At 38.9% G+C, this 143,037-nt stretch overlaps 11 protein-coding genes across 15 annotated transcripts in view; 4 read left to right on the forward strand and 7 right to left on the reverse strand.

Moving 5' to 3' along the window:
- Nucleotides 1-23,877: 23,877 nt before the first annotated feature.
- glulb (glutamate-ammonia ligase (glutamine synthase) b) lies at nt 23,878-26,460 on the forward strand. The gene is made up of 7 exons (XM_040040291.1): nt 23,878-24,009; nt 24,380-24,563; nt 24,670-24,831; nt 24,915-25,061; nt 25,156-25,283; nt 25,371-25,570; nt 25,655-26,460. The coding sequence occupies exons 2-7, from the start codon at nt 24,398-24,400 to the stop codon at nt 25,971-25,973; spliced, it is 1,122 nt and encodes a 373-aa protein (XP_039896225.1). The 5' UTR covers nt 23,878-24,009; nt 24,380-24,397; the 3' UTR covers nt 25,974-26,460.
- A 12,259-nt stretch (nt 26,461-38,719) lies between these two features.
- znf648 (zinc finger protein 648) lies at nt 38,720-41,802 on the forward strand. The gene is made up of 3 exons (XM_040040355.1): nt 38,720-39,034; nt 39,893-40,036; nt 40,310-41,802. Exon 3 carries the CDS (start codon nt 40,310-40,312, stop codon nt 41,774-41,776), a length of 1,467 nt encoding a protein of 488 aa, XP_039896289.1. The 5' UTR covers nt 38,720-39,034; nt 39,893-40,036; the 3' UTR covers nt 41,777-41,802.
- A 1,459-nt stretch (nt 41,803-43,261) lies between these two features.
- On the reverse strand, nt 43,262-57,653 carry sec16b (SEC16 homolog B, endoplasmic reticulum export factor). Of its 4 annotated transcripts, XM_040040351.1 has the most exons (26): nt 57,432-57,652; nt 56,992-57,066; nt 56,639-56,917; nt 56,308-56,396; nt 56,119-56,221; nt 55,418-55,620; nt 55,191-55,342; nt 53,278-53,339; nt 53,016-53,154; nt 52,663-52,893; nt 52,133-52,230; nt 49,806-49,887; nt 49,588-49,705; nt 49,399-49,510; nt 49,127-49,232; nt 48,389-48,526; nt 48,180-48,293; nt 46,454-46,529; nt 46,213-46,372; nt 45,937-46,100; nt 45,805-45,833; nt 45,551-45,658; nt 45,368-45,463; nt 45,175-45,289; nt 44,817-44,860; nt 43,262-44,427 (listed from the first exon to the last, which is right to left on the reverse strand). In XM_040040351.1, the coding sequence occupies exons 3-25, from the start codon at nt 56,899-56,901 to the stop codon at nt 44,844-44,846; spliced, it is 2,775 nt and encodes a 924-aa protein (XP_039896285.1). In that variant the 5' UTR covers nt 56,902-56,917; nt 56,992-57,066; nt 57,432-57,652; the 3' UTR covers nt 43,262-44,427; nt 44,817-44,843. The 4 variants fall into 4 exon arrangements, with proteins under 4 accessions (XP_039896285.1, XP_039896286.1, XP_039896287.1 ...); XM_040040352.1 differs by lacking the exon at nt 56,992-57,066 and having other exon boundaries at nt 57,432-57,653; XM_040040353.1 differs by having other exon boundaries at nt 45,368-45,460; nt 56,992-57,648.
- A 651-nt stretch (nt 57,654-58,304) lies between these two features.
- On the forward strand, nt 58,305-60,540 carry gadd45ab (growth arrest and DNA-damage-inducible, alpha, b). Its single transcript, XM_040039992.1, has 4 exons — nt 58,305-58,440; nt 58,747-58,848; nt 58,950-59,157; nt 59,365-60,540. The coding sequence occupies exons 1-4, from the start codon at nt 58,391-58,393 to the stop codon at nt 59,476-59,478; spliced, it is 474 nt and encodes a 157-aa protein (XP_039895926.1). The 5' UTR covers nt 58,305-58,390; the 3' UTR covers nt 59,479-60,540.
- A 1,861-nt stretch (nt 60,541-62,401) lies between these two features.
- gng12b (guanine nucleotide binding protein (G protein), gamma 12b) lies at nt 62,402-91,223 on the reverse strand. 2 transcript variants are annotated; one of them, XM_040039993.1, is made up of 4 exons: nt 90,970-91,223; nt 86,660-86,723; nt 64,555-64,675; nt 62,402-64,435 (listed from the first exon to the last, which is right to left on the reverse strand). In XM_040039993.1, exons 3-4 carry the CDS (start codon nt 64,645-64,647, stop codon nt 64,310-64,312), a joined length of 219 nt encoding a protein of 72 aa, XP_039895927.1. In that variant the 5' UTR covers nt 64,648-64,675; nt 86,660-86,723; nt 90,970-91,223; the 3' UTR covers nt 62,402-64,309. The 2 variants fall into 2 exon arrangements, with proteins under 2 accessions (XP_039895927.1, XP_039895928.1); XM_040039994.1 differs by lacking the exon at nt 86,660-86,723 and having other exon boundaries at nt 90,970-91,222.
- A 2,849-nt stretch (nt 91,224-94,072) lies between these two features.
- On the reverse strand, nt 94,073-95,889 carry LOC120738637 (protein wntless homolog). Its single transcript, XM_040039988.1, has 4 exons — nt 95,458-95,889; nt 95,208-95,344; nt 94,440-94,608; nt 94,073-94,353 (listed from the first exon to the last, which is right to left on the reverse strand). Exons 1-4 carry the CDS (start codon nt 95,854-95,856, stop codon nt 94,252-94,254), a joined length of 807 nt encoding a protein of 268 aa, XP_039895922.1. The 5' UTR covers nt 95,857-95,889; the 3' UTR covers nt 94,073-94,251.
- A 1,557-nt stretch (nt 95,890-97,446) lies between these two features.
- Nucleotides 97,447-100,774, reverse strand: dr1 (down-regulator of transcription 1). Its single transcript, XM_040039990.1, has 3 exons — nt 99,820-100,774; nt 99,532-99,695; nt 97,447-98,651 (listed from the first exon to the last, which is right to left on the reverse strand). The coding sequence occupies exons 1-3, from the start codon at nt 100,037-100,039 to the stop codon at nt 98,505-98,507; spliced, it is 531 nt and encodes a 176-aa protein (XP_039895924.1). The 5' UTR covers nt 100,040-100,774; the 3' UTR covers nt 97,447-98,504.
- Nucleotides 100,775-102,378: 1,604 nt separating this feature from the next.
- On the reverse strand, nt 102,379-104,997 carry zgc:109982 (uncharacterized protein LOC553564 homolog). Its single transcript, XM_040039989.1, has 6 exons — nt 104,729-104,997; nt 103,797-103,958; nt 103,519-103,698; nt 103,349-103,442; nt 102,793-102,976; nt 102,379-102,708 (listed from the first exon to the last, which is right to left on the reverse strand). The coding sequence occupies exons 1-6, from the start codon at nt 104,823-104,825 to the stop codon at nt 102,478-102,480; spliced, it is 948 nt and encodes a 315-aa protein (XP_039895923.1). The 5' UTR covers nt 104,826-104,997; the 3' UTR covers nt 102,379-102,477.
- A 1,251-nt stretch (nt 104,998-106,248) lies between these two features.
- On the reverse strand, nt 106,249-116,792 carry scinla (scinderin like a). Its single transcript, XM_040039987.1, has 17 exons — nt 116,663-116,792; nt 115,618-115,810; nt 115,363-115,517; nt 112,857-113,018; nt 112,592-112,741; nt 112,391-112,477; nt 111,186-111,318; nt 110,197-110,285; nt 109,877-110,089; nt 109,666-109,799; nt 108,768-108,858; nt 108,019-108,189; nt 107,747-107,921; nt 107,552-107,667; nt 107,334-107,411; nt 107,179-107,239; nt 106,249-106,615 (listed from the first exon to the last, which is right to left on the reverse strand). The coding sequence occupies exons 2-17, from the start codon at nt 115,793-115,795 to the stop codon at nt 106,470-106,472; spliced, it is 2,139 nt and encodes a 712-aa protein (XP_039895921.1). The 5' UTR covers nt 115,796-115,810; nt 116,663-116,792; the 3' UTR covers nt 106,249-106,469.
- A 9,397-nt stretch (nt 116,793-126,189) lies between these two features.
- si:ch73-389b16.1 lies at nt 126,190-128,558 on the reverse strand. Its single transcript, XM_040040498.1, has 2 exons — nt 128,149-128,558; nt 126,190-128,047 (listed from the first exon to the last, which is right to left on the reverse strand). The coding sequence occupies exons 1-2, from the start codon at nt 128,327-128,329 to the stop codon at nt 127,830-127,832; spliced, it is 399 nt and encodes a 132-aa protein (XP_039896432.1). The 5' UTR covers nt 128,330-128,558; the 3' UTR covers nt 126,190-127,829.
- Nucleotides 128,559-138,381: 9,823 nt separating this feature from the next.
- The window catches only part of LOC120738727 (divergent protein kinase domain 1A-like), a 12,564-nt gene continuing 7,908 nt past the window's right edge, over nt 138,382-143,037 (forward strand). Inside the window, exon 1 of the mRNA XM_040040149.1 lies at nt 138,382-139,178. Within this exon, the coding sequence (XP_039896083.1) occupies nt 139,125-139,178 (54 nt within the window). The 5' untranslated portion in view covers nt 138,382-139,124. The remainder of the gene's footprint in view (nt 139,179-143,037) is intronic.

Raw genomic sequence — 143,037 nt, forward strand, 5'->3', positions numbered from 1 at the left:
TTTCAGGGTCATTAATTTTAAAAGTCAACCATTAACCTGTGGTAATGTGGGCTGAGAGATGTAGTAAAGCAGGTCTCTATAAAAACAAACACAGATTGCAGATGTGCCATCAGAGCACAGACACGGTCAAAACTGCTTAACAAGTCCAGCAGTCTGAATACTTGTTACACAAAAATTGCTCATTTTGCAGCTTTTGACTTAAATTTTAATCTTTCTTGTGCAGCAGGTCTGAATGAGGGTGATATCTGCATATGAATATGCAGAATCTGTAGGCAAGGGAAAATATTTTTGGTAATGGAGTTTCTTGGTTTCCCTTTACATTCCAAGTTCTATTGACCAATCAAATTTGATTAAGGTCTTGCATGCTTTTGCATGCAGGTGAACAGTCACTGTGTACTGCAAAAGAAGCATGGCATTGCTGAAATCCCAGCCCATTGAAAAATGTCTAATGGTAATCTGTATTTTATTTGTTTTTTTGATTCATTTGCATTATAAACAAAGGCCTGCAGATTAAACAGGAAGTCTTGGCCCAGATAGCCGATGCCTAACTGGAAGCCCTGAAAAATGGTCTGTTACTCCCAACGGCTTCCCAGATTGCATGTATTTTCAAACATGACAATTGAATTTACATTTATTTAATCAAATTAAACTGAATCTACAAAGTCATTTTAGTTAGTCATAGAATTTTTCCAATTCGATTTACCACGCTTAAATACTTAAACATTTCTTGTTATTGAGCAGTGAAACTTCTGCATAATTTACTTAACCTCATTAAAGCTTAAATCCACAAAACCTGGGTTAGGGTTAAACTGCCTAATAGTCTTTAAGATAGAGTGTACAGGTTCCATCTCAACTAACAACAGCAAAGTCTATGTAAGCATTTTTGAATCAGGAATATGTATCCAAACGTGATCTATAACAGCATAGCAGAGCTAATAATTGTTATTCATTTTGTGTGCAGACTTGTGATGGTATTTTGTTAGGTTTTGGTATTTACTTAAATGAAGCCTTCATCAAAATTGAAGTTGATATTAGGAATAATAGTTGGAGCAACACTGTGATGCGCACTCACAGATCGCTTTATCCAGAGATGTCAGTGAAGTGCACAACAGCTCCGCCTGAAATCTGACTTTTACATCTCTCTCATGTATTTTGTGTTCTGCACACTAACAACAACAAGAGGAGCATCTTTCTCAGCATTTAACAATGACAATGTTCAATGCTGGTAAAAGTATAAGTCACAGCAGAGGTGTACTAAATACTTGTTATAAACAGAACAAATACCACATAGCAACAGTAACCAGTTTTGTAACAGAAAGACAGGTCCTTGTACGTTGTCCTGTGACAATAATACTCATGTGTGATTGGTTGATTTACTCCTTATGAGTTGGAAGATTTGAGCAGTTATATTTTTATGATTACCAGAAAGACAGACAAGCTGTTCATAAGTATAAAAGTCTGTTTACTCATTGTCAGACAGCAATTAAATTATTTTGCATTATGAGCCCCAAGCAATGAAGTGAATAATTACAATTTTTAAATAACAGCTTTTTGCAAGAACAATAAAGAGCGCAGCCGAAACAAAAACAAACTGCTGTGCTCTTCTGCCTGAGCTCTCCCTTAGTGAGTTCAGGGCTCTGTGATTTTACCTTCATGGCCCCGCAGGGAGTTAGGTACGAAGTCTTGGCTTTGCCTGTTGATTGCACTTTGACCGATCATTTCCTTGAAGTGCTCCAGAATGTCACATACAAAAAGCATTCTTCATTCAGTGCAGGGAAGCCAACGTCCACTGAGATCAAAGAGACATGAATGTATCTGGCACTCTCGCACAGAACCATAAGTCCTGAGTGTTTAGATTTCAGTGTCTATAACTATATTTGGCTGCATGTGTCAGAGAAAACACACAAGGTCTCTCAAACTAATGTTTTCTTTGTGAAGGAAAAAAAAAGAAAATGTATAAAGTTTATTTCCCAAAATACAGCAAAAAATAAAATAAAATCTTTGAAGCTTTTTTACCTTTTGAAAACATGTTTGACATTTCACACAATGGTAAGGAACAACAGCTAAAATCAGCAGAGATTTAGCGCAGTGCACCCGAGTCAAGAACAAAAAGAGAACCTGATGTATCCTGCCCGAGGAGAAAATCAGACCCAGAGCTGTGTTTGCGAGGATTAAGATGTTTGACGACCAGGGCCCCCTGACCGAGGCGGTTTCTGACCACAAATAAACATCAGCCTCGGCGGGTCCCCGTGCTCTGGCCTCTGCACGGTCAGCAACAGGAGCGCATCAATCACAGCTGGAGTGGGGGCTCCCCAAGGCGGGTGCATTGAAAAAAAGCCTCAGCCAGCTGCCGCCCCAACCCTTCACTCATACAGTCATGCACACGCAAACACACACAGAAGCTTATTCTCCCAGCACAACACAAGTGTGATAGACACCCCATAGTGTGGCTGGAGCACACGCGAGGCTGAACAAAAAATGAAAAGAAAGAACAGAACTGTGATGTTTTTATTTAATAAAATACTTCATCTCTTTTGTTTACTTAAACTATCCAATAATTAAATGCAATTAAATTCATGCTTTTCTGGTATTTAGCAAACAGTTTATTAAAAGTTGCTTTTAAATAGGTTTAAAAGCAATGGTAGTGGAAGTCCCATATTAAAAATCTTACTACTTTATGTGAAAAGCACAGTACTAACAGCTAAACAGGCTTAATGAATCAAAGCATAGGCTTAAATGTTATATACTATTGGGATATTATTGTCAATGCTTTAGAACTTAGATGACATTTAATATCTAAGTTCAGTCTTTATTTGGATTATTCACAGTGTAAGAGACAACAGCACAGTCCAAATTCTGAAGAGGCAGAAGAATACACATATACATAACAAACGCATTTACATCTAATTGAATATATTTAAAGTCACATTTAATCATGTCTGAACTAGAGGGACATGATATGGTGCTATGAATGATCTACTAAAAATGCTCCATATTAAATAATTGCTGTGTTGTAAGATAAAATCTACTTTGCAAACTCTCGGTTATAGCAACGTTACATTGAATTTAGCAATTTTAATTTAAATTGAAAGAAAATGCCTCAATATTGCACTGAAGTCCCTCTAATTGGTTACTGTTCTCAGTTACACTGTTGAGAGACAAAAGTGAACTCGGCAACATATCAGTAAGTTATTTCTATGTCAGCAGCCTGTATTATGTCCTTGATCTGCAGGTAATTATGTGGAATGATTTTGAATTTCTGCTGCTAACAATTCTGAATAACTGCACAACACTTTCACCAAGGTGAAAATACATTATGCAGTGGTAATAATCCACTGCTCATGTGGAAGCAGAATGAAATTATGCAGCTTGTAGTATTTACACGTGTATGTGATGTGTGTACCTGTGCGTGTGTTTGTGCGTATTAGTGCATTGTATTTAAAACAAATCCTCAAGCTAGCGACTAAATGTGTAATAAAGCTGGTTTGTGTGAAACATCAGTGTGTTTATCTGATATCAAAGTGCCTCTTGTGAATCAGGCGTTCGTTTATTTTGTGCGTTTTACAAAAAGGGATCTCATCATTTCGAGCAGCCGTTGCTCTTCTGCAGCAGCTGTACAATTGAGTTGGATTTCCAACATTAAGGAACATTTTATCACATTAGGTTGAACACTTCCGCATGTTGTGATCAGGGAGCCGGTGTGTTTGTAGGTCATCAGCTCAGAAGATCATACTTAATCTGTTTCTTTTCCTGGAAAACAGTTGATATGATATGCTTTGATTTTGTCTCCCAGTTTTGTTTTTCAGTAACAAATCTTCACCTTAATTTCAGTCAGCGTTGGCTTCTCCTCCCTCCTTGGTTAACATTGCCCCCTGCTGGAAGACAGCAGACTGAGCTTTAATTTTTAGCAAACTGAGCTGCAACTCAACATATCAACATATATTTTTTTTTTTTTCTGACACATGTTCAAAGTCCAGAAAATGTAAGAAAATCACCAGTCACTATTCTTCAAAGCTGAATGTGACATATTAAGTTGTCTCAGGTTTTTAAGCGTTGCATAGAAAAGAAAAGGAAGAAATTCATACACTAAAGAACCTGGGAGATTTGTCTTTCTTTCTTTTTTTTTTTGGCTGTAAGAATGAACAGTTAACTGATAACATATAGATGATAAAGCCATTGTCAAAAACACTAAGGAAAGAAAACATTTTACAAGCAACAATGACATTTTTCTTTCTTTCTTTCTTTCTTTCTTTCTTTCTTCAAATTTCTCAAAATAGGAAAAAACATTGAACAGAATAAGAACATTGGTAATATTTAAACATTAAAGACACATTATTGTGTGTGTTGTGTTTGTGAGGGAGTACTTGCACAGTTATTTACAATTCAGAAATGGCAGGGAAAGGAAAACAACAACAACAACAACAAAACCCCTGGAACGTATACAAGAGAAACAGGGAAAGTACTTGGAATCACTCACACTATTTAAAAAAATAGAATTAAGTGTCCACAAAAGGGCCCATATAGCATAACAGCAGGGTGAGGTTGGCAAGTCCTGTTTCATCATGTACTAACCAAGTCCTAATTTACGATGATTGATGTTATTTAGTTGTTATTTTCTTCATTTCAGAAATGTTTTCTTACATCAATGCTGTGGTCTTATGCATTATAGTAAAGACTCCTAATCGTATTAATAGCTTTGCTTTTTTCTACATCAAAGTAATACCACATGTAAAAATTTCTGAATCCAAGATCCCTGCAAAGGATTATTAGCAAAGTGTCAAAAGTAAAAGCACTCGTGCAGAAAAGCGGCTGCTTAAAAGACTGAGGTCACTGTGACCTCAGAATTGTATGCCACGGAACAAAGCCCAATGTTAGGAAATATGTTTAATAGGTAAAATATAAGGAATTATGTGTTTGGATTGTTATTTCTGCTGTTTAGCTGAAGCTGAGCCACCAACCTTGACCTCTTTGTTTTTGTGTTTATTGAAAGTGCAAGACTAGGTCTTAACAGAAAGACAAAGGAGAATGCAAAGATAAAAGGGAGATAACAAGCTTAAGTTAAGGACAGAAGGTGTCTGGCTGAAAGAGCATAATTATGTATCTTACATTGCATGAAGGTCAGTGCGAAGCTTTGTGTAATGATGAAGGGGGAAAAGAAAGTCAGGTCACCAGCGTTTGAGTCTGAGCGCAAATGAGGAAGTTGGTCCTGCTTTTGCTTTAAAATAAATGGGATTAATTAAAATGACAAAATGTGGTGTGAAATGTAACACATAATGAAGTAAAGTTCCTTCTTTGGATACTCAGGTATATAATTTAGATTTGTTGCCAGGGCCACAAGTCAGTCTTTAGATTAGCAATGAATGTTACATTTTATTACTGGACTATCTCTTACCCATAAGATTTTAACTTTGTCATGTTAGTGATTATGCACCTCCTCGATTTGTTGCACCAAATTCAATATGAACCAGGGCACTGCTGGAAAAAGCAAACCGATGTGGGTAAACAAGGAAAATGTATGCGAGGCATCACTAAATATTCATATTTTCTGCTTTTTAAAAAAATGTTCTCAGCACAACTTTTTCCTGTTACGGCCTGCATATTATAAAAACGCCGAGGGAAAAAAAAAAAGAGCAGTGGTGCCAGCAAATTAATGTGTGCTTCAATGTGCATAAACAGCAAAGCTCTATCATCGAAGTGCTGAATATTCATTTCCCAGGACGCAGCGTGAGCAAATTAAAACAGCTGACCTCATCTGTTGGATTGATTGATATCTGTCAAAAGTGGAAAAGCAGCCAGACGGAGCAAAGATTCACCTGACAGTGTTCAAAGCACCAATCGAGTCTTACAAGTACACACGGTACTGTAACTTTAAATGATAAATTTCAATAAAACTGTGCTGGATGTTGGCTTTGGTTTGGAAAAGACAAATTTTCTGTACTAAAACTCCACATTGAACAAAGGCTCAGAATCCTGACCTACATGTGTGTTAGTGCATGATTTGTGTTATAATTGAAAGCTGGTTAGGGATGCATTAATTAGTCAAGGGTTCTCTCCTCCTCTGCCATTTGCAGCCATTATGAACACTGCCTTCACAAAGCTCTCCATGTAATTGATATTGTGAACAAAGATCATAAAATCTACCTAAATCAAATAAAAAATAGTTAATTGGTCGACATATTACATTCCAGAGTCCATTATGAAGAATTATATTATATTCCTTTTCTCTGGGAGGTAATTGAATTTCTAATAGAACATTTAGTTTTTGAAATGACCTTTTTCAATTAAGCCTCTTTTAATTGAAACTATATCTTTTTCAATCACTGGATGTCATTTAATTAAACTATATCAGAAATATATAGGACATGCTGGTTCTCAAATTGTTTCAATTTTTTTGACACTTAACTCTTTCTGGATTTTTGTGCCTTTGGCAAACTGCCATCTGATAAAATAATATTCACATCATCTTGTCATTAATATTAATTGCAGTAAAATGGGGATGTTACATTAAATCTCTAGTTACATTATAATATATTTATACTGTGATACAACTGTAGAATTTTAGACCTTATCAAAACGGTTAAAGGTGAAAAGAACAGATTGGACAAAGAAAGAGATTATACTAATGTAATAACAGGGTTATTAAATAAATAAGAGAAAGACAAATCTAGAGCTCACAGAAAAGACCGATATCCAAAAAAGAAAACATTTCTCAAAAAAAAGACAATATGCAGCAAGTATTTAAACACAAAAAGTGAATTTCTAAAGAAATTATTTAAAGTACAGCCATCAACTGGAAGATCCACATCAGCACACGCATCAATACCTTCTTGTCAAATGGTGTCAAATACAGTCAAACCTGAATGTGTCTAAAATGGGTATGAATGGGTGAATGCTGCTTGTAGCAAAAACACTTTGAGTGCTCAGTTAGAGAAGAAAAGTGCTGTATAAGCACCGGTCCATTCACTCCATTACACTGGATAGACAACAATGTTGTTATTGCACAGTAACTGTGATACAGTAGTATATCATCAGCATACACGTGAAATTTTATATAATTGTTTATAAAATGCGGTCCAGAAGCAGCCAAGGCAGATCTCATATCCTGAAGGCCCAATGGCTGAAATATTTTACTAAGAAACAAGTTGCAGTTTCATTATTTCCACAGATACCAGCATACCATCCCATTCGCTTAGTGCTGTAAAGCTTAGCTTATTAAGCAAAGTAACTGGCAGCACATTCCTTAATTGATATCTCTCAAGCAAAAACATAAAAGCATTGATTTACCAGCTTCTTAAATATGAATATTTGTTTGTTTCTCAGGTCTCTCTGAGGGTATGCTCATTATCTGGATTCCTTAGAGTCCAAAAGCACTGGTGGTCAAGATTTTGAAATAATGCCGCATTATTGTAGATAAGGCTACACAACAGTATATAAGTAATATCTGTGCTTGAGCACTTGAGCCTAGAAATAGTGCCCAATCTACATTTCTACACTTTATTTATTTCAACAACCCTGCAAACTCTGGGCATCTTGCATGGTTGTCCTTTGTCATCTTTGGTGTCCCTCAAGTATCAGCTTTGGGTGCTCTTTTATTCTAACTTTATTCACTATAATGGGCTCTGGAGACAGACAAGTCCCAGGTTTCCCCTTAAAATCTTGGTCTGTTTAATTAAAACAATACAATAAAACAACTGAACGAACACTTCTAACAGCTAAATTTTCACTTTTGCACATAAAAAAATCAAAAATCCAATACCAGGTCTTAAATCCTGTGGGTTGACTGACAGAAAACTCTTCTGTCAAAATCTACTTTTAATACCTCAGCTGTTTGGTCTTAAGTTGTTAAGTTCTCTGATCATAAAAACAAAAAATATATATATTATTTGAATAATTTTTTCTTTATCAAGTTAATTAATACTAAACAGACCTTTGACAAGATAATGTTACTTCACCAATGAAAGCAGCAAACAACAAATTTTCATTTTGATCTGTGAATTATTCGTTAATTTATTGGTAACTTTTATTGTTTAATGTATAAAACTAAAATAGGAATCTATCCATCTACATCTTATGCCAACACCTTAAAAAGGACAAACATTTATACATTTTTTTTAATATTGTTTAACTATTCAATAGTTAACCTTTAAGCTGCTTTTTAGTTTTCTAGATGAGCCAGTGAGTGGCAAGCTTTCCACTTTGTTGAATCTGTGAGGGGAGCACAAATATTTAATGAAGTGTGTATTTTTTTTTTTCTTCTGTAAAAGAGAAAAACAAGACAGCACAATGAGAAATCCATCAGCCATAATAAGATTTGACAAACAATGTGCACACCTTGCCCATTGCTGTTGTTGCCCTGGAATATTTTTGTCTTTTACTCTCACCTTTCGGCGTTGCACCGTAATGCTCCACTGCTGTCTGCTTGCTTTCTTGCAGCAGCTGTCGTTGTCCCCCGCGCACCCACCTCCCTCCTCCCTTTTTCCCCCAACCCCCTCAAAATCACCTTTTCTTTTCGAATCAAATTCAACATCTGGAGGAGGAAAAAGTCCCCCGAACCGCTTTTGTTCTCTGCGTCAGAACAGATTTCAGGCTAGCTGAGGCACAATGTAGGACCGCTGTAATGATTTGTCCTAAATATGTTATATTTTAGCAGCAATGACCAACTAAGGAGAATTTTTTTTAACACCTTCTGTTTTTATTTACATGTTTAAAACAGAATTTATTTTTAAATAAATCACATTCAGTCTGCAAACAGAATCTTCATCATCTTGTTAAACATTTTCATCCGCATTCTCCTGACAGACGAGAAGATTTGAATATATATAAAATCTGTAATGATATCAGCATAAATACTTTGGTGTTTTCAGGCTCTGTTCAATAAAGGGACCAAACATTACAGTCGACACTGGATTATGTCAACTTGAGGCCAAACCTCAACTGCAAGCGGTGCAGATCTGTGACAGTATCTGACCAAAAGGGACTAATAAGTAGGGGAAAGAGACAAACATCAGGGCTGCACAGCCGAGCGGCGGTTGTTTGTTTCCAGGGTGTATCACCCCTCAGAACATGGGATGCCTTTACATCCAATGTGACAAGACTTCCTCTATTCTTGACTTCTGCTTCTGTGGCTGCTGGGTTGGAGGAGAGCAGGGTTAGGGTGTGTGGGGGGATTGGAGGGATAGAGTCGGTGGGCTCCTGGCAGTGGCCTTACAGAGGATTGTCTGACACAGCTTCCGCCTCTTCGCTCCACGAATGTGTGCCTGCAAGACAGCACGCAGCCATCTGCTGGATCCCCCACCATCACAACCATCGCCACCACCACACCCCAGACCCTCCATTCACCCACCCCCCGCCATCCGGATGCTGCTATAACCACTGACAACGCAACAAGCTAATTAGGAGATTTACTGCGCTAATTACACATGCACAGAAGTGTTGCTGGAGATTTCTATTTGGGGCTCAGCTCTGCGCACGATTTCCCCTCAATTAAAGGCAAATGTAGCATGTAAAACTGTGTGATTGTCTTTTACACCCCTGCGTGATGCTGATTCACAATGACACTCGACAGACAGCTGGAATGGCTGAGGGCCACCTGACTTCTGAGGGCTGTAAGAAAGAGATGCGCTCCAAGCCCCTGCAACCAAAGTGAGAAATGAGTTGTGCAGTGTGCCGAGGGAATGCCAGACTGGAGATAACACCCACAATCCATAACATTGTGGTCTACTTTCTCTGTCAATTAAGAGACAAGCAACAAGATGACTACAAAGGCAACAACAAGCCTACAGAATGGAACAGCAGCCCAACGCACCCAGCAGTTTCCTTTGATATCAAAGTCAGGTTTACTGCAAAGCTTTTCAAAAGTTGCATTGAGCCCCAAAGGAGGAAAAGAACAGTTATCAAATTTATTCTCTGTAACTGAAAAGGCAATGTTATTTTGAGCAATCCTCCCCAGAAAAACTATGAAAAATATTTCAACCAAATACTAAATAAAGTTTTTTATATTGCTATATTCCACCGTGAACTTGCTCAAGGTAAAGCGATCCTCTTAAAATATCCTCCGATAAGCAGACAATGTCATGTACGGTTGCTACATCTGCAGAGTTATCTCCAAACTTGTTATCAGAGAGGTGCCTATTAGCACTCTCAGCAGATAGAGAGCCTTATTAGCATTCAGTCAGAGCTGCGTCTGCCCTGATTAATTTAAGACTCATTTTCACTCTCAAAATTAAAGTTTTCTTGCTGAGAGATAGATTAAAAGATTAAAAATATTCTTAAACTCTCTCACATCTGTCTATTTAGTATGGAGCTCAAGAAAGTTAGCTTAGCTTAGCACAAATACTGAAAGCAGGGATAAAATGCAAAAATCTCCCTGTCAGCAACAATAAGTGTAACTGACACATTCTATATTTTGTTAATGCTGGACCAAAAACAAATGTATTCTACTGGTGTTTTTGCATGTTGGATATGTATCTTATACACTGATTCCAGGAAATATGCATGCATTGTTAAGTCTCACGTCAAAAGCAATTGTCTTACTGATCCTTTTTTAATAATGTACAGTCACAGAAATGAAAGTGTACACAGCTGTGTTTCAAATTTTGTCAGGTACAAAGTTTAGTTTGCTTTAGGCAGTTCGGGCTCGCTGCCTGACACTTTCTGTTGATACAAAACGTCTGTCTGTATATGCCAAAGACTACAGTAGAGATAATAAGCATTCTAGAGCCAACCAGATTTGTTTTACCAGTCATACTGCATATATGTTATATGTGCTACATGTAGACTTTGCTCATTCAGTTTATTATTACTTTTGCAACTTTTTGTTTGCATTTTAATTTTAAAATTTTTGGCTCAAAGTTTCGTTTGGTTTATTTTTAAAATTATTACACATCCATAGCATCAGCACAAATATCACTTGCATTAATTTTTTACCTATTAAAGCCATTTTTTACAGCAATTTGTAGAGGCCCAAATAATTGGACAAACCAACAGCGTTTTAATATATGGATTGTTTGATGAAGATCATCCATCTATCTATCTATCTATCTATCTATCTATCTATCTATCTATCTATCTATCTAGCCAGTAGACCTATAAATGGTGTATGGTGTCCTATAAATGCCCTCAAAAGCACCAAGATGATGAACACATTCAAGAAGTCCAGTTCAGTGACTCAGATTTGCAAAAGTGAAGCCTAGGTGACACTGATGGGCATCCCATAATTTCAGTATTTACATGGATGAGTTATATCAAAGATTTTGGATCCTGTTAAATGGCCACTAGAGGAAATGTCTTTAAAAAAATCTGTACAACATATTTTCACCTGTGTTCACAGTGTGCAAACAACTATCATAGTTATGATGTTTGTTTATTCCTTAATGTCCACGTAACCTGATTACAGTCTTATTCTGATTTTCAAGAGTCCATCCTGTCCTCTCTGGAGTACTCCAGTAAAATCCAGGATATTGAGACATATGATCATCTGATTCGGGTTTCTGGACATTTAGTCTGCTGCTAAAAAAAACCCCAGACTGGTTTACATGACAGTTTACAAAATTAAACACAAATGGCAGGCAGCACGATGATACAGCGGTTAGCAAAAACGTTTCTGTTTTGAGCCTTTCTGTGTGTGAAATGTGAATTTCTCTCTGTGCCTGTGCTGATCTCCTCTGGGTAGTCTAGCTTTGTCCAGCAGGTACAGGTCTATGGAAGAATGGAACTTGTTACCAATACAGATGACAGAGAACCCAGTAAAACTGAATTAAAACAACTTTTAAAACAATATTTATTTGGTCTGGTTTTTGAGCATGGTTAGAAATTCCAACATGAATTTGAAATTTTGTGTGTGTGCTGTAGTAATGATTGTAAATCAAATGTTAAGTTATGTTATGTTGTGTTATGTTATCTTATCTTATCTTATCTTACCCTGATATGATGCCAGATTTGTGACCCCAGGAAGTACAGCTGCTTAGTTGCTGTAAAAAAACCTAAAGGTCACAGACATGCATGTTAGATTAACAGTTGATTCTAAATAAGCCGTGGATGTGAAGAAGAGGAAATGTGTGTTCAACAAAATGAAGTATGAATAAACTTGTATTGTCACGTGTTTTCAGTTGATTTTAAAATGTTATTGTTTACTTATAAAATCCTAAATAATATGGCACCTGATTACTTAGCTGATCTCCTCTGTCTGTATAGCCCTAAGAGAGCACTGAGATCATCGGGCCAACCGCTCTTAGTGCAACCTAGGTCTCGGCTTAAGACCAGAGGAGACCGTGCCTTTGCACCCAAATTATGGAATAATCTTCCTCTTGATATTCGCGCATCAGATTCTATTCAATCTTTTAAATCACGTCTAAAAACTTACTTGTTTAACCTGGCATTCGAGGCTAATTAGGGTAATTTATATCTGGCTCTGCATTTAGATTATGTAATTATTTTATTTTTTATATCTGTAATTTATATTTTATATTGTGATTTTATCTGTATCATGGTTTTACTGGAAAGCACTTTGGTGTACTTCGGTCTTTAAATGTGCTATATAAATAAATTTGATTTGATTTGGTCAGTACAACTAGAAATGCACATGATGAGATACCTAAACATCGCAGGCAGCAATGAATAGAGTCCATTTTCAGGTAAAAGCTCAAAGATGGTGCCAGGATGAAATTCTGGGAGATCCTGTCTCTTATAATAAATGCCAGTTTCAAAACCTTTCCAGAAATCCTGAATTGGTTATTGAGAAAAAATCCACAAATCTTGTTGTGATAAGTTTTGTGTAGAAACTATTTTGTCGTTTGCTGAACAGACGGATGATGAGGGGACCATGCTCATAAGGCTATGGCAGTATGCAAACATTAAAGGTGTCCCCCTAAGCTGAACTGTAATTTCAGCTAGCTGTGTGCTGCATTCAGTTGGATGTAGACAGTGGAAATAAAGTAGTTTCAACATGACAAATGTTCACGACAAGTTCTATGAAATCTGAGTAACCAGGTCATGATTTATGGAAGTTTGGGATTTTTTTGTTTTGTTTTGCTTTGCTTTATTTTGATTTTTTGGAGTGAAACCCGGCAGGTAACATCTTCCTTCGTTATACTCAGGAGAAGGCAGACATCTCTGCAGCTTATATCTCCTAAACGGTGCAATCAAATCAACTGAAGCCAAATGAGTAATTTGTGAACTCAGTTTTGGGGTGAACTGTCTCTTTAATGTCAGTGCTACCGATTTCCTCTTTTAACTGTTGGACAAAAAATAAATAACAAAGCAAATAACTCTAATCACAGTAGTCCAGACTATACTTGTGTCATCATGTAGTAATTTCACCTCTAACCAGGCCTGGTTAGAGAGTGGTCATTTAAACAATGCTGTACAAACATGCTGCCTGCACTTTTCCACCTTACTGGTGAAGGCCAAGCAGAGCAGCAGATAATGCCTGGGAGCCTACAGGCTCTCTAAATATTAATGAACCTCTGTCTCACACGGGAATAGCAGGAGCATCTTTTCTTTTTCCTCTCCTTTAGTGTGCTTGTTTGTTTAATTAAAAGAGTGTGTTTTAGGGAAATGAGCTGCTGTCAACCACCTCTGGGGTGGTTCTCACCAGGAAGTGCATTGCTGGCATTTCGATGGAGTAGCCCGACACTGTCGTGAGACCTGGTGGAAAATCACTTTGTTTTTAGCCACGTCTCGCTATTATTTGTCTTATTTAACAATCTAATCATTTAAATATGTAAATGTAGGTAATAAAGATAGTTAGTTGTAACAAAATAATCCTAAATAATAAAAAGTAACCAATAAAATCATGCACTTTTTTAACAATGTGCTATAAAACAGCCGAAGAATGTGTGGCTGATGTGTGGATGTGGTCTGGCTGCATAAAAACATGGCCTGAGGCAGCTTTTAAATTCAAGCTGCACAGTCCTTCATCATTAATAAGAGTGAGGTATCAGATAGGCTCATCTCTTCCATAACAATAACACGAGTAAACAGGACCTCCTTTGGCAAGAATGATCCAGGGCTCTGTTAGAGCTTCCAATTTCTCCATACTTTATCCTTTCAGAATCCAATTCACTCAAAAAGACGACATAAATGAGGCTGAGCTATAGTTTGAACAGATAGCAGACAGAGAGCTTTTTTTTTTTTTTTTTTTTTTGGATTTCCAGTATAACAGTGACAGGTTTGCAGAGAATACGGCCACACTCGAATCCCTGTTTTAATTGCTTTTCAACTGTGGTAACAAAGGAGTAATTTAGACCACATACAATAGCATTCTCAGCTGGCCTGCCCCAGTTATTCCAGAAAGAAACTTTTAATTCAAAGTGCTGTGTAGATTAATTTTCTGATATGTTAAACATTGTTCTGCATACTAATTGACACCGTTTTTTATTGTGCAAAGTAAGTCTTTTCATGGAGGCGTAATTAAAAGGGCTGCTGAGGCTTTTATAGCACACGTTAGAACGGAAATTAGCCAATTACCATTTCTGTTTGAGGGGTGAAATGACCATCACACTGCCTGGCACTCTTTTATGTGTCCCACTTAATGGTTTTCACCCCCCTCACACCCACATCTCTCCACCCAAATATTTAGTATTCCAAGCCAAAAGAGAGATTGGAGAGCAAATTACCCAGCCAATATATCATTCCCTGGACTGCAATCACTTTGAAACACAACACACTGGAACTGAACATGCGCTAATTTCCAAAATATGTATGTTTTAAATTATGAGTGATGATTTATAATCCTTTTGATTTCCTGCCCATAATGAGTGAGTCTCTAATTTTCACACGTGCTATAGGGCGTATTGTTACACAAAAATGCCTCTGCATGTTTATAGTCACAACAGGGATGCAAAAGTAATCTTCAGATTAAAATGCTCTTTGCCTTTGATCTTAAACTGTGTTATATAGAGTAATGCAAAAAGTGACGCTTCCAGGTTCCAGTCGTGGTTAAGAGTGAAAATAGAGTATGTGGAGTTATTGTGCCACCCTGTGGTTAAAGCAAGTGTAGAATATATAGACACCAAATGCAGTGGTTCCATGTGAGACCGGACTCGCCACATCACTCGCCACATCAGGGGCAGTCATCATGTCAAGGCAGATTTACTGATAAAGTGCAATATCACAAACTGATGGGCTTCACAATCTGGACTACAGATAATCTACTGTTCTTTAATCACAGGTAGGCATGCAATACATGTTGTGTATATAAAATAGAAGATTTACAGCAGAGGTGTTAAACTCCAGGCCTCGAGGGCCGATGTCCTTCAGGTTTTAGATCTCACCCTGGGTCAACACACCTGAATCAAATGATTAGTTCATTATCAGGCTTCTGGAGAACTTCAAGACATGTTGAGGAGGTAATTTAGCCATTTAAATCAGCTGTGTTGGATCAAGGACACATTTAAAAACCTGCAGGACACCTGGCCTCGAGGCCTGGAGTTCGACACCTGTGATTTACAGTATGGAAAGAGTAGAGTATGATCCATGAGGACTTTAAGCAATCATGCACATCAACGATGAGAAGCCAAGCGCAGTATAGACCATATGTCAGGGACTATATGTCAGGGACTGGCAACTGTTACCAAAAAAGCAGTTTTTGAATCCATTTTTAACCAACCAGCCTTATAATGAAGGTGACGCAGCCTGTTAAATGTGATGATTTGTAATTATATATGTGCACTACTTTGCTGTAGTGCAGCCTATTTATGATTATTCAGTACTTTAACTTGACATTTTCATTGCAATGATAACACTACATAAATGAAACTGCAGTGAAAGCAATGAAAGCAGTTTATGCATATTACAGTATGTAAGAGGGTTAGGGTAACAGCTGCATGCGACTCTGGAGGTGCAGGTCATGAAATCAGCCTTATGCTGTTCAATATCTGGTATATACAGTGGAGTCCAAAGAGCTTGCATTAGATTTGAAAATAATGGATTGGTTTTGAAGCCAAATTGTTTGTTGCATAATATTTCTTATTTCTCTCACTCGCCTTTCATTTCATGTCAGCTGTGGTTTCTGAAACACCAAGAATGTCCAAACGTATGTAAACAGCTATTTAAAAAATCCCTGAAAATTACTTTCATGGTAAAGTGTAAACGATCCAAAATTCACATTAAGAAACACAAAATGTTTCTATGTGTAAAATCAATAAATGGTGGTAAACTTCCATTAAAGCAGTGTTCAGGTGACACTTTAACTGACTCACTACAGGCTTGTTCAAGTTGCAGCCATTGTTCACCTGCCATGAATATAACTGTGTGTCAAGCGTTGAGTGATTGCTCTGATCATTCAACACAATGAGCACGCTGATGGTGGAAAACAGGACGTCAAACTTTTATTCTCAGTGTCAGTTCATGGCTAAATTTTCCAGGTGGTGGGTCATGACTCGTTCTCTAAAATACCTTGGAGAACGAGAATCAGTTTCTATGCAAAGCATTGGGGAGAACTAAATTTACCACAGCTTAGTCGATTAACATATTCAAGCTTCTTTATTAAGAGACAGAAAATCTGCTTCATCGCAGAACACAAAACTCCAGTCAGCACATATAACGCTGTCTAAGAGGGTCGTAGTGCAGCCAAATAACTCTGGACATATGAATAAATAATAATAATAATAATAATCAACTGACTGAATTTGTTCAAAACTATTTTAACTGTTTGGCCTTCACAATGACATGACCTCCATCTTACTGTCATTAAAATAAAATATCTTTTAAAATGTAAAATCTAATTTTAAGTCCAGTTGAACTAAGATGCTCATTAATGCGAGTTTTGGTGGGCATCAATTTATTCCTCTGCAGTAAGTTTAATTGAAGCTGTGATTACGTTTTATTATTATTTATTAACATGCGGAGGGTTCATGACAACGCTGGGTAAACTTGGGTAAAACACGAACAATTTCAGATAGATCTGTAGATGTTTTTGGAGAGACTGCACAATTCATACAAGTGTTGTTCTGCACATGTACCACCAGATGTCGCAGTCTGACCACATCTAATGGTGCTCTTAAACTTGTTTACTTGCACGCATTATTTTTTAAAATCAGTCGTTTTGTCGCTTCCTTTTGACTGTAGCCCATCTTAGCTGTAAGAAAATAAGTCAAGCTGCTTTAGCGTTCAGTTTTTGGACTCCAGCTTTATTCCACATACAGCAAACTGTTTTTTCCTTGAGCTCTCTGGCACTACAAAGACCTCAACCTCTTATCTGGGCCTTAATCAATTACATCAGCTTTTTTTTTTTAAGGGGGGCAAATATTTATCTATATTTTATTTAAAATATTTTGTACTAAAATTATTTTTTGTTACATCAAATACCCATTTAGATGTATATTTTAATTAGCAACCCTGCCGGTATAAAGAGCTCTGGAGTTTTCTGGAGTTTGGAAACACTTTTCATTCACCATAGTCTGCGAAAAAAAAAAAAAATGACAATGAAAGAATGAAAGAAAGAAAGGGAGGGAGGGAGAGAGAGAGAGAGACTTGGCAAGAAAAATAGGCCAAGCTGTACTTTTGCTTGTACTGGCAGACCTTCTGCTAGCCTTCATGATTAGTTTTTAGTAGTTTTGAATGCAAAGCTATAAGTAGAAATAAGGTTTTGGTCTCACTGTAGTACTGTAGTATATGCTTTTATTTTGAAGGTATACAGTTGCTGGGGAACATTGTATGGCATTACATACATTGTGCATTCAAGTAGTTAACTGATGAAAAATTCATGTTTTAAGATATTCTTTTGCCAAGACACACAAATTGTGATTCACATCTTAATTTTGGGACTGCAGAGAGTTGTTTTGCATGATTCACAGTATAAATTAATCCTCATTTCTCTAATATTGGACCTTGGTGGAACCCCTAACTTCAAAGCAAGCTATTCTAGTGCCTCCCCTTATAAGGCTGTCATCCCTTTAGGCCATTGTTCTTCTGACTGACTGCAGAAACAGAAAGTTAGGCTGGGAAAGGTGGGTTGGTTTGCTTTGCTCTCAGACAGAGCTCTGTCCCTGAGACTGGAAGATTAGGAATATCCCCTTAAGGACTTTTCTTTTTAAAAAGTTAATATTTAAAGCTGGTGGCATGGTGATGCAGTGGTTCACACTGTTACCTCACAGCAAGGAGGTTCTCGATTTGAACTTGCCAACTACCTGTAGACTTTCTGTGTAGAGTATGGACAGAAGGAACTCCAACTCCATAGCCCAAAGACAAGAATGTTAGGTTAACTAAGAGTCTCTTTGTGTTGGCTCGTTAATAGAAAGATTGTCTGTCCATGGTGTACTCACCTGCAGTTAAGCCAAATGGATGAATGGAACACTATGTTTCGGAGGGTGTCACCCCATCACCTCCTGTGGTTTTGTTTGCTTGTTTTCCTTGCTTACACTGATTCTTGTTTGTTTGTTTATTATTATTTTTTACAATTTTAGTAAACAAATTCTAAAAAGAGACACTGAAACCTCTTGAAATGACCTAAAACTTTTAAAGAAAGCAGTTTAAACCACAATAGTTTTGATGGTCTTTGAAGTTTTTCAGTTGTGTTGTCCATTGTCACAGAAAGAATTAGTTCTATTTTGTAGTTTCTTTGGCTCGACTGACTTCTGTCCCCAGCTTTATCTAAGACAACTCTGATTTCAACACGACACACTGCTCTGAGCATGTGAGCTCAAACCTCAGGAGCCCGTTCTCACTCCCGAGACGTAACATCCCGACGTTTTGTCACGTCCTGCGGCGTTCCTGGGGAACGCGAAAGGTGACCCTAACCTAAGCCTAACCATAACCTTATTCCTTACCTTAACCAGCATTGTAATGACGTGAAATAGTGTTTTCCCAAGCGATTTTAAGGAAAAGAGCAAACATGTGTAGATTGAGTCCAAACGGTTCTCACATGTCCTCAGTTTTCCGACGTCCTCACGTAAGAACGTGTTGGTTGCCCGAAAACGTAATATGTTGACGATTTGTCACCTAGCGTAAAATGTTAGGCTTTGGGAGTGAGAACGTGTTGACCTCAGACCTGCTCTGCCTAGATGACTTCTAACAACAGATAAGGCCTTTTGTTTCTGACAGGTAAACATGTAAAAACATATCTGAAACGTCATATAATGTGTCTTCCCAATCCCTGTTGTTATGCACAGTGACAGGTCTAGATGCGTTTTACTGGTGACGTGTATTCAAATTAGATGTTCGCGCTGTAATTGTTGTTGAAACAGCTCCAATTGGAAAGACTTGTTTTCTGCTTGCTGGAGCACTCTGACCTCAGACCTGTTTTCTTCACTAACCTTAGTTGTAATCAGGGGGGATTCTAGGATCAGAGCTTTGGGGGTGCTGAGCACCCAGAGAGCTGCCCAGCCAGGCAACATAAACTTTATTCATCACAATGAGACTTCTTCCCTGAATCTGTCAGTCCCTGCATCCTTAAATGTCTCCAGTTGTCCTGAGTTCTCTCTGACTGTCTCCTTGGTGCTTGGTGCTGACTGTCTTTCCTTTTCTTCTTGTTTCAATGTCAGCCTGCTATATTTTTATATACTTTCCTCTCTCCCTCTTTGGACTGACAATCATACACATATAGATTGTATTCAATTAGATGAAAGAAATACATTAATATGAAAAAAAAATACTATTAATCACTAATAAAAAAAAGTCCTCTCTCAGTGTACTTTGAACCAAAAGGCAAATAACCAAACCACATGTACATAAAACATATAAATATTGAAACACTGATGCAACATTATTCTTGATTGACGGATCATTTGATCTTACACTTTTACCTACATGTGGCTCCTTTTTTTGAAAAAACGTCTTTATATCCATTATGAACCTGGCTGTCTCTCTGTACACAAACACACACACACACACACACACACACACAAACACACACACACACACACACACAACAGGAGTTATAAGGTTAATGGGGATCCAGTCAGTTAGCTAGTTACTACCTTGGGTTTAATATCGGCACATGTACATATGACAAAATAACCAGTGGTAACAAGTTTTCGATTTTAAATAGGCTATATAAATTTCAATGGGAGCAACAGGATGGTCAAATGTCGCTGAATTTACTACAGAGCAGGACGGATTGTAGGGTAGCAAACATAGTCGGAAAACACGTCTTCAACACAGCAGGTTACCTGGGTGTAATGTTTTTCAGCTAAAAAGAAACATGGTCTGACTCCTACCTATGTAAAGAGTAACTGAAGGTTAAATGCAGCTAGCATGTCCTGTTTTAAGCCAGGCACTTACACCTCCGCTCCGCTGCGTCTCAGCCACCACCGCTCTGGCAGAAAGGGGCCAGAGCCAGAATAGGGGAGAGGCGAACTGGAACAACAACAATCTTTTTTTTTTTTTTTTTTTTTGGGGGGGTAATCAATACTTATGTTGTTGAACTATTACGTCTCAACCAAGCACTGTGTGGTTTTTATATTTTTAGTAGTGTGTCACACAAGCAGCAAATATTGTAAAAAAAAAAAAAAAAAAAAAAAAAGTAAGAAATATTTGGGGGTGCTTTGAAATGGGCTAAAAACGCCCCTGGTTGTAATCTTTTTTTTTTTTTTTTTTTTTTTTTTGTAAATCTTCAATACAACTGCTCAAAGGCCCCACATGTGCCAGTTTCTACTGAAGTTATTTGTTGTGCAGCAAAAGTCACACTGAAGTATGGAGAATTTTCTTTGATAATTGATTGATTAATGTATACAGTTCTAAAAAAAAAAGAAGAAGAAAACTGCATATTACATTGTGCATATTATGTTCATATGTACAACATTTTTATATTCTTGTGCTCTACTTCGCATGACTCACAGTTCAAAATAATCTTTATCTTATACTGGGCCTAGTTGTGGTCTCTCAGTTCATCCACTTTTCGAAAGCAAACCATTTTTGCTGTTTAACTCTACTAATGTGGATTTGCATGATTCACATTTTGAAATAATCGTTGTTATTTTTATTTATTTTGTACTCCTTGGTGCAGCCCTTTAAATCATCCTCGGTCTGAAACAAGTCATTTTAGCTCCTGTCCCTTTGAAGGTAGTCCCTCCACCGTCACTGCCAGCTATATTTCCTCTGACTGGTTGCCCCTCATAAGCAGAAGATGGGTGGGTCTCTTAGAGCCAGAGTTTTTGTGTCTGAGATGACCATCATAACAGATCCACTGTAACTTTGAGAGGATTTGTTTTTCTATGTAAGAGTAACAGAAAATTTGGAAACCAGCATATGCTCACTACTGAGAAGACGCTATCAGATTATCAAATGTTCCTAATTAATTTTTGTCAGTTAATTATTATTTTGATTAAGCATTTATTTCAGCTCTTCATTCGGGTACCTGGTTGCCTGGGGAAATTATGAACTTGACATTTTGCTCCAGGGCACATTATGAGGTTAATCTAGCCGTGCTCCAGTACAGAATCGTATCATTTGCATCTGTGGGACAATCCTAGCTGCAATGATCAACAGAAAACCCGTCTCCAAAAAATGAGGGGAAGAAATCATGTGTTTTTGCAACAGGCCGTTTGTAGCAAAGTGCACCTTTGAGAATTGGTTCTTTGCTAAGCTGACTGACTGTTATATGTAGACACATAACTAGTTGTTGAGGTCGATGCCTTTGAATGATTCATAGGTCAAGTACAGGTCTTAAGCTGCTTAACATACAAAAAGTTTCATCTGAAAATGGTCAGGTAGAAGAACTGGAATGAAAATGAGTGTAAAAAGCAGCCAATATTCATAAGGAACACTTTGAAAGACCTTCAGAAAGCCTGGAGATGTATTTCTCAAGACCATTTTGAAAACGACAAGAAAGTCTGACTCCTTGGAAGCAAAATATAAAGAAAGGAGGGGTGTATCAAGACTTCTGGATAGTACTGTATATGCCTGCAGGGACTTTCTCAGCAACAAACATGCTGTCTTTTTAAATTTAGACCTCAGACTTTCTGTTTTTTGTTAAAAAACTAGCCAACTTATACATTTGATACATTAGATGCCTGTCTTCTTAAATACATCTTTACAACAGTCAGCATGACATACAACTTTGGGATCTGCACTTGATTTTTTAAGTGGTCTAAACCAGTGGTTAGCAGACCACAATATGGACCCTTGCTAGCATTTTCTTTCAACCACAAAATAAATAAATAAATCGTATGATAATATAAGACTGTAGACAACGCAATCCACCTTCTGGATTCATAGTTTATGTTAGGAATTTAAAAAGAAGATTCACAGTTATTGATGTCATTTATTGATAAAATGGGAGCTATAGCTTCCCGTATATTGCACGAGAGTCCCATATTAGGCTTGAAATAATGAAAAATGACTGAAATTATATTCACTCACAAAACAAACTATAATAAATATTTTTTAGTTTTCACTTTCTAAAGGGCTATTTGGAGGTAATGTAACCATGACTGGTTCACGCGTAGTTAAGGAAGACACTCTGTTACCTCACTTAGCAGGAGTATGCATTTCCCTGTTATTTTTGGCCATCATATTACAAAATGTGTTTAAGGTTTAATAACCTAAACCAAACTTTAAAAATGTTTAGAATATGTTTTGTTACAATTCTTGCAATTTATATTGGTTGTCAGCCCCAAACGTCTTTTATTGGTGCCAGAATTATTCATATGTATGGAAAAACATGGAAGAAATGTTGTGACATATGCATAACCTGATTTCAAATTTTAGAAATAGTTAAACTAACAGGGCAACTATTAAATTCAATCTAAACATGTTTGAATAAAACTCTGAAACAACAGTGACACAAGCAACTGTCTCTAGAACTAGCTCGGATTAAAATTCACTGAAAAGAAAAACTGAAAACAAACGTTTAAAAAGTTGATAAAACTGTACAGCTTTGACTCGAGAACAAAAAAGAGAAAAAAGAAGTTCATGGTCGACCTAGGCACCGATGACTGCAATCTGCCTAGGCTGCAAAATGAGCCCAAATCATCACCCCTCCAGCTGCTTTACAGTTGATATGAGGTTTTTGTTCTAAAATGCTGTTGTTGGTTTTCTATAAACATGGTGCTGTGCATTATGGCAAAATATCATAATAATTCATCAAGTACTTCTTGTTACTACTTATCCTTATACTTACTTATCCTCTTACTTCTGATGGAAGCAGGAAAGGTAGGCTTTATTTTTCCACACATGTTATCTAATTTTAAGTCATAGTAGGGACCAGCTGATTTTTATTAAGTCCAGATATATAAAACCCAAGCAGGTAGATATAAATCCCACAATATTAATTTCAATAGTACTGTACTATATTTACAAGTGTAGCACGTAGGTGTGGTAAAGCATTGCAGCACAGCATGTAAGACAGTGTCAAACAACAGAACTGCTCAGTGTTGCTAAATCTTTTAACCTCCCATAAAAACAGCAGTGTTTGCAACACCGCAATCAGCTTTTCTAGGGCGTCACTACAAGGTCCAAACCTTGTGAGATATTTCACATCATTAAATGACAAAATGCATAACATGAAACGATTTTCATGGGTTTGCAAATGCGAATTTCATCGGATTTATAGGTCACGTGTGGTAAATGGTCCCTATATGTTACCTTGCTTTAAATGATTCCCAAACATGTGAACCTTTGGGAACAGCCTGATCTTTTCAGTACACCGAGCAGTCGGTGGAGGGCGCAATGCTGTTTATCGCTTCTCCGAGGCCAGCCGACACTCATTGTGGATGAAAACTGTCGTTTTACCCACTTTGCGTGTTATAGTTTAAGCCGGTTTGTTTTGTTTAACCACGGGAGTGTCTTCACGCGCTCATGTGAGAAACATGAACAAGTAGTGATTTTTTTTCTCCTTTTGTTATCTGCTGCCACAGCCACAGAGAGCAAACACACTCGCTCACACGTCTCCCCTGCGTCACGGGCAGATCACGTTTTCCTTCCACCAATCAGGTGGTTCGAGCAGGACTATAAATCCAACAGGGGACGCGGTGAGGGGCAGCAGGAATGAACAACAATAGAAATCTACACAGGAAACACACATCCACAGACTCTGTACATCTTTTAATATTTTCTTACACTTAACATTAGGTAAGTCGTTTTTTTTAATTGAATCGAATCGTTTTTTAAATGCTTTTAGAATTTGTGCGTGCGAGGAAAAACAATGATAGTAGTGTTAACTTGCATCTAACATCCATTTGCTCTTGTGTTGTATTTTTCCACTTGCGCGAGCTCCTAGTAAACAGCTGTTTGTGTGAGAGCAATAGTCGATCAGGCCGGTTGATCACAGATGAACCTGTTGTATAATCAGTCGTGATGGAGATTTCAGTTGCATTTAGGTACTTAGGTGTACTTACCTGTGTTCTGTGTATATTTTTGACATCCTGCCTGCTGTTTTACACATGCCTTCATACACATTGATCTGAATTGAAGCTCATCATGCGTCCATTTATCTCTGTAGGTTTTCAGGGTCAAGAAAATGGCCACCTCAGCGAGCTCAAAACTGAACAAAGCTGTTAAACAGCAGTACATGAGCCTCCCTCAGGGGGAGAAGGTACAAGCCATGTACATCTGGATAGATGGATCTGGAGAGGGACTGAGATGTAAGACCAGAACTCTGGATTCTGAACCCAAGACAATAGAAGGTAAAATGTAGTTCCAGTATGATCAATATGATTCAGGAAAATAAAAAAGCACGGATGGCGACATGTTTTAAGGTTTTTGAACAGGGTTGTTGTTGTTTTTTGCCAGATCTCCCTGAGTGGAACTTTGACGGCTCCAGCACCTACCAGTCAGAGGGTTCCAACAGTGACATGTACCTAATTCCTGCTGCCATGTTCAGGGACCCATTCAGAAAAGACCCTAATAAGCTGGTGCTCTGTGAAGTGCTCAAGTACAACCGCAAACCAGCAGGTGAGTGGAAATTTACAAACCGGGGCGTCATGAGATTTTAAGCCGTCTTAAGTTTTAGCTAATTTCTGACGCTGTTCCAACAGAGACCAACCTCCGATACACCTGTAAGAAGATTATGAACATGGTGGAAAACAACCACTCATGGTTCGGTATGGAACAAGAGTACACTATCCTGGGCACAGATGGACATCCCTTTGGTTGGCCTTCCAACGGCTTCCCCGGTCCACAAGGTGAATGTCGGCCTCTAACTTGGCTCATTTTGTTGAATTATAATACATCAGTAATCCCAGCTGAGTGTTAATGTTTAGTCTCTCACTTAATCAGGGCCTTATTACTGTGGAGTCGGGGCAGATAAGGCGTACGGACGAGACATAGTGGAGGCGCACTATAGAGCTTGTCTGTATGCTGGGGTTCAGATCTATGGAAGTAATGCTGAAGTCATGCCGGCACAGGTAATTTTCCATCATGACAAAGGCAGTGTGTAAAAACCGGTAATTATTAGTGTAACTGTTAATAATGCCTTCTTTGTTGTGTTTTAGTGGGAGTTCCAGATTGGGCCTTGCGAAGGTATCGACATGGGAGACCACCTGTGGGTTGCTCGCTTCATCCTTCACAGAGTCTGTGAAGATTTTGGCGTTGTGGTGTCCTTTGACCCCAAGCCTATCCCAGGGAACTGGAATGGAGCTGGCTGCCATACCAACTTCAGCACAAAGGAGATGAGAGAGGATGGCGGGCTTAAGTAAGGATGAATTCAAAGTCAGTTAAGTTTAATAAATGAAATGTGGGTTTTTGGTGTGTTTCTAACTCTAACTCTCATCTTCAGAGTCATCGAGGAATCCATTGAAAAGTTGGCAAAAAGACACAGGTATCACATCCGGGCCTACGATCCCAAGGGTGGGCTCGACAACGCCAGACGTCTCACTGGTCGTCACGAAACCTCGAGCATTGATGAGTTCTCAGCCGGCGTGGCCAACCGTGGGGCCAGCATCCGCATTCCTCGCTCAGTGGGGCAAGACAAGAAAGGTTACTTCGAGGACCGTCGCCCATCCGCTAACTGCGATCCTTACGCTGTCACAGAGGCACTGGTGCGCACATGTTTGCTCAAAGAAGAGGGCGAAGAGCCCGCAAATTACAGCAAGTGAACGGTTTAAAACAAAAGTATCATTAGCAGTACTGTATTTAGCTCTGTGTCTGTTTCAAGACTCGACAAACCAATCTTTATTTTTTGAAATTTCTACTTGAAACATGAAATAATGATTTAAGTATTCCTGCATTCTTTGTGAATTCAACTGACACAAACACTGCCACATTTTGTCTTGGTGTCACAGTAGCTGATCGTTTGTATAGATGCACACTAATACAATGTTTTTAACTTGTACTAAAGGAAATTTAAGTACAGCAGCGTTTTCCTGGAGCTCTTGTTACATTTCCCCAAAGGACAAAAACCCAAAGGCGTTTGAATGTTTAAGCAATCTTGGCCTCTTTCTCGATAGTGGTTGTGGATGGGTAAGGTTACTATGTAAGCCAGTTTACTTTTGTAGGTTTTATAAAACGATGCATGTCTGTTTTTATCTCTTCTTACAATTGTAATTGTTGCGCTCTTTAATAAACTGCTAACATTTTTATGTATGCCTTGTTTGCAGCTTAATCCCACACACTTCATTTTATCTGGAGTTCTATTCCAACAGGAACAAGTTCGCATGACACTGGACTGTCAGCTGACACGAATCCCTGAAATGTGACTGTCATTAAGGGAAAATGCACTGTAATGTTTAACAAACTGTGATTAATTTAGACAAATTACAGCCACACTCCCCTTCTCAGTTTAAAAACTCAAGCACAAGATTACGCTGAACCTTTAGAGTGGTTTTGGTAGGTTTATCATTTCATGTTAAAGCTTGAACACACTGATTGTGCTAAGGACATCACAGTAGATTTCACTCTAGCACAGGCCTGTCCAAAAATAGTGTGTGATTGTCTTTCTGGTCTGTTGTTTTAATCACAAGCTTTGATAAGCTAGAGGCTTAAAGTAAGTTGAGAAAGTAAAGACAGGATGGCAGCCTTTGTACTAAAGTCTGTCTAAAGACCAGCAATTCAATGGAAAAGGGAAGGCGCTTCATTTTGAGAAGTTGTACAATACTATTTAGCTATCATAGTAAAAAAGAAATGGCTCAAATTGTGTCACCATTACACAACTTGAACTAATAAGCAAGGCTGATTACTAATCTCCATTGCTCCATTAAAAAGCACATGCATACTGTACTAAGGATTCAAATTCAATTAAAACCTCCACAACGTAGACCCACATACGGTGCCTCTCATTTTGTAATAGACCTGAGCTGATGAGAGTGAGTTATTCCCTACACGCACATGCCAAACATGTTTTCTTGCCAAAATAAGAGTGCTCGATGCTCAGTGTGGATTTGATGCCAAACTTTTAGTCCTGACATGACATCTCCTCAGGTCATCCTCTTCCCATCTTGTTCATGGTTTACACAAATCACTTTCAGTTCTGCTTTGCACGACTGCTTATCGTTTTCTCAAAGCATGCAGAAGTGTATTAAATTTTTCTGTCGGGCAGCCACTAGTCTGTTTATGTTACTCCCCCATGAAAATCAATTTGCAAAGATTTGAAACATGCATGGCTTTGGATAGAGTCCTCCCTCCTTTCGTTGTTCATAAGGCCCTATTGTTGCAGTGACAGGAGATTCAAAGAAAATATGAAGAATTGATAATGTGTCACACAGCAATTGTTATGAACAACACACATATTATTACTGGATGCATTAAAATGCTTGACTTGAATTAATCAAGGTAAATGTTTATCAAGTCAAAAGCGTGAGGAATCCTCATGTATCAGCTATGGAGCGTGTATTAGTGGAAAGTTAGACGGGGTGAAACACATCTGAACCTTCCTAGTGACCAACAGGGTCTGAAAGGGTAAATACTTTTTATTTACATGTGGACGATATTTTCCAAATGTACAGAACTGGAGTGACATAATTTACCATCTGATGTATCATACTTTGATGAATTACTCTTGTTGTCTCCTAAAAGTTGGAACAACTCCCCAGAAACTGTTCAGATTGTGGTTTGTAGTATGGTGTTATTTAACTTTAACTGGGAAGCAATCATAATAACGATAATATCCAACTTTTGTACTTTCGCTCCTGTAGTTTGTTTTTGTCCTGTTTGCTTTTGTCCTGTTTGCTGGTCATGATCTTTCCATGCTCCTCCCCCCACCTCCAACCAGTACTCCCAGTATTCTCTAAGTCTGATTCTGTTGGTGATCTCTTTTTGTTAAAAGGGAGTTTTTCCTCTCCACTGAGGCCAAGTGCTTGCTTTTTGTGGCTTTTCTCATCTTTGGTGTTCTCTCTTCACCTCACAATATAAAGCACCCTGAGATGTTTATTTATCCGGTATTGTTGACAACATTATTTGAAAGTTAGACCATGTTGGGTATGAGTTTTAAGCACAATAGCACTTTTTTTTTTTTTAAAGGACACTGTCAGAAAAACAAACTTTTTGTCACTTCTGTACAAGTAAACCTTCAGGTGCTCAAATTTTATTAAACAATTTTAAAATAGCCAGTTTATAGCCTACCATGCACCACTTTATTGTAAAAAACTGCAAAACTTCAGCTGAGATTTCATGACACATTCATGATCGTGCTAAAAAAAGAACATGTGGATGCCACATTTGTAACTAGAATCGTTTCCACCATTTATCCTTTGCTCATGAATCTGTTGCATACATTACTTTTGACGAGTAATGGATTGTGAAAATGTAATGATAAGGGCCTTTACTGAGAGACACATAGTATTCCTCTTCTGTCTGGAAACACTGGAACAAATGACCTTATATGTACTTATGGTGTTCTGGCATTTATGTAGTGCTTTTCTAGTTTTACTGACCACTTAAAGTTTTTTACTAACTCTATTCACATTATCAACCCTGTCAACATGTCTGGCCAATTAATAATCATTAGTTGACCTAACACGTGTGTCTTTGCTGCAGGAGACTGCATACACAGGGTGAAAACGCAAACCAAGCACGCCAGGAGATTCAAGCCCAGAACTTTCCTGGTGATAACTTATTATAAAACATACAGACAACAACATTATATCATTTTTGCCATTATGTTGTTGGAGTTCGTTTTTACTGTTTTAATATTTTAGATGGATTTTGACTTGTGTGTCTAAAATGACTAGGACAGAACTAAATTGAAACATAGTTTAGTTTAGCTTTGAGGGGCTATATCATAAACACGGGTGGCCTGGGAAGTTAGTTTCATGCCATGCTTCACTTGCTGAAAATTAAACCATGACCAAGAGCTGGTCTGGAAGAGTGCTCTGGTCTGCTAAACCTGCTGTAAAACATACTTTCTCCAAGGTTCATGGGGTGAACACCTGGGGCATAAAAGGTAAAACATGTTAACTAACTGCTTCATTCAGTGAGGATGCTTTTTTCAGAACAGATGGTCAGAACAGTAGCGGTTTTCACAGTTTCTTAGACACAGTTTTCCCCTTAAAATAATGGCTCTTTACATTTTGCATCGAAGTGGTCAGATTTTCTTGTAATTTTTTTCCAAATTTTTCTGGACATTGGCTGCTTTTTCACTCATGTTCAGTCCACTCCTTGCACCATTTAAAGAGGAACGAGTGTGTTTTGTTTTCTGTCATTAAGCAATTTGCCAATGACCTATGCATAATTCAAGCACCACAAAAGGAACCTAACCTCACTTAACCTCACAGGGATGAACCATTTGTGAATCTACACATAAAACAAATTAGCAAAAAACTCAGTTTAAACTGTATCCTTAGGCATTTTGTTACCGGCAGCCTGTCACAAAAACATGTGATTTGTTCCAATTTCTTTAACTGAATCTATTAAAAAATGCCAAAGATTATACAGTTTCACAAGAATAAAACAGAATGGTGCACCAGCAATGTGTTTCATAAAGACCTATCAGCTGCAAACTTTGTATATCTCAGTATGGTGTGCAATGCGTCCTTAAAAAAATGTAGAAAACTGGACAAGCAGAAGACAGAAGAAGTGGCAAGTGGGAAAAAAAAGCTATCTACAGCAGACAAACAGTGTCTGAAAGTCATGTCCTTAAGAAACAGGAAAAAAAAAATCCAGCAAAGACCTGACACATGACTGGAGAGATGCATCTGGCTCTTCAGTCAATCTATCTACTGTCAAATCTAATGGAATTATGAACACATCAAAATATCATCAAATTCTGATCCACGATGCAATACCATCTGGAAATTAGAAATGGCTTTATTTTTCAGTGTAATCTCAAACTCACTGCGAATGCATTGAATGCCTACCTGGATTTGAGGCAGCCAAAATCTAAAGAAGAGCTTTGAATGCCCTTCAGTTAGCCTGGAGAAATAGTGTAGAAGACTATTTAAAGAAATTACAAGCTGTTTATCTCTCTGTATAAGCCCTGAGATGGACTTGTGCCCTGTTCGGGGTGTGCCCCACCTCTCTACCTGTGACAGCTGGGATAGCCACACAACAATGGATGGATAAGCAGTTAACGTATATGGATTCAACTGTCAGTTTCTATTCAGCTCAATATGGTGTTCTGAGCTCAGATGCCTTTAAGAAAAGTGGAGCCAAAGTGCATGTAGTTTACAGTAATACACGTGACAGGAGTTTTAGAACCCACCAAACTCAATTTAGTTAAGAGCTTACTGCCAAACAAGAACTTCAAATCACACGCATTGGCCTCCTTAAATCATGTTCAGCAACCAAGCTCAGGAAATGTTCCAGCACTTGTAGAGAGGCATTTTGGATCCCGGAGAAGTTACTGCCTTACAGCATATTTTGTCTTTTTTTATATAGTTTTTGTTTTAGTTAAATATAGTGGAGGAAAAACCAAAAAAATCTGTTTCCACAAACAAGCCTTACAGCTCGAGACCATCAGCACATACTCAAGCTTCCTTGTACGTGCATATTTATTCTGCTGCATATATACTGTTTCATAACCTATTGAATTGTCCTATTGTATTACAAGCACAGCCACTCCTTATGTTATTTAACCCCGGTGGACTGTCTGTAGAAAGGTGTGTAATTTTGTCAGTTTTCCTTCAACAACATGACGATATTTGAGATAAACTGGTCAGAAGGAAGGTCTCGTGAAGAGAAAGATAACGCCTTCGGCTTTGTTTCCATGGCAGCCACAGTGTAAGCTCAAGCAATCTGGTGTGTGTAAGAGAGGTGGGGGCTGGGTTTCCATACCAGGCAATTACATAACAGCGGCAGTTGAGGAATATGTATAGTACACAAAACAAAGAACAGAGTTTACAAACCTAGACTGCAGCTTTTTTGCTTTTTTTTTTTTTTTTTTTTTAAATCTGGTGTATTACAACAGAGAATCAGCACACTATGTAATCCCACTTCTTTCTATGGAAAGAGGTACACTATGTAATCCCACTTCTTTCTATGGAAAGAGGTACACTATGTAATCCCACTTCTTTCCATAGAAAGAAGTGGGATTACACTATTATTTGTAATTCAGCCAGAGGTTCACAGTTTAATCAGATATCTGTAGTCCAGACAGCAAGTGAAGCACCATGCTTGTCCGTGCTAGGTCTAATCTCATCACATGAATGCAATCTCCTGTTCTATGGAGGCCCTTCAAGCCTAGCTATCAGCACTGTCATTGGTGACAGCACACTGGTTGTGACTGCCGCCCCCCCCCCCAAAGTTTTGGGGACATGTTCTGGAAATCGTTGCAATGTGGTTGGTCTGATGGTTGGAAAGTTGTGCAGCTGTGAAAGCAGAGCAGCACAGTGAGACAGAGAGGTTAGAGAACCCTGGGAGAAGGAGCACGGACGAAGCCTGGACCACCACCAATTGTGACAAACGTCACTGCCATTTTAAACAAACAATCAGCAGTTGCACAAAGAGAACCGGCTTCACCACCAGGATTAAATGTGACCTTAAAGCGATGCATCTTCTTCCACCAGACAGTTACTAAGGTACATTCTCCAGCTGGATAATGGGAAACAACATGGCTCAGTTCAAGATATATCCAAACTCTGCACAAAAAAGCCAGTTATGGTTGGACAAGGAGGTGCTTTGTGTTTTTGTATGTGTGCCCTAATCAGTTTTGCTCTCTTGCTGCACGTCCACCACAGCTGACCTGCTGATAGGAGACATGGAAAAGCATAAAAGTGACAGTCCCAAGTATAAGCTGAATACATTGAAATGTAAAATAAATAAATAAATCAGTTAGTGTTAGTTGTTTCACAGAATGATACATGCGATTGGAAACTTTTCTCAATTTAAAACTGATACACCTGAAGCCTGACTTGACAGTTTCTGCAAGACTGGTACCTGATGAAATATGTAAAAACAGCTAGGGGGGGATTTTGTCTGGTTTAGCATAGACATTTGGAGAAGCAGCTGCTAGGTGTTTACCAGCTTGACTGTGAAAAGACTGAAAGAAATAGTTCAGAATATAACCAGCATTACAAAATGACTCAGTTTAAAACTTTTTTTTGTGTGATTTACACTAAGTAAAAATATGTAAAATGTTTATAATTTTACAGTGGGGTGCCCAACTGGGTCCCTCTGTGTGGGATCCACATGTGTCCCATACCATCCCACAAAAGATTTATGTCTCCTTCAAAGCTCAAACCAGGGAACTTTTGCTTGATAGTCGAACTTTCATGGTCCCTGGGACTTGAATTTGGATTCCATGGCTTAGTCTCTCACTCTCAGTCTCATACTTCTGACAGAATAACTACATTATGTGGTTTCCTCTTCTCCACAGTTCCCATTTCCCTACATGGTGTTTACACATTATAAATAATGTACCAACAAACATGCCGGTGCAGGCCCATAGTGGGTAGGTGGGTGAACTGTGGTGTTGTGTGTGCAGTGCAAATTCACACTTATTCCGCATGGGTCGCAACTGGGTGTGCCTATACACCCACTACTGTAGGTATAGCTGACAGCAATTTTGCTGTTTGGGGTCCCTATATGGGTTTTCTGTGAGCAACACCACTAAAGGTTGCCCACAGAAAACTGTTATGGGGCCCAGAGGGGTAACCCACGGGGGCAATGAGTGAGTCCCTCTTGGGGACCCAATAGTACACAACTGCTATGGGCTCCACATGGGTTAGCCCATATGGGTATTTTGTGAGCAAGTCCGTAGTGGATTTGCCAAAAGAAAATCCATACAGGAGTCCAAAAGAGCAAAACTGGTCTGTGTTTGTTCACCCTTTTTAGCCATACCCACTTGGGGCCAATGTGAGATAAGTGTGGTGTTTCCCTGCACACACAGCCCCACAATTCACCCACATCCACCTTTGGAGAATGCAATGGTCTCATGTTGTTAGTATGCCACTGAGACACAGTGTTCTGTCTAAGTGTGTGTGTGTGTATGTACGCATGTGTCTATGCTTTTGTGGTCTTTGGAAAAATGTAAAAAAAAACCTGATTAGATCTATTTTCTGTGCTTACTTCAAACAACAGATTAGTCTTTGCCCTGACAAGGACAATCAGCAATAAATTCATCCTTGGCTATATTTGTTTTTGTCACTGTCTATCCAAATGTAGTTAAAAAGTGTCAATCAATGAATTAATCACTGCTAACAAATGGGATGGATAGGTTTGAAACAAAAGCAGCTAACTGAGTTGTGAGTTGTTTTCAAAATGGATTCCCTTACTCTGATTGGCTTTCTGGACTCTGTGGTTCTCCCAGTGCAAATTCTCTCCTCTCCCCCTAAAATCTCATCCTGCCATTGACAATGCCCCATTCCAAGACCTACAAGAAGTACAACACCACCCCCACCCCAGAGTTAAAGGCTGTGGAATTTTACAAAGGTCACACAAGTGAGAGGAGGGTTAGCACGCAATCAGATAGAGCCTGTAAGCCTGAGGCAAGTAGAATAACATGAAAGCACTAAACAAAGCAGTTTTGTCACTATTACAGTAGTAAAAATTATTTTCTGGCCTTCTTAGAGACGTACATTTTTATACACATTTTGTAGGATTTGATGGATTTTGTGGCCATTTTTGGAATTCAAATGTCCCCTGGCACTCAAGGTCTTTACCCTGTTAATGATCATGACATGTTCTTGAACCAGTGTTCTCAAAGTGCAACCCTCAATGTGCAAACCTTGGAGAAAAAACATTTCTAGTGCACATTTCATTCATACATAGTTCATTATATACTTTGATAACGAAGTGCAGAGCAAGATTTTTAAAAAGCATATTCCTTTTTTAAATTCAGAGCCAGGAAAGTAATCCTTTTTCAATAATGAGTAAAACTGGTATCAAGTACTGTAACAGCTGCCTAATTATACAACTGTAAATGTCAATAAATCATCATCCTCTGACATATAATAAACACTAACTTAAAGTGTTTTTATTATATGTCAGAGGCTACCTAAATACCTCAGTAATTAAGATATTTGAGACCTATTTGTTTGCACAGTAAGCTCAATAGATATCATTCTATCCTGTCCTAAGACAAAAGAATCTTGAGACAAAAGTTCAATCTTGCTGTTTGCCTTAACTCATCCTGTCTTCAGTTGACCTTGTCCTTTAATATTTCCTTTGATAACCTTTGTCATTTCTTGTTGTTATGTTAAAAATCTTTGTGCATATAAGTCATGTTATATAAGTGATTGAAAATAATAAAATATTTGGCGGCCACAAAATAAAATCTAGATGACAGCAATAATCCGATTGTTTATGTCCCTGTAAAACATTATAATCAGATAACATTTTGGGAACCATCTTCTTACGAATAAGAGCTGCTTAGTTTTGCTTAGCTTATCTTAGCTTAAGTTAATGACAATTTACCAAACTACAAGCTACATATAAAGCTCATTAATATAAAGTCAAAGTATCCAGCCTACACATAGCATGGTATACATCAAGCCTTAGTTGCTGGTAGATGTAGCTGTTTTCCTACTGGTAATTGTCTTCTGTTGGCTTGTTGAAAGGTCTTTGAAGCACATATTGCAGGATGACGACAGTTTTATGGCAATTTTGTGTCATTACTGCTCATTCTCTTTTCTGGGGTGTGAAATGCTGGACTCGCTTATTTGGGCATAATGTTTCCTTTGGCAGTTGTGCCTTGATTCACTGGGATACACATTGCAGAGGACAATGGTGTCACTCCTCACTTATCAATCAATTCTAAAGTCACTGAAAAGATGTTTTTTTTCCTAACTTTTCATATGCAGTGTTACGCCATCACTAGTATTTTAACAACTTGGTTTGGGCTTGGTTAGAAGTGACAGGGTGGTCACTTTCAACTCGTCATTTCTCAGCAGGCAGCAGATGTGGTAACTGGGCAGATTTTTGACCCAAAAAACAAATGGGAAATAGAATCGTACATGGAAATGCAGTATATAGGGGAAAAACGATTCTAACAAACTTGAAAATCTAGATTTGGTATGATTAGCCTGAACTCTTTGAAGCAAGTGTTGTTGTTGTTTTAACATAGTCCTCAGGAGTAGTTCTGCAGGATTACTGAAGGACATTCAAAGCTCTTCTTTGGATGGTGGCTGCCTTTTGTTCCCTTCTCTGGTAAAATGATCCCACACTGTTTCGATAATGTTCAGGTCTGGGCTCTGGGCAGGCCAATCCATGACTGGTAGAGTCACCATGACTCTATCAACACACTGGTAAAAGTTAAATTTGTCTTCATCACCCCATCAGAGGTCCAATTTTGTTTACCACAACTTTTCTCCCTGTTTCCATTTTTTAAGAAAATGAGGCTTGAGTGAGTCAGTAGATTGATTCACTTGAATGGTCAGCTGATGTCCTTTTTCCAGTGTAGATATTCTCTGACTGACTCCATCAGATTGTTTTCACTTTTGGAAATACACAGTTTAAGTTAGGTGAGAGCACCGAGATGCAGACAGTGCAGGGGACTAGATACATTAAACCCGCTCGCTTGTTGGAAATTCATTGGACTGTTCTCACATGTGACTAACTTGTTTTTTGGAAACTGGCTGAAGAAGTGAATGCCCAAATCAAAGTGCCTCAGACAATTGTGTTCTCCCATGCACATCTGTTACATAACATCTAGAAGAGGTAAGGGCTGCAGTGCTTGTGGGAAAACAGATTAGCAGTATGGTGAATCAACAGAAGTGGCTCCTTCCAAATAACAACTAACAAAGTCCATCTTCCAGCACCTCCAGCTCATCCGTTCTTATCTCACTCTTGCATGCAAATAAATAAAGGTTCCCAAATTGTTGCTGTAAAGTTGGAGCCCCAAATTTTAGCCACTTCCAGAAATAAAAATTTCCCCAGACTCAAATGTTGTAAACGTGTGTACTTTAAAAACAGTCAAGGCAGAGTGGAAATTAGGAGTACTGTTGATAACTTTGTACACAAAGGAGATGTTTACAAAATAATCCATGTCACAAAACAAAACAAAAAAATAATAATTCACTAACACTACATAAAAGCATAATCTAAGTTTTAGTATGGGCAGCCTAACAAACAACAAAAATAAAAATATACCAAAATATACCATGAGCTGGAACTTGCTTTAAGTGGATTAGTTGTATGGGCTTTGTATGCGCTTTAAGCCTTTAATTATACTTATTCAACAGTACCTGTCAAATGCAATTGCTGATGGCAAACTATAATCACATACTAAGGTAAATTGGACTCATACAAGTCCACTTCTTAATAGACTCTAATTTAAATTTTCTCAATTGCAGAGAAATAATAGAATGAAAATCCTTGTAAACTGAGAAACTGCAGGTGTGAGCTTGAAGAACAACCAAATTTACTTAAAAAAAAAAACTACTGAGGACAAAGAGGGCAGCTTTTAGTCTCCTAATAGACTGTAATATTCACCCTAATGAATGGTATAAGTTTAGGGTCCCATCTTTCTGTGACCTTATTTCCACAGATAGTAAATAAGATTAGGAAGGATACTTACCAGCAACAGGTTAGTAAACACTTTCATAATAAGCCAGTACCCCTTTCAACACTAAAGTCATTCTAACAGGATGTTTTTCGACAGTGCATTGGTACAACTGTTCCTTACTATATTTAGAAGCACACTGAAGTTATGAATCCTGCATGCCAACGATGGTGCCAAGCTCGTCAGCGCCGTCCAAGATGCAAACATACTGAACCACTAATTGTGCACATGAGAAGTAAGCCTGCAGCTTATGTGACTACATTAAAATAACCAGTGATCAAATCAGGTTTGAATTAAATACATTACAGTTTGTTATCATTTACAGTGTTCAGCATCATAAAGAATCTTAATTCAGCTCTGTCGGGTTACTGTTGTGCTTTGCATTGCACTCTATTGTAAGCTGTTTTCATTTTGTTCTCCCCCTGTACCTCATCACCCCATGCACGAACCAATTTGGCACAAAAAGAAAATCTACATGGAAAAACTTTACTGAAAAGTGAAACCACACCAAATTTATATTGAGTGGTACAATATGTCCTTTAAGGTAGAACTTATGTAAGTGGATGAATAGTGAAAAAAACCAACAATTTCCACAGCCACAGAGTGAAGGTCTGTGGAAAATTCCCCATTTGGGTATGTTCTCAATTAAGGCAGTTTACTCTCCAGCATGAAATTGAAGAACCACCTCCAGGATGACTCTGCACTTTTTCAGTGCACTTGAATGAGTTGCATGGAAATCAATAAAATGTTTATTCAAGTGTAACTTCCAAGGAAAAGCAGGTCAGTCAGAGCGAGTAGAACTAAAATTTGCATTTGGAGGAAGAGTCGCTCTCTTTCCATTACTTGCTTTGAAGGAATCACAAGGGGATTATAACACTTTCTTTACTGGGGGTCTGGAAAAAACACAAACACAAAGTAAACTAACAAACCACAATCTTTTTACTCCCAACAGAGACTTCCTGGGTGATGCTCTTCATGCTGATTGTTAGTACAGCTTCGGCATCCGGGTTCACGTCACTGCAACCCATTTATGCAACATCCACCAAAGTTTTGTTATGACAGCTTCAAGTTGATACATATACAAAGAAAAAGAGTAATTACCAGTTTAACTCCTGATCTGATTTTAACATTATGTAGAGTTAGAGTTACTTTTTCAAACTTGGAACTTGATGAATAAACTTGAAATAAACTAAAAATGATGGTTTTCACAAAACTAAATGTTGGACAACACATAAATATGCACAACTCCAGAGATTATTTTCATTGTTCTTTTTGTTTTTTCTTTTAATTGTGATATCTATGAAATTGTCCTAAATTGGTGTATCAAATCATCCATTTGTACCTACTGTTCAACAAAGGGGGCAATATCCCTGAAAGCTTATGTGAGAAGACATGTACAGGTATCCTTGTGGTGGATATGTGTGGGAAACTGAAGCCAAAACTTTGTGTTGAGGTACAAACGAATGGAAAATGCAGCCTTGTAAAGGTGATTTGTTAAGGATCTGATTTCAATCTGTTCTCCTGGGAAAGTGCTCTGAGTGCAGACTACAACTGTCAATTTAATTAAGATTTAAGTTACTTAACACATGCAGGTTTAAATCCTGTCAGTCCCTATAGTGTAAAAAACAAAAACAAAAAAACCCACCATTATTCTGACAGGGAAAAATAGGAAAGCTCGTAGGCCACTGATGTCAACAACTGGAGGATTTTATCAGGGAGGGGAAAAACACGAGTTCTCAAAAATAATAAAGACATGTCCTACTATTGAGTATGAAAGAAATATTATTATATTTTGATTACAGGACAAGTGGATTCCCTTATTTCCTTTTCCATGATGACTCTGTTTACTGAATGGATATTTAGAGGCCATCTACTGGCAAAAAACTGGACTGCAACTTATTTATCACAAAAGCTGTACACAGTGTTCTCTAAACAAGGGGGGGGCACTAAGTTGAAGTCATTCTCCCATGTTGATTTTGTTAAGCATACGTCGGGCACATATAAGTATCCTTCAGAACTTCTGTTGTTTCGAAACCAACAAGATTCATCTGTTGATATATCCATAGATATTTTTTTTCATTCAGAGACTGAGCTGAAAACATCGTGTTTTTTTCTAAAGCAACACAGATGTCTACAATAAGATGCATTCTAAAATTCACCCTTTTTTTCTCTTTTTCGTAGAGCTGGTGATTTTCCACAGTTTTGGCTTCTGACTTGGCAAAATATCTGGTGAACAGTGACATCTTGTGGTCGTTACCCCAAAATGCTCATGAACTTAAAATAGAGGTGAAAATAACTTTGCTGTGATCTGAAACACCGTCATCAATGTGATACTTTATAGACTTTTGGACAGTACGGTGCTCACTCTTAGATTATTACTAACGGTTAGAGTTTAACGGTGAATGAAAATATACTTGAATATTAGCTGTGCTGAAACGGTTAGTGCTGGTCAAATGTTTTCAGCTCAGTGTAATTATTTAACAAGCAAATGGTTTAAATTTCTGTCCGTCTCCACCTGACCTCATAATGCATTTAATTAAAATATAAATGCACTAGTCGCATACTTACAAATACGACCATTATTTTATACCCGTTCAAAAACAAAATATGTCACTCACTAATAGCAAGTGCGAGTAAACTTAAACTGAGCAAAAATGTTTCCAGGTTTGTGATATGTAATTTAAGTAGAGTGTTGCATTTTGTTTCTTCCTTGGCTTAAAGGTAATTTGAACGTTTCATTAACGCCCTCCTGAGAGCGTAACCTAAATATCAATGCGCGGACGGCGGCACTAACTCACACACTATCAAAAACATTTTATTTTCTTCTTTTTTTGTTGTTGTTGTTGTTTTTATTTCTATTTTTTTAAAGCTGTTAAAACAAATTAATAAAAAAGAAAAGAAAAAGAGTCAAAAAGAGTGTTGGTAAACTAAAAGTTAATTAAAAGTTAGTCTTTCCAGTTCAAGGATCCAACTTAAGCGAGTAAACTGTTAAAGTTTCCGACTTTCTACCGTCCAACGCAATCTGAAAGTCTCCGTCTGATGCAATTACTCAACAAGTCATATGTAAAACGGATGGCAAGTTCAGTGAGCGGAGGGTAAATTGAGCCCGGCTGTGAAGATATAATTGCTGCTGCTGACTTGCAGGATAGATGCTGACCTACAGAGGCTTGCTGCCAAACTCCGCCCGTTAACGCAACCGGACATCTCTCATAGAGTTATACTAGTACCCGGGCTAGTATATCTCCCTGGCATCTCCGGGATCTGACCTGCTCGCGTGGAGACTCCAGGGTAAGCTGCTCTATAAAATGATTTAATGTGTGAAATTACAAAATAATGAGTTGTTTTTGTTTTTATAGTAATATAACGCTGCGGGAACACATAGTAAAGTTCTGGTGTCATATGACAAGCATGGTGCCAGAGCATGTGTGGGATATTTACATGATACTGGTGCATGCAGCAACAGCAGACTTGCTGCAGAAAGTCTGTGTGGCATCAGTTATGAGTAAAAAATAAATAAATAATTCAAAACACATTTCTGACAAAATCAGTGTCATTCTGCAGATGTCTACTGGGACAGATGTTGACAAAAAAAGGAAAAGGAAAAGGAAGGGAAGTGTCACTCATTTTCCCCTGGATGGATACATCTTGAGTAACACTCACAGTGTGAATATAGAGTCTTCATTTGGCAGTAATGGTGTAAGGATGGAGCCATTCCCAGAGAGTAATGAGACTGGAATCCTTTATCTGAATCCTCAAACACCAAACTTCTCTCTTGTGGAGAGGTTTGCAGGGCTTTCACCAGGAGAAGAAACACCAATCCAGGATGAGCAAGAACACAAAGGGGCATCGCTACGATGCACTGCATACACTAAGACCAATGAAATATGTAAACCAAATGACGTGCTCCAGGATGCTGTGACACAGAATGAAAGCATGTTCTTGAAACAATCCAAGAGCCAAAGTGATGTCTCAGACCAACAGAGGACATCTAAGCTAGAGTTAAGTAGTGAGGAATCTTCTCCAAGCGAAGGTGAGAATAAGACCAAACATCTGAATGTAAATAGTCCTTCACTTATGAAATTGCTTAAAAAGTGTAAAGACGACAAAATCCCTCGACTTTTGGTAGCAATGAAAAAACGCAATGGAGTTGACACTGACACAGAGGAACGTCCATTCAAATGCACGCACTGCCAATGGGCTTTCAAGAAGCTGTGCAACCTGCAGAGTCACTTACAAACACACACAGGCCTCAAGCCGCATGTATGTGATATATGTGGCAAGGCTTACTCTCATCAAGGCACGCTGCAGCAACACAAGCGTCTGCACACGGGTGAAAGACCGTATCACTGCCCCTTCTGTGTCAAAACCTATATCTGGTCCTCAGATTACCGTAAGCATATCCGTACACACACTGGTGAAAAGCCATACATCTGTGACACCTGCGGCAAGGATTTCATCCGCTCTTCAGACCTGCGGAAGCATGAGCGGAACATGCACACCAATGACAAGCCCTTCCCATGCACGCACTGCGGCAAGACCTTCAATAAACCCCTAGCTCTGAAGCGCCACGAGCGTAAGCACCTGGGAGAAAGACCCTTCTCCTGCCCCGACTGTGGGAAGAGGTTTGCCCTGGCTAGCCGCATGGCAGAGCACCAGAAAATCCACAGAGGAGTGCGTCCTTTTGTCTGCTCTGTGTGCTCCAAGTGTTTCACAAAGTCCTCCAACCTGACCGAGCATGAAGCCATTCACAGCGGAGTGCGACCCCATAAGTGCACAGAATGTGGCGTGGCATTTGCCATGGCTTCCCGTCTTGTTCGTCACCAGTTTATACATAGTAAAGAGAAACCCCACAACTGCGTGGGCTGCAGCAAGAATTTTAGCCACCCAGCAAAACTGAAGCTTCATCAGGAGCAAAACTGTGCAGGGAGGATTTTTGTTTGCACAGTATGTGACAAATCTTTCCAGTGTTCCACAAAACTTGCACAGCATGTGCAGAAACATGGGGACAAAAGTGTCGCAGCCTGTTAAAGACAAGAACTGTACATATCCATTACTGTGCTACAGCTGTTTCATTTCAGTTATTAAGGTCAAGAAACATTGGACAAAAGGTTATAGGGCACCACTTTACATATGCTAATGTGCAATATTTATTTAGAGTGCCATGAGCTGTAAAATGTTCACTCTGTTTCCCCAGGGTGCTGGGTTCCCACGAGAATGTCTTGGGATAAAAATTACCGCCAGCACAGCACTGACACTGGAGCTGACAGTTTAATGGTGTGATATGAAACTCATTAAAAGAGCACTGAACCCTTTTTTAAAACTGTGAATGCACTGTAAATGTAATTAATGTTACCCACAATATAGCAGTTTTGCATTTAGGCATTTTATCATACGACTTCTTCAATCATGCACTACAGCCATGAACTTTACAACACATTTCCCAAAGGAAGTGTGGAAATACATGAATGCACCACCACTCTGTAGCAACAGTGGCAGAAGCCAAACATACACTAGACATACCAGCTTCAAATGATAGGCAGCTTATTGTTCTTAACCCTTGCGAAGAATAATACAAATACAATTACAATATTTAAGTACTGCTCTTGAGTAGATAAGATTTTGCATCACTGATACTAAAAACATTACTGTGACAACATTAATAGACCAGTGCATTTGTAATCATTCAGGGAAGCTGGATTGCCAGTCAGTTACTGCTTACTCTTTTTGCTGATTTGGACTTTTTGGATGTGAATTTCACGTACTAGTACTTTGTATTCATAGTGCGCTTTATTTATTCAACTACAGCATTTGTCATGCTTACTTTTGTAGTTTAATTTCTATTTTACCAACAGAAATACACATAGTGAGAAAAATTGAGTTTGCCCGGATACAAAGTGTGATATTTTCTAAACACAGTAATAGCATTTATGATATTGTACTAGATGTCAGATTCCTATACGTTAGGTTTAAATGTATTTTAATCATGCATGCTGCCATGTTCTGAGCTTTGGTTCTTTGTAATCATATTGCTACATGTACAAGAAGCGTAGCATGTTTGGAGTTTATCAGTGAGTAAAAGTGAACTAGCATTTTACTGTGAATCCGAATCTCAATAAAGATTTTGTATAAGATGTCTGCCTGTTGAGGAGTTTTTTTTTATTTGTTTATTTTCCAATTATCAAAATATGTAACTTTGTTCGAAATATATTAGGTTCTAGTATAGTCTCATCTGGATGCCATTTTAAGCAGTCTTTCATAAATCCACTCTGATAATTTGTATAGTGACACGTTATTGGCAGGACGTATGCCATAGTTCACATGCTGCTCATCTGCATGTGTGTTTGTTTGTGCGTGTGTTGAATTCAAGGCCAGTGTGTGCCACTCATTCTTGGCTACTGCAGACTAATCGTAAAAGGAGACGGCACCTGCCGTGTTGTCACTTGCTCTACATTAATTGAGAGGCTCTATCGGGAATTGCAGCTATTTCTTGGCAAGATGTAATTATTCAATATGTGACTATTAACATGACTGCAGATACAGCTTTTAATAATACTTTCCTCTGCTGCGAGAATCTGCTGAAAAGCTAGAGAATAAACACATTTCATGTGGTCGTATAGAGGTACAAAAACACAATACATTGAAACTTAAAGTCAAATGACTTAACAACATCCCAGTTACATCCAAACATGTTTACACGGTGACACGGAAATAAAAAAGGTCAATCTAAAATCAATTACAAGAGTATATATTACTGTTTTTTATATACAATTTAAAGAGCAGTGTGTAAAATCAACCTTTTATATGCTGAGCTCCATTTCATTATAAATAAGTCATCAGCACATAAACAGTTTGGTCCTGGAAGCGTCTGCTCTCTGGTGGGTGTAGAGGCTGTAAGAGGGTACTGGGTATTTGGCTGGTAGAGGTCTTCCCTGAGCTATCCTCCCCTCTCTCGCCATGTGGTATCATCAATCTTGGCAGTATGACAACATGAGAAGACACTATTCCAATTTTATTTTCAGCATTTATTTTCTGTCCCGTGTGCAATTTAAAATACAACTGTTGCACTTTTCAGATGACAGAAAATAATCAAGTACTGCCCATGATGTGGTACAGCTCTGCAAAGCTGGGCTACAAATTATGCTTAAAAAGCTTCTGTGACCACAGCATTTATTAGTGTGCGTCTTATTTCTGTTTTAAAACAGTGGTTGGAGCATAGATAATATAACTGCAGTGGTATATGTGTGTATATCTTTAAATATTTTCCACGCTTATATTTAGCTGGATATTTAATTGCAGCATATAGCACAGATGATCGTGGCATAGTGATCACAGTTACACCAACATTTTTTGCCACAGTAGAACTTCAGCCCCAGTGTTGCTGGCGTGATTGCTCTGAGTTAAGCTATCCCTTTCCCAAGATATGTACTGCGTCTGCTGGTAATTTCCCCTAAGTCAGCTTTTAGTACACACACCTCAGCTGTTTTTGTCACTGCAATATGAGTTGATATCCAAGTCGATGCAGAGTATTCCTGTAACTAACAAGGAACATCATGGTTTGCAAGCTCTAGGATTTTAAAGGGCATTACTAAAAAAGAACTAGTGAGCGGTATGCATCTTACAGTACACGACATGTGGTGTGACATTGTGATATCCTCACTTTTGGTGCAAGACGCATGATCCTGCAAACAGAACATGTTTAGTTAATGTGACTCCGTAAAGAATTATAAAGAATCAATATGCTTATCTTTAACCTCCTAAGACCCGAACTCTTCCACGACATGCATTTTTAATTTCTCTTTGATATTTGGGCATATTGGGGCCCGATGAATGTAAAAACAAAGAATTACCTGATTTTTTTTTTAACCTTATTTTTGTTTTTAAGAAAAATAAGAGCCACATATGAGGATATTCGTTTAAAATTTTGATAGAACAGTAGCCGTATAATGCCCTCGTAAGTGGATATCAGGCCCATGTAGAGCAAAATTGAGTATTTTAGTCTAAATAACCCAAAATGTGATGTCCACATATGTGGACGGCAGGTCCTAGGAGGTTAAGTAACTTCATTTACCTGTGACAGAGGTGAGTCTCACGGTTTCTAACCCAGCTGCTGGCCTATAGTGAAGACATGGGTATTTAAAGAAAATGCTCACATTTGTAGAGTTAAATGGAGGTAAAATGTCCTTAGTAACAGCCAAAACACTTGCAATGTTTTAAGTTTCTGCACTAAAAAAAATCCAAGCGGTGTCCATCATGACTGTAATATATGAAACTGGACACGCTAGCTAAGACACTCATTGACCTCAGAACATACCATAAGAATGTGGAAGCTGACAACATGTTTATGTTGAAATCTATTATTAAAATAGTGATAAGTGACTAACACTGACACAGAGCCAGAATATTATGTAACTGATCACGTGACCCACCTGCTTTCCTTGAGAATGGATTAATCCCAGCAGTGGAAGACTGTGGTGGAAACATGCCAGGAGGGACACTGGCAGGCGGTGGAGGAGGACAGACGTCAGCAGATGGCGAAAAGTCCTGTAACATACACAGCGATTAGTATCATTAAATGAAAACTGAGATCACATCTGAGCTCATAGTATGCTTGATACTTACTGTGTGAGCTGGGCCTCCCTGCTCTGAAGCCTCTTTTTGGACCACTTTAGGTTTTGACTTGAACCAGCCACTGAACCATCCTTTCTTTGTGTTCTGCTTTTAACACAGAACAAAGTGTGATGCATGTAAACTAATTCTAATGTCACTGAAAGCTGTGTGATATATGATAGGCAGCCCACCCACCTGTTTAGGAGGCTCAGTGGTGTCCTCAGAAGCTTTTAATCCTTGAGGGACAATCTGCTCGACTTCTCCCGGCTGACTGAAGTTCGTCTCAATCATCTGACCGTGCATCTTCAAAGGCAAATAAAGGCAAACATTTTAACTTATAAGCAACACTAATCAATGCACAGCACAATACATTTGAATGTAATCTTTAAAATTATGCTTATGCGATAAAAAAAAAAGTTGCCAGTGGAATATTAAAATGCATTTCTCACCATCCCTGCTCCAGAGGATGCTCCAGCCCCTGTAAAAGCAATAAAAAGAAAATGTCACACTGACTCACCGCGGGCCATAGTAAATACCCGAACAGAGAAGGGAATGATTGCTGTCTAACATTAGAGTCTCACCCTCTGCTATTGCTGGCAGATTATTTGGAGGACAATGTTGTGAGGCACTTTTGACTTCACTACTATCTGTGTTATGATAACTGAAGTTCTGGCTTGGAGCCACTGTGGGCACTGAGGGAGTATAGGCCACTGTTACTGGTGTAGCCGGGCAGTTGGCCTGTGGCCTAGACAAAGAGGCAGAGAGAGATCAGTGACATAATGGACTCTGTCAGGACTCAGTTACACATATCAAGTAAGAGTGTTGTCTGTGTGAAAGAAAAAGTAAATGAGGCACACCAGTCCTGAGCTGCTCCCATGCCCCATGACCTCACTGCCATTTCCTCAGTGTCTCCTCCATCTTCATGCAATAGGCTTTCTTGGTCCTCACGTCCTCTATAATAAAGGAGTTCAGGCTCAGGACTCTGAATGCCGTGGCTCAAATCATCTAAATCTGATTCTGCATAGGAAAAAAAAAAGCATTTTATTAAGGTATACTTCTGCTCTACAGTGTGAAAAAAGCTACACAATGCAAAGTTACCTGAGGGCATTTCATGTGACATAACAGTATTCCCAGGAGCTGGCTGGTATGCTTCAGTAAAGTCGACAGTTCCAGTCTAATAAAGATAACACCATATTAGTTACAGAGTTTAAGTTCCATTACAGCTATGTTAGCAGTGTGAGTTTGTACCGTGTACACTCCACAGGTGCTAATATTTCCCAAGTACAACATTTACCATGTGATGAAATTAATTTGACAGTCATTTTGTTATAAAGCCAAAATTACAATAGTTAAAAAGAAGTGAAATATTGGTGGTGCTAGACGAAAGGAGCTAGAGCTGTCTTTGCAAACCATTCAATATGTTCATCTTATGTCAAACTTGTCATCATAGGCTACAGTGCCTGGGATCCCTGCATGTCTGTACCAAATTTCATGGTAATCCATCCAATAGCTGCTGAGATATTTTAGTTCGCTCTACAGTAGAGGAGCAACCACCAGATGGGATAACATTACCAACTCTACTGACACAGTAACATGACTAAAAAAGCTTTGCTACACAACTGGCATACTGGCATAACCAATATTCAATACATTTTATAATGATTAATAATTATTATTTTTAATAGCATAATCAGCCCTGAATGTTTACATAAATATGGAAACTGAAGCAATTTAAGGGATCATTTTTATTCCTTTAAAATCTATTAAAGTAGGTTTTTTTCTTATTAATGAGTAAGTAAAGGGATTTGAAACGTAGAGAAAGATATAATGAAAATATTTAGCGGTCTATCATAAATGGCTGTGAGGCAGGATATGAACCCAATACGCTGGATTCAGGAAATGGAACATGAACTCAAAAAACAGCTCTAATGGTGAAGTCGTCAATGCAGAGCTGTAACCAGGAATCAAAAACCTACGAATCTAGGGTAAAATTCAGAACAATGGAGCACATAACCGAGAGTAAAGCAGGAACCGCAGGAACCGCAGGAACCGCAGGAACCACGGAAAGCATGGAGCAGAGGAGCACATAACACTGAGAAAGGACACAACAAAGGGCAAGAGGAGACTTGAGTTATGAATACACACAAGGTACTTAGATAGATGGGAAACACCAGGGAACACAGCTGGAACTAATCAGGGAAATTAGACTCAGGAAAGTAAAACTGAACACTAAACACGTAGGGCAAAGGTTAACAAAATGAACCAGGAAATAACTAAGGGAGGCAGGAATACACAGAGACCCTAACCAAACCTAAACATGAAAAAACTAGATGTGAAATCAGAACTTTGAAATAAAATAAAAAGAAACCAAGAAACACTTTAATTAAAAAAAAAAAAGGTATCCCAGACCCAGGGACCATGACACAACCATCAGAACAATGATGATTTGCAAGCCTAATTCATGAAACAACTTCCTACTACTTATTTTTATATCACAGGAACGCAACGGTAACTTATGTGTGCAAATAATACCACTGATATCTGAAAAAATATGCCTCACTTACCTTTTTGATTAGGTACCTCGTATCACTCCTGTTCAAGGTGTGATGAAGGAAAAATGTGCACAATAAAATCACAAGTCACTTGTGAGCAGTTGTGATTGCTGACAGTGCTGAATTGATGCTAAGCTAAATTAGAAACCCTCATATATCATACATTTCCTCCACGATTTAATTCTTCCTTGTACAGCAGTGACAACTGAGACATTTCCTCTCACACACAGGTAAACATAGTATGATGTGAAAAGACTGAAGAACCTGATCACCTGTAAACTGTGGTGCCTAGCACGTAGGTGCTTCAGCCAATCAGGTTCCTGCCCGTCTCTATGGAGCCCTGCTTCACTGAACTGACCCTCTGAGTATCTCAGTCTGTCTGACAGCTGCAAGAAAAACATACATACAGTATAACCATTGTGTCGTAATTGAACAGATCACTGATAGTTAGTCAGATGTGTAAGACAACCTGTAGGTTTACCTTGACGACCTCACCAGTCAGCACAAAGAAAGGCTCCTGATGCCTGAGGATCGCCTGTCCGACCACCTCACAGTAATAAAAGGCCTGAGATGAAAGCCCACAGTCCAACAGACGATTGGCGTACAGGAACTTGTACACCTGACCAAAATACAACAATAACCACAGTCATGCATTTATTGCAGATTTAATGGTAATGATTCCAAATATTTAAGTCTTTGCTAAGGGTTGTTTGATCTAATGCAGTGAGTCTAAAATAGTGTCCAGAGATACAAAAGATGGGCATAGTTTTGCCAGCAATCTTTATCCTTCAAAATCAGGTCCTCTACCAGAGGTCTAGGACTTGAGGGTCCCAAGCAGTATCTAGCTTTTTAACAGCTGCTGACAGTCCTAGGACTGCGATCTTCTGGACAGAGATCTTGGAAGTTGTTCCTGGGATTTGCTGGAGCCACTCAACCAGATCTTCTCAAGGACCATACATTGCAACAAAAAGATATTCTGATTCTGAATGAAATGTTAATGTATTATCTTCCTGTATTGAATCCAAACTAGAAACCTTTTGTTAAACTGTGTAAAAGTGTCTAATAAATTGATGGGGGAAAATGTATTCTATGTGCTAGTGGAGCTGTGTTATAATGGAAAAATGTTAGATGTTAGATGACACAGAGAATATTCGGTGCCTTTAAATTTGATATTTCCATTTGGTACACCATTAACACAAAAAATATAAGTAGCACCCACCTGAAAGGAGGGTATTGAAAAGCTTTTGTTCCCAAGAGTCTGGCAATACTCATATAGTTCAGTGCACTGGATGGCAGTGTTTGTGGCAAAGCACTCAAACAATTTCCTAGAGGAAATAAAAACAGACAAATTCAAAGCAAAGAGCTGATAGAAATTAAGATCAAAATAAGACATGCACGTGTTTCGGCAGAAAATTAAGCTTGTGCTGTCAGTATAACCAGATGAACAGCACTTGGACTGATGAATGGCAGCAAGTTGGAATCACAGCTCACCTGTGGCTGCTGCCTAGAAGTGCCAGTCTCTCAGCCTTCTGTGTAAACACCCCGAAGGGAACACTGGCTGTCAAGTAGCACACATGGGCAGCATGTATGAGGCCTCTGGAGGCTGCACAGGGAAAAGCAACACACATCAGTTTGTATGTGTGTGCATGACAACCTGTCAGTCAGTCGGTGTATCAGTACCGAGTGTATCTCCCATGGTGACGATGGCCTTCTGTTGGATGGCTGGATCTCCTGTCTCATTGGAGAGCATAACAGCCAGATGGGGCCTCCAGTCTCCCCATTTTTCATTTCCACAGCACTGAGCACAGAAAATCACTATTAAACCTTAGTAATAAGATACAGGCTATAGCATAAGCTTGTCTTCATATAAGAGTTTTGTTAGGTTCTGGATAATTTACCGTGGCTGCAGCAGGAATTCTCCCAGACAGCAGCTGGAAGAGAGTCTGGAGGGGATCACTGGGCGTTAGCTGGCCTGTGAACCTGCCAACAGAGCAGCCTGTGTCACTGCACGTCTTAAGCAAGGCTTTACAAAAACAGGAACTATCCCATTTAAAGTGCATCTGTTCTGCTAGTATGCACACAAGTGAAACACCACACTGATCGCTCAGATTCTGCCCCTCTTGTCAATTACAAATCAAAATCAGTCTGCCTATCTGCCAGCCTTCTCCCCAGACATTCCTCTACTGACAACCTGCTGCTGGGCTGCTGAGACATACCACTTAGTCTGTACAAATAGTCTGTAAAAACTAGACTGGGTTACATGATAAATAGCTCACGGGAGTTTAATGAGAATATCTGTATTATAGTGATTTCTGTTTATTACTGTTAATGAAAACTAAATAAAAAAGAGAACTAGAAATAAATTATTTTAATTACGAGGCTTTGGTACCGATTTTTAGTGTATGACGGTAAGCCAACTATTATTCTGTAATACGTTTGGTGAACTTTTCAAATGTTTCCACTAACAAACAGCACCTATATTGTCATTAATTAGTAAATAAAAATGACAGTGAAACTAAAAAAAAACCCAAAAAAAAAAACTAAACATTTTGAAAACAATTAACACCAACCAGCGCGGTTAGACACACACACTCTGAAACTCTGACAAATAGCTGAAGCTCAAATTAATTGAAACAAAAATATGAAACAAAAAAATAAATGCAATATTGCGCAAAAAGTTTTTCATATTTTGCTAGAAAAATTGGAAATGGGTGCTGTGTGAATAGTTGAAGCTTGGGCAAACACACATGAAAACTGAATATTTATGGCAAACTGAGTTTGTACAATTATAATGATCTTCAAAGTTAATATCAGGCATGAATATCTTTATTTTTCAAAACAACCTAAACCCCCTTAAGCAGCTTTCTCATAATTTCTTTAGGTAGTCTTCAGGAATACTTCTCCAGGCTTTTTGAAGGACACTCAAAGCTCTTCTTTGGAAGGTTGATGGCTTCTGCTTCATGACAGAACCGCCACTGTGTTTTCAGAATGGTGGTAGATACTCACTACAAGACTTGTTGCCACTGATTCTCAGTCCATGTTTTGATTAATTTAGCATAGTGGAATGGCTCATCAAGTGGGATCAATTCTAGGGAAGCTTCAGTAGATAGATCAAATGAAGTGATAAATGTAATTCTCAGGTACACTTTCAGCTCTTTGCTGGATTTCTCCCCCTATTTCTAAAGGATATTGCTTTCAGATGCTGCTTCATCTGCTGTAGATAGATTTTAGGGCTGCTACACCTTATTTTATCCCCCCTTTGTCAAGTTTCCCGTTTTCATTTTTTAGGATATGTACCAGGTTTTTGATTAAATGCTCTATAGGAATCACCTTGCTGGGACAAAAATATATTATATGCCTGTGAAACTGTGTTTTCTTCAGTGTCCTTTATAGATTCAACTACATAAATGGGAATAATTTAAACCTTTGCGACAGGCTGCTGGTGACAAAGTGATTAAAGAAATCATTTAAGATTGGTTCTTTGCTAAGTTTTCTGCTATGTGTAGACACAAGACTGGTTCATCTCTTGAGTTCGGTGCCTTGTTATGTTTGAATGAGTCATAGGTCAGTGTTAAATGTGTTAAAAAGAAACAATCTCAAAAATGGACAGTTCAGGACCACGACTGGACTGAACTGAACTGAAAATGAGTGAAAAGCAGTCAATGTCCAACGAAAAAACTTTGAAAGACCTTCAGAAAGCCTGGAGAGCTATTGCTCAAGACCACTCCAAGTCTAGTTTCCTGTTCTGGAAGCAGAATATGTAAACTCTACTTTTAAAAAGTAACCTTCTCATCACTACTCCTAATCTTAGCTGTCCTTGCGCCTAAAGGCAGGAAAGTCTGGGTACTCACTGTGATTGCTTTCAGCAAAAACAATCAGATCTCATTTTAAAATATTTCTATCTAGCATATCAGATCACTAAGGTACTGTTGGACAAATGAAAAACCTCTTGGGAGTGCTAGAGGAAGTTACTGGAACATCAAAGTTTCTATTTTTCATCCTCTGAGGATTTGAAAGTCCACATTTTGTGGAAATATATCAAATAATTTAAGTCTGGACCAAAATGGACCGACAGGAACATTGCTCACACTTCCTAGTAGTGCTAACGCAAGTGTGAAGGAAGCCATAAGTATCTAAGTTTAGCAATTCTTGACAAATTACCACATAGAGCTGTGTGCTGATTTCTCTCAGCTGTCACGTCTCAGAGGGCCATGAGTTTTCTCACCTGTTCAGTACAGTCATATAGGACCTGTTGTCCATTTTGCTGGCCAGAAAAAGTGCATGTCCCCACAGGCCGCTGGTCATAGCCGACTCCAGGGCCTCCTGAAAACCACATATGAAAGATAGAGACTGAGCTACAGTACACAGTACAGACTGATTAATATTTGATTATTTTATCCTGACTAAATGTGACTGACTAAATTCTTGCATATATACACATGAATTTAACTTGATTAGTTTCATTTTATGCTAATTTATATATTTACTCCAGAGCATCCCAGAGGAAACATTGTAAATTTGCATTCATTATACAATATCATATTACCTGTTGCTCTAAAGAGGTCTCTATAATGTTTCACGCAAAATCAAACATTAGAGAAAAGTGCAGAGGATTAAAACTAAAATCATGTCTCATGGTCACATTAATTTATCTTGGCTCTGTGCAGTGGGCCTGACGTCTTTTGAAGCCACTAGAGTTAAATGCTAGACTTGTCAGCAGCTGTTAAAAAGCTAATTAAAGGTGAATGTGGAGACCTTCTTTCTTCCAGCCAGCAGTAGTTGAGTGTAGGTCTGCAGGCCCTTCTCAGAGTTCTCTGAGCTAAAGCTGCTCCAGTTTCCTGTGAGCAGGTCGTCTCCTTTGCAAGGTGGTGCTTCAGCAGTTGTATCCTCATTGAAGTCAATAAGCGTGGGGGCATCTGATGGGCAGCTTCCATCTGAATGTGAGTCCTGCATCAGCAACTCTGCGATATCTGACCCGACTATTTGCTGAAATACCAATATACAGTGACAGCTGTATCAAAAATAATCACGATAATTGCCCTGATGTCTCTCTGATGGCAATGTGATCCCTCTACATATTGTGTAATGCCAACACATAATCCACTTACTCCATTCTGTCTGCAGAGCAATATCAGAATATTCCACAAAAGGGCAGCAGAGCTTTTATCTTGCAGTTTGTTGTCCCTCATGCAGGCGCCTGCCATCTGGTGGGCAAACTCTATAGCATCCACTTTGTGCAAATCCTCCCTTCAGTAAAATATACATAACATTCAAACATGGAAGTCTCACAAGTCTAATAATAATCCTAGATCTGACATACAGCTGAATGCAGTTTGTTATTGTCAGAATTACAAAACCAAAGACTATTACCTGGTTAAAGGCCCTGGGAAGCTTCTCATTTCATGCTGCTCCTGTGTCTCACTTAGAATAACCTATGTACATTTAAAGACAAAAATAATGTCTTGAAACCTTACTGGAAACATTACTGCTAATGCTTTATTGTAAGGGCCAATTTACTCTCCTGTAGCTGTAAATTATAAAGGTATTTCTAAAACAAATATTTTTTTAAAAAAAAGCCCATTTCTGCAAGATTTACTATTTAGTACAGAAAACTGGATAGTATTAACTACTGTAGTTACTAACGTACCTAGTGGTTATATTTAAGATTATAAGGTGTCAGTCTGCTGAACCAGAACCCCAATACAGGAAGTCTGGATCAGCCCTCTGTGTTAAAAAAAAAAAAAAAAGAAAAAAAAAAGTCCAGCCTCTGACTCCGAGTATTACACAGCAGGCTAAATTTCATGGGGAAGCGTTTAACTGTTTATAGACTCATATCCACTGTTTTACTATAACTTTTAGTAAAAAAAATAAATAAAATAAAATAAAAAATAATTAAAACACTAGAGGTACATTTGAAGAGAAAAATCCTCCATCAAGACTTGTTCTCCCATGTGCAGTTTCAAAACATGGATTTATACTGAAACTGACAGCAGACAAAACAGAACTAAAGCCATGGTGGACAAAATGTGCCACATCGAGTAGAAATATAAAACATATATTTGTAGCTACTGAGTAGTGGAAAACTCAAAACTAATGTGCAGCAAAGACCTCAACAAATCAATATTCACCAATTAATAACCCTAACTACTCTGTGACATAAATATTTTCAAACTCAAAGAGTTTTTAGGTTTCCAAGAAACCATTATACATGCTGTGTTACACGTTTCAGGGGGATACAAAGCAACAACAGAAAAAAATAATGTATTCTGTATTAGGGCTGTGCGATATGACCAAAATATCATATCCTTATATTAAGACATCTATCGTCCGATAATGATATAAATCACAAAAATGTAACATTTTCTGTAAATTCTGTGAATCTCGGGCAGCTCGACTTGCGTCAAGTGTTTCCAGCTAGGCATCGCGTACCTGGAGTTGAGTGTTTTAACTGACGTAAGAAACTATACATTTTTAGACATAAGTTGTAACGGCCGCCGTTTTCTTTGTGAGTATTTATTACACAGCGTGCTGCGGGGAAAAGCCTGTTCTAACGTTTGAGTCTAAGGTTTATTTTTTAGCACCTGACGGCTCTTTTTTTGCTTCTCATCCGTAAACACTCTGCATCTTTCACGTGATTCAGTTTATTTTGAAAAGTCTCAACAGGATCTTGAGCTTTATTGTGAAAGGCTTATGTGGAACAAGCGGACACGCGATGGTGTTACCGTAGTTGTTGCTAATGACAAGGCATAAAAACAAATGCTTGTCTGTCTGTAGTGTGGTTATATTAAATGTAAGAGAAAGAGAGAACTTTAAGAAATTAATATAGCCACTACAGTGACCATCAAAACGATGAAAAAAATATTACCGTAAACAGTTTATTTTGCGACACCACGAAACAAACGATAGGGTAAAATGAAACATAGACATTTTTATATCGTCATCCAATATATATCGGTATATCGAACAGCCCTATTCTGTATGTATTTATTTATTTTATTTGTTATGGACCCATGTGTTTCTTTAATAAAGGGAAATTAAACTAAACAAATGACAATGCATGAAATATTAATGTTAATGGCTTAATTATCACTGACATGAGCAAAATAATTGTGGATTTGTGAAATCCTTTCCAACAGACCCAAATCAATCCTATTAGTCTGACTATAGTATACCTTTAGGACCCTTAAGGTCCATGAGAGTGCTATAATTTTCATCTCGTAAAAGATTAGTAGTATCCTCCATGAAAATCTGTTGCTTTTTTTAAACAACTTGACTGAACCTACCTCCAGACTGTGGATTTCCAGGTGGCTGACATTCTCCTGTGCTGACAAGCCTGTAGTGACCCGAATCAGTTGACCCGCAGGCCCAAAACTGACAACAGCATGAGGGATCGAGTACTTCAGAGGAGCTGACATCTGATGCACATGTGCGTGGTCTGAGGAAATACAAAGCTTTAAAAAAAGAGGCATAAGCAGAAACGATGTGGACGTGAGAGGAACTGCGTGCTCACCTCCATAGGGTTGAGGGGCAGCATCACTGTGTTCGGCTCCATTCATGTACTGACTCAGCTCATAGCTGCTGGAAGATAACCCTGAGTTTTTGGAGCTTTCTAATGTCCCAAGGTAAAAAGAGGAAATCTCTTCATTGTCTCTGGAGGGATTGTCCTCAAAGTCATTGAGGTAATGCTGAGAGCTGTCTCTCACCTGGTTGTACCTGAAAGAAATGCATTTTCATGTGCATTGCTTTCTTCTTCACTGCGAGAACACATAGCAGTTAAGTCTATGCTGTATTCGTGTGACTTTCTTGCTCACAGAATTTGCAGTGATTATTAGACAGACTGTAATGCAGGAAGTATGTTTGTTTTTTAATAAATATTTAGGCATTAATTGTTTATACTTGCCTGTTTGTTGATTTCTTGTGTACACATTCTCCTCTAGCTTATTTCTACACTCACTCTTGATCAAGAGTGACCATCTATCGCCACAACATATTATACTGAAACCCCAACATTATAGGTTTTCTTTTACTTTTTATTGTTTCTGCTTTTTTTGTTTTTATTAAACCCTCCATACAAACTTTGTAGTGCTAGAGAACCGTTTAACCTGTCAACATTTCTGGATGTACCTCTCTCTTTTGTGCAGGTATCATTTTCACAGTATCATCAGATAGCAAAGGCACTGGCTTTGATAGAAGTAGAGTGCACTGACCCACCTGTACTCCTGAGCATTCACGCTTCCTAGTTGTTCTTGGTTGTGTGCCCTGTCATGGTACCGATCTGCTCTCCATGGTTCTTGAGGACCCCACTGGCCACCATCTTAAAAAACAGCGTTACACATCATCCCATCTCTCTTATACAGAGCGTAGAAGATGACTTTAAAAAAAAAAGGTGTATCACTACACCTTGTCGTCCATGCTGCCCTCTGTAGTCATAACAACCATAGCTGTCTCTGTAGTCCCAGTGGCTGTAAGGTGGATAGTCATAACCATGCCTGAAAATAAAGGAGAATCTTAATGAAGTCATTACATTTCCATCATCTGTGATGCACTGCATATCCCAGCATGCACTGTTAGCAAGGACAGAAAGCTACACTAAGCTCAGTGTTGGAACCAGGCTTCTTTTACCAACTGTTGTGCAACTTTTATCCTACATTGCATTCACAAACACACTAATAATACCCAAATAATAACTCCAGCTTAGTAGCCAGTTGGGGTCACTTGTAACTGTACAAACCTGGACAGAGGTCTTTGGTGCTCAGGTCCATACCCATACTGATACTGCTGACTGTTGTATGGATAAAAGTCAGGTGTAGGCAGAGGGAAATGAGCATTGTAACGGGCATCAGGATGGCCCCAGTGCCTGTCCCTCTCTCTGAGGTCCGGAGGTGGATAGAGCTGGTCCCTTTCCTGCTGCGAGTGGCTGGTGTATCCCTCTCTGTCTTTTGTTCTGTGGGAATGACGGCCTGAGTCCGGCCAGTAGTGACCTCTGTGATCCATGATGACCCTTTAACACCTGCGGTAAAAAATGGGAAATGTCTGCAATCATTAATTCACAGGAAGAAAGTTGCAAACGTTTGTTATACTTACAGCTCACACATCCCAGCCGCAGTCAAAGTACATCCACAAATGCCACATCACTCCATGGGAAACTCACAACATGAGCTGATAACAAATCGGTATGATAACAAGAGGATAAAGTTCACAAAATACTGTGACCCATAAAAAATGTCGTCTCGGTGCTCTGGAGGTGAAATCAGAGTAAATCCAAGTGCGAGGAATATATATATATATATATATATATATATATATATATATATTAGCATAGCATAGTTACATATTAAACAGATTAAAAATCACACATAAGCGCACATTCCTTGATCGCCGTTGTGTTTGCATTGTGTATCTCAGTGATCTGAAGGTAAACAGTGGAGCACGCCCTGAAGAGTTTGACAGCTGCTGTTCCAGGGGGCTGTAAAAGAGGAAATCACGCTCATCCTCGGGATAATCACAATAAAAACTAAACTGACCTTCTGGTCTATGTCAGCACAACATGACAAACCGTGCCTTCGACTGTAGGTTGCATGTGCAGAAAAAAGCGCAACTTGCCACGTTGCCGGTAGGCAGGATGCAGATGACGGTCAGCTGGTCTCCGATCAGATTTAGTTTTCGAGACAGCGAAAGCGTCAGAGTCCAACGTTTTTTCACAGTTTAAAAAAAGTACACATTACTTACCAGCAGAGGCGCTATATCCCACATTTCCTTTCTTTCAAGTCATATGTTTACATCTTCCATCACATGGTGCTGCAGATGTGTAGGCTGCACATCCATGACGCGAATCTCGCGCTCTATCACATCCCGTTTGATTGCGATCTGGTGACTGTGGTGGTCATTTAAGTGCGGTGAACTTACTGTCATGTTCAAGAAACCATTGTAAAATTATTGGACATTTTTATATTGAAGCCAGAAACTACTTTGCACCGTAAAACGAAATCACTAAAGGTTAATGTTTTGAATCTGTATTTGTAAAAACACATGAATGCATTTGGGGTCTATTTGTTAAAATGAATATTTACTGGGGATTTTTTATGTTTTATTTTTTTTTGCAAATGTTCATAGAAGCTATGACATGTTACTTTGTTTCACCGTGTGGAAGTGAAATAAAATGTTTGGTTAGTTGCTGTAATTCTGAAAATGCCTCGTGATTACTGACGAATTGGTTTTGCTATATTTCCAGAAACTAGTTCTGATTATTCTCATATTAGTCATTGTCCTGTTATGGCCACGGGATGTCGCTTTCTTCTAAGCACAGGTTCAATGTGAATCACGTGACCAGTCATCCACAACTGGGTAGGCTTTATGCAAATGAGTTCTGCGTACACAGGATTTTTACTACTGGAACCCGGACGCTCCGAGCACAGCGAGAGTCTCACTAGACAATAGAGGACGCACAGATTCCGCTCTGGATATTATACCAAGACCCGGTTGGATGTGCAATATGACTTTTGAAGATACCAGTGGAGATAATTCAACAGAAAGGTTAGCTTTGCGTTGAACTCTGCATTTTCCTTTAATTTAATTCTGTTTTTAATACGAATTTAGAAACTTTTTGTTAGAATTATTGGTTTGCAGATATAATTGCACACTGCCCTTTGTGACCGACATTCAGCCCTATTATATTGAGCCGTCTCGCGGTTCTTGCATTTGTATCACACATGCAACGTTACATCACGAGCTGGCATTCATATATCACGTGAACGGCGTTAGATGGAAAATTGGGGCATCAAATCTTAAACTAACAGCCTCTCTGATCATGCGCGTTCTGTTAAACTTTTGTTTCTTTAGAATGGACTCGGTGGCTACAGCGTTAGAGGAGGTCCTGAGCTCTGCATTGCCTCAGGGTTGCATCACTGTCGGAGTTTATGAAGCAGCAAAGTCACTCAATGTGTAAGTTGATAGTAAGCTCGCTACTGCCGCACTATGAAAAACTAGCTGGGATGAGCATGAAGTAGTAATGTTTGCTTTATCTTTTTCCTCATTGCTTTTAGGGATCCAGACAATGTGGTGTTGTGTCTACTGGCCACAGATGATGAGGAGGATGTGGCTCTGCAGATTCACTTTACCTTGATACAGGCATTCTGCTGCGAGAATGACATCAACATCCTGCGTGTGAGCAACATGAGGCGTCTGGCAGAGATACTCGGCGGAGTGAAGCCTGGAGGAGAGCCAATGGACTTACACTGTGTTCTAGTTACTGTAAGTACTGTTACTCACGTCCGTGTAGTTTAAACCTTGGGAATATTGCTCATTTCCTTTTGAGCAATCAAATGTACCTGGGGTTTATTGCTTCTCGTTTCTGCTGTCAGCACTTAGAAGGAGTTGGCATCAGTTATGCAATCTGAATTATTATTTGCACGTTTCATAAAAGAACAGATGGTAACCGCTTTGCTCTTTCCTGTGCAGAATCCGCAGTCATCCCCGTGGAAGGACCCTGCACTGAGCAAGTTGAACAGATTCTGCAGAGACTGCCGGTGTTTGGATCAGTGGGTGCCTGTTATCAACCTTCCTGACCGATGAAGCTGCTTGGAATATAAATGTATTGTGTGCATTGGGGAAAAAGTAACTGCCTAAGGCCTGTGTTAATGTCTGTGTTGGACTTGATTGGAAAGCGCCCCAGAGAGAGAGAAGTGGAGAGGGAGCGACGGGAGAGTTAGGAGAAGGAAGGGGGGGAAAAAAAGAGCACAAGCGTTCCAACAAATTTACCAGGTCAGGGTGAACTTGTGGGCCAAGGAAGAGTGACTCAGCTGTCTGGGTTCCCGGATTTTCTAACGTATGACTGCGCCTTTCTCTGCCGAGAAAGAATCATTTTTCGAGGAAACTGAATCATGTGAGCATGGAGCACACGTGGTGCCGAGCACAGGCGCATGGACTGGGGGAAAAGCCGACAGAGTGTCTCAGCTGACAAGACTCCAGGAACTGGACCACAACAGAGTGGATCAGTCAGCTGTCAGCTTGAAAAACTCCTCATGAAAATTTGACCAAATTGACTCAGCATTTCTTCAAGAGAACATTTACTTAATCTTATTTAAAAACTTGTCACTTTGATAACTCTGATAACTCAAAAGGGAAAGTTTTCACAGTTTATTATTGTTATTATTATTATGGACAATACAATGTTTGTCCGGTAACTTGTTGTTATGTTATTAATTTAATAAGTTATATTTATTGTGCATAGTTGAAAAGATTGTGCCTTGAAAATTTGAATAAAATAACATTTAAAAACAGTTCTCAGATGGGTTGTGCTTTACCTTTTCAGCAACTACTCCATCCGTGCACTTTTAGAAAATCATGCATGAATTTCCTGACATTTGGAGTTTGTTGTTACATGTCACAAGGGAAGTGACGCGTTTACTTATTTACTTGACATATGCTTTCGCTTTTCTTTTCTTTTGCATTTCAGCATAAAGCCAACCTATTCAGGAGGGTGTACAACAAAGACAGAAGTGGAGTAGCTAACGTGTTTTCGGTAATCCACATGGTCTGAGAAGGAACTAGAGTTGTGCACCTCATCTGGGCTTTGTTTCCCAGCTTGAGGGGGGAAAAAAAAAAAATCTAGCCTGTGGCAGAAAAATGGACAACTACAAGTCTTTTCAGACCAGATTAGCTGGCTTTGAAATGTGCTGCAGGCATTAGGTTTCTTGAAATAAAGTTTACTCCTGCATGGGAACCCTAGTAAACGTTGACCTTTTGCACATCTTGGAGATCTTATTACACAGAGGGGTGGAGAATTCCCATTGTAGTCAAATCTAAGTGGGATGGGGCTCATTGTGACAGCTCCTTCTTCACACCCCTCTGCATTCACGCAATCAGTGCTAAATTTACTGCTGAGAGAATTAAAAATAGCAGTGAGGCATGAAAAAAAAAAAAAAATGTTGAAGACCCCTTTCAGGCTGTAAAAAGAGAAAACCAGAACTTGTGGTGCTTGCACAGAGTTAGAAAGGACAAAGGTTTCCACACAGAGCGTCACGAGACAAAGGATGCATGAGTCAGGGCTATTCAGCTCTATTGCTAGAGCTGTACAGTACTTTAGCTTTATGCCTAAAAATAGCCACATGAATAGAGGCATACCCTCTGACCACTGACAATAATAGTTCTTGTAATTAACATGCAGTGTACGCACAGAGACTGACCCACTGAAGAGATGTCAGTTTGCAGGCAGGGATATCACAAAGACAACATTCCTCTCAAGTGGAGGGCTAACAGATGGGGAGGGAAAACTGGGTCAAAAAGGGACTGGAAGACTGAGGAGGATTGTGGGGTATGACAGAAGCAACACAGTTTGTGGTTGTCTTAAACTGACTGCAATAAACAAGAACATTTTGCAAATCTGATAAACTGTATAGAAGTCTGTACATGTAAATAACGTTAACCTTGATAGAATTTTTAGATCTGAAGGGGTTTTTTAGGTTGTTAAACAATATCAGAAATAGTAGAGTCTGATCTGTATGACATGACACCTCCTGAAAATCAGTTTGATCACTGAAAGGCCTTCCTGACACTGAGGGAGGAGCTTCTAAAAGTAGGTGAGATACTGGAGATAGTGGATTATTGGCTTATCCCAGGGCTTCTTCATTACCAGGTAACACTATCACTGCAAATGATGCTGCTACAAAAGCCAGCCATGTAAGTCATCTGACTCGAGTGGGGATTACATGAATGTGGGCCAACAAATATGGCCTGACCTGATTGTGGATGTAACATCGCACCTGAGAAGACTGAGACAGGAGATAAAAGGGTGCTCACAGAAGTAGGGATTATTGCATAACATGGTACTCATGGCTTACGGGCATGTAAACAACTTTGCTGAGAAATTAGAACAATCAAAAATGTTTGGATCTTTGACCTGATTCACTCATCCACTTGTCTAAACATTGTGACTTGTGATTCAGACAAAGGAGTAATATTCATGTTGTTACAATAAGACATTTTCTATATAATTACAGTGGTGGGCGTGCATATAAAACATGCTCAAACTCTCAATTAATGAGGTCAGCAACCCCTCATAGCCAAAAGCTCAAACTCCAAATTGCTTTAGATGCTCGATATCAGGACATTTTTCTGCTCTCGGCTCTACATAATGTCAGTGAGAGTGGATATCCCTACTATGAATTTCTTAATGTCAGGAACACAGCTACAGCTACAACCACAGCTGTTCAAACCCTGCTGTTTATAAGGGGCAGCCAATCAGAAGATAGCTTGCTTAAAAGGTAGGACAGTTTGTTTTAGATGTTGGATTCACTTAAGATCTGCACCAATGCTCAGTCTAAGACAAATAAGGATCATCATGAACTTTAAATGATGAAAACCTACTATTGTAAAGTCCAATATCAAACATATGGAGCCGAAAAATGAACACAGTAGACCCTCCATTTGATTATATAAATGATGATTCATGCAATGAAAATGTCTAAAACAGGCTTATGTAAATTTAGTTGAATAATTTAACTTGTTTTCCATATTTATTTGCATTGAATATATGCAACAACAGGCAAAGGTTTGAATATGACAGTAAGCTGTTATTGACACCACGTGTGAGAAACCACAGACTTATCAATAAAAACATAAATCCATACAGACTGATCAAAATCAACCAGATGTATCGTTAACACAGCAACACGTAACACTTTTTAATCCCAAACATTGAAATCATGAAACAAAATAGAAAGTCAAATGTTAAGGTTTGACTCAAACCTGAAAAGAACATTTACAAGCAAGCACATACTCTGGTACATGGGCACAGTGTTACAAGCCTTTAGTAAGATATACCCCATATATCTCTTAATTCACCTAAAGAATCTTATAATTCACAGTTTTAGACAACAGCACTTATGTGACTTAAAGGTAGTCAAGAGGTTAAAGCAGGATTAACTTCATTATTAAGGCCCTGGCTGGTAAAATTACAAAAGTAGTTGCTCATGTTTTAGCAAGAGTATAGCTCACAAATGACAAAGTTACAGCTATGTCAACATGATATAATCAAAGGAAGTTTGAGCTGTAAACATGAAATGTTTCAAACTCATAACAGTCATTTGGTGTTCATCGGTTTCACAGTGCCTGAAGTGTACAAACAAGAAGCCTCAGGTCTGCAGACAGAAGCAGCGAAACTAGATCTGATGAGTCTGATTACTGTAAATATTTTTCTTCTACAGTAACGGCTTCATGGCAAGGTTAAGGTGTACTCCATCTAAGAGTGTCATCCTCCAAGTACTTGCATCGTAAGACTTACAGATATCATGTTCGTGTTCTTTTATCGCTCTCCGCTGAATACAACCAAAGTTGCAAAAACAGCAAGCTTACAGCAAAATTAAGCATCAATTCATCCTGAAATATTGGCACTGCACTGAACAAGTGCACCACATCATTTTTTTAAATGTCTAAAAAATCAAAATCTGAATTATATTTGAACAAAGTCTTTGCATCGCTGGAAAGGTTATATAAGGTTAGACATAAGAGACACGTATGATCGAGTAATCCCTATGATCTAAAAGCTCAGACTTCAGACTGCTCTAAGCCCAGCTTCAGGCAGTCCCCCCCACCTTGGGCAATAAGGTATGGTGCAGAAGCTCCCACCTACTTGTGAGAGGCAGCCAATCAGATTAAACGTGACATAAGAGGGGAATAGGAAGTAAAGTAGAATGCACAAAAACTAAGGAATATTTTAAATTGTAAAATCATATAAAACTACTGTAGTAGAGTGTAAGGATAAAATGCAGAGCTGGAAATTATCATAATGGGTCTCCTTTGATGATTTTAGACCATTTCTTCTGAGTCAAAATGCGTGACAATAAAAAGTACATCAGTGGTTAATGGACCTCCCTTTCTGTTTATCCCGGAAATGCAGGTCCATTAGAGTTTGGACAGTTAACTCATCTGACAGGATATCATTATCTTGTTAACTGTCTCATTCTGAACAGAATACAAACCGTTTCCTGATGAAAGCAAGAAGTGAAAACCCAAAGCCTAAATCTGATTAGACCAATGACTTGAAGGGGGCTTGTTTATACGTGCTGTCATAATTACAGTCATCAACTCTCCCAACTCTCAGCTCCTTTCAGGCTGAGGTCTGTGGCCTTCCAGATCCTGTCAGATTACAGTGCAGACAAACAAAAGCCACCACTTTTAATCATCTTTGTTAGAGCCGCAGCTTTGATCAGAGGCAACGGCTTCAGCCTTCTGCCCGTTCTTTGGTGTCACAGCTATTTGACTATAAGGCAGAGAGGACTACATTCCTTATCAAACTCAAGCAGGCATGTGAAAAAGTTAAGGGGTATACTGGCCTTAAGGCAAGTTGTGAGCAGAGCTTTTACACATAGGATTTAGCATCAAAAGCAAGAGTTCAGGTGTTTCCCTACAAAACTGTGCAAGGCTTCTTGTCCTTGAAAGGGTTTTCTGAAGCAGGGATACCCATTAGCAGCGGGTCATTCTTGGCGTGCTCTCCACAGTAGCGCATCAGCTCCGATGAAGCCTTGGACACCTGCAAAGAAATCAGTAAATACACCAATCTCCTAAAAAAAAAAAAAAAAAAAAAAAAAAAAAAAAAAAAAAAAAAAAAGTGGAACAGTCATAGTGGTGTGAATGTGACTGTAGACATACCTTTATCCTCTCGATGCTGGCTTCTATCCTCAGCTGCTGCACCGTCCGTCTGGCCTGAACTATGCTACTGGAGCTCTGCATTTTTGATGACATTGCAGTTTTTAGACAGCTGTGCTTAAACCTGTGTAAGACAAAATATGATCCTTACTGAATGCACGTTAATTAGTGTAGAGATGCATCTGGTATTTAGATAAAGGAAACCAAATAAACCACAGTCTAATTAATTTGTTGATATGCTGACTGGCAACAAGATGTTCCTGCGGGAGATTAAAGAAGTGACACAAAGGCCAAGCTGCTGCTAAAAATACATGTGAGGCTATAACGGCAACAAAACAGAATCTAAGTTGATGAACATAGACTTGATGCTATTAGTATATAGAGACGAATGAGCTTAGCATCAAGTCAAATTGCAGTTATTTGGCTTAAAAGCTGTTTTCGATACCTCCCATATCCCAGCTGCACATTACCTTTCTGCTAAGGTTACTGCATTTAAATGCAATATTAAGTTACAAAATTAAATGTTGAAAAAAATATTGTTTTAAAATGATACCAATAAGAGGAAAGATGTGAAATAGAGCTATAAAAGTTGAAACGGAGCAAGAAGGAATCTGGCTTGGACTAAAACAAAAGAACACAAAAAAGTCTCTTCTGCCAAAAAATGAATGCTGATGTACTAAGTGGGAAGTGCAATTTTATTTCATGACCCAACGACAAATCATTGTGGCATGATTTGTCATACCTGGCATCAATTGGCTTGATTTTTCTCCACCCGTCATAAGATTCTCCCAGGAAAGTAAAAATCCAATCAAATGACAGATCACTTATTGACACTACACGAGGCGGTTCTAGACAAAACATCAAGGACCAATGGCTTTAACCATCTTTGAGATGCAGTCTATATCACAGTGTATGTCTGCAATCTATGTAATACATGAAATATTTCAGTTATTGGCAAGTCAGGCACTCACTAACAAAAAAGAGCTATAAGAAAAAATACAAAGCTGCATGTTTACGCATTAGAGGTTTTATGCATGATGTCCTTAGATATAAGAAATCAAGTTACTAAAATGTGGAAGCTGAAACAAACTCTATAACTGTGCAACTTCTCAGAAGTGGCAGTTGACCTAATCTTGAATTCATTCAATATGCGTAAAAGCTGTGACCCAACCCAACAGATTCCTGTTTCACAATTCCCACTTCCAGGATACATTGGTTTGCTTTTACCGACTCATTACGTCATTGCTCGTAGGGGAGGCGACACGCTGGCCATTTTTTTACATTTAACTTTAGCCAACTGTCAGGCAGAATTCAAAGGGGAAGCAGTCTTTGAACAAAACCTCGTGTTTCCTTTCTGTTTTCTCCACTAAAAGCAATTTCCTTTAAAAACCAGAAACAGTCTCTAACGCAAGAGTAACACAATGTCTTGTATTCAAAGTTAGAGTAAAACACAGTAAATGCACTGTTGAGCAATTTTATTGAGAACTTAAACTGTGCATAGCAATTGTTCAGCTGATAATTTGCAGCTTTTGTTCCTGGAACACATTAAGAAAACACAGCAGAGAGCAGCTCTGTGGGACTGACAAAAATAACCTTTGGCATGTGGTGCAGTAAATGTTAGCTCTGTGCTCTGGTGCAGGATATTACGGAGGAGGGGAACACGCTGAAACGGAAGGGAGATGAAACATGGGCAACTGCAGAACTGACTACAGAAAAAAAGACAAGACCATACATCTCTCTAACCCCCCCCACCCACTCCTTTCCGCTTCCTCCACAGGAAGCAGTATCGCCTGTTACCCTCCAAAGTATAAATGATTAAATATGGGGTGGAGGTGCTAAAAATAGAAGCTACAGACATGGGATAATAACCTAGGATAGAGAAAGTGTAGCTGTTATTGCTGGAGTGCAAGGCTTTTGCAAGGCAGTTGTCAAGGTAGCTTTCCTGAAAACCTGCATGCTGACATTAAAACCAAAAGCACGATTGCACATATTTACTGTCAGGCTCGTGTACAACATTCTGGACCTGTGTACTCATTGTACAAAGGAAGTTACCACTTCATGTCATGCATCTCTCATCAACACAGCTGTGCTGGCCAGGCAGGAGTGGACTGAAAAAGGTTAGAGCTGCGTCACAGCAGGGTTAGTAACTACCCACTAACGTCTGCACGGACACTGTGTGACGCTGGCTGTTACTATCAAGCCCTGAGACCAGAAATAATAAAAGCGCTGGGTAACAGTGACTGTTTACACTGATCTAAACATTAGATTTTTGAGATGGAAGTGTAGAGACCTTTCATCTTGCAACACAAGTCACAGACTAAAAAACATCTAAGGTATTTAGGGCTTCCATACCTATGCTGGTATGGCTGTGTAAGTTTACTTGCAGCTTGCATGTTTAATGTTAGTATAGCAAAGGGCACTATGCCCTAAAAAAAACTGTGACCCCCTGTTGCATATTATTCCCCATACAAACTGCCATAATAAGTACACTTTAGAGTCCAAAAAACTCTTTCCCAACTAAACAGCTTATCCTTCTAAATATTGCAATCCTGCTTAGCACATTTTATGCCTAAATGAAAAGGAATGCTGCACAAACATGCTACAGCTAGCATGAGTAACCTGTTTGGAATTTCAAATATTATAGCAGATATACTGATCAAAAAGAAAACTTCTATAGGTGTACTACTTTGCTCATATAAAACTGGGTCAAGGGAATTAAAGAATTTAATAGATAAACAAATTCAGTAATGGAATTGCTGTCAATTAGACGCATAATTAAGAAGATCCACTTAAGATTGCACTAGTTGTATGACAGCTTTGAAAGTGAAGCAGATTGGTGGCTTTCAGGTTGTTTAAGTGAAGCAGCTTTTAGCTATTGTTCCCTCACTGGCTATGCCTTAAACCATTAGGCAAGAAAGCAAGTAAACCTGGCTATGCCTCACATTTCCAGCAGACCAGGTGTGTCTACCCTGGAGCTGAGTACCTGAACTTAATCGAAACCCTGACCAAAAACAAGCCACACTCCATTCTTCAGAGAGATGCTCCACCCTGCATTTTTCTGGAGAATGATACATACTGCAGCAGGACAATGAATCCAAACACACCTCAAAGCTTTGAGGGCCTACTTGAACACCAAAGTAGACCAAGGAGTGTGGACTGCTACCTGACCTCAACCTCAAAGAGCATTTGTGGGGGCACTTCAAAGACAAGTATTCCTGGCATCTCAAGAAGTTCAGTGGAACACTGTCAGATCATGCCAGTCTGTCTCTTCCAACTCAAGTCCATGCTGTTATTAAAATACAAAGAGTGTGAAATAAAAACATTCTGAAATAAATGTACTATTTTTTCCTAGATATTCAGCTTCTCACTTAAACTATTAGGCAAGAAAGCAAGCAGAACTTATTTATACAGCACATTTCATTCTAGGTGGATTCACAATGTGCTGCACAAAGCACGAGCTACCACAGAGGCTGCAGGCACAAACCTATTCAGATAATATGAAACTAAGTCAACAGACTGACGTGAGCAAGTGAATAAATAAAATAACTAAGAATATATCCATAAGATCCATAACACTTCACCACTTTTGTCCAAGAGATACTGATGTCCCAGAATAAGCAGGCAATAAAAAAAATTAAAAAAAAGTATTAGGGGTTTAGTTCTAAAACAAGCAAAAGCCAATACAATGACCTCAGTACAGGTGCTAAGTGGTCATATTTCCTGTAGAGGAGCTGAAATTAGGATGTTTACCTGATAATCCTTTGAGCTGCACATCCAGACAACTAAAAGTAAAAGCATGGACAATTCTTTCTGCACATTAAACAGATAAAAGGTTTAAAACCTTTGAGGTATTTCCCGATTTATCAAATTGCTTGATTTATTTTGGCTCTGCTGCTGATTTGTGCAAAGATTTGTAACCTATACCACTTTCTATAGAAGGCTGTAAAAAGTTCATAAGAAAAACAAAGTGAAATTATTTGCAATAAAAAATAAGTTCCATGTTTAAAAAAAAAAAAAAAAAAAAACACCTCATGAGAACAGCTAAAAAGTATATAGTGGGAGGTGATCGTCCACCAGTCACAGAGACGTGGAGACCGCAGAGACCAGATGTGGCATACTGTCTTCAGCAGCCAGACTGAAAGAGGTGAATGGGTTTACAGATCCTTCCAGCAGGATTGGTTCATCACACACAGACTCTGCTGTGCAACTTCGTTCAAAGGAACTGTCTGATACAGGGAGGTCCCTCTCCTGAAATGAGCTGGATTCCAAGTAATCCCTTATTATAAGTCAAGGCAGTGACTAGTGTTACAGTAACCCTGCTGCTTCTGAGGGATCAAAATAAACTAATTACTTCTAAATTTCATGCATGTCAATAATGTGACTTTTGTTTTAGGTTCTCCTTAAGATTCTGACCGTACTAAAGCTATTTGAATAAAATGAGTATTTTTAGATTTCTTGAAGAAGAAGAAAAAAAAAAAAACTCCCATACTTTTCCCGTAATATGTACTGTAGTGAGGCAAACCGGACTGGTTTAAAGCATGCATGCTCAAATACAAGAAACGTTTAACCTGGATTTGCCCCAAAGTCAAAAAACATAAACAAGCTCATTTGCCCCGAATGAGCTTGTTTATGTTTTATACTTCTTGAAAAACATGAAGTATTCCTGAGTTAAAACCACCACTGCACTATATGCAGATAGTTCCTACTGCAAGGAACACTTTTTAGTACACTAGAAATTTTATTTTTGAAATAAGACCTCAATTAAACAAATGCGTGGTTTAAAAAAAAAAAAAAAAAAAAAGTGCACTCATTCCAGTAAAACAAACATAAACAAGTAGTGAACTTTTATCACTGCAAGTGCGCTTACAGAGTCTTTAAGATCCTGTTAGCCAAAAGAATGTCTGAAATGTCTTCAGCTGTGTTGCGCCTGTCTGCATCTAGCGTGTGTGCTTATGTGTGGCAAATGTAAACATGTGGCACACTGAAAGGATTGATGAAAACATATTTGAAGTTTTACAGCAGAAGGCTTACTTTGATGTGGCTTCAGGGCTTTTGCACAGGTGGGCCCTCACAGTGCCAGCACAGAGGTCCTGCAGAGTTTATGACAGCAGCTTTTTCCCTTTGGTGTGTAATAGTGCACACAGATCTGCTGCCTGACCAAATACTCTAATGACCTACTGACATATCATATGCCCATATGTGTACTGAAATACTCCTTAGCTGTTATTATCATTTCTTTGGTCCATACAGGCTCCTCCCTAACCCTAACAAGCTCAAAGCGCGAGTGATTGCTACAAAAATTTGCAAAACTCCTTATGGAAAGCTCAAACTATTCCCGTTTCCATCCGTGACTAGCAAGAGTTCAAGAATTGGTTGTTGGTGCTGCAAATTCTTCATTTTTTAAAATTATGTTCTGTATTTAACCTTTCTGAGACAATTCTTTTCTTTTTTTTTTTTTCCAAGAGTGAAATGGTCAAGAGGGTGGAAAAAGATAGGCACACGCAAACATACAACTGAACAAATTAATTTTCGGTGCAACATTCAAAAGCATGGGTACCATTTTCTTGATGCTTTACAAATGACTTAAATTGCCCCACTGCACGCTTCTCATGCTCTCTGTTTTTTTGGCATGTTCCAGTTCCAAAGCCTCACTTGGAATCTCCCTGTCTCACCTACAGTGGCTCCAAGACCCACAGTTTGAGAAGTGAACTTGTTATTTAACTGACATTTTGGTCTGTTTTCTGGTTTTTGACGTGCAAACCTTAGGCTAATTAGAGATTTATTGCGCCGTTATATCGATGCACCTCGTTCTCATTCCCCAGGCACCATTTAGTGGTATTTTATTAAATTTGTGACTCGTTTAGGTACAAAGTGTCCTGTGGCACTGGGTAATGGCAGGTTGGGTTACTGAAGTGGCTTTCATTTCCAAACAGTTACTGTGAAGTGAGCAATTTTAAGCTTTTTTTTTTTTTTTTTTTTTTTTTAAAAACACAAGTTATGAGAGTAACCACAAAAGTAAAAGTAAAAAGCTAGTGAGAACAAAAAGTAACAGAAAACCAAACTGTAAGAGTTCCCAAGGTGATGCACTTCCACCTGCATGTGTGCCCAACCTGCAGTGTCTCCATGCCTCCATGCTTTGAGAAGCACTGCAATAGAATACTGAAGCCTGTTATTTAGCTGGCTTACAGCCCACTTGCTGGTCTTTGATTTGCATGTTTCAGGCTAATTACAGCTCTAGATTTTTATGCATCAATTCAGCTCATTCTCATCCCCAGGCTTTTAGTTCTGTTTTACTAAATAAGCTCACATGGCTCATTTAGGAACAAGGTGTCCTTTAGCTTCCGGACCCTTACGCACTGGGTGATGACATTAGTGATATGTGGGTGTAACGGAAAACTTCTACAAGCAAGGTTACTATTGTGAGAGGGCATATTTCAACTTGAAAAACAGTATTTTCCTAACCCTAATCGACAGGAAAAGGACCTTGAAAATTAAAGCAAATCAGCAAGTGGAGAAAACAAACAAAGTGCAAGCAGGACACGCACCAGGGTATTCATCCTGATAACAGGGTTTGGGTTAGAACTGACGCATTGCCTGTCAACAGTGTGGCAGTGTCATGAAAAAGCACTCCCCCCTTCCTGATTTCTTTTTTTAATATTCATCACACTTACAGATAATCAACAAATAACAACAATAGACAAAGATAACCGGAATAAAAACAAAATGCATTTTTTACATGATGATTCAATTCAGAGTCAACTCATTATTTAACAATAATTAACCATATTGTTTGGGAAGCTGAGCTCAATTTCAATAGAGACACAGAGGTGTAATTATTTCAAATACTGTTGAATCAAGAAATCACTTAATCTGAACCTGTCTGATAACATGAAGTAAGCTAAAAGATCTATAAACGCAACACATCATACCACGATCTAAAGAACAAATGAGAAACAATGTTATTTATATCTATTAGTCTGGAAAGACTAATAGCCAGATTGCAAGCCGTTATCCACAAATGGCAAAAACTGGGATCAGTGGTGAAGACCAAGGAGCTGGTGGTGGACTTCAGAAGGGGTCAGCACAGAGACTACAAGCCCATTATCATCAATGGAGCTCCAGTGGAGAGGGTGCAGTCCTTCAAGTATCTTGGTGTCCACATCTCCTCAGACCTGACATGGGCTGCCCACATTCAGGTCCAGACCAAAAAGGCTAGGCAGCGCCTGTATCACCTACGACAACTGAGGAAGTTCAGGGTCTCTCCAAAGATCCTCAGGATTTTCTATACAGGCGCTGTGGAGAGCATCCTCACACAGAACATGACATCGTGGTTTGGGAACAGCTGTGTGAAGGACCAAAAAGCTCTCCAGAGAGTGATCCGTACAGCAGAACGCTGCTGCAGGATTGCTCTCCCCCCCGCTTCAGGACACCTACACCAGGAGATGCTGGACTAGAGCAGCGCAGATACTGAAGGACCCGTCCCATCCTGGCAACAAACTGTTCCAACTTCTGCAGTCTGGTAGAAGGTTCCGCATCATCCGGGCAAGGACAGAGAGACTCAAGAGGAGCTTCTATCCCCAAGCCATCCGGGCCCTAAACACACACACACCCGCCCTCTCACATCATCTATAATTGACTGAGACAGGACTCTTCCAGACACTCTAAACCAAGGCACAATGTACATTCCAAATTCCTTTAATTTTAAATATGTTTATATTGTCTATCCTGTAAAATAGTCAGATGTCTATTCATATTAATGTACAGAATTCACCTGCTTGCAGTATTCACTGTGTGTTATACTTGTATAACTATGCATGTGACAAATAAAGAACCTTGAACCATCCCAGGAGTGGCCAGCCTACCAAAATTACTCCAGGAGCAAGAAAGAACCCAGAACTACGGACATGCAGCACTCACTTGTTTCTGTTAAGGTCAGTGTTCAGAATATTTAAAAAAAAAAAAAAAAAAAAAAAAGAGTGGGCAAAAATGGAATCTACCGGTGAGGTCCAAGGTGAAAACCACTGTTGACCAAAAACAACACAAAAAAAAAACATTTTGATGAATAGATTCTGTGGACTGATGAGACAAAAGTTGATATTTCTGGAAGGTTTGCGTCCTGTTATATCTGGCATGAAACTAACACTAACACAGAAACAGCTCATGTCCTGAAGCTCAAGCTGGGCAACTCAAGAGTTGGGAGTTCGCCTTGTAATCGGAAGGTTGCCGGTTCGAGCCCCGGCTTGGACAGTCTCAATCGTTGTGTCCTTGGGCAAGACACTTCACCCCTTGCCTACTGGTGGTGGTCAGAGGGCCCGGTGGCGCCAGTGTTCGGCAGCCTCGCCTCTGTCAGTGCGCCCCAGGGCAGCTGTGGCTACAATGTAGCTTGCCATCACCAGTGTGTGAATGTGGGTGCAATGTGCTTTGGGGTCCTTAGGGACTAGGAAAGCGCTATACAAATACAGGCCATTTACCAAGTACAAATGATTCTGAAATACTCCAGCAAATTAAATGAATTAATTTTTTTAAAAATATGTAAAAGTCAAAGTCTGGACTTAAATCACATTGAGATGCTCAAAACCCCTCCAAAGTGGCTAAATTGAAAAATATATATATATCAGCGAAGAAGAGTGGGCCACAGCAATGTGAAAGCTATCACAGCTATCACAAACACGATAGAGTGCAAAGGGTGGCGCTACCAGTTATTACGTTTAGGGGGTAATTACTTCTTCGCAAAGGACCAGGTTTGGATATTTTTTGGCTTTTAATAAATCAAATTTTCATTTCAAATCTTCATTTTGTCTTTACTCGGACTGTGTATGTCTAACATTACAAATTCTTTGATGATCTGAAGGATTCAGCACACATATGATAATATGTCAGTAAGTCATTAAGAGTGTTTGGTCAGGCAGATCTCTGTGCAATGTTACAAGCCAAAGGGGAGCAACTACAGCTTTGGATGGACTATGTCATTTCAATACTCTGCTGCAATACTGTATATCACTATTTATAATACTTAATTGCTTCAATAAAGAACAAATGCTTCATTAACTCCTATCTATTGCATACAAATGTGTTATTCATTGTTTTGCCCAACTAAAGGCAGGCTACTAACCATGTCCTGTATGATTAGTTATCAGCTGCAGTTACAAAAGTGTTGCTCCGTGGGACACAGAGCACCTCTGTTATCTGTCCCTTACACTGAGACAACCCCGGCAGGCTCCACAGTCTGCTCCTGGGCCAGGATCTGTGGCAGCCTCTACAATAAGCTCTGAGGCTTAGGCTCATTTGAGAGGCACAGTGACAATGCAGACAGGCTATCAGTATTGTGCCACACTCACAACAGCTATTTTTGCATTGTTCACAACAGAGGCAACTGGGACAGGAGTTGTGAGCTTTTACAAGTTTAACTGCGCCCTTATGAGCACTAATCTCAGACAGCCTGATGTTATCAGGGAACCAGACTGCCCAGTCAGGCGTGCAGAGGAAAGAGACAGAGGCCTCCCAAAGAGAGACAAACACACAGCGTCTCTTCTGAGTGTTGGAGGAGGCAAACTGTATGACTAATGCTATAACATTTCAATGTGTGCATGAGCATCATCGATTACAAGCTTTGATGGTGACAGACTTTAAAGGCGTCGGCGGTGCTGTCCAAAAAGCTTTGAACACCTAACTGTGTGAAGTCAGCAGACATGAAAAGAATCACAGAAGGTGTCGGTGTTTGCGCTGCAGATTAAAAAGGAGATCGGGGTTCCGAGCCGCTGAGTCACAGGCTGCAAGTTTCTCTCTGAGCTTCTCGCTTCACTTTACATCCATTTCCTGAACTACTGGCATGCAGATTTTTTTTTTTTTTTTTTTTTTAAACCAAGGGTGAGGTCAGATTTAGGACAACAGATTTTCACTCCAGTTTCCGTCTGCCTGTCCTTTCTTCCCACCTGGGCCCCATGTGCGGAAAAACAGGTTTCTTTTGAGAGCGTGTGCATGTTCGGTCACACAGCCTGCAGACAGGCGCAGCCGTTTAAAAGTTCAAAGCTTTGACTAATGTGCTTCTGATTCCCTGAGAAATAAGTTCATCTTGGTCTTTTTCATACACACCCTGTGGAGAGGTACAGTGAATGACATCTATAGATTAGAATGCTCTTTGAAGTTCTGGCAACTTGTCTTTTATGTACTTGGAATTTAGTGAAAGACAAGCAGCTAAAAAGCCCCAAACCAGGTGCTGCTCTCTTCTACTACACTTTATCATGCTGTATTCAGTTTCCTCCTCCCTCTGCTTTGATTATTTTCCAAAGAAATTAGATTTGGCTTTGGGAGATATTGCCTTTATTTGACAAATACAGAAGAGCAACAGACGGACAAAAGAGGAACTACCCCACCATGTCTGAAGCTAAATCTGGACGGCCAGATGCAAGACAACATGCCAGCCAGCAGCTGTTGCTATTAATATGGAAATTAATGTGGGTGGGGGTTATCATGCAAACCTGTTGCAAAACTCACTTTGAACATGTGTAATAAAAAGAGCTTTGAAACAACACTTTTTAAAAAACTTGTCGAGTTTTCAGTCCACCCACTTTGACTGCAATCCATCAACAGTTGTTTGATGGCTAACTTAAAAAAGTTTTCCATCTAAATCAGGGATGTCAAACTCATTTTACATTGCGAGCCACATACAGCCCACTTTGATCTTAAGCGGGCCGGAGAAGTGAAACTCCCCTTTCTGAAGCCACATATTTGACTGTTTTCTGCATCTTAAAGAAAAAGTTGCTTCGACAAAGAAAAAAAATCTGTCAGAAAGTTGAAATCTCTTTAGTACTGAATAGCAGAAATTAGGCTCTCTTGTCAGATGTCATTTTTTGGAGGAAAAAAAAGGAGGCCAACAACACTGTACACAATGATAAACTGGTGTGTAATGAGCAAGCAAATAAGGCAGAAAATAGAGATTTTTGATGGGAAACTGGTCTCAAAGTACACTGAGTGAAAGCTGTGAGGGAAGACAGCCAAAGTAAGTGGGAATTCATTACAATGTTTTTCCAAACGTAAGGTGTAAAGTAGTCGTCTCCTTTTGCTGCTGGTTCAGTGAATTTTGGTTGGAGAGTGACAAAATCTGTAGTTTTGGAATCTGGGAGATGTTTGCTTCCCGCACCTGTTCGTTAATTGTTTGCCGTTTTAGCTTTTTGGTGGTTGTTGAAATGGTTTTATGAGCTTTTAGCTGAGATTCTGATGTTTCTGTTGTCTATATTCAAACAACAGATCTGGCGGTACATCACATTAAGCTAGATGTTCTCCCACTTGCCCCCGATTGTTTAAAGCGATGTTCAAACAATCAAAATGCATTGTGGGAAATGTAGTTTATAGCCAACATATGCTTTAAGCAGCATACAGTAAATGTATTTGAAGACAATAATGCACAAGCTCTCGCGGGGGTTACGCTTGCAATATGTGAACTAAATGATCATTTGAGTCTTGTTACTAGCATCTGAAATGATGAACTTTCCTGAAATAGCACACATGAGTTTCCACTTCAAAATTAGTGGACTCTGAGTCATCACAAAGACATGTTATAGAGTGTGCACTCACATTTTTTACCACCTATTTGTTCATTTTAAAGTTATAAGGCAACTATCTACTGATCCGAAGTAGTGCAAAGAAATGTATTCAGTATCTTTGTTTGACAGTAGTGAAAAGTTTAACATTTTAATATAATCGCCCAATCCTCCCTGACACCACGTTACTAGCGCCCTACTCCAGACAAGCCAGACATCCAGATTGAAGGGGACGGGGCGTCTGCAGGGATATTTCTGTGTTTATCCAGACTTTATTATTGTCACTTAGATTTTGGAAATGGTTAATAAGTCTGCTGTCAACCCTAAATCCTCCAGACAAGAATCTGTCTTGGCTCCAGGAAAGAGCCCTCAAGGCATGGCTGAGTGTAAGAGTTAATGAACCCTTAGTTAGTTCTGTCTGCTCACTGACAGTCATCGTCTTTGACTTATCTTGCTGCAAACAGCCACTCAGAGACAATTGAGCCACACAAAGGATGTCCATAATCAGAAAGCTAAAGACCCGTTTTACTTGTAAAAAAGTTCTAACTGTGATCCAACTGTGATGGGCCCTACACAAAGTGGCTGAGTGTGTATGCATCTGTAAATGTGAGTATTCAGGATGTTATTTCCTGGTGAGTGTGAGACATGAAAGCAGTGGGATTTTTATGCCACTGATATCACTGCACACATGCACCAAGCTGTCTCCACCCGATCATGGGAGAAAAACTCCCACCGCCACCAACAAAACAAAAAAAAACCCACTCTCAGCAATAGGCTGCATTTGCTGAAATCCCCAAAGGAAAGAAAAGTGAGCAGGATGGAGGAAAAAAAAAAATAACAGCCTACTCTCTCCCACCAATACTTCCTGGAGCCTGGGGCAGTCCTGGATCTGCATGGGTCTCCCCGACAACTGAGCTTTGTCTAGACAGAAACCAATGCACCGCTCACCAGATAGGAATTCAGTAAACCCACAACCCCTCAGTCTCGCACCACCTTTAGCTCTCACATGGCACCCAACGTACAAGTCACAGCTCTCATTGTTTAAATAATCCAGCATTTACACTTCTAACCAACTGCACCACCCTGTTATTCATGAACAGAAATGGATGCATTTAGCTCCAAAGGGTTCTTTCTCTGCAAGAAGACCAACCCATTTTACTCCCTACTTTGTGGGAAAATAAACAGGGAGAAGAAAATTCCTCTCAGTCCACATTAAACTGCAGCATCACATCACAAGACGCTTCACATTTAGCTTCAAAAACAGCAATACTGAACACAGACAGGGGTGTGAATGAACAGTTGAATAACATGTCAAACCAAGTAATCTACAACTTGTTATTTTTTTTTTACATGCTCTGTTGCTCAAGGATAAACGTCAGCAGGTCGTCCTCCCTTGTATCACCATTACACATTCAGCTGACACTTCCATGCCATTCCTCCAAGGTTACAAACACACAGTGCTCTCACCTTTTCCCCACTTCCCCACACTCAGCATGCCTAACCATCACACATACACTTATTAGCTTACATGCATGCAAAGGTTGTTCTTTCTTTACTGGTCCTGCCAGAGAGGAAGGCTAACTCACTATACCTTTACTACTGGGTGGCAGGTTTAAACATTTTATATACATTCTATTATGAAATAAAATTTTGAGAACATTTAATAACAGGCAGTACTTCACACTTCAATCAACCATTAAAAAAAAAAAGTGCAAAATAAGAAACCACATTTTGTGGCAACTCATTAGCATACATTTTATCAATGCTCAGTGCACATTTTCTGCAAAGAAAGCATGCGATTAAAAGGGTAAGAACGTGTAGGAAATTATGAGCATCCTGAGTCTAATTCTGAGTCTAATGATGGTAAAAATCTAATCTAGAAAAGTATATTTTTTATTATATTGTGGAGCACCTCCAGGGTGCAAAAGACTCCTGCAAAGACAATGCAGTCCATTACTTTTATAGATGATTTTTGTGTCCATCTTTTCAGATATTACTCTCCTTTCTACTCTTTTCCACTGCAATGCAAAGCAGGTCAGTGGAAAGTTGCTCCAATTACCCAGGATTAAAAAGGGAAAGTTTATCTGAAGCTACTACTCATTTTTTTAAATGTTATTTCTTTAATGATTTGTTGCTTTTAAATTTTAGTCACTTTCACTTTAAAAAAAATGAAAAGATGATTATTCTGTAACTGACATCAGCAAACACATTCATTCATTTGATCAGCTGCTGTGATCGCAATTGCTACCAAGGTCAAAATGACCTGAGTTTGGTGAACCACCCCTTCCTCCTGAGGTTTGTCAGGACATCTCAATGAGACCCAGTTTATCTTCGTGTAAGAACTCCATCCTGCAATTTAAAAAAGCAGGGATGATAACTGATCTACAACTAAAATAAGTTAAGCACTCTAAATGTGCTTTATTTCAGCACATAGACTTTGCAGACTCAAAGTTTTGGTGTTATCAGTGGTGTAGCACTAAAGTCTGAGCCCTATACATGTGCAGGCGCAGTGCCACCCCGCTTCTTTTGATGACTCCACTATCACACCTCCTACATAAAACTAAATCAAGCTAAATCTATGTGTCTGAAGTACTTATTCAGATTGTCAGTAAATGTTAAACATTTAAATATATTCTTCAACATACTTCAAATACTGTGTGAATTTTTTTTTAGCAAGAACTGTACATGAACATAGCCACTGTAGCATCATCTATTGGTTACTTTGTTCTAGACTTCACATCATGAGGTGTTTTCAAAGTGGGCATCATGAACCGGATCAGGTGGATCTCAATGGGAAACCGTCAGTAACTCTATGTTCTTAAGGTAGGAATTTCTCAGCCGATTCAAAGAATGCAATTGCACAAGATGCAACACAGAATGTTTCATAAGCATCTGAGAAACAGCACTTCCCTTCCCGAAATATATGTCGTGTCTGTGACGGAATCAGACTCAAGCAAGACAGATCTGAGTCAGAAACATAGAATCTGTAGTTCATGTATCTGACTCCATGCAGGGTATATGCTCTACTTCAAAAATGGCCAATGGAGCAAAACCTGATGCACTCACAGGTCACATTTGAGTGATGGGAGCAATGTAAACACAAATCGATTAAACGTTTTAATTTAACTATGCAAGTGTGGGTTGTTTAATGAGCCATTTAAAAAATATATATAGTTTTTATTAACAAATTTATGTGATAATTAGACAGTTAGACTGCACATATTTATTGCATTACATTGTTTGACTACATGGCATGACTTACAGAGCAAGCTGAGCTTCGAAAGCTGGACCTGAAGACCTGCTAAGTTTAACACATATTTACACATACAGTAACTGTATCTCCATACCAATATCAAACACAAACAAGTTTAGCAGCTTACATCTTTTATGGGTGTTTTTGAAATCTAAAACAAACACTTGAAGTTTGAAAAACTCTTCTCTTTATTACGCTAAGCTGATGTTCTGGTTTTTCATAAACTGGAAAAAATTTGTTGTCAATAATCATAGTGACTCTAACATGCATTGGGTGCATGCTAGATTTTGAGGCAACCAAAAAATGTATTCTGGTATGGCATACCACGCTGCATGGCAGATTGCCACCTGCAAATATAATACTGTCTGCACAAATAAAATTAGAGTCTGGTTTTTAGTCAAATGAGAGCTTCCTGTGGTTTTTGTAGAGAAGTTGATATAATCGCATGATGTAATCAAACATGCCCACTAGTGAGAGAAGGTGGTGTTAAGTGATAGTGGCTGACAGGGAGACTACTTCTGCTGCCACCTGACTGCTTATCATGACGAACAAAGGACAGAGAGGCATAAAAAGAGGGCTAGGGATGGGAAAGAAAAACACAGCCTTCTGACCTCACACTAACAACTCTCCCACCTCCCTCTTCTTCTCCCTCCGGTGAACTCTAGAGCACCCCAGAGCTGAGTGAGCACTAAACTGCACACAATGAACAGCCGTGGGAGAGGCAGAAGACAAGGCTGCAGACGTAAGAGCAGCTAGGGTGGACACCGTGCAAAAGTGTCCTAATAGGGACACTACACAAGTGCTTGCAGCTTATGTCTCGTGACACCTGATTGTAAACCTGCAGTCCTAACACATTACTAATCTGCCCTTTGGACTAACACGTTATTACCAGAGAGTTTGCATACACTGAGTTGAGAGCAATGAAACGGGTATTATTAACTGAGAAAGAATTCGAAACATCCACCTCGCCCATCTCTGCACAAGGAGGCAAAGTACATTTGGGAAAGTTTCAGGATGACAAAAACCTATACAGCACATCACTGGGGATTTAGTTTTCAAGGAAATTCAAGTTTAACTGGTCTGAATGCAACTGCAATCTCAGTGGACATTTTGAGTGAACCAAAATAATAATAATAAGAAGAAGAAGAACAAAATTACTATTTGAAAGTACATTAGTTATTTAGTTAAGCATTTGTCTTTAACTTGTCCATTTATAATGTGTCACCTTAAACAGTCACACTTTCAATCATAAATATTTTAAATGTATTTTACAGGTGCAATTATAAAGCGCAGTTAAGCGATTACACTTGTTCAGATTTCCTGAAAAAGAAATTAAAAATAATAATCATATTTTATACCTCTTTAAGTTTGTATGCGAGTTACTCTTTCAGCTCTGTTTTTATTTTCTATCAACTTACAAAAGTTGTTTTGTTATAGACACCAGATGTTTGCCAGCTACATTAATAACATAGTTACAGCTAAAATGAAAATAAAAGCATGTCTTTACTAGTTAGGGCACATATCTTTGACTGGGCAAAGGACAGAGAGACCTTCAGAGTCTACAAGGCAAATCAGTTCTCACTTTCACATTAACTGGCTCTACCATTAACCTCCTAAGACCCGAACTCTTCCACGACATGCATTTTTAATTTCTCTTTGATATTTGGGCATATTGGGGCCCGATGAATGTAAAAACAAAGAATTACCAGATTTTTTTTTAACCTTAATTTTGTTTTTTTAAAAAAAAAAAAAAAGAGCCACATGAGGATATTCGTTTAAAATTTTGATAGAACAGCAGCAGTATAATGTCCTCATAAGTGGATATCAGGCCGTTGTAGAGCAACATTGAGTATTTTGGTCTAAATAACCCAAAATGTGATGTCCACATATGTGGACGGCAGGTCCTAGGAGGTTAAACATGGCGTCATTGTGCAGTAATCTCCTAATAACCATTAATATTGTCATTCCAGTTCTGTAAGATATAAGAAGAATTCTGCAACCCCTCCTGCCTTCATCTCCAAGACAGAAACAATGAAGTCTGTAGTACGTCTTTCCAAAGAGAAAGCATTGAAGGGAGGGATTATAAGACTTTTTTCAGATTTCCATGCACTGCAGCTTTAACAAGGTTTTACAATGTAGTGTAGGTTTTGTGTTGTACTCATGCATACCATGTTTGGCTCATGTCAGAAGCATGCTGAGCAATAGATCAGTCAGTGATACTGCTCATTTCCAGTCATGACAGTTAAAAACACCAAATAAACAGGATTTACTGCCTCCACCAACCAGTCAAGCTGCAGTTCACATTTTCCCCTCTAGTTCCTAAACAATGCACAACGGACAGAAAATCATTTTTGCAGAATATTATAAAGTGAGGTTGACCTTTTGCATTTAAAAATGAATTACTTTATCACTTCATTCTTTCTTTCTTTTTTCACTCTTCATACATTTAGTAAGGTTAAAGCAACTTTTGAACACCAAATTTGAATAATTTCATTACTGACTTGCATTTCACTCTCAGCATCTTCAGCAACTTCAAAACTTCAATGTCAGTTTGTCTGCCACATGTTCTGACCTGCAGTGTCACTGTTGAGAAGTGAATCACAGCTGCTTCGATTTTAACAATGAAAGCTAAACAGAGCGCTTTTCAATATATAATCTCTTGGCAATTAAGCATTTACATCAGTAAGAGCATTTATGCTGTCATTAGGTTACAAAGACCTAGACAGGTCTGCGATTTCAAAAGTGCAGAAATCTGTAGTTTCATGCAATAGCGACCTGCTTATTATCCAAAATAAGCAATTTAACTTCCCAAAAGATTACCTCAGTCTGTCTACATGACCTACATGATATGATAGTCAAACCCGGTCCAGTGCAGAGTGTTCAGATGGTGGCTGAGCCTTTTTCAGTCATGCATTTTGGAGTATTATAATACTGCATTCATTCAAAGCACCGACCAGGATCTCACAGGGAAAGTATGTGCGCACCAGTTGGAGCGGTTTGTTTTGAGAACAGTGCAACTGCATTGGAACGTGGCTGCAGTGCTGAGCTGCATACCACCCTGTTTCATCTCTAATGAATGTCAATCAAAGGCACATTTTTACAGCAGCGCAGACCACCAAGTGTATACTTGTAAGGCAATGCAATTAAAAGCAACTTATTTCTGGACTGGAAAATATTTCGCTGTGCCACTGTCTGGTAGAGGAAAATGTTTTAGGAAAAAAAAAAATCAAAGCAGGAAAGAGGAGCTTGTACAAAAGAATCCCAGGCATGCAACCAGTGGCTAGGCAGAGTTTCTGGGCAGGATGACATCCCGACGGCTGCTTGGCCTCCCTCTCTTAACTGCCAAACCCTTATGTTTGTTAACTGGACGCCAACACTCCCTGAACGGCTTCCGCAGCAAAGATCAGGGTGGCTGGAATTCTCGTCTGGCAGACATGTGGCACAGGAGCGTCTCAAAGTGGACACCACAGCACACGAACAGATAAAGCAGCCTGTGTGCACTGTTTATTGTCAGGGCCCTGAAACCATGATTAGAGGGTTGGGTTTTTGTTTTTTTTTAAAAACAGGGCACATTTGTTGCTATGCAGAAGCACTTTCTAATACCTTCTATACAATAGCATGTACAATGACAGATACGTATGAAAACAAGCAGCTGCTGCTTTGTCTCTACAAGGGAAAGTCACCCATGCTTTGTGTGAACTATAGCTGGAGTGGACAGGTACTATAGTTGCATGCTCAAAAAATAAAACAAAACAAAACAGGAATGCAGGTTTGCAGGATAAAAATATGCCTTTAGGAGGGTAGAAATGGAGCTAAACAATGCATGGAGCCTGTGTAGACAGCTGCATGCATTGATTAATGAAGATCATTACTACATCATCAGATATGCAGTACAGGGACAACTGAACGCTTCCTGTGTGGACACAGCTTAACTGCCTATTGCCATGTTAGTACCTCCATGAGGATGTACACAGTCCACAACTGGGGTAATTACAAAAATCTTGCTAACCTACCCACATAATGCTAATGTTCTAATGTTGAAACGGATCATGTTTACCATGTTAACCATTATTTACAATTATTTTTTCTATAAGGAAATGGCAGTGGATCATCTTTAGAAAACAACTATCTGCTGTTGCAGACTGGAGAATGTATTCAGTTTTTGAACCATGCATGCGTGCGCAAAACTTCATGTCAGCCAGTCCACTCAATAATTGCTGAGATATTTCAATCTAAACTTAGAAAGTACCGTACCATCCCTGGAGATTATAAGGAATACATACAAGAAATACTTGCAATTACCTTCACAGACAGAGAAGCTGGCAGTTGCATGAAAATTCTATTGATGGAAACTGGATATGCAGTGACCTAGTTGTTGACTAAGCTGATATTTCATCGGGAGCAACAAGAGGGCGGCATTGTAATTACACATCTGAAACTGTAGCAATAATTCATTTGTGGCTTTATGTCTACATAATGATGGGTAGACTGGACATTCTGTTTTATTCTCACAAAGCATGCCATGGAGAAGGTTCCTGTGCTAACAATAAACTACATAGTAGATTTATAGTATTAGTCTAATGCATATGGTTCCCACTGAAAAGGGTTTTACAGGTAAACAAGGAGCAAGTAGAATCAGTGGCTGAAGTAGCCCCAGCTGCACACTTCTGAGACTTTATGTTCTTTGACTTGCAAACTTGATGAATCTGTTTGTCCTACTTCAAAGCCAACATGTGTCTACATTATAGTTCTGCAGATAGAAGAGCTAATCTCAAGTGGCATCTGCAAGCCTTCGGGGCAATCAAAGGCCACCCAGTGAACGCCAGTCCATGTTAGAGGTACATAAATAACACTAGAACTTAAATCTCTGTTTCACTGCAGTTTCTGGGAACACGGGACCAGTGCAAAAGAAAGTCCAGATGAAAAAGAAATGCTATCGAACGCATTCACTTCCCATACACTTCAAATACGTTTTCCAAGAAACAACTTGAAGCATGGAATGTGCGACATGAGAGGAAAAAAAAACTTCGCAAGGCAAAGTACAAAATAAGTGCTACCCGGCATGAGAACTGGTGAGCAAACTACTTCCTGCAGAGGGGCCGGCCACTCCTGCCTCAGCCCATTGCTAACCGGCATGAGTAGGAGTGTGCATGCATGTTTGCGTGTACAGTAAGTGATTGTGGGGTGAGAGGGAAATTCGAAGGGAGGGGTGGGGTTGTTATTCAGGAAGTAGACACAGTGCAACAGAGGAGAAAGGAAGGAAGATGCCCATATATGAGCAGGCGCTTACGAAACAGGATGGAGGACATGACTGAAGAGGCCTGGGATCTCCCGTGGGTGCAGAAATAATTAAGTAAATGTGAAAAAACCTCCTACACATATAAAAACACACACACTGTCAATCAAAAAACGCCAAGCCCCAATTTTCATGCATCCTGACGCTTGCACAGTAAACTGCTGTGTTCAGTTAAGATCTCACATTAAACCTGCTCAGTAAGAAAAAAAAAAAAAAGGTGTTAGAAATTGAAGCAGTTAATGAGGAACCAAGATAGTCCCACCAAATGCAAGACATTGCCCCACAAGGTTTCTGTTAGCACAGTGGAAAGACTATAGACAGAGGGCCCTGCAGCCAATTAATAACACACCTGCACACAGGCAAAAAGAGCCTTTGTTTAACACCTGCATGTAGACTGGGTCACCTTTTTTCACTTGCTGTTTGATTTAAATTCAGGTGAATGCATATTTTTCAAAGTACTTACTTTGGACCTACAACTGATTTAAAGCTTTTATTTCCTGAGGGGCTGCCCCCACAAATTGCACGGTAATTTACATTACACACACCATAAATTTCACTATACACCCACAGGTTCCTATAAAGACAAAAGGTTTGTGTTGTACCCCTACACAAACATGTAAAAAAAAAAACCAAAAAAAAAAAACCTACACGTTATTAACAAATGCAAAGTTCTTAACAGGGTCACTCTGCACAACACATGAGTATTCACACACAAGAGTCCCAACACAGCTGCAACAACTGAGCAGATGTGCATGCTTATGGAGGTCCCAGTGTGAGACATTTCAGATTCTCAGTGTTCCAATGGCATAAGCGAAAAAGTCAAAACAAAGCGGTTTCTACATCAGTTATTAATTTAACAGACCTTCAATATGCTGCAGCAATGAAAGGGTTATCTCACGCCTAACATAAGGAAAAACCTATAGACTGTATAATACTGCCACCATGTGGGGGAAATTTGTAGAAATGAGTCATACAACTATCTGTAAGAAGGTATCCACAGAGAAACTAATCTGAAACTAGCTTTTTTTTTTTTCTTTCATTTCCTAGATTGATATTGTGTTAGCAGCAGATCTCTTAATTAAAACAGATACAAGTAACAAAGAACAGATTGTTTCCTTATTAGTACATGGGTATTGATTGGCAAACCTGAGACTTTTATTACGTGTAATATACTTTTAACTGAGTTATTAGCCAAGACATTTTTATTATATTTAGGTGCATATTTTCCTGACCAAGAAAATAACAAACATTAGTTCAAGTAAGTATCCAATGCACCTAATCATAGGTAATTATTTAGAGAAATTAATTCATTAATGCTATCAAAACAGCTTCTATTTCTAGTTAGAGAAGATTCTTTGGATCTAAATCATGATTTTGTAGAAATGTTTTAAGTACTGATATCATTTGGAGCCAAAACATGTACAGGCTTTTCTTCCTTTCTTCTTTCTGGCCTGAATCTAGTAATGTTTCACATTTTTTCCCCTCTAATATTAAATGAAGAACCACTCAGAAAATAGGCCATTTAAGGCCCTCACAGTAAATTCATATTAAAGGGGTTATCAAGTATAAAGTTGGATGCTTGAAAACAGGGGCAGGGGTGAGTAAGATCCAATTTCATACAGTTAAGTGAAACAAATTATAAATTTGATGTTTCACTGCATTTGAAGCATACATTACCAGTAATGTAATCAGTAGCATGTATTTGTATCTTACAAATTCCACACCTGTGATGCCTTTTTGTAAATGTAGGACCCAAGTAATAATCCTAAAGAGCAATCCACTATGATTTAAGAATATAAGAAGATACAGTGTAGACTCTTTCTAAACACAAGAGGGCAGCACCTCACAGATGGTCCTTAAGTCTGAAGATATGAAATACTCAAACAGGCTGTGCCTAATTAATAATGAATAGGCTGGCGAAACAATGTTTGCAACCTGAGCGACCTTGTAATTACAGAAATGGCTGGTGGCAATAGTTGTTTTAAAGATGGGAGGCAGCCTATAAACAAGGACACAGACCTGTGTGCGAAATGTTCTCAGGGAGCATGTACTTGGTGTTTCTGTCTGAGTGGGCAGCATAAATCTGGAAAGAAAAAGCAAAGAAAATATTATTTTTAAAAAAATTAGCCAATCGTGGATTCATGTTTACCATTTCTTCCAGATGAGGCCAAACAAAGAGCTGTGAGCTCCCACAGTGTAATTAATGAATGCTAGCCCTCTGACACTAGTTTCCACATCATTTAGGACAAAATGTGAAGCAGTGGTGGGTGGGGTATACCCAACCCACTGCTCTACTTGCATTCATTACCACATTCCAGTGAGACCAGTTAGATGGCCAGTCCTTTAGTCAGAGAACTTTGTGTCTGGGCAGTTTGTCCCAACAACAGAGAGGAGGCAGGACTTGGTGGTTTAAAGTAAGGAACAGATATCCTCAGATATTTTTAGTACTTTCCACTGTTTATTATTTTCTTTCCACAGTAGTAATTCATCTTACACGTTCTTCAAGCCTGAGCAATACTCGGAAGAGTTGGTATATAAGCATTAACATATAAATAATATTCTTAACTGAAACAAATGCAACAATTAAATACAACATAAAAGGTTTTTGCACAGAGTAGTAGAGTTTTTGGGGACAAACATTCATACTGAAGGTACCATTTATTCAAAAGCACAAATGAACTTGGATTCACTTTAAATGTGTAACTGTTATTTAGTCATCATTTACAGTAGTTATACATGTTCAATATCAAATCAAAGCACACACACACAGTCCTGGAGTTGGTTTATGCAATTGTCAGTTGAGCTGTACATCATGTAGAACTGCACAACGAAGCACGTGTCTATAAATAACCCACTGCAGCAATATGACAAGTCCCAAAATGTCACTGAGATCAGACACAGGGTGACACTAACAAGTAACCTGGCTACTGTCACACAGGGTCTGTGTGTTGCTCTGCGGGTCAGGGGGAGACGCGGCAGATGAGATGTTAATCCTGCCACAAGGATGGGAAAAACAACAATGAGGCTGCAATTTCTGCTCCCGCTAAAGGAGTTTACAGCAGATGTTCGGCGGAAATAATTTGGAAAATTAAAGGAATCTTTGATGAGAACGCAGAAGTAATAAAATTTCAACACGCAATGTTCTAAGATGCTAATATTGGGAGCAACGAGAAAGCCAACAAGTAAGGCGAAGTAAGAGACGAGAGCGTGAGTTGGTTTGGATAAAACAACAACCTCCAGGGCCAATCCAACAAAGAAAAAAGCCAAGACTGAGGTTTCAACATGTGGAATCCCAAAAACAGATGACGTCATGGTGGCTACATCCATCTTCTACATACCATCTATGGTTTATAGACAGATAAATGAACTGAAGTGGCACAGCAGTTATAGTCAAATATACAGAGAGTTTATTTGACTACACAATCATCTTGTTCAATCAAACCACCTAAATGTTGTGCATGCGTTTCAGTCTGAAATGCTACATTATAGGGCGCTCATTTCAAAATTGCTTTCCAAGTACACAAATAGTAAAAGAATACACAATCCCAAGTGACATCTTTGTTCATTTATTTATCCGAATATTGACATAAATCCTAAGTATTTTTATAAACGTTTAAACTGGAAAAAAAGGGAATCCTTACACTTACAGAACCTTTATGAATTGCTGCTTGATGAATACCTGCATCAATTAACTTGTAGCTGACTAGTTCCCTGCATTAAAATATCTGTTAAATGTCCATGCTTTTAACTGTCTCCATGACATCTGGAGGAAACAGCTGCTGTGTGAACAACGGTCTGATTTTGATTAACTGATTAAGAGCTACACTGGTTTTATTGTAGAAGGTCTGAATATTACAATATTAATAACAAAAGCCCTTCTCTAATCTAATAACTTTAAATAGAACAGTACACTGCCTGGTGGCCATCACACAGTTTTCAGAAATGCCGCATCTTGTTTGAAGACAGAGAGAGTCAACACTGTAATTACAGGGTGCATGTAACTAACTATCGGTTTAAAAATGGAAAGTATTTGAGAGGTAAAGTCATTGAAAGCTAATTGTGAAAGCCTTTCATCACTTGCTGATAAGCAGTTAATGCCTTGTGCACTAAGCAGCCCTCTTACATGCGACATATTCTCCTCGTTGAGGGTATAATACCTTCATCACTGCGACACGCTCCAGTGAGGAGGCTAAGAGAGCTCTGACATACGTCAAAGCAGGAGGACATTTTTCACATATTGCTGTGGACTAACAGCTCGAGGGTGCCGGCGGCGACTGTGCTGTGTTGACTGGAACTTCTCTCTAAAGGTCTTTGTGACCAGAGCTGTGACGCACAGACGAGTTCCCCAGAGGCTGAGCGTGGAATTTGAGTCAAGGGATAGAAGGGGGGTAGGGGGGACCTTCTCACGAGATTAAACCACGCTAAGGTCTGCACCAGTAAGTGTGGGGTAACCAGGCAACATGACCATACCCACGTCAGCACCACAAATGCACTCAGGTGGAGTCACGCTGGACTGCCAGAAGTCATGACAAGATAATTCTCCTGAAAGATGAAAATCATTTGTCATGGACACACAGAGTTACGTTGCATGCTCTCCCCAAACATGCTCACAGGTTCAATAATAATAACAGCCATACCAAAATTATCTCACAGAAACGTCATCATACTACTGAAAGAAAGTAAACATGTGTAGCTCTTATAAAAATATGTAGCATCTGTTTATGCAGTGTAAAAGACAGCTGTTTTGATCAAACTTTAGCCAGTTTTACACTCAATTTTTATATTAGATTTTGGCATGCTGCACTTTCCTTTGGGGTGGACCGAACATTTGCTCAACAAAAAAAGATTCAACTGAATGCCCCCTAAATGCAAAATTTTCAAATGCATCCCTTTATTCATTTAAAAAAGTCTGACAGACTAACACTAAAACACTGCTGAATACCGCAGATGGATTTCCTGGTACTAAAAATCTTGATCAATACGCATTTAAAATGATCATCATTACCTGTCTCATTAGCTACAAAAACAAAACAAAAAAAGCTATTAACTGAGAGTTAATAGATTACTAGCTCGGTTAGTAAACTGAGACTAGTTTTGCCAATTTTCTGTAGTAATGGGGGATGGGAATCCAGAAGTGGTTTCAAATGATTCAATACATGGGAATTATGTGCCTCAAACTTCCTTTTATCATTGCTGGCATGTTTGTTTTCCTGACAGTTGGATGTTGCAAAATGTCAGAAGCTTTTGCACAACTCAGTCATATGCAATTCTTTGTCTTCTACTCTGTTTCTGCAGTCTTCAAAGTCAGAAAAAAAAGACTAAAGACTAGTGCAGGTCTTCATATTATCCACAAAACAGATACTGTGTGGAGTAAACGGATCAGAAATCAGAAAGGGATTAATACCAAATAAATGTAAGTACTAAAAATACTCTTAAACACTTATTAACATTTAAATAAAAGCTAAACTCTACAGTTATTTTTTAATGTATCTCCTACCTCATTGGAAAATCATAAATCAGTCTATCATCTACATTACTAAAAGTCAAGTCCAAGAGTTTGTGCAATGCATAGGCTTTAAGAATGCGACTTCACATCTTAAATTCAGATTTTAGCTGAGCACATTCACCTGAGAAATACACCGCTTGGAACGTCAGATATTATAATGAAGTGTTGCTATTCCTATAAGACCAGCAACTCCTCCCGAAACACGTCTGAGTTAAAGAGAAGTTTAAACATTTAAGGCAGACTATGTTAATCTACTGTTTACTGCAGCTCTAATAAAGCACTTCACTCACATTTACTGAACTACGTTTAAAAAGAAGAGCATCAGTTTCCCCGCTCTGACCCTGATAACCTACAGTATGATAACTTCCCACAACACGCTGTAGTGTTTTCACACTGTTGTAATACTGGCGCTGTTAAATTCAAAGAAAGCCCTGCTGCAGGTAGGCTTTCCAAGAAGTGTAATATTCCATCATACTTGTAAATCTCTCAAATATTCGCTGACCTTCACAGAGATTTATCCAGCATGTTTTCTCAGAAATATCGCCATGACATCACTCATGTCTCCTCTTGAAAAAAAAGAATCCTAACCGCTGATTGAAACACCTGTTTACCAACCATGTATTTGCACAAAAAAAATTGCCAACCATTTAAAGCTGCAAAGTGTTCTTTCCCATACTCTTACCTCGTGTTTACACTGCTTGTTGCCTCAGGTTAATGGACTGGAAGTCACAGTCTACCATCTGGCGTTTATTAAAAGCAGCAGCAGTGTGGACACAGCAGAATGAAGAAAGATTATTTATGTAATCTCTGTACTGATACTCACCTGGCCTCTCGGATCCAAAACCGGGTTTGTTCCTTTGTTTTGTTTTTGTTTTTTATGTGGTTGTTTTGTTTGTTTGGGGGTGGTGGTTTCAAAGTCGAGCCATGAAATAATCCCACACGAAGCTCTCGCAACTCGACAAAAATGTCGACTGAAAAGTTTCAGCTCGGATTAAACAAACATTCAGCCGCGTGGAGGTGAAAGCGCAGTGACGGGAGACGCGCTCAGTCATCTGCTGTTGGCTGCTGCTGGGCAGGACTACACGCCGCTTCCTAATCTTTGGACAAGGCAACAGCGCCCCCTGTCGGTGGCTGATGGTAATTCCTAGGATCCTGATTGTGCTACATCTGCACCTGAGATATTCAAAATGTAGAAATGCAGGTGTCCACGTCCACGTTTCAAAATGATCCTGCACTTGCCATAAATATATTTTCAGTATGAAGTGCGGTTTTGTTTTGTTTTTTGTAATCTTGATAAATAAAAAATACAAATATTTTTCATTAGTCAGAAATAGGTTTTTTTTCCCCTTTAATTTTGTCTCCTGATTGTCAATACCCAGAGAAGTTCATATATATATATATATATATATATATATATATATATATATATATATATATATATATCCAAGACATACCTGAAGCACTGGTAAACAAATCGACTAATTTTACTTACTTATCTAGCTCAGTGGTGTCAAATTTAATTCATGGACTTCACAGAGCTTCATCTACTGACTTGACCAGTAAAACAACTGCATAATAATCTAAAAATGAATAAACCAAATAAACATTTTTAAAATTCAAAATTCTTCCCATTTCTTCTAGTATATGTTTTAGCACATTCTGAAAACATTTACATTCCATAAAGCATCTTGCAGATGAACAGTCTGAGATGATGAAGAAAATTACATGCCATTCCAACAAAAGGCCTCAGGGTTTTTTTGTTCTTTTTTTCACATTAAAGAAATGCTGTTATTGTAGATAAAGAGAGCTGTTAGCTGGACTCCTCAGGTTTTAACCACAATCAAGGAAGTAAATGTCTAAAGTTACAGATACAGTACTAGTAGTCTTTTACCCAGACTTTGCTCCATAAATAAAAACAAACAGGACAGTGGATGTACTGAAACACAAGCAGGAAATTTTCAGTGATATAATCAAATATTTGCTGGAAAAAACACCTAATTTTTTTTTTTGTTTGTTTATCTCTGGCAGGCCATGGGAAATATCTTAGATGTCTATAAAATGAACACTTCAGACTAATTTTCAGACTTTTCATCTGGTGGCTACATGGGTCTGTTCTGGCGCTTTGGCCACATATTTGAGATCCCTGGTCTAGATGTATGATTTAATTCATTTGTTTGTTACCACCTTACGCTGCATGTCATGAAAGCTCATTCTTGCATAAAGTAATAAACGCCAGAAACATTCAGTAGCAACGTAAGTTGAAATAAGCAATTTGAGCACTGTTTTATTAGTAGAAAGCATATATATAATACTTTCACATAATGCTTTTTCACTATTTACATTTAAAAAATTAAAGCTGTATTTTGTATCTTGGTATTTATGTGTTTTAGACTGAATGTGCACAAAACCTGAAAAATTGTGAAGAAATGTTTAACTGTCCATGCACTTCGTTGAGCCATATACTGTATATATATAGTATTATATAGTATTCAACCAAGTATTTAACAAAGGATTTAGATTTATTTTGGCATTTTGCAAAGATACAAAGATTGAAAAGATTGGCCACTTTTTCTTTTCATTACAAGTTTAAGGAAACAAATCTACATTAAAGGAGGTTGTAACAACATAGTCACATAAGGGGAGTCACAAGTTAACAAATTTCCTGTCATACCACGTAGAAGATGTCTGTTAGATAACAATAAGAACTTCAATTTATAGCATGCTTTAATTATTTTTCCCACGGTCACAAAGTTTAAAATAAGCAGCTTTTGGAGGCCTCTAAGGTCTGACCTTCCAGTGAATCTAACTTTGAATATTCAAGCTTTCCTCACTTTTCCTTATACTGTAGCTTCCTGTAGCTTTTGTTTTCCCCAGTCTGTTCACTTGTTAAATGTTACAGTATTGTACAATGGCTCACTTGTACATTCAACAGTGTAAAAGACTCTGGCAAGTAACATCAAATTAAAAGATAACACACCACAAATGTCCTGAAACTAAAGTGAGCCCAGCAGCTATTCCTCAGCCACCTTCCCAGTGATCCTGTAGACCTCTGTCGGCCCCTGCTCTCCACAGGTCAGCTGTGTCTCTTGGCTCTCGGGCTTGTCCGTCATATCTGCAACATAATCTCAGATAAACACCTCCAGCATATTTACAAAGCAAATATCTCTCGCCATCGGTTCGCTAAACTGGATTCTGACCAAACAACAGAACTGTTACGCACCTGTGTGTTGAGTGTCTCCTGACTTCTTCCTGTTGTGCTTGTGTGAGGGGGCATAGAGGAAGATAATGGTAAAAACGTACAGGTTCCACATGCCATAGATTCCTGTAAGAAAAGCACTGTGGACTTGGAGAGTGTAGTCTCCCCAGTGCCAATGACCTTCGCTGACCTATTTGAAAAAATAAGAATATTTGAAATAATTTTTAAGAAACCCAAACATGTCCAAATAACAAATCATAAACATATTTTAAAGAAGAACAAACTGCAATTAAAACTGCTGCTCCTTAGAAGGCTAAAACTTACTTGATTTAAGATAAAGAAGATGATGGTGAGAGCAGCACATGTGAGTGTTGCCAGCATTAAAAATTTAAACCTGAAAATAATACCCTGGGGGGGAAAGCACACCTACAGTCAGTAAAGTAAGTAGAATTTCTGCATAATCTAGTGAATGAAAAGCTTTTTCTTTTTGTCAAATTCACTACTTTTTCTTATGTGATTTTGATATAAAATTAAACCTTATAGCGCAGTCTCCGAGTCTCTGGCATTGTAGGAAGCTGTTGCATTTTCCCACTAATGGTTCTGAACACACAGTGCACCATGCGACACAGGGAGACGAAATAAAGGCAAACAGAAATCCCTGCCACAATAATGAAGGTAATATGTGGTTTCAGATAAGAAAAAAAGCTTGGATGTTAATGGTAGCCTGACTGCTAAATGACTTTTTATAATAAAGAATAGATATTTGAAGGATACTGCAACCTTACTCCTGGATTCTGACGCCCACACACTGTAGAATGGATTGCTCAAACGAACCCCCCTTCGGTAAGAGAGAAAACAACTTACTTTTTTTATTAAATCCACACTAATAACACAAAAAATGAAAAACATTTACCTTTCACTCAGGTCAAATATGAGAAGAACAGAAGATCCAAACACCACAAGCCCAACTTGCCACCAATAAGCTGAGAGGAGATTCCTCTGACGTTGGTCCTGGTGATTTAATGAATGAAAGAATAAGTAACAACTGGCAGGAAAGTGCAGAGAAATGTGCAAGCAGCAAAGAAAGACCTGCTAACCATGAGGTGTTCACCACAGAAGATGATCCAGAAACAGAAGAGTACAGAGTATAAGGCGCCCTGCTGGGCATCTTCAAACAGCAGCATCCATGTCCACTCAAAGCCCATGGACAGCCACTCCACCGGCATGTCCAGGAAGGCCATTGAGAGGCCCAGAGCAAAAATCACCCTGAGCAGGACAAATACATCAGTGAAAGAAACACTTACATCCACTCTAACAGACAAATAACTCCTTCTGCTCTATTGCAAATGGAGAAATGACCTAGCTCTAGGCAATCATGCACTTTAGATCAAACACTTTTTATTTCCTCTGCTTGGAAATGCTACACAAAAGTATGTTGGACTTCTGAAAAACAAGCTCTTAAAAGTATGCCAGAAGGTTTACTCGCAGTTTTAAGTTCTCATTGAGTATAAAAGAGCCAGGAGCTCCTTACAAGTAGCTGTATTGTATAACTTCACTCTACCTTTTAAATAAGATGATTTTGTTTCAGTCTGCAATAAAATCTCAATAAAATCAGTCCGCAGAGGCAGCAATCGCAACCTAAAGTGCTCAAAATGAAATATTCTTATTCTTATTAGTGGTAGTAGGAGCAGTAGTATTATTATTATTATTATTATTATTATTATTATTATTATTACATTGTTTTTATCATTTGAGAAATTATTAAAATTCAACTCAGTATTCTGACATAAAATTCATAAATATACTTAAATGTTAAAATGTCACTCTTAATCTCTCTTTCCACATGCAGGCTAGCCAAAACATACTTTTCCAAAAGGACCGGAGGTCTTGCCAAGAGCCGAATCCTGTACCAGTACCAAACTGTAGCCACTGATATCCAGGGACTGAACACAGTCTTCATGCTGATCCACACTTTGGTGAAGCCTCCATTCTGGTGGATGCCCTGAGGAAGAGGAGGGACATCAGATGTCAGAGTGCAAAATTTTTAGCCTTTGGAGATTAATTCAAACACAACATGCCGCATAACAGGAGTTAACATGTAGAAATTATACTCACCACTACATGGATGTCCTTTATTTCCCCGATGCCAACGTTCATTGTGTCATTCACTGGCAAACGCAGGTTCATTAAAAAATATTTGTGGGCTACACTTCCCAGCTCCATGAATGGTATTGGGTCACAGTGATAAAAGCGCCCTTCGTTTTCATACGTCTGAAAAAAAACCACTGAGTTTTTCCTCACTAAGCAGAGAAAAGTGTAACTATTTTTCATTTCTGTGTATAACACGGAGTCATGCAGGTTTACCTTGGATACTGCAAATGTGCACGTGAGTGGCCTTTGCTCCACCGAGTGAAATTTTGTGGTCCACTCAGACGTCATGTTGTCCCTGTACGCCAGACGGGCATCGATAGTGATGACCACATCATCTTCTACACAGGCAGGAAAATTGCTCATTTTATTAGAAAGCCACTGTAACTAGGAAACTACACTATTTACATTTCTGACAAAGACAAGACACACGTCTTACCAATCTGATTTATCATTTTGAATGCAATGTCAAACTGCAGAAAAGCCAGCATGTATTGAAACCACGGACTCATTTCAGTGTTGGGTAGGGGTACATGCACAGCAAAAACAATGTCGTTGGCATCGAGCGTTTTTGCCAAAGGGTCGTCAAAACTGTGGACCTGCTGGCATCGATTTGAGCCCCATGGCATGAGCCAAGCACGTGTCCTGTGGAAATTGATGCATTTGGTGGCCAAGTAGCTGATTGCAGTGGTAGGACTGGGAGCTATCATAAAGGAAATCAGATATATATTATGAAAAAAGAGAGACTAAAGCTTAATCATTAAGAGCATTGGGAAAATTTGTTTTTCAGAGCACTTCCAACACAAAAAATAATGTTAATTAGACTTCATTTTCCTAAAATTGAAATCATTGAGGGCTATCCTGCATTTACAATCAAGCTGAGTAGCTCAAAAGCACATGAACAATAAAAAATATATACAGTAGGTGCAAAGAAACTCCATGCAAAAACTATAAATATAATTAAATAAGGAAACTCTACAAGATAAAAGATGCAAAACTGCTCACCCAGGTGTAGAAACAAGCTAAACTGCTTGCAATCAAGAATTTAAATTAAATAAATGTTTAGTTTTTAGAATACATTGTACATTTATTATAAACAATTCATGCAGATCTTCCAGTCTCAGTAAAAACTTCAATATAGAGCCCACGACCTATGCTGTAACATCTAGCATGTAGTTCTTCTGATTTCGGGGTGTAATTACCAGTACTTAAAATTACTTACTGGTTCCTAAAGATAATTAAAATATATGTAAATGAAAGTGAAAAAAGTGAGACAAATTATAATAATGATTTTTGGCAGACATGCCTGTACACCACAACACCAAATCCAGCTTGATTTATTTATTTATTCTATAAAATACTGGTAATTTAGTTCCATTTCTAAAAATTAAATGATACTTTGAACGAAAAATAAAAATAAGGAACTTGGTACAAATTTGAAAACAGTGAGGAAATCATTGAGAACATTAAAGGAATGTCGCCAGCTTTCATTGGCTGGCTGAGTAGAATCTGCGGTGCAATAACATACAAGCCCATCTAAATGCACATAACAAAGATTGAATAAGATAAATTACTCCAAATAATTATTAGAAAACATTATTATTTGCAAATAAATTTAAAAATATGTTAAAAAAAATCATCTACTTACATATCAATGCTCCAACCAAGATGGAAAACATTTGGAATAATAAAATGAAGAAAACAAATAAAACCAACTTTTTAGTGCTCATCTTCTCTATGATCGCTCCTGCCATTTGTAAGAAATATTTTGGGTAAAAAAAAATATAAAAAGAAAGTGTTGTCCAGACAAGCCAAGTGCTCCACTGAAGCTCATCTACCTGCTCACACACATCTGACTCTCATATGGGATACACCAGACATCAGGCTCAAACAGAGCGTGTGCAGAAGGGACAGGAGGTGGAATCATTAGGCATTAAAAAGATCAGAGAACACTGGTCTATAAAACATGATTCCTTTATTGCTTAAAGAATACAACTTTGTAGTATAGGCAAGTGAATGTGTATCACAACTAGGTTACTTATCTTTACACTGAGGATTGACCACAGTCACAATGCAAATGTTTGATACTGCACCCAAGGAAAAGGGAAATAACAAATCTGGCCTCGATATCAAAGCGTCTTACAAAGTTATAGGTTAATAATATTTAACATTATTCACACTGATCTGGAGTCAGCAATGAGAATCACAGTAGCACCTACACCTTAAAAAGAAAACAAAACACAAACTCTGGGCTGTTAGTCTATCTTTGGTTCTATCAGACAAAAATATTCAGTTTTTCAAAGGTGCAGCTAAGAACCAATACTGTGTGTAGTTCAAGGTAGAAAGGAAACAACATAATGTTTCTGAATAAGCTAAAACAAAAATGTATTTTTCATTATCTAATAGTACAATTTCAATATTCACTCCCCCTCAATCCTTCCACTGTCGAACAAATAACTCCACAGAGGGGTAAAGAAAACCCTTTTTGACAAAATGGCAAAGACAAGAGAAGAGGAATTAGATGCTCTGGAGTCGTCAGGAGCGATTCGTCTACACCACTGATTGTTATCTAGCACTATGGTTGACATAAACAAGCTAGTTGGTGCAGTACCTGAAAGAGCAAACACCTGCTGCACCATTACCAAACTTCAATGAAATGTGCCTTCAGTGCATCCACAGTACATCCAGAAATCTACAAATTACTCACAACATAACATCAAGACATAATTAAACGGAAGTAACTTAAAAAAAGGGGGGGCGGAGGGGGGGGGGAGAATCCAAATTTTATTAACAGCTTTTCAAACCAAACAAATTTCAGGTTCTGGTATCATCATGTTGACATCCCCCTCCAACTCCATCTCCACTGTCGATACCAAATGTGCATTTTCCTTGTGTCACTGATGTGCACCAGCGGTCAAACACATCTCAAGTCTCTGTCAACAACAGCACTGGGAGGTTTGCCCGCCAACACTGTCCCAGGAAGGGATTCGGACAAGCTGAACGGTATCCTGGGATCATATGTCATCCTCTTCGTCTTCATCCTGAGAGGAACCGGCCTGTTGGGCAGCAGTGGCAGATGCTGCCGCCATCTGTGCCTGCTGGGCGGCCTGCTGCATCTGCAACCATTCCTGCTGAGCGAGTTCTGCCTGCTGCTGTCGCGCCTTCACAAACACATGAGAGGCATGAAACAGGCGAAGGTGAATGAGGATTATATCAGGCAATTAGAGAAGCTCATGGTGGTGATATCTGATGTCTAATTAGAACTTGAATATTTTAAGACACATTCGTTTTATATGTCACTATAGCACTGAACATTGAAAAAAATGAAAATAAAGTTTCTGCAACATATTACTATCGCTGAATTATACTTGCTTATACTTGTTTCTAGAAAGGGATTGAGTTAATAATTAGCAAAGTACTGCTGAAAGTTAACTAAATGGATCTGTCATGCATTACTGAACAGTATAGTGCAAATAATGTGCCTCAAGTGGTTATGTGTAACAGCCACTCAGCACACAGATGATTTAAATCGGACATGGCTTTGTTGTATTTCTCCCTAAAGGTTTACTCATTTCCTAAGGAACTTAGCCCAAAACAAAAGACCAATCACAAAAGACCTACTTCAGAAAAACTCAGATCTCTACATAATGTGAAGTTCTGGTCCAATAATTTTGTTTATTATAACATTTCTGAGCAATCATAGTTGTGCTGGTTTGTTTAATTATTTTTTAGAACACAGTGTGGCAGCAATAAATTCACATTTTCAATTCCACTGTTTTCGCGGACTCTGAAAGCAGCACAGAATGATTTCCTCTAGTCAGAACTTCAAAAACAGCTATGCTCAGTTCAGTGGCTGTTGGAAGCACCTGGACATTTTCTAACAGCTGCTTTTTATCATTTTATTATGTCTTTGCTGTTTTTAAACCTGATTTTTAAATGCCCCTCAGAGTTAGACTAAATGACCTGGTGTGGAAGTCAGTTCCCTGAGCTGAATTATGTGAATTTGTACTGTTTCTTGTGTCTCCTCTCTCAAAATCATACCTTTGCAAACAATTCCTGTTGTTGTCTGAGGAGCTCTTCTTCAGGGATGCCCAGGTTCTCCAGTCTCGAGCTGGCCTTCCTCCTCTTCAGAGCAACAGTTTTACACTCCTGCAGGACGTCTTTCACCTCCGTGATGTACGATGCGAAACCGAGGCTCTCGAGCGCTGCGGTGCGAAAGCAAGAGGCGAAAGTGTTTCAATCACTCTCTGTGGTTTAAGGCTCATTACATGGTGCTGCACACATACACACACACCTTTCAGAGTATAGGGAAAACAAAGCTGGACTCACCGTTGATGACATGCTCTGGGGAAATGGTTTTCTTCTCCGACTTGTTGCATATATCATTGGCTTCTGAGGATATGAGGTGGATGAACTCTGTGCAGCAGTTAACAACAAGCTCCCTGGCATCGTTGGCCACCCGTACGTTGGGGAGAGTTTCTTTAATCATTTTGTTGATAGCTGCTCTCGGGATGGTGAGGTCGTCGTCATTTCCAGAGGAAGAAGCCATCGTGGCAGTCGACGGGACAGAAACCAGGGAAAAAAGAAAGAGAAACTCCGATACTCGACGGAAGGAAACTGTTACGAGGCCTTCTCGGGTCGGCAGAATTAAAATATAACGGTCAGGTCAAGACAACGTCAACGCAGAGTTAAATGTCATATGGGAGAGTGACGTTCCTCCAAGTTAGCCGGCTAGCTTAGCTAGTAGCTAATAGTTGAAACAATTTCCGCAGAGTGGAGCCTTTGTGCGGAACGTGGTAGAAAAGAAACCGTTAGAAAACGCTAAAGCACATACACCATAAAAGAAGACAAAACGTTAATACTGTGTGGAAAGTGCTTAGCTAGCTAGCAGCCAGGCTAGCTAGTAGCTGTGGTCTCTGTCGCCAGAAAGCCGCCGCAACGCAAAAGACAAGTGAAAACGGAGAGCATGGCTACCGCTAGGCTAACAATGAAGTGCCTCCCGCATGGCTAAACAGTTAGCTGCATAGACACAGAAACGGGACACACGTGCCACAACACCGCCTGTTGTTCCACCCTGCATCGAGAGATGATTTGGACATTTTAGATAAGCAGAAACATGGTATCGATTCGTTTATACGTTTGAAATGTGGGCAACATTAGCTTAATTCAGTCCGGATGCAACGTCAAACAAAGAGCCGGATACCGTTCTTCTTCTTTGGTGTTTAAAGCCTGTCTGAATCGCATTGCTGTGGCCTTGTGGTATTTGTCGTCCATTACTGCCCTTAGAAGATATGTTTGGAGAATTAATACAGATGGTGGAAAAACATCGACATCAAAACAAATAAACTGAATATGTACTTTTTTACATTATCTATATATTTTGATGGTAGCTAATATTTCGTATACAGTCAGACGATCGAATCCCATATGCACCTCACATCCAAAACATAAAAGATGAGGCCAATCCATAGTTGATTGTGTGAGTTTTATATCCAGGTATGTTTTTACTACATTATCTTAAAAAAATGAAGCTGTTGCCAATCAGATGCTTTCCAGATGGTCTTGTGGTACCCATCTCCCGAATTTCACTTTTTTGTTTGTTTTTCATATTCACCATTCCATAATACCTGTTTCCATTGATCTTCAGTCCAGTTCAGCAATTTCTCCCTGTGTCCATAATTCCAGTGAAACCTCTTCTAATGAAGCTTCTGTTCATGGATCAACTGATAGTCTTTGCTGGATTTTTTTTGTATTAAGGACATGACTTCCAGAGACTTTTCATCTGCTGTACATAGTTTTTCCGACCTTCCACTTCTTCTTTTGTCCTCCACTCGTCCAGTTTTCTCAACAACAACAAAAAAAGCACACAGTGCCGCAATATGCCAGGTTTTCGCCTAATAGTTCAGTGGGATTTATATTGTTGGTGCAACAACACAAATTATGTGCTTTGGTGACAGGCTGCTAGTAACAAAGTGCCTAAAGACATCGTTTAGAATGGGTTCTTTGCTAAGCTGTCTGTTATGTGTTTACACAACACTGGTTCGTGTAGTGAACCAGTATCTTTGTACAGTACTGTATGTTACCCTCGTGTGGTAAACATAATTATCAAGAGCGTCTCTTTTAACCCTGTTATCTCCTCCCCGGAAGGGTACGTCTGATAACGTGTCTACTAATGCTTTTTCATGTATATTTTTCAGCACAAGCACAGATCTTGCTGAAACAAATTTGAGCCGCAGTCATTTATGGCCCTGTTTCTGCAATAATTATCTATTTTATTTTTGGACTTATCAGTGTTCAGCAGCATCCAGACTGGTTTCACAGGTGTTTGAATTTCCTGATAATTGTTTACTGCCATCTAGTGTCCATCAAGAGAATACCAGCTTTTATTTTATTATTTTCTTTTTATATTCTAACATGATCAATTTTCTAACCAAATCCTGTCAATATCCTACAAAAAATAAATGAATAAAAGTTTTCTCACATTAAAGTCCATGTGGCGCGAGGCTCAGAATTCAGCGGCTATATTCCAGATTAAGCCATGAGTAATTATGTTATGTAATCCAGCAGATTAAGATAAGATAAAATAACCTTTATTAGTCACACACAAGATTATGTAAGATATACATAATCTTCTGACACTGTAACAGAACCCATTAACAAAACAATGCTTTTAAAAAGACAAAAAGTTCATAAATTAGTCGTTATAACTCTGAACTACCTGATTTACTTTGATTTAATCTTGCTGTTCGTATAGCTTTGCTTGCTTCCCATATTACACAAGGCTCAAGGCCTTGTCAATTTAAGACAGTTATGCCACTTGAATACACCAGGGTGTGGTTTAAACCTGCAAGAGCTTACTGCCACGTATGAAAAGAGACTGCATTGTCATGGCATTTCATAGCTTTATTTATTTCAGGGAGGTAACACTGCTAGACAATAACAGCCAAATATGCCCATGTCACAAAAATATCAAAGATATGACATGATTCAGTTGCTCTTCTCTAACTTAAAACTCTTTCGGCTTCTCCACTGCAAAAGCTTGATGAAGTTCAGGCTGGCCATGAAGACCTTGTCGTGTTCAAACACCATTTTGTAAAACGTTTCAATCGGGAGGTCACCATTTGGGTCAGCGTACTTGAGTGTGGTCATAGGGGTATAGAGAGTGTTTGTCTGGTGCCGGAAAGGGGGATTGTCCATGATGAGGATCTTGAGGGTGTGCTATGAAGAAAGATCATTCATAATATAGTTTATTGCTCTTGTAGTGCATTAAAGGTTAAAGGTGAAGTATTTGCCGAACGATACCTCTGCCACGTCCTCAGGAGTCTGTCCAAGGGTTTCAAAGATCTGTTTGTAGTTCTTTAAGTAGACATTTGTGAACATGTCAGCAGTCACTTTGTCTGCTTTGCTGAGATCAATCTTTAGGCCCTCGTCATAAACCTTACGCTCAAACTCGGTTATCACTGGACCTGGCTCTATCAGGCTGATGCTGAGGAAGAAACAGAAGAGAAGAACATTAAAAAATCTCTTGAAATAGGAAACTGAAATTCAGTGCACAACTGTGAAAGGTAATTAAATATTACTTTCATTATACAGGAAACTTTAGAAACCACACTAATATTCAGTTACCATTTGATACTGTGTTAGAACATGCCTAAACATCACAGTGTGCTGTGGTTCGCATATTTTCCTCCTAATGGTGCACAAAGTGCTAGGTGTTGTTGTTCAATATGACTTCACAAATATACCAGATGCAAGGGCTAGTTTTCAGGTAGTTACATTTTGGTTGCACTTTTTTTCTCTCACAAACATGCTAGTAAAAGATGAACAGGAATAAAACATTATAGACTTAGCATCTTACTTTAGACCAAACCTCAGGGCTTGTATCGCTAGGCTTTCACAAAAGCCTTCCAATGCAAACTTAGATGCTGCGTAGATATCGTTGAATAAAATCCCTGAAACAGGGAAAGAAGTTGTGAAGCAACTGTCTTAAAAAATGTTCTCATGATCAGCAGGTGAAGCAGCTCTTACCCTGAATCCCCATGACGCTGCTAATGACCACAATATGACCTTTTTTCCTTCTCTTCATGTCGGGCAGGATTTCCTTCATTAATCGCACAAGTCCAAAGAAGTTGGTGTCCATGACACTTTTCATCTCTTCAATAGACTGACACTCAATGGGTCCAATCAGACCCATCCCAGCATTACTTACTGTGAAATAAGGTCACACAGACACATATCATTTAAATTTCCACAGACGGTCGAAAAGCCAAATTAATACTGTTTCGAAGCAAATGGTAGGAGCTTACTGAGAATGTCTACCCTGCGCTCAGGCAGACTGTCCACGCAGGCTTTGATGGAAGCCTCGTCACATACGTCCAGCTGCTTGATCTCCAAGGTCCGGCCCAGGGTCCGACCTGCTGCCTCAACCAGAGGCTCAGCCTTACTCAGATTTCTCATGGTGGCATAGACTACAACAACAAAAACTCATCTGAAGCTGTTGTATTTTTATTCAGTTTAGAACTGAAATTAAAATTTTACATTACATTTGAGAAACTATCACAAAAATTATCTCCACCAGGAGCAGCAAATGTGGATTTTTCTCAGATTTCAACTTTCAGGTGTTGCCTGTTACATCAGTACGACATGGTTACTAGTTACTCAGGGTAATCAACAGACCAGGAGGACCATTTCTTCCATAAAACATGTTTAAGATAAAAACTGTTGATGGTGAGCTGTATGGATTGTTTCTGGAACCAGTGTTAAAAAAAAAAAGAACTTGTCAATATTTTGTTTGTAGAAGAAACCCATCACATATTGATAATGTACATAATGTGAATTTTATCAAGTTAATATCCTTCTAGTGAATGGTTTCAAACTGGTATCACATTTGCACAGTTAACTTTAATGAATAGTCTGCAAAGTGTTAATAGTAGAAATTCTTGAGCCAGACACAGCAGCCATGTAAAGTTCAAGTTCAAGTACATGTGAGATGGTAATATTTTTAAAACATCCTACACACTTCCAAAAAATTCAAAAGGAAAACACATTTTTACACCATTATGTGCTAGTTTTTTTTCACATAGTTCCTCTAATTTCTCTCATTTGAAGCATTTTCAATCACAATTTAAATACATTATATTTTTCTTTGATTCCCTTTGATCCCTCCACACCTGACACAGAGTTTTGAAATGTAGTCAACAACCCCAGCTATCTTAGAAAAAGTCTGTTAAAAAGTTACCCATGAACCTCTTCTTCTCATCTTTTGCAATATGGACAGCCAATGCGAGGCCAATCCCAGAGGAGCAGCCGGTGATGAGTACCACCTTCTGGTTCATCGTGCCTGGTTAGTGCTTTTCTTGCAGCTCCAGCAGTAGAGAATAAAACGGGAACAAAAGAGGAGAGGCAACAGACCACATGCGGGCGCTTTTAAAGCCCCTTCCTTAATCAGAGGTTTACAACTCAGCAAAAAGCTGTGTGCACGTGGTCTGAAGATTAGTATCATTCGTGGCATTCATATGGTGCCGCTACATGGTGAGGATTTAGGCTAATGATAAGTCCAGTTGTAATATCAAGAAAATATCAGACCTATAAGCAAAGTGCATCATCTTATTTAAATAAAATAAAATACAATCAGACAATGGTGAAATATTTTATTTAAATTTGGAATTTCCCACAAATTGTTTTGCAACAAAGACAGCAAAAGGTAAGTTCTTTGTAAAAATACGGAGAAGTTAATTTGTGGTTTTTAAAAGAATCTATTTAAAACACAGTTTTCAAAATAATTTTGAGTAAATTGTAAGACCACACTTAATCTAGACAATGTAGTGGGTTGGGTTTTTTTTTAAAGTAGATGTAAAGTAGATGAAAAAAAAACATTCATTGCTGTAGCAAATAAAACTTTCTCAACATTGTATTTTTTTTTTTACTGTGGGCTGTGAATTATTAAATTCAGTTTTTTTAAATATGTACCCTACTGCTCAAAGTTTTGAGATAAAAAATAATTTTTGAAAATTAAAGTCAAGTTGATGAGAAATGCTATTAATATTTAACATGAACATTGTTTTTTTTTTAATATCTATGCTGACACACACACAGGCCCGTTTTCACCAACTGCCATTCATCTGTTGTAATAGCACGCTGAGTCACCTAAAGCAAGTCTATCCCATTAAATTCATTAATCATTCAATTACAATCATCTCAGCACATCTAAAGTTTGTGAAGCTGAGTCAGTGAGTTTGGTTATAGTCTCAAGTAAACAAAACAAAAAAATAACGTGTACTGCTTTTACAAAACAGGAATAAGTGGCTCTGACTGAAAACTAGAGAGCACAACTGAGTAGGACAGCTAAATCAGAAACCTTTTGGTTCCAAAACAGACACCTCACAGGTCCTTAAATGACAGATTCATTAAATGATATCTCCAAGAGCCAAATTTTGTTGGTTTGTCATGAGAATACCTAAAGCTGCTGTATGAAAATTTCAGTTATCTGGTCATTTTCTCCTATAGCCTCAAACAGCCTTCATTTATTAGAAAAACTTTAAGATGATACATTTTCTTTGGGTTACACATGTTGCTGGAACACAGCACTGACAGCTGCTGAAAAGAGCCTGAATGCACTTATGTAGATATTGCCTTAAATTAATCATTACTTCTCTTCTATAACATTTATGAACATTTTAATGTTATTTTGTGTAAAAGCCAATGTACTTTTCTTTTCTTAAACAGTAGCTTGACTATATATATATATATATATATATATTTTTTTTTTTTTTACTCTGAAAAAATGGGTTGGAAATCGGATGGGTTACATTTTAACCTGCACCACAGCTTCAAGCACATATTTGCATCTGCACTTCACCTGCAGAGAAGTTCCATCTTAGGTGCCAATTTATGCTTTAAGGTCAACAAAAAATGGCAAACATCAAAACTATCCAGATTTTTCAGAGATGCTTAAAATATGCGTTTATTCCAATTTAATTCTACTGGGCATAAAGATTTTGGGACCACATCTTTGGGTCCCAAGCTTGGAACCATCCGGTGAAGGACGGGATCTCTTCCCCCTGCTTAAGGATGGTGATGGGGGTACCACGGCGGCCAGAGGGGTCTGAATCCACATATTGTTTGGCTGAAAGGAAAGCAGGATGTATTTGTGAACTGAGGTCTCTTCTGTACAGTAGGCTTAAAGGGCCATTCACTATAACCACATTCAAATTGGAGCTAAAATTATAGGAAGAGTGGTAAATTTAGAAATGAATGTAAAATAATATTATTTAATATTCTTTAAAATTATTCAGTCATAAATTTGCAAGATTAAAATCTTAAATGTCCAGCAAAAATATTTTATTCTCTGAGAATAAATCAACAAATTTACAAACAACATAATATGAGAAAAAACAGTCTTAAATTTCTGAGATTATGGTCAAATTTTTGAGAAAATAAATTTGTAAATTAATAATCTCAAATATTAATCTAAAGAAATTGTTTTTAGGTAAATTTGGTCATTTCCTTACTCATAAATTTACAATAGTTATCTCAAATAAAATATATTTGCTATCAGAATTAATATCTATAATTCAAGCCTTATTTTCTGGGAAAATGATTCCCTCTATATATGTTTTTATTCTCCCTGAATTGACCCTGTTGCTGTATTTCTGTAATTCCTTCTCATGTCTAATAGTTTTCTCTTACCCATCTTAGGTGATTCAAGTTTCTCCGTTTCATTTGCTTCGTTTCCAATCCAAACAAAGATCTGATGGGAACAGTAATCAAAGAGCTCAAGGATCAAAAGGAGGAAAACATCAACTAGCTACAACTCGAGTCTTTCATCAAAAGTGCTTTTATACCTGATCCCATGTGTCCAGAATCATGACATCATCAGTGGCCAGATCGATCTGTGAGAAGTCCCCGGGAACTTCCTCAACCTGAAAATTGATCAGCACACAATTACAAAGTGGCCATTTAAAAATTGTTAAACTAGTTGGTAAGAAAACAATATAACTGTTTATATAAATATAACTACTTACATTTAAAAAATCTGATTGATGAACACTTGAATACTCACTGTTAGCCTGCCAGTTTTGTTTGAACATCCAAACAGTCGTGGTTGTCGGACCACTCCCTGAAGGGCCTTGGACATCTGGTATTCTTTCTTACCACCCAGAGCAGCCCAGAAAACAGCTGGAAACAAGGAGAAAAGGACCGTTTTCTACTGGGGACATCTCACAAATACTACTTTGTGGAAATCAAAGCTCTTTACCTGGCTCCTGTGTCTCCTCCACCCCAGTAGCAGTTCCTCCAAGGAGGCTGGCAACATAGTTAGCTGCAGCCATCTCATCTGAACTTGCACCCTTTCCCTTCCACAGGAAAAGGCAATCAGGAGTCTTCAGCACAAACACATCATTGGTGTTCAGAGAGGATGCAGTGGGCTCCACCTGTGTGGGTGTGACAGAAAGATAGGGAGGAGTGGTGGCATCTGTTCATTATAAAGAACCAGTTTATTAACATTCAGGTGTAAAAAATGAGGCTGACCTCAACAGCTCGTGTGGTATTGTTGCCACTCTTGCGGATATGAAAGAGCCGTGTGCTGCTTGGCTTAGTCTCGCCACACTTGCGGGATGTCCCACCCTGATGGATGACCATGGGCTTGTCCTTAAACAAGCTCACAAGATGGGGGGGTTCTTTACCTTGAGTGACCCGAACCTGCGGAGATACAGCCACACAGTCATTAAAATTGATGAGGAGACTGATCCCAGACTTACCTCTAAGTACAGCTGGGAGCTGGTTAATAGGAGCTCAGGGTAAAGACTGAAAACAGGGGACAGCAGTTCCTCTGTATGAAGGTTAAAAACATCAACCTACCTCTTCTTCTCCAGTTTGTATACTAAGCTAACAGCTGCAAGATGCCAAGGAGGTCATGTTTTTGGTAGTGTCTGCATGCATGTCATCGTGTCAGTTTGTAAACACAATAGCTCAAACATTTTTGAATGAATTCTGATAACATTTTGTAGGTGTGTTGAGTGGGGTCATGTTAACACTCCATTAAAATCTGGTTTAAATCCACCAAAGTCTTCAAGGTCAACTTAATGATTTGTTGGTTGAAAATGGAAAAAAAGTCTGTTAATGTGAATGATTTTGCAAGTGTGTTGTGTATTTTATTGCTTTTTGTTCATAATATAAAAGATGGACTTGAGAGTTGCATCATTCCTTTCACTAACTGTTGCCAGGTACTTTTATTTCTTAACATTTTAACTCTTACTTGAAATCTGGAAAAATCTTACCTGTGTTGCTACTCCATACATGGAATCATCCAGCTTGACGGTGAGGAAGGCCGAAGCAGTCAGTTCATCCTGAGTGCATTTCTGCCCTTGCCTACAGCAAGCAAAATTAAGCACAATTAAATATGATATTCACAATTAAGGCATAAAAATAATGTTTCAAAAACTCTTGATTCTCTCAGCACCCTCACACAGCTTACAAAAACACTAAATACATAAACTGACTACCCACAATTATATTTTATTATTTTACCACAAGTTTAAGAAATCATTAATGTCGTTGTTTGTTTGTTTTTAATCACAATGTCATGAGATTTCAGCAGTACTATAACTGGTAACTGTTTTCATTCTGTGGCATCATCATATCAGACAGACAGAATGGATGTGATGAAATTTGTTACATTTGCATTCCACTCTCAGATTATATTAATATTGGCACTCATTTATTTCTAGAAACATTAAAACTGCTTTAGGCTGATTCAGAAGGGGTCGCCATAGCAACCTCAAAGGGGATTGTGTCTCCTCCCAGGATTTTAGAATCATTAATGGGTCAATGTGTATAAACCCTGCCTAACATGCCTGCAACTGAACAATCCCACCAGCTTTGATCACTTTCATTTATTGGTTCATCTACGAATTCTGCATCATATTAAAGAGTGCTTGAAGATAAAGCAAAATTTCTCTATATCAAACCCAAACCCTTCATGAATAAAAATCTTGTTACAAAGACCAGTATGCTCTACAACTCAGTGGCTTTACTTCTGTGTGTGTTGTGTCACAAGTTCATATCATGCTTACATTTTTCATTCACCTAAACAGAGAAAGTGAGTACCAAGCCAGGAATCTTTGCCTTGTACCCCTTAAAAGACCAATTCTGCCACATTGAGCATGTTTTACGCACCAGGTGTAAATGATGTGCTTCTCTCTGCCTCCACTGTTGTAAGAGTACAGCACCAAGTAACAGTCACCTCCAAAGAACTGTCCATAGGTGGATTTGTCCACTGCTACCTTATCGCCTCCTTCCACACGCCAAATCTGCAGACATCCACCAATGTTGCATTTACTTATTAATTTTTAAAATAAATAAAACACTGTCAAGCTGGTTACTGTACCTGAACTTTCCCAGAGCCATCATCAACCACGCCATACTGGGCAGCCATGGCGGGGTTGTTGTGGAGATTGGATGGGTCGAAGGGAATCTGCTCCACCTTGGCAATACGACCAACTGTGTGGGTCTGCCCTGGGCCTGTGATATTCCCTTCAAACCATTTGAAGAAGAACTGCTTAAACATGGTGGGCTCACTCCCTGCTGGCACTATCAGGACCTGCACATGACATAATAAACAACGAAAAACACGTTAAGTCATAAACACAATGAGACAGCAGAAGGATGAAGTTCTGGCAGCAGATGATCACTACATGCTAACATTACCTGAGTTTTACTGGAGTAATTTTTGTCTGCGATAAACTTGTCAGCAGCAGCCTTCGCTGCTTTGCGCTCCTCTTTGCTTGCTTTCTGTCCTGCAGATTAAAGTTTGGTACAGAGATCAGAGAGGTTAAACTGGTCAAATCAAAGTCAATGACTCATGTATGTTTAACAGTAGAAACCATCAAATGGTTCATTATGAGTCTTTTAAAAATTGTGTAACTCTGTTAAAATAAATCTACATCATTACATATTTCATGATTTTTTTTCCTATAAAGGGCTTGTTTATCAAACAGGAAATTTGGGGGTCTGTAGGAAAAAGCTTTATGACCACATATACCTAGAACCACATATTTCCATATGAAAGCTGCTCAGTGACAGAGGGGGTATAGCTCAGTGGTAGAGCGTTTGACTGCAGATCAACAGGTCCCCAGTTCAAATCTGGGTGCTCCCTGTTCATTTAAAAGTCATTATTGCAATATGATAACTTTAAGTGTTATCCGTTTATAGTAATTAATATATTTAAAATTTATGTTTTTTGTAGACAGCTATGAGGTCAGTTATGAAATATCACCAATGAGTTGTTTGATCTGTTTCACAGTGAGCTCAAATTCAGTTTTAGCGTTTCCTAATAACAGTCTTATTCTATAATTATTTGTTGTACCTTTTTGTTTATTAGTTTATTCTAATACACATTTTATCTGTACAATCCATACTGATCCGTATGTAAAAATTAATATTAATTATATTTCTTATTTGATGACAACTAATCTTCAAAAAATGGGAAATTTTTTTCCCCAATATTGCTGTTGCAGGATGGGGTCAAACTGACACCCACTGACAGTACTTGGAGTTTAAAATTCTTCTAGGTTCTAGCGTTAAACAAAGAGTTTAACGCTAAAGAGAGTTAGTAACAACTTACTCCAATGAGCAGAGACTTGATTAATATAGTAGACGAGAAGTTGTAGAAATAAACAGATGTAAAAGCTTAATACCTTTCCAGACAAATATATTATTATTCAATCCATTGTCCAAGATGTAGCAATCATTCTGGTTGAGCATATCTTGTTTGAATGGGTTTTTATCAGCCACCAAAGATGTCTTCATGGCACCAGCAGCATCAGAAATCTAGACAGCAGAGAGATCAGAGCATCTGTATTTGTCATCTGAATGTCTTATTTACAAGGATCATGTCAAGGGACCATACACTATGGTTGAAAGTCTGACAGAGTCTTAAATAATCTCTCATATTTTCATCTAAACCTTGAAATGATCCCATAGTGTTAAATTACAGAAACCTATACACAATCCACACAGGAAGGAATGAAGAAAATCAAACATTTAAGTTTTTCCTCTATTGTTAGCTAGATCAGATTCATCAGAAGCACATTGTATAGTGGCATTAACTATGCTTGACTGCCTTGTGTACAAAGCAATACACAACGCAGGTAGGATTTCCACTGAAGCAGCATTCAGATAAAACTGTATTACAAAGAACAGTTGAAACGTTTTAATTGATTCATTAGAGGCATGTTGAGGGAAATCACCTTGCAGCCACTGCACCTCTTTTCAGCACAGTGAAATCAAACTCAGCATCAACTCTGCACTTGAATGAGGGCTTCAGTTTTAATGGGCTTTTCCATGACAATATGAAGAATCTGTGGAAATTGTAGCATCAACCACAATCGCGCAGACTACAGGTAAGAGAGAATGCAATCAGCAAAAGTCTTGCCAGCAGAAGGCTGTGCAGGGGAGATCTCAGTGCATGGATGGATAGCATCAGGGGTAATAAGAAACCCACCATCATTTATTAACCTATACTGTGCTAAACACTTAAGATGGGCTGAGATCTTTAAGAGCATTTCTTCCTCAATCACCTGATCTCAACTCCACTGGATGTATTTTGGGCACATGAAGACTGAGAAACCCCCGAGGCTCTTTAAAACACAATGGCAGGATAACATGGATAATCAGGTGTTACAAAGATTTATAGCGTCCATGGAGCTTGAGGGCTGCAAAACTGGAGCAAATCAAATTCGTGGACATTTTTTTTAGAAATAGAACTTCTGATTTAAGCTGTTCAGCCAACATGAAATTTTGCAATAGAAATGCCTTTTACTGGACTAAAAATGAATACAAGTAGAAGTTTTTTCACTGCTGCTCCTTGACTTTTTGGGCTTCTCTGTATGTGTGTATTTACCAGATAAAGTGACGCCTTGTTCCTGTTTGTCTTTTCAACATCTGTATCACTGCCTCCTGGTGCGAGATCAGGCTTGGGTCCAAGTACCTATAATGAATACAACATTGTACTTAACATCCTCTCTAGCCACCAAATGAGACAAATAACTTATTTGTTACAGTCACAATGATTCTAAACAAGGAGGAAGTCACTAAAACTTACCTTTGTCACAGCTTCTGGCTCTTTACCTTCATCAATTGTATGGACTTCACCGCGGCCATTTCGCTCATTATCACGAATATCTCGGGCCATCTGAGTGGTTTTGAGCTTCTCAAAGTGATTTGCTTCACTGCCAAACCAGCAGTAAATGTTCTATTAATTCACAGAGAAGATGCAAAGAAAAGAAGAAGTAAATAAGGTTGAGATGACAAAACGCAACATCTAAACTCTGTACTATCTCTGTAAAACATTTTAAATTGTAGATCACCTTTCCCAGATCAATGATGAAGGAGTCTCCTTTGTTAAAGCTTTGCCAGGACAGATCCTCCTCAGTTGCTCTGACTGGTCGACGACCTTTCAAGTGCAGCAGGCGTTTGACATCTACGTCATTGGTTACCACATGTTTAAAGCCTGAGGCAACTCCACCTTTCTGTGTTAAAAAGAAATCTGAGTTATGCTCTGTGTAAGTGATCTAAGCGCATAAGTTATGTTTTTGGTAGCGTACCGTATAAAGTACCATATAAAGATTTAAAATATTGTGTCACATCTGACCCCTGACCTCTCCTGCAAGGCCAATAGATTGATAGGAAGCCAAAGTGATACTAATGCTAAATACAGCTTTTTAAATCTATTTCTTACTGACATTTTTCTCCCTCCTGGACCTCTGACCTGTTCTTCAAGGTCAAACTTTAATAAAAATGTATTTTATCTTTAAAATAGTACTTAAAATTCTACTATATTTGTACTGGCAAAAGTAAATGACACTGGTATACTGGGATCTAAATATCACATTATAGTTTCCATCCAAGTAGCATGTCTTCTTTGACCTGTGTCCTCACTTTTAAATTTTAGATCTGCCTTTCTTTCAAGCTGACTGAAAAACATGTTATATCTTTAAAGAAAGTACTGTCAGTAGAAAGAAGATGACCTGCCTAGTTAGTTAGAAATAGACTGTAGTATAATATAATATAATAAGCTAAAGTTATTCATGTCCACTTATTTACAAATCAATAGCTTTTATCCATTACCCACTCCTGTATAATCTTTTAGTAATCAAGGTACCCTTAACTGATATACAAAATACAGCACAGTGAGCTGCTTATAGAGGAGGTCTGTGCTTTCGGAGTGCTTTTTATATGAACGTTTTAGAAAGCTGACACCGCTGTTATGTCTGTAGTTGCTCTAGTTGCAAGAATTCACTTCTTTAAAGTCAACATAATCTCTAAAGATCACGCCTACTCGTTTGTTTACACTGTGCACAAAATGTCAGCAAATCCTACCGCTGACTGGAAAAAGACATAAATAGAGCAGGTATGGCAAACCTGACAGACAACTAGCTTTGTTTCTAGGAAGTCAGTTCCTAGAAACAGTCCAGCACATAAATACACAGTATGCTAAACATAAAAAAGTATGTAGTCTTTGATTCTGAAAAGTGAAGCAAATGCAGGTGCTTTGAATTGTCATGATGATTGAAAACACAAGTTTCCGTGCCATTTTCATTCCAATAAGCACTGTTTTTATTCATATCTCAATAGTTTAAGTAGCACAATAGTTGGACCTTTTTTCGCTCTCTGTTTTTATTTTATATACTAGTCCTTTAGTTCTTAACACAGTTTCATAACCCAGTGCTAAGAGGCAGAAAAACTAGTTCGTAACCAGGATTTCCCCGCTTTGAATGAACAGGTGGTGTAAAAATGCAGGGAATCTTCTTTATTGAATTCCACCATCCATTTAGTTCTGGTCCTCTAGTTATCATACTTATACAGGATGATCATCAATGTGCAATAAAGTAATAATTTCTTAAAAATAGTTCTAAACCCAGTATTACTTCTCGTGACAGCTTTGGCTATGGTAGATAGGGGTTTAGCTGCATAAACATGTGGCTGACAAATATGCACGAATGATATGAAGCAATCATGATAACATCGAGCATTATCTCAAACAGCTGTTTTCAGGTCGTAGCAGGTCGTAGCAATTACTAAGGCAGTTCTAATGCTGGAGATTGATCAGTGAGTCTAAGGACCCTGTTAAAACTGTGAACACATAAAAAAGAAGTAAATACAGAATTAAAAGATGGTGCCTTAATCATTTAAATGGTTTATGCTCATATATTACATTTCAAGGAAACCCAGGTGTTCACCAAACTTCTCAAACCTGAGGCTTATAGAATGTGTTCTTTAGAATAGACAGCATGACACCATAATATTCAACATAATATTTTAGGTCTCCCTGACTATCTAAATGTTTTTAGACTCAAATTCTCATAATATAAAGAATGATTTCAGACTCTTGTATGTCGCCATGTTTTGCCTCTCCTTTTCCAGGAATTGTGAAAGGGAAAAATTCTTTTGGGCCAGTGTGTATCACATGATAAACAGAGAAGGTGTTATAACATGCCTCGAATCCTGCACACAGTGACTATACTCCTCTGCTTGTCCTGAAAAGACCTGCTCATGTCTAACAGGGGGAAAAAACCCCTGTTTAAAGGACAAATTCAAGGAAGAATGATCATTCCTTTTCCTATGACAAACAAGAGCAAGGTCCCAGTCAGACTAGTCGCTCATTTTGGAGTCGCGTGGGTGGTGAATTATGACTTTTTAGAGCTGTTTCCTTGCCTGAAGCTGTAACAGTATATTTACAGAGTTGACAGACATCCAATAAACTGTCACAAAGTCACAGTCATGGTTTGGTAGCTTAGACTCACAACTTTTACCTTTCTGAGGCAAACAAATTCAAATGACTTATACCACCATAAGTACGCATGCAAATTTCACCTTGTATTTGATGCCAGACTTGAAGTAGCCCAGGAAGGTGGTTGACTCTTGGTTTTGAAATTCATTGTACTGGATTGCAGCTCCTTGCAGGTGGTCATCCAGCTGAGTTATGAAAATGGCAGCTGCCCCACTCTCATCCTGGGAAGCTTCATCGCCTAAGATAAAAAGGATGGTAAATAAACAGTGTGGAAAATAAAACAGAACATTGACAGGGAGGGAATTTAGCTATTAGGTTGTCAGCAGAGAATCCAATACCAATCCATGAATGAACATTGTATGAGGGAGCCTTGGTGGTGTAAAGCAAGATGTAAGCATCTCCGGTGAAGAAGTCTCCATAGAGTGCAGGGGGAACAGGTTTCAGATCCATGTTCTCCACCCGCCACACCTGCAGGCCAGGCTTCTTCCCTGCAGTCGCAAACTCTTTGTGTGCCATCGTGATGATGAGGACCTGAAAGGTGATTTGTCTTCATTAAAATCTTCAGGTCACAGCAAGGCCAACAGCTACCATTATATGACTTTTGGTTGGCAAAAAAAAAAGCAATTTTCACATCATTCTCTGACAATTTAGAGACTCAGCAATGAAAATAATCGATTGTTGGAGCCCCAGTTTTATATATAAATAGATATAAAATCTGCCTTCATACTGAAAGCTGCTGATCCCCACTTTCTTTTAAAGCCATCTGTAGTTCACATCACAACATTTTATATTACTATTTCAGTTACTTTTCATTGAATCCATGTTTGTTAAGAATGCAATTTTCAAGAACTTTTCTGCAGTATCTGTTATTTAACCTGTAACGCAGGTGCTTGCGCTGCTTAATTAAGCTGCGGTCGGTACGCATATCACAAGGTGTGTCTGCTCTCAGTGGCAAACTATGTTGTGGGGGAACGAAGAGCCGCTCCCAACAAGCAACCACAAAAGCAGACATTTGTAGGTTATCTTCTGCCTGTATAATACGGTACTACTACCTTGTGCAGTTTTCTACCCAACCATGTAAAATATGGACACAAGGAAAAATGCAATAAACAACAGTTTATCGACGAAATTTATATTAAAAGCTTAACCAGTAAGAAGATAAGCACGTTTATTCACGCATTCTCTCTTTATCCTCAACGTAACTAGTTACAGACACTGAAAATAGTTTTTAGTTTGACTTCCTTAATGCAAAATGAGGAAGAGCTTTTCTAGAGTAACATACTTCAGCATTGTAAGCATCGCTTTATAAATGCTGTGTGAAAGGCTAACTGCCAGCGAGTTATTAGCATTCGTTCTGCAGCACATAAGAAAACTTTATATTACCTGGTATAGACCGTAGACAGATGTTGGGTGTTAAGAAGATGCGCTGCTGCTCTTCCAGTTCTCCGCCCTGGTTTCCTGAGCTGTCCTCTGCTATATAGGCTGGACAAACATCCGCGTTGAGAGAGGCGTGTCAGTTCGCCCATCCCAGAACAGCGGGTGATGGAAAACAACGCCCTTGAGTTGGTTTAGTTGTTTGGAATGCTTTTTTTTTTTTTTCGTCTTGAAAGCCCAGTATGCAGGTCAGTTCCGTATTCCCCCTTCCCTATTTCGATTAAATTGGAGCGGTGGATTTCTACCAAATTCTGCCGAATTTCATTTTTTATGTTATTATCTATGTATTATTTATGTATCTTACAGCTTTAGATGCTGAATACTATATAGTTTGTAAAGTGTCTGATTATAGCCCTGTTTTGGGCAGTGCTAAAAAAAGTTCCACCTCTTCCAACATTCGTGTCTGAATGTTCATGTACCAGCAATATTGGTTGTACAACACAACAAAAATAACTCAAACAAAGTCTCTCATTTTACTGGTGGGAGGGGGGGGGGGGGGTGTATTTATTTATTTTTAATGCAACACTTGAATGAGTGACATTTAGTTTTATGGAAGAGGGTGGTTTGACTGGAGCCACCTTTGATGAAGTCCATGCATTTATCCATAAAGTGTGTGCATTAGGTGTGGAAAAACTTTTAACTTTTATTTAAGCCAACATTTTCTTTTTCATTGAGAAATTCATAAAGTCATACTGAAGAAATACTTGGAGTGACAATTAAATCCTTATCTCATATTACAAAAACGTTTCAAATTCCAACAAAGTGGTCCAGAAAAATATAATACAATACAATAAATACAATAACGTATCAAAAGGATCAAAAACAGGATGCTGAATCATCTCCTTCCGAAATCCTAATTGGACCTGTAATGGCAAGAACAGCTGTCCTTCTTCTGGAAGCAAATGGATTGTATGACCAGTGATTGAAAAAACTGAGTTGATGTAGCAATCACATAGTTGGTTGGGGATGCATTTGAGTTTGGGGTGTGATCGCGTGTCACTTGTCTGTCAGCAGCTTAAGTTAGCGACCACTCGGACTCCCATGTGGCAGCTTGACAGAAAGCAAAGGCACAAATCTCTCCTCTGAGCTCCGCCAGTCCCCTCAGGTTAGGGCTGGCTCCATCACTCCCACTGCCAGAGCTGCATCAGCACATTCTGCCCCATTTAACAGTGTACACAAAACACACACAGTCGGTGTCTGGGACATACCGCCATGCCTCCACAAGTAAAAGCATACACAATCCTATCATAGTGACTGAGCACAAAGGCTGCCGATTGCATCCTACTTGTTTTAACTTGAGTGGGGCTAAAACATCCTTGCATTTCATGTTCTATAATTGTTAACTAGTTCCCAGCAGCATTTTACTGAAATAATGCACTGAAGCATACACAGTTACATACCAGAGCTTCTCCCTGGTATGCATGTGGCTACATGAATCAGTGAATAAAAACTGACTGTAGGTGTGTCTCAGAATTGTTCAGCACACATTCATATAGAAAATCCTTCACAGCCATCAAAGAGAGGTCCGTGGTATTAGTAGAACTGATTAGTATACCTGAGTGTTTATCACTAACTTTAATCTACAGGTAGATAGAGATGATTTTTTTAGATATTGTTAAACTAATTGTTTTAAACCAAAGTAAAAAAAAAATACATAAATAAATAAAATACAAGTCTGTAGTGTTTCTGTTTACAAGTCGGAAAGTTTCTACTAGGGTTGAATTCTCTAGCCTGTTGTGGCCTGTCTGTGTGAGTTCCCTCTAGCACTTGAGCTTCCTCCCACACTCCAAACACATGCATGTTAAGTTAACTGGTGATTTTAAATTGGGCGTAGGTGTGCATGTGAGCATGAATGTCTGTCTCTTAGTGTTAGCCCAGTAGTAGACTGGTGCAGAGAATCTTTCACCATGGCTGTACAAAACCAGGCAAAAAGATAAATAATATAAATTCTTACAATGTTTTTATACCGTATATGCAATATTGATACAATACCAGCATTTCAGTGTTTTAAACAGTCTTTTATAACATGTTAACTTGACACTCCTAAACATCCAGTTAGATTAGTTTTGAATGCAGCCTGAAGGCAAAGGAAACAGGTAATGGATGAACCATTGTACTTAACCACAGCAGCTGTTTACTCTTTGCTATAGTTGTAGGTAGTCACTCTTTTTATCTAATTCTTGGGAAAAAGCCAGTGTGTGTTTTCCCAGAATAGCTCTTTAAAGCAATGTATTTTTCTATAACAAAGCCTCAGCTGTTAGTGCAGTCACTGAACTCCTACTTCTGACTTATTTGAAAGACCAATAAAGCAAGGCAGCAAGTTTTCTTTTTATTATATTTAGATGAACTTTGCAAAGCAATATTTCTGGATTAAGCAAAATCTCCATGAGGCCCATCACAACACCCTTCCCTTTTTTTTTAAACAAGGTTTACTTTAGATGTATATGGGATTCATACGGGATACAGAGAAGGAGAACAATAACCCAGCTGGAATACTGCATAATGCTGCAAAGGACAAGGTATTCAGTCTTCGGTGTATGAGTTCACCTAAAGTGTGCAGTTGAACGGGAGGTGAGGGTCAGGACTGTACAAACTGAATTTGTGCTCCTCAGTGTGTTCATGAACATATTCTTAGCTACGAAAAGACAGCACTGAAACATAGTTAAAGGGGAACTTGCATACATTTGTAAAATAGATGGAATTTATCAAATCAGCAGCTTTAAAACTGAGCCAGGCTGAATGCACAGACTTCTCAAGTCCCTGAAGGGGTACTCATTTCATTTTATATAAAATGTACTAATCATAGGAAGCTCTCGTGAGTGAACTGTGTAAGTTGAATTTTATACATATGACTAAATTTTTATGGAATGCAGATTTTTAACAGAATTTCTACATTCCCAATAACAAGGAGGGTTGAATAAAAACAAGACAAGTGAAGATTTTTTTAATAGCTTAATTAATAAAAAATAAATAAATAAATAATAATAATTAATTTTTAAAGAAGTTATGGTATCTGAACCCTTCCTTTGGTTAAAATGGTTAAAACAATGCCAGAAGCCTATTTATATAAACACTTAAGCATTAATCAGTCTACCTGCTGTTACCTCAGAATAAAACTGGTACAGAGAAGGCCAGCGTGGTGGCATGGTGGTCATTACTATAGCGTCACAGCAATAGTCCTAGGTTCAAATTACTGTGTGGGTTTACTCTAGGTGATGTACTCCTTGCACAGTCCAAAGACATACAGATAGCAAGTTGCCCATACCTGAGACCAAGCCAAGGCTCACAACCTTGCCAAGCCACTTGAAGAGGTATACCAAAGAGTTAGAAGCCAGGAGAATAAATCAGCTGTTTTCCACTGAACCATCCAAGGTCCAATATGGCAAACTAGTGGAGTTAAGAGCAGATGGGAACCTCTCTGAACAGGTTCCAGTAACCATCACAGTGGCAGACATCTCAAGCATGAAGGTTTGGACAGCACCAGGCCCTGACATGAGTCACACCTCCTGTCTAAAGAAGCTAACTACATTCGATGAGTATTTGGCAGCATAGATGAACCAGCTAATGGACGAGACACAGCCAGAAGGGCTAGCTGAAGACCAGACAATCCTGTTCCCCAAAGATCCCCGGAAGGGACCGCTCCCATCCAACTACCAATAATCTGCCTCAGTACCACATGGAAGCGCCTATCAGGCATTATAGCGGCTACGATGACTATTCACATGGCTCAATACATGAGCGGGGCCCAGAATGGAATTGGCAGGAGCAACAAAAAGAGGGGGAGAACACCAGCTACCAGACTAATCAACCTGTGTACTGCCTCATTTGTCACTGCATCTCTGAGGGGAAGAGGAACGCGCCTTGGGGCAGATAAGGCTATTGGTACAGCTCCTTGCTCTACCTCGATGTGGTAAGGCTCCTTCAGCATGCCTAAACCTTTGAAAACGTCTGGGTATGCTGCCCTGAAATCTGTCACTGATTCCGTTACTGTGCTTACTCTGTACACAAGACCCAGAGCCTCACACGCTGGCCTGCTTAGTAGTGGCTGTACTAGACCTGACACAAGGTAGACGTCTTGAGAAACACTGCGCCCTTTCACCACTAGCTGCGCCTCAAAGCAGCCTTTAACATTGAGTGGGCACCTGCCTGGCCCTAGTAACTTCTTTCTGGGTCTCTGCAGCATACCATCCCTGTCTGGACTGTACAAACCCTCTGGAATAGACGTAACATCCGCCCCTGTGTCGAGTTTAAAATATACATTTTCCCCATTTAACTTGACCTTTTGCACCCCGGGCTGTGACCTCTCAGTCTCTACTTCTCCCAAGAACACACAATCCTCGCTGTCTGTATCTTTCTGATTTTCTGTCACTTCGCGTAGTGCTGCAGCTTCACTACTGCGACAGACCACAGCAAAGTGTCCTTTTTTCTGACATTTTCGACACTGTACCTCTTTGGCTGGACATTCTTTCCATGAGTGTTTGTTCTTGCAACCACAGTGGCCACATTCCTTTTCCCTTTGCTTGATTGGCTTTTGTTCTTTCTTCTGCCACGTCTGCGTTTTCCCACGTTTTGTATTTGTCCGTATTGTGGCAATGTACAATTTTCTGCAAGTTTGTGCACAGCAGCGATGAACGACTCTGTACTTTCACCATCCTGTTGCCGTCTGGAGTTAAACTGTGCTCTTTCAGAAATATTTTCCTACGTAATGTTTGTCAAATGCATCTCCCATAGCGTACAGGAGTGAGTTAACTTGATACTCATCTGATTTGTTATCAAGAGCGGTTGCAATGCGAAATATTTCGAACCTTCTGATCCACTTTGGCCATTCGGCAGGATGAGAAAAGTCAAATGTTTCTGGGGGTGTTATTTGTACCATGGTCGCCATCATGACGTGTGGATCCCTGGCTTCTTCGCGTTCAGAACCCAAGCTTTCCGGTGCGCCGACATGTGAGGCTCGTGCTCGACCAGGCGCGCACACGTGCACACGCGCCTTGGTGCTAGTGCTGGTAACAGCCTCGGCCACGCTTCACCTGCATGCCGGACCATGTTCACCACATCCATTGCAAAGGCTGCTGCACTCAGCTGTGGCCACAGGGTGGTTGGGTCCTGTTGTGGTGGTAACTTGCTAACCAGATGGTGGACACTGGAGGTGAAGGGAGTCATCAGGCTGGAAAATGAGTTCTGTTTGGTTTGGTTAGCATGTGGGACTTTGGAGACAGCTGATATGTACTGAGAGGCCAAGCAGAATGCAACCCAGGCAGTAGCTGAAGCAAAAACTGAGATGTGAAAGGTTTGGGAGGAGTTCAGTGAGGCTCTGGAAAAAGGTTTTCAGACTGCCTCAAAGAAATTCTGGCAAACTGTCAGGCGACTCAGGGGGGAAAGCAGTGCTCTACCTCCTTTTACCCTCTCGAGGATATTTTAGAGTGCATGGGAATTTGCCCAACCACTCTACATGTGTTTTATGGACTTGGAGAAGGCATTTGACCGTGTCCCTCTGAGTAGTCTGTGACAGGTGCTTCAGGACTCTGAGGTGTCTGGCCCATGGCTACAAGCCATTTAGTCATTATGCAACTTTTGCAAGACCTTGGTCTGCATTTCTGGCAATAAGTCAAACTCGTTTCCACTGGGTGTTTGACTCCACCAGGGCTGTCCTTTGTTACAGATTCTGTTAATAATTTTTATGGACAGAATTTCTAGGTGTAGCCATGTGGCAAAAGGCTTTTACATGGGTGGTCTCAGAATCTCGTCTCTGCTTTTTGCAGGTGATGTGGTTCTATTGGCTTCATCGGGTGGTGGCCTCCAGGCCACACTTAAGGCATTAGCAGCTGAGTCTGAAGTGGCAGGAATGAGAATCAGCACCTCCAAGTCTGAGGCTATGGTCCTTAGTCAGAAAAGAGTGGCGTGCCCACTGTGGGTCTGGAACGAGTTGCAGCCTCCAGTGGAGGAGTTTAAGTATCTCAGGGTCTTGTTCACAAGTGAGGTTAGAGGGGAGAATTAGATCGACAGATCAGTGGCCCTGGATAAGTGGAAACAAATGGATGGATGGATCTGGATTAGCTTGTGATATTTTCATGAAAACACCAATAAGATGTCTATCACTTTTTCTCTTTTAGTTTCTGTAAACATCACACGGCAGACCAGTCCACGATTCAATGCTTGTCAGCATACTTTATTGACTTTATTCCTTACGGTTGCTGTTCACACACACAGCTGCAGCTTTCCAGCCGCCAGCCAATCACACATCACCGCCAACAACAACATCATCCTTCAGGACAGTTCGCTCTTATTGGCAGTGGTGGTGTGGTGTGTCAGCCTGCCTGTAGCTGCGCCATGAACCACACCCACCGCAGTTTGATGTGTATTTGTGAAACTATAATGCAAATGTGTAATCTTACTATGCCAATGAGTCCTTCCAAAATTCCTGAATCCAAATATGGATCAACTTCCTCATTATGTTGAACTAGGAACTGCTTTGCTGAGGATGACTTAAATAAGATTATCTCAAACCTCAACTTATGACACTACAACTGTTTGTAGGAGTTGGTTTAAAAAAAACTGGGCTGTGATCACCACACTCATTGTCGTGGTGCCTGTTTTACAATTTTTTGGTTTGAGTAAATGTTTTAAAGCTGTCATAACAAGAACATTTGTCACGGCTCTGGCAGACAATATGTTTTTCTGCGCATACAGTAAACTTAGCATCAGCAGTTCACACAAACAATTCCAAACCATTCATCAGGCCTACTGGTGTTTCACCAGTGTTTGCTCAATCATTTAGTGGGTTCATGATGCAACACGGTCAGACTACTATAGCAGTTGAGTGAAAAGAATACCACGGAGTTCATAATGCTTGTGGCTAATGCACAGGTGGTGCTTTCAGAAATGTTCAGAAAGATAATTAGACTTTAACAAAGAGGATTGTTGGCAAGTGGGCTAACCTGTTCTTTCGCTGCCCTCCTTTTAATGAAAATGTCTTACAGTTAGGTAAGACCTTAAACCTTTAAGCTTCAAACTGAATCGAAGGTGTCACACCAGTGCTTCTGAAAGTTTTTCTGGTATGTTCATTTTTATGAGCTTAAAAACCCAGAAATACAGATCCCACTCATAGCATCAACACACACTAATTACACTTTACTTTCATTTTACTTTCACTTCATGAATTATAATGCTATTTAACCATGGTCACAGCCCTCCTACAGTGCCTCTATGACCCACCAGGGGGCATAACTGTACAATTCCAGTACTACTGTGCTGGCTGGTGGAAAATACTTGATTATTGTTTTCTTTCTAACTTATTTTAATAGAAATTCAAAAAAAATCAAAGGTCAAAAAATGGTTGAAAAAATATAAGCAAAATTTCAAGGAAAACATGGACATTTTTTAACATCAAAAGCTTCTGCTTTTGTTTACATTTCCTATCTAAGGGCAGAATGTATGTACCAAAATCATTAATTTCACTATTAGGTGTTTTAGCGCCTTTTTATTTATTGCAAAATGGTTGCAGTGGTAAACTCGAGAAATATACAAATGCAGTTTGCAGTCTGATAAAAATGTGTGAAAAGGGTTACCGATTAACTGCTGATTGCGGTCTGTGACATCAGTGGGGTTGTGTTGGGGGTAACTGCAGTTCATCCACCATTTGAAACAAGCTGGTTTTGCTCCCTTCTCTTCCAATTTAAGACAATATAGAAAAATCCGTTACACACATTTCCATGTTAAGAAGATTTATTCTCACTGACATCATACAGAGCCAACAGTATAAAGGACGTCTTATTCTGCGTGTTTAACGCATTCTGAAACCTGAGGTTTTGAGTGACTCATGGGTAGTGACGTCTGATGTTGACATCATTATTTGAAACTCTGACCCTGTTTAGTATGAGCATCCACAGTTCTAACAATGTTTACTTAAAATCAGTTCGATTTTATATATATAGTGCCAATTTTACAACAGTCAATCATTTTATATTGTAAGGTATAGACCCTCCAATATGAAAATGAAGAATCAGACAGCCCCCTGTGAGCACTAGGTAACAGTGGGAAAGAGAAACTCTGTTTAAACAGGAAGAAACTTCTGGCAAAACCAGGCTTAATGGGGGGCGGCCATCTGCCATGACCAACTGAGGATGAGGAAAAAGAGAAGAAAGCAGAGAGAGGCAGGACAAAATTCACACTGTGGAAAAAAATTATTAACTAAAGCTTAAAAGGAGAGTAAAGACACAGACAGTGACAAGAGGTGAGTGAAGCACAAACACTCGGAGCATCATGGGAAGCTCTCTCAATAGCCTAAGTCTATTGCAGCATGGCTAAGGGAGGGTTCAGGGTTTCATTTGGATATACTTTTCTAACAGTATTAACTTAGCATGTATAAAAAATAATAATATTTATCCCAGCACAAAACCCTGCGGAACCCTGTTAAAAAATTTACCAGTTCCCAGCATTTGAATTCCTTGAACTATCAGTTGGCTTGTCTATCTATCCTGCTTATCTGTTCCACTTGCACTTGTGGTACAGTCAGCTGATTTAGGTTCATAGTGGCATACTCTGCAGTGTGGATGTGGACATTAATCTTATTTTTATTGCACAAAAGGATGAGAGTGTGATGGTAGATTGGAAACGGCATCCAGGGCAGAAACAACTGCTGCAAACACAACTTCAGCTCTTTGCAAGCATCTGCATAGACAGCACGCTAATGCTAAGCTAGCCAAGAACCCAGAGTGACGTAAAAGCTGAGTGAATGCTGACCCCAGTCCAGCTGCCAGATCCTGAACTTAAACAGGTAACAAACTGATGAGCAGTTAAGCTTCATTTCTACCTGTTGCTGATGTTTCTAAAGTAGAATCACTGTAGTTTAAAGTTTCTTTGTACTGGTTTTCATTTTGCTTTGTGCTGTCGGTTTTGTATTCATACCTAAATACTAAGAGAAAGATCAAATGTGTGTCCTCATGAGGACTGGTATTTGGATAAGTGTAGCCTATAGGTTTATATTGTTAACTGTTCATTATGAGACAATTGCTTTTCAGGTCATTTTACAGTAACATGAAAGCAATGTAACAAGTAGATTGATGAATTACGTTTTGCTGTGAGTAATATTGTAACGTATTGCATTACTTTTAAGAAAAATATTCTGTGTGTTATACATTACTTTTTGAGTAATCACCGCAACACTGACACAGAACAAATAAAAGAAATATCTCGACCTGCACAAACATTTGACCACACAGCATGCAACCGATTTGCACAAATGTGATGTGATATGCTGCTTAGAGATGGTGATGACACTGGAGCCAGTGAGAATGAGTTGAATGAGATCTACAGGACAAGAACAGAGATACGCTCACTGTCAGAAGCCAACAGAAGATCATTACCTTTACTAGAACTATTTTCTTTGCTATGATGTACTATATAGAAACCACAATAAATCGACTTCAAGCATACTTCAACATATGGATGGAGGAAATGAATGTTGTGCCACAGGCTGAGAAGAATATTTATAAAGCAGTTTATTATTTTGTTTTGGACAAAAGCTTATCTAGACATTTCTGAATGCATCATACTCATTACAATACAAGCAAACAAATCCTAATGTGTGGTCTAAAGCAGGAGAGGAAGAACGATGCAGCTTGCTTTTTTCCAGAGATGTCTCCAGTGTCCCCTGTGGGCTCATTGCTATATCTGTCTCAAAAAGACTTCTGCACCAGTTGAAAGGGAGAAATAACAGAAAACAGTCCAATTCTATGTAATTCAGTTTGAAAAATTTATCTGTCAGGAACATTGTGTGATGATCTGTGATGATCTCATATGGGTTTGTTTACTTTCCAGGTCATCATAAATCACCTCCAGTGTTCTACTTTTAGCACTCATTCATATGCATTTGTGCAATGTTCATAATATCGAAATCATACTTTACATGGGACAAAAGTATGAAGGAAGTTACGATCAAGCAGAAAGCATCGACATCAGAAAAGTAACACCAGCATATGAAATCCCCTCTCAGCTGCACAGCATGTGATGCTTTGTGAAACAAGCTGTACTAAATTAGCAAACATCCAAGCCACAGGGAAGGCACAAATACAGCTTTCAGATGACTCACCACAGGAAACAGACAGAAACAGCCTATTGATCCCAGAGGGAGTTGAAACACTGGAAACTTCGGCATTGCACTCAACATAGTGAGTGCAGTGCAGCTGATAAGGGTCATTGTTAACAACAGGGTCATTCCTATAATTCTTCAGACCATCTGTGGCAAAATGTTTAAAGTTAAATTGCATAATTTTATATTTGTGTGCAATAAATCATCAACAAACATTTTTTTCTATACTATTCAGACAAAGATATAGATCTATGTGCTGTTTATCATTTTAATATATAGCAGAATTCATAATAGTTTGAGTAAGAACTCGCATTTGAATAAGTTGTGAATAATAGTAATAACAATAATACTACCTTCAGTAATGTCATGACTGACTTATTAATAAATTCAAATTCTGATTTCAGTAAAAACCTAAATATTATTAGTTAACAGAGATATATTCATTAAATGTGATTAAAAGAAATGTAAGATAAATATAAGATTTACTGTATATCACTGACAGTTTTTCTTCTTATACAAAGAGGAACATATGAATGTGGAAGAGTTCAGGACATCTTTCTAGGAGATAATACGACTCATTGTTGCCTCTAAAATGAGGGATCTAATACAAGCCTAAGCTCCATATATCAGGCTTAAAAGGTACTTCTTAGTAATGTGAAGAACTACATGTATAATTTAATATCTATGAAGACATGTGTAATGGGTTTTTCCCATTCGCATAAACACCGATGGTTAATCATCTTTCAAATACTTTTAGAAGGTACAAAGAATCAGATGCTTTAAATTCACTATATTGCTATGAGACTTACTGAGATTAATGAAAAAGCGAAGGAAGAGTAGTTGAAACATATTCATGATTCAAGTCCAAATGATGAAGATTTACAGCCTCACTGCTGAGATGGGAAAAAACACAGTGAAAGGACTTTCTTCCTCTATGATTTCACTGGTGCCATCTCGTTAGATGTGAATTCTGCACAGCCTTTCTGACAGGATGTAGGATTTCAGGTTTATTGCGGTCAAAGTTCTTCACCTGAGCCCTGCAGCCAGCTTCTCCATTGCAGCCTTGCGTTCTTCTGCCTTCTGCTGTGAACGCCGTAGGACATTCCTCAGCTCCTGAAGGTGGTCCAGGGTGCCCACCAGCTCACCTTTCACAGTTTTCATCTGGCTCTCCAGCATCTGCGTGTGATGGAGGGAGTTTCTCCTGTATCGTCTGCTGGAGCGCACCTTTTCCTCCAGGTCCTCCACTGAGGCAAGCAACATAAAACGATGTCACTGACTGCGATCAGCAAAGAGAATGTTTGTAAGTGAAAATGTGAAGTTAGAAAGCCTTGTTTGTAACACTCACCCATGTTCTCCTGGTATCCCAAGCTCTTCGAACCAGACTCTGTCTTCTTGTCAAGCAGATTCTTGGTCTGCTGGAGCATCCTCTCCATCTTGACAAGTTCGGCCGCCTTTGTGTCGCTGTCCCGCCGAATTTTCAGCATCTCCTGCTCCTTCTGAGTCAGTTCACTGTGACACTTACTCATGTTGAGGGCTAAAAGTCTAAATGGCAAGACCCAAAACTGAACGCAGAAAAAATGAAGACAACTGAACGGCCAGAAACCTTAGCGAAGACAAGACGCAAGGATGATGGCTATAAAACTGTTTTGATCATCCAATGAAGCACTACTCTTAAAGCCTCTGAAAAGCATAAACTTCTCTTTCTGCTGTGGAAGCACATAAAAGACTGCTTTGTTTGCAGTTTAAAGGCGCTGCTGGTAACATTTGGCTTTTTATAGGCCTAAACCTCAGTACATACCCAGAAGTCATCTGAAAACAGCATCTCTCAGTACACACCGTTACAAACTCCAAGTCATAAGACCGGCTCCAAACAGTCATAAAGAAAAAAATAATAATTTCACAGCCAGTCATCGCTTACTTAAAACCCTGCAGTTTTTAATGAGATTAAACAACTCAAACATCTTTCTTTACTAAAGAATAATTGTTGTACTGTTATTAGGTGACAGAAAAAGGCAGTTAATAATATATCACGTAAGCCTAGTGTTTGGTAGGCAGCTTGGTAAAACACCATGAAGAAAGAAGCTCATACAGAAGCTGCAAGTCTTGTTTTATTATTGACTCTAAACATTAGTGTCTATTTAACCTAATTTTTTTTTTTTTGTATTTTGATAATACTTTCATGTCTTTGTCCTGTCTTTCTCCCCTAATCCCCAACCGGTCCCTGAGCCTGGTTCTGCTGGAGGTTTCTTCCTGTTAAAATTTCATTTTTCCTTCCCACTGTCACCAAATCACTTGCTCATAGGGGCTCATATGATTGTCTTTTTTCTTTGTATTATTGTACAGTCTTTAGCTTAAATATAAAGCACTTTGAGGAAACTGTTGTTGTGATTTGGCGCTATATAAATACAACTGAATTGAACTGAATTGAATTAAATACAAGCTGTCTCCTGATCTTAAAGTCTAGAAGAAACAGGGCAAGTATGTACAGCCCTTGGAAAGGGACTCGTAATTCTCTTTCCTTAGAGAGTATATCTTTTTAGACTCTACCTGTAGAGAAAGAAATAGGCTGTTACTTTACATGTAATTCTAAGCATGCACAAACCAAATCAACCAGTCAGTCATAGAACAAATCTCATACACTCCCTTGTTTCACCTTCTTTCAATAGCTCTATTAAAAAACCTCATGTTGTATATGAGGCTTCTTGTATAGCATCCTATTTTTGTGAACCCGTGACAGGGCCGTGCTAGTGGTTTCCCAATGTGCCTCGACTCTGTGCTAAATTAGGCTTGCTGTCTTCTGTATTTAATGGAAAGACATAGTTTTAGTATTGATCTTGTCGTCTAATTGTCTGTAGGAAAGTGAATAAGAGGATTTTCCAGAATGTCAGCTGGTAAAAATGTTAGTAAACGGTAATGCTTTGCACGTCTAATCCATAAAAGTGATTGATTTGTTCATTTTACCCATTAAGTTTAAAATAACGACTCTTAAAGCCAGTGTAAAAAAAAAATTTGCAGTGGCCTGAGTATTTTTATCATTTGGGTTACTGACATTGTATTGGGAGAAAGGAACAGTGTAGGATTAAAGGTAGTGTTACAAACACTACAAGCATCTTTCTCTGGAACCAAGCAGAAATGATCAGTAGCTACTGATTGCAGTGATTAGAAATAAATGCAGGTTACTTCTTAATCAATATAAAATGTAAAATTTGTTTCATCCTGAGCTTTTATTACTTTGCCACATTTCTCTGCATGGATTATCCTACCTCACAAGCTTTCCATGGCTTCTTTTCTCATTTTGTAGTGTGACTTTCTCTAAAGTCAACGATTTCCTCCAGGGTGGCTACATGCATAGATACTAACAAAAGATTTATTTTTAAACACAAACCGTGAGCCTCATGAAACAGCAGTGCTGTAATGTACAGCCAGCATCTTTTCAGAATTAGGATCAGACGTGCATTTTGATAACAGTGTTTTAATGAATAAATCTCCATTAGATGTGAACTAATCAAACATTGTGACTGGGTTTCAGCTGTGTGCTTGTTTATATGTTTGTTTTTTTCTTCACATTTAACAAGCCTTAATTTATTAGCTGTGTGACTCAGTTACAAAGTAATAAAACAAGAGATACCATTGAATGAGTCACATTTATATTTATTATAACAAGAACACATTGCCACTCTGAAAAATATAAACTCTTGGATGTTTTTCAAGTAGAAAAAAAAAAACTTCTTCCCTCAGGCCAACCGAGTTAGACAAGTGACTCATAATAGGTCACTGTGTTAAAATGTCAGTGAATAAGCTGGTGTACTTTGATCAACAATGAACCCTTGTGCTCTTGAAAGCGTTCAAAAAATGCACACAGAATCACAGCCTGCTCAACATGAACATGAACTGGATAAAGGGAAGCAAATGGATGGATAAGCCAGATCTGTCTTTGTGGATTTGCTTTTATATCTGAAAGAGAGACAGAGACAATGTCAGAATTGATCAAATGAGCGCATGGTAATTAGTAATATTCATTTGTATAAAGAATTGTGAACACAGCGAGGACACTTTAAATAATGGTTTTATTAATTAAATTAGAGATATTGTTTATTTACTTTCTAGTTACTGTTTACTTACTACATAGAATCCCATAATTACCCTTCTGCATTTCACAATCTAATTTTAGCCTAGTAATTGTGACTTAATTTGTGACTCTGAACAGAAATGGCCTTTGCTAATCCTGCCATACTTATCCACCTAAATCTGCTCTCAACAATCCCATTTGTTAGAAGTTGCTTCTAAAAAATATCCACATCAGAGAATGAGACATAGAAGGGCCACTGTGTTTCACCACCTCATTTCACATGCAGGCACAACTTGAAAACATTAGTCATCACATTTACATAAAACTCACTTGCAGTGATGCACACCATCTGTTATGTAATTTTAAGCTATACCAGCATATTATTATAAATGCTGCTCCAGAAATAATTCCCCATATGGCGTGTATAAAATAATCTCAGGAAATTCTCAAACACTTCAAAGCACAAAATACTGAATGATCAAACCATCTGGGAGGTTTTATGAAGGGAAGTGTATGGTGGTTTTATTGTAGGTTCAGTGCTAAAATGTACCCAAACACATCCCACGATATGTGCTGAATTTCATTGTGCCGATGAAGATAAACAATTGCAGCCCTTTCATACGATCGGCTTCTTCAGTAGAAGCTCTCTGAGCTTTGGCAAACAGTATATCCATTTAAAGCAGTGGTTCTCAGACTCTCACGTGGGGTCTGAAGGCACGGACAACAAAGCAAAAAACATGGATTAAAAATAGGCTGAACTGGCAGGGAGCACTCCTACTGTTTAGTGTAATTGTATTGCAAGAATGACAGATTAAGATACTCTATATTGAAGCCTCCACCTCTAATAATACATTTGCCTAACATGAAAAAGATCCCTGGTTTGAGAGCAGGAGGAGAACGGGTCAAAAGCTTGTGTACTCCTAGTGCTGATCCCAAGCCCAGGTAAATCAGAGGGTTGCATCAGGAGATGCATCCAGTGTAAAATCTGTGCCAAATCAAACATGTAGATTCACCTGCTGTGGCGACCCCTGAGAGAATAAGGCACCAGCTTTGTGTTATTAACATATCAAAGTTTCACATTCATACAAGGATGGAGAAGATGGAGTCGAAGGAAGAAAAAGAAGAAGATTTATGGATGCTGTGATGGAGGACACGGAGAGAGTTTGTGTGTCAGAAGAGGATGTTATTAATGAGATGGAGGCCGATGATTCACTGTTGGGATCCTTGCTGGTGTAGCTGCTGCGTGTTACTTATTACTTACTTATTTATTTATTTTTTAAATATAGTAAATGCTGTTTAACTTACACCATGAAGTGATACATTGAATGCATGAATATGATTTATGAATGGAAGCAAAAAATAGTGCTAAGCTTGTTTGTTTAAATTCAGCCCAAAGCTTTCTTTTACTCTTGGTGATAAAAATTTCTATATGTGGGTTGGAAAAAGTTTAAATACCAGTGAAAGGCAGAGAGTTTCAGAAATAAAGATGGGCAAAGGTTCACCAATCTACAAAAAACTGCATGTCAAGTTATGGAATAATTTCAGAATAATATTGCTCAGTGTAAAAATTCAAACCTTTTTTAATATGTCATTCATGTTATCATCTAAAAGAAATATCTATGGATTTCTCCACAGATCTCGAGAAATCTCTGTGTGCAAGAAATTAGGCCAGAAATCAGTATTGAATTCCTGTGATTTTCAGACCATCAGGTGGCATGGCATTAAAACAGGCATAATTATATTGTGTAAATTATCATATAGGCTCAGGAACCCTTCCAGAATTGCTCATTTGAAAAGACACCATTAATCCTGTAAAGTACGTATGGGTTTTATAGCAACATATGCTCCCATGTAGACAATGTCTTTCTCGGGGAAGTCCTTGCATTTTTCGGCAGTTCATTGCTAAACTGCAAACTGCATCTGTTACAGTACAAGAGTCTAGATGCTAAATGGTCTTCCTGCAGTCCAGATCTTGTAGCCTCATGCAGTTCATACTGTTTCACATCAGAATGGAACAACATTTCTCTCCCAAAAGTTCAGAAGCTGGTGTCTTCAGTTCCCATATTTATTGCAAACCACTCAGTTTTTATTTATAGTTTACAGTGTCACAAAATGTTTGTAATTGGAGTCAAAGAATAACTTAAGGCTTAACTCATTGTATTTGTTCTAAATATCATAAGGTCTAATAAAAGGGGGGAAGAAATATCTTTTAAATGCTATAACAATACTAAAACAGCTTGGTATAGAAGTAGGGCATATTTTGTATGTTGATTGTAATGGGAGAACAAGTCTCCCAGAGCATCATAGGATGCCGGAGAGAGAAGATACTTAGACATTACATTAATATGATGGTGTACATCAAAAGGCTGAGATTGCAGTTATTTTTCATTTTTGTGCCCAGTAAACTGCACAGTTGCAGAAACACTGATTTTATTAACAATTTTATTAACATTTGAAGCACAGCACTGAATGGGAATCTTTAATGCTACAGCAGTCTCAGTCATTATGTCCTTTTGTTGGACAAATCTGGAAACCACATTACACACATCTAGAAAAGTCAAAATAAACTGTCTATCTAATGTCTAACTATGTTGTTACATATATTTCTGTGATCATTACATACAATCACAGAAATATAGGAGTATTAAGAGCAGTCTGTTGTTATGGATGAGGATGCTTGTGCTTCACCTGCTAACATGCTGGATAACTAAACGACTACTACGTTTTGATTTTTTTTTTTTTTTTTAATGAATAGTATTTTCTTACACCCATTATCTCCTGCTAATGGTGGTAGCAGACAAAGAAGAGTATTCCAGATGTTGCTCTCCCCAGCAACAATTTCAAGTTCTTCCTGGGGGGAATCCTCACATTCCCAGGCCAGATGAGTTATAAAATATCTCCAGCAGACTATAGGACTACATTGGCATCTCCTCCCAACCTTTAAAGTAAGGCAACCAGCAGGCCTGGACTGGGACAAAAAATCGGCCCGGGCATTTTGACTAGAGTCCGGCCCACCAGGTATTATAGGAAAAACCATAAAACCTTTGAATGAAAACAAACGCTGTTGTCACAGTGATGTACACTGTCTTGTTGGTATATATGTATCAGTCTAATAAACTTAAACCTACACCATCCTCCATATTCTGGTTTTCTAAAAAGTACTTAGCCGAAACCCAAAGACTGCTTGGTCGAGTTAACCTCCTGAACTATCTACAACACATGGTGAAAACCTGAAATTAAGACAGAGAAGACTAGAGGTGAGACATGATCATTACTGATTACTGATGACAGATTTAGATATATTTTCATAAACCATTCGTTTGCCACATCAATAAACAGCATGGCAGGGCAAAATATTTTTTCTAACATGGCAACCTTTAAAAAGTGAAAGGAGACAGAAAGACAGGTGAGGAAGAATAAAACTTAATTGACTTTTTGGTGGCATTTTACACACAGTACTGGTACAGTATCTAGAAAATGTGGGAAAATACTGGCATCATATACAGTACTTAGCTACTTCTGAAGAAATTATGATGAGACCCTAAAAAAAATTACTACGTACAATAATGGATTTTTATACATTTTACATCAGATGAAAACGTTTGTTGTAAGATTCAGATAATTATTTGTTAAAAGCGAGACATTTTAAATGAGAATAAGAAAGAAAAGTATTTCTTTGTGCCCCCCTTTCCCCGTTAATGCCCTACCTGGGCCCCTGGCAAAACTTTGCTAGACCCGCCCCTGCACAGTTACCAGCTGTCAGCTACTTAGAAAAAGGATCCTGGTGTTATTTGTCTCTCAGAAACAGTTCATAACTTCCCTTCAACTCATTCATGTGACCTAAAAGGTAAACCTGTTTCTCCATCACCTGTTCAGCTCTGATGATTCAGTAAGGACATCTCCTGGTTTCATCTTCATGTTTCCCAGATAACCAAACTGATATCATGACCAGCAGCTTTTTTGCAGCTGTGGCTCCAGCAAACATCAGCTGATACTAGAAATTAATATCAAATAAATTCTAACAACAGCTGATCAAGCTTAGACGTGCTGCTGTTGTTTAGCGCGACATCCGCTGGTTTCCTCTTTCTGGCGCAAAGTGGGAGATAAACAAACAAGAGAGAAAAGCAGATCAGCTGATCATTGATGATTGAAGTAGAAACAGGAGAGGGAGGGGGAGAGAACGAGAGAAGAAGAGTCAGCTGTGCAGCAAAGACACAGAATAACTCCAGCTTTGTGTCTTTTTCATTGTAGCTGACTGTAAAAAGTCAGCATAACGAAAATAAACTCCACCTGAACTTGGTTTATATCTGACCCAGATAGACTGCAGGTCATAACTTCTTACCTGAAGTTCAGTTCACCGCCTCGGGTCTCTGCTCCTCCTGCCTTTCCGTCATCCACCTGCCAGCGTGTTGCATCTGCTGGCCTCCACCACTCGCTAATGTTACTGAATCTGTGGAAGCTCCGCAATAGCCACCACCAATCAATTGAGTTATTTTTACACATCTCCCAGCATCTGGCCAATCCACCACCTTTCAGTGTTTATACCGTTACGAAAAAAAAACATCGGTCCATAAAAACGAAAAATCACGTGGGCCGATGGCCAGTCCAGCTATGGCAACCAGTCTTCAACCACCTCAACAGGCTCTTTTTGACAGGGAGGAGCACATTCTTAATTGTTCACCTTTCATTGTTTTACATGCTCTAATTCATTTCAGCTCTTTGTATGTTATAACTTTGCTGCCGTCCATTTCTGGCTAATGGACCAACAGCCCAAGCAAAAGTAGCCCACAGGCTGGTTGTATAACATACTTTGAACTCTGCCTCCATCTGGCAACAGACAATCTCTGCATGTAGACGAGCAGTCCTTGGCTACCTATAGTCCACGCTGATGAAGCAAATTGAAGCCCAGGAGAGATAAGTACACTTTTACACTACATTAACATTATGGTGTACTTTGAATAGACAGAGATTTCGGTAATGGTTCATTTTTGTGCCCAGTAAACTGCACAGTTACAGAAAAACATGTTTTATTAACATTTTAACACCAGCACTGAATGGGGGTCATTAAATGCTAAAACAGTCTTTCATTGGTCAAACCTGGAAACCACATTACATAAACATTTTAGCAATCCATCTGCTCGGCAACACTTCTTCTTTCATGAAAAACAATCACAGAAATATAAGACGGCCGTCTGTTTTGATGGATGATGATACCTGTGCTGGACCTGCTAATGTGCCATATAACTGAGTGCCCATTACCTTTTGCTGGTGCACTCTCTTGAGATCCAGATTTACTGTATCTCTTTATTAGATACCAGAAACAGAACTCTCATCTCAAAGCAAAATACAGTAAAGAGGAATCTTTGTAATCTTAGGACATAAAGAGATCCACTACACCTGTTGAAATACACCATTAAAAGAAAATGCAGGTATGTGCCAAAACCTCCTAAAATATACATCAGATCAGGAATGTTTTTATACATGATCCTACTCTGGCATTATAGCTGAATGCTTTTGGCTCTCCACTTTCCTCTGCTGATACAAGCTCCCTCTGAGCTCTGAGATTTATCCTTAAGGAACATCATCAGGGTACTGTCTCTTTCTCCAGGGAAACTGTGAAAGTCTGTTAGGAATTACTCTGCTTTTGTGCACTGTGTGTTTCTGTTGTTTTTACCCAATAAATGATTAAAATTCTCCCCTGAAGCTCCTGATTTTTTTTTTCAGGACCTGAGATAACTTGTATAGGTCATCTTCTTTTCAAGGTAAGTGGTAAGAGACGCTTAGAGCAGAGGCTCCAGACGTCCATTCCAACACAAACACATGAAAGTATCACTGATAATTCAACAATAAAATAGTTTCATGTTGTGGCCATCACATAGTGTTTTCCGAAAGTGATCAGGATAATGCTTTTTTAGGTTTATTATTTTCAACACATTTATAGATTTATTCCAACCCATTCCCAAAGCGTAAAATACAGATGACTTTGTATTTTACGCGTTGGGATGAGAACGCGTTGTCCATCCACAACCAGTGTTGGGAAGGTTACTTTTAAAATGTATTCCACTACAGATTACAGAATACATGCCCCAAAACATATTTTGTAACGTATTCCGTTACGTTACTCAATGAGAGTAAGGTATTCTGAATACTTTGGATTACTTAATACATTATCATTCTTTTTACAACTACATGAATGTACTATTGCTGTGTGATTTATTACTATTACTGAAGGATACTCGCCATACCAATACCAACTAGATCTTTAAATATTAATCCAAAATGAGTAACAATAGGGTGGACATTAGGTAAGGCTGCACTTTTTGCAGTAATCTCGTATAGAAAACTGTTCCACGCGTATATAAAACAGCAGCTCTATTAAAGGGACCTCTGGTTAATACTGTAGGTCGGGTTCCGTGTCGGGCTCGTGGCCAAAAACTAGCTTTACTTTGTTGTCTGGGTCAACTTTGTTAACGAGAGACAGAGAGAGGCGTTGAAAGGCTGCTCCAGCGGAACTTATTGTTTCTGAGAAAAACACGAACACAGTGTACCGCTGAGTCTTAATAGCTTACTTACAACTGGGCTACAATGCCCATAAGGCTACATTCTATACATGGGCCGCGAGATTGAGACCCAGGCATTAGAGCCTCTTAATGCGTGTTTTGTTTGGGTTTCCACCAGCGTGGACTTACCAAACATAGAGAGGGCATAGCCTAACATATGAAACAAGAAAAGACCGCTGTATTCTGAATACCACCATTTTAAACGGTAACTGTAAAGGAATACAGTTACTCATATTTTGTATTTTAAATACATAACGCCAGTACATGTATTCCGTTACTCCCCAACACTGTCCACTACACAAGGTTAGTCATTAAAATATTCCGTGGTTTGGATTGATTGCTATGAAAATGTCGTGATCTTAAACTTAAAGTTAACACTTTCTGAAGGTTTCTAAAAACTTTGCTTGAAAACATGCTGCACATAAATTGCACAAGAGGCTGGAAATTGGTCAGTTTTAGGGTTCAGAACTCTAATTTAAAGAAAAGAGACACAAAGCATTACAACCAGTAAAATAAAAGATGACGACCTCAATCAATACAATAGAGAACTGGAAACAGAAATAGGGTTGATATGTCGTCACTTGTTTTTGTTTTTACTTTAAATGGGACCACAATTTACAAAGTCAAAACCATTCCGTATTGACTAGTACTTAAAGAATACTTCAGCTTCACCTTTCAGATTTGGAAGCGACATACGTCCTTCTTTTATATACAGTCTATGACTTACACAATATTTTCCCACTTGCAGGAATCATTTGGTTTATCTTCATTTCCATGTTCAACTTTCAAAAATCAAAATTTGTTTGAATTAAGTATAACGAAATAAACAAACTTTCTTTACAACATTGATAATAAATATTAAGTTTAATTACTAGTAATTTAAGCAAGCATTTCACATTATACATAATTTTGAACAAAAGAAAACGAAACTATGACAAAATCCACTTACCTGATTGACTGATTTGTTTATATTTCAAGTTCTAAAGTTGAGCTTTACACCTTTACACAGAAAGGTGTAAAGCTACAGAGCTTTCGATTTCCGCCTGCCCCTAGACAAATATAAATATCCTTTTTTTTTAAATTACTGTTCGATATAGGTATTTTTGTTTCTGTTTCGTAGTGCTCTGTCACTAAGCCGAATAACAGGAAAAAATAGCCTGTATTTCTGACTCATCTGAATGTTTTTGTTCTATTTAATGATTAAAAGAAGAACATGGCAGAATTGAAAAATCAATATTCAGCAGAATGATGGCTTGCCAGTGGTATGAAATGATTTACCCGTCAAAATAACTTATATCCGAAGCGTTCGCATGAACAAAAAATACTGAATGAACTACCTTATGGCTTAATTTGCAAAAACAGAACCAAAACGTAACCAAATCGCCAGCATTTGTTAAGGAAACGCGGTAAGGTTAGCAAACTGGTGCGCATCCTCTTTCTGTAATTGGCCAAAACGCCTCCAGAAGTGATCATAAACCAATATGAGTCTGACTTCGCTGCAGCAAGCGGTGCAGCTCAGTCCGCTGTCTCTCGGCGCCTAAACGCACATCCACGGTGCTGCCGACACTAATAATGATGATTTATATGTGGAAATTTTCCAGGGTCACTCCAACAGGCGTTGCCTGATACGAATGTGAAGTGCACACCGAATTTATTGCTTCAGCAGCTGCTGTGAGATGTTCGGCATTTGCCATGGCAAGAGGTCTGTTTCCATGGGGGTTCTTCAGAAAGCCTCTGTACATCCAGGTAAGAAAATCCATCTTCACTCTGGTGTGAAGTCCATTTAAAAATCTGTCGATGTATGTTTGCATGCGCTCGGATGTTACAGGGAGCCTAAATGAGTGACGCTGCGCTTGATTACTGTTAATTAAATATATATATATATATTTTTTAACCTTCAGATATCTCACATGGATTTGGAGGTAATTTACAGAATACTGTGTAGGCTTCTTACAATGAGTCATAAAGTCACTTGATGCTCGACGACTCGACAGGACTCAACCATCCTCCTGATCTCCGTTACTGTAGCAACCACTTCCATGATGCATTTAGCTGGTTGCCATCCATTCAAAAGAGGCTTTTTTATGCTGCAAAAGTTTAAGATCTCCTTTGATTATGTAAGTCATTCAGATATGTCACGTAGATCTAGTGTGACATATCTAGAAGAGTCGCCAGATATTAATGGCTGTTTTACCTTCACTCAGCAGGATTAAGCACTGCAAACGTTTCATGCTTTGATGTAAGTTAATATAAAGTTCTAGATTTCTGTTTGATATGATACTGCTCCTCATTTGAGAATCTTTGAAAGAATATTGTGTAATCATTTTCTGTGAGTGAAATTAGGTGAAGTCCACAGAGGAATTGTTCATAAGTAAAATTAAACTGGGGAAGTCCCTCAAGGACAGGTGGAGGTCTCAGGAAACGAAATGCACAGACGAGTAGCAAGTCAACTTCAGCGTGTTTTCCACTTGGCTAAAGAGGGTTAAATGCTTCACTTCTCTGTCAAACTATTGTTATTGCATTTTGTTTCGTTTGCTTTACCTAATTTAACAAATTTCCTTATCTAATCGGCACCATTTTCTTCACTCTTTTATCTCGGCAGCTGCTCCTGTTTGCTTCCTGTCCGTACTCATGCATGTTAGAAACAAAACTGTCAAATGCAGTGAAAAAAAGAAGAGACAGTCAGTCTCAAGGCGCAGCCACCAGTATCGCTCAGTTTTCTAGGCCACCCTAGCCTTCCAGTGATGACTTAAGAAGTGTCATTCAGTCATCCTTTGAGAGAAGCTATTTCCACTGAAATAGTGAAATACTTTATTTTATTGTTGGGGGGGGGGGGGGGGGGCATATAAATAGTATTTTTTTGCAACAGCACTAAACACTGCACTACTAAGCTGCCTGTAATAATAACAGTATTATTTGAAATGACTCAAATTCCATGAGTAGTTCAACTGTATATATATTATAACTGAAATCAGAAAGAATCAATGTTGTCTCCAAATGGAGCTGCACATGAAGCATTTCATCACAGGTAAAGATTCAAAAGATGTAAAATTTCAACCAAGAAATAAGAAAGAAAGGTCGAACATATGCACCAAGCCGGCTTAATATTATGACCACCGGCCTAATATTGTGTTGGGCCCCCTTTTGCTGCCAAAACAGCCCTGACCTATCAAGACATGGACGCCACTAATCCCCTGAAGGTGAGCTGTAGTATCGGGCACCAAGATGTTAGCAACAGATCCTTTAAGTGGCGATGTGGGGCCTCCATGGATTGGACTTGTTTGTCCAGCACATCCAACAGATGCGTGATTGGAGGCTTCCCAGCAGAACATTGCCCAAACTGGTATACTGCCTCTTCTGGCTTGCCTTATTCCCATAGTACACCCTGGTCCCAGGTATTTCCCAGGCAAACGAGCCACATGCACTCAACCATCCACATGATTTAAAAGAAATGTGTTATCACCTTCTTCCACTGCTCTGTGGTCCACCTTTGATGCTCAAGTGCCCACTGGTGTTTGTGGCTGACTGGTCTGTGGCTATGCAGCCCATGCACAACAAAGTGTGATGGACTGTGAATTCTGACATCTTTCTATCAGAACCAGCATGAGCTTTTTCCTCAGTTTGAGCTACAGAAGCTCATCTGTTAGTTGGTCGTACTACAGCGCATTATGTATATTATTTAAATACTGCAAAGATATCAGTAAAAGAGAAAAGATGCTTAAGATTTGTTGTTTTAGAACAACGGGAAGTGAATGGCAGGGTCTGCAAGTTATTATTGCATGCATCGCTGCAAAGGAAATGGCCATGATGTCAAAGAGCTAGATGTCTAACTTCAGAATAGAGAGAACAACTGGTGATAAAGTTCACATGTGTTAACGTTTCTGTATTACTCAGGAGGATATTACAGGGGGAGGAGTTGTCTGCTGTCTGTACAGTTATGAGTCAGATCTTCATAATATCTGTTCCAACAATGTGGCCTCCTTCTCACTTCAGAGACTTCGAAGAGAGAAGAAGCGGAGAAGCGTGGCCGGGCTGTTTCTGATGCATCTTTCTATCAGTCCTTTAGCTGCATCTCTCTTTATGTTGGCCCGCTTTTCTATTTGTCAGTGATATTAAGCAACCTCTCTGCAAATGAATCCTCCTGGCCTCTCCATCTTTTGTTTCTCTGTTCTCATGCCGTTCTCATCCCTGCACAGAAGCCCATTAAACAGCAACCTCTGAGGGATAGCTTTATAATCATACATAATGGATGAATGGTGTGCACGCTGCAAAAACCAAGTGTCAGAACAGCAGAACAGTGATGTGGTGCTCGTGATCAGCTTAAATCTCCTCTCTGCTTCAACAGATCAACAGCAGGTGATCCTTTGTAATAGTACAGCACGTCCTCGATTTTTTTCAATGTTATTTCACGAAACCTTCAGGGCTAAATACAGAAGCCTTTTAACAGAGCCGTGGGTTGGTTTAGAGGAGAGTTCAACCAGATGAAGACAGACTGTTTCTTTCCACCCACCTCAGCATATGGCCACAGTTCCCAGTCAGTCTCTAATTAATAGCTGTCACAGCAGCCACAATCAATATGGGCTCATTAGCCATGTTTGTGTAACTCTCTCAACTCACAAAGGGTCAATACATGATGCAGCAGATAGAAAAGCATAGGCCAGACTTGAAACGAAAGCCACAAACTATCGATTAGAAAAAGGCCAACCATGCATTTGTTTTCCCCATAGAGCACCATTTCCATAATGTTTTTGCTGTTGATGTATTTCAACTACAACACAATAGATGGGAGGTACACACAGCACTTACTCGTGCGGTTACTGCTGTTAAATTTGCTGTGGATCTGCACGGTCAGATTTGTAAGTACATCAATCAATAGACAAAGCAACAACGATGATATTTAAATAGCAAGACTTCAATGGATTTCCTGGTTTTTTGCAGGGCGCTTGCACGGTGATTGTGCATCATTTTTTTAAACATTATCAGTAAGACACATTGAAAAAGTGTAGAATTTGGAATAAGATGTGTGAGGGCCAGCAGATCTCAGCGCCAGTCAGAATGAACGATTGTTTTAAAATGTCAAAAAAGGAATGAACCTGCGCTCCCAGTGATATCAGTGTTGCTGTTAAATGAGAATTCTGTGAACTGTAGCACATTTCTATGAAAGCAGAAGATTCATGCGTCAATATTGTCATGTTAATAATGGATCAAATGATTGTGCATTATAAAAGCAATCAGTTTTGATAATGAGTACACATCAAATTATCACCCAAATCAGTTGGTTCAGTATATACAGCTGTGAAAAACACAGTTTTAATGTCTTCCAGCTTGATAACTTTTCAAAAGGTGACGACTTTAATGTTCAGGTTTAGTCCCAATGCTCCCACCAGTGTTTTCCAGCCACAGCCTAAGAATTTTGCTCTTAGACTGCAGGCAGAGTTGTGTTTCCTCCAGTCTCAAAAGGTCGGCTGGAAGGCTTCTTTCCTATGAACCAGCTCCCAGTTTAAATTCAGGAGACAGACAGTCACTACTTTTAAGATTAGACGTCAAACATTTCTTTTTGATAAAGCTTAATGTCAGGACTGAATCAGGTATCTTAATTTTCATT

The sequence above is a fragment of the Simochromis diagramma genome, unplaced genomic scaffold (genome assembly GCF_900408965.1).
Source record: "Simochromis diagramma unplaced genomic scaffold, fSimDia1.1 OVJJ01000026.1, whole genome shotgun sequence".
Classification (NCBI taxonomy): domain Eukaryota; kingdom Metazoa; phylum Chordata; class Actinopteri; order Cichliformes; family Cichlidae; genus Simochromis; species Simochromis diagramma.

Bases quoted from the DNA above. Each gene is read 5' to 3' on its own strand.
- sec16b (XM_040040352.1), bottom strand. From the start codon at position 56,901: ATGGATCACAGAGGTCACTACTGGCCGGACTCAGGCCGTCATTCCCAC. The intron at 49,511-49,587 runs GTACTGATACAC...TTCCCTGTGCAG, and splicing joins CACCATGGGAGATACACTCG to CCTCCAGAGGCCTCATACAT. The intron at 45,659-45,804 runs GTGAGAAATGCA...TTGCCTTTGAAG, and splicing joins CATCCTCTGGAGCAGGGATG to ATGCACGGTCAGATGATTGA.
- znf648 (XM_040040355.1), top strand. From the start codon at position 40,310: ATGTCTACTGGGACAGATGTTGACAAAAAAAGGAAAAGGAAAAGGAAG.
- dr1 (XM_040039990.1), bottom strand. From the start codon at position 100,039: ATGGCTTCTTCCTCTGGAAATGACGACGACCTCACCATCCCGAGAGCA. The intron at 99,696-99,819 runs GTGAGTCCAGCT...TTCGCACCGCAG, and splicing joins CCCAGAGCATGTCATCAACG to CGCTCGAGAGCCTCGGTTTC. The intron at 98,652-99,531 runs GTATGATTTTGA...GTGTTTGTGAAG, and splicing joins AACAGGAATTGTTTGCAAAG to GCGCGACAGCAGCAGGCAGA.
- zgc:109982 (XM_040039989.1), bottom strand. From the start codon at position 104,825: ATGAACCAGAAGGTGGTACTCATCACCGGCTGCTCCTCTGGGATTGGC. The intron at 103,959-104,728 runs GTAACTTTTTAA...TTGTTGTTGTAG, and splicing joins TGAGAAGAAGAGGTTCATGG to TCTATGCCACCATGAGAAAT. The intron at 103,443-103,518 runs GTAAGAGCTGCT...TCCCTGTTTCAG, and splicing joins CAGCGTCATGGGGATTCAGG to GGATTTTATTCAACGATATC.
- glulb (XM_040040291.1), top strand. From the start codon at position 24,398: ATGGCCACCTCAGCGAGCTCAAAACTGAACAAAGCTGTTAAACAGCAG. The intron at 24,832-24,914 runs GTGAGTGGAAAT...CTGTTCCAACAG, and splicing joins GTACAACCGCAAACCAGCAG to AGACCAACCTCCGATACACC. The intron at 25,571-25,654 runs GTAAGGATGAAT...TCTCATCTTCAG, and splicing joins AGAGAGGATGGCGGGCTTAA to AGTCATCGAGGAATCCATTG.
- scinla (XM_040039987.1), bottom strand. From the start codon at position 115,795: ATGGCACACAAAGAGTTTGCGACTGCAGGGAAGAAGCCTGGCCTGCAG. The intron at 110,090-110,196 runs GTAATGTTAGCA...TGTCATGTGCAG, and splicing joins ATTACTCCAGTAAAACTCAG to GTCCTGATAGTGCCAGCAGG. The intron at 109,800-109,876 runs GTACAGTAACCA...GGATGTCTGCAG, and splicing joins ATGGCTCTGGGAAAGTTCAG to ATTTGGCGTGTGGAAGGAGG.
- gadd45ab (XM_040039992.1), top strand. From the start codon at position 58,391: ATGTGCAATATGACTTTTGAAGATACCAGTGGAGATAATTCAACAGAA. The intron at 58,441-58,746 runs GTTAGCTTTGCG...TTGTTTCTTTAG, and splicing joins GGAGATAATTCAACAGAAAG to AATGGACTCGGTGGCTACAG. The intron at 59,158-59,364 runs GTAAGTACTGTT...TTTCCTGTGCAG, and splicing joins TACACTGTGTTCTAGTTACT to AATCCGCAGTCATCCCCGTG.
- si:ch73-389b16.1 (XM_040040498.1), bottom strand. From the start codon at position 128,329: ATGAGTAAGTGTCACAGTGAACTGACTCAGAAGGAGCAGGAGATGCTG. The intron at 128,048-128,148 runs GTGAGTGTTACA...TGCTTGCCTCAG, and splicing joins GGGATACCAGGAGAACATGG to TGGAGGACCTGGAGGAAAAG.
- gng12b (XM_040039993.1), bottom strand. From the start codon at position 64,647: ATGTCATCAAAAATGCAGAGCTCCAGTAGCATAGTTCAGGCCAGACGG. The intron at 64,436-64,554 runs GTATGTCTACAG...ATTTCTTTGCAG, and splicing joins CCAGCATCGAGAGGATAAAG to GTGTCCAAGGCTTCATCGGA.
- LOC120738637 (XM_040039988.1), bottom strand. From the start codon at position 95,856: ATGAGCAATTTTCCTGCCTGTGTAGAAGATGATGTGGTCATCACTATC. The intron at 95,345-95,457 runs GTGAGTATAATT...CCTCTTCCTCAG, and splicing joins TAAAGGACATCCATGTAGTG to GGCATCCACCAGAATGGAGG. The intron at 94,354-94,439 runs GTTAGCAGGTCT...TTAAATCACCAG, and splicing joins TCTGTGGTGAACACCTCATG to GACCAACGTCAGAGGAATCT.